At 59.0% G+C, this 131,259-nt stretch overlaps 6 protein-coding genes across 7 annotated transcripts; 3 read left to right on the top strand and 3 right to left on the bottom strand.

Annotated features, from left to right (window-relative positions):
* Positions 1 to 12,825: 12,825 nt before the first annotated feature.
* On the top strand, positions 12,826 to 49,349 carry HDAC7 (histone deacetylase 7). The gene is given in 26 exon segments (XM_054293547.1): positions 12,826 to 13,134; positions 13,137 to 13,181; positions 33,404 to 33,594; positions 34,936 to 35,026; positions 35,861 to 35,972; positions 36,111 to 36,226; positions 36,722 to 36,844; positions 37,434 to 37,543; positions 38,014 to 38,130; positions 38,539 to 38,737; positions 39,395 to 39,603; positions 40,485 to 40,694; positions 41,602 to 41,812; positions 42,360 to 42,493; positions 43,151 to 43,271; positions 43,760 to 43,809; positions 45,034 to 45,141; positions 45,679 to 45,734; positions 45,876 to 45,963; positions 46,183 to 46,302; positions 46,680 to 46,777; positions 46,928 to 47,046; positions 47,738 to 47,871; positions 48,094 to 48,178; positions 48,497 to 48,635; positions 49,129 to 49,349. Coding segments are annotated over 26 exon segments (3,075 nt in total). The 5' UTR covers positions 12,826 to 13,091; the 3' UTR covers positions 49,175 to 49,349.
* A 2,412-nt stretch (positions 49,350 to 51,761) lies between these two features.
* On the bottom strand, positions 51,762 to 55,839 carry LOC128948788 (twist-related protein 2-like). Its single transcript, XM_054293561.1, has 2 exons — positions 55,361 to 55,839; positions 51,762 to 51,918 (listed from the first exon to the last, which is right to left on the bottom strand). Exon 1 carries the CDS (start codon positions 55,837 to 55,839, stop codon positions 55,366 to 55,368), a length of 474 nt encoding a protein of 157 aa, XP_054149536.1. The 3' UTR covers positions 51,762 to 51,918; positions 55,361 to 55,365.
* Positions 55,840 to 64,480: 8,641 nt separating this feature from the next.
* On the bottom strand, positions 64,481 to 70,768 carry SLC48A1 (solute carrier family 48 member 1). The gene is made up of 3 exons (XM_054293569.1): positions 70,571 to 70,768; positions 65,844 to 66,011; positions 64,481 to 64,731 (listed from the first exon to the last, which is right to left on the bottom strand). The coding sequence occupies exons 1-3, from the start codon at positions 70,707 to 70,709 to the stop codon at positions 64,595 to 64,597; spliced, it is 444 nt and encodes a 147-aa protein (XP_054149544.1). The 5' UTR covers positions 70,710 to 70,768; the 3' UTR covers positions 64,481 to 64,594.
* An 8,184-nt stretch (positions 70,769 to 78,952) lies between these two features.
* On the top strand, positions 78,953 to 92,532 carry RAPGEF3 (Rap guanine nucleotide exchange factor 3). Of its 2 annotated transcripts, none has more exons than XM_054293562.1 (27): positions 78,953 to 79,153; positions 83,512 to 83,565; positions 83,800 to 83,906; positions 83,980 to 84,101; positions 84,176 to 84,350; positions 84,516 to 84,600; positions 84,826 to 84,886; positions 84,990 to 85,066; positions 85,479 to 85,625; positions 85,711 to 85,820; positions 86,522 to 86,610; positions 87,811 to 87,889; positions 88,020 to 88,170; positions 88,256 to 88,338; positions 88,817 to 88,856; positions 88,977 to 89,058; positions 89,147 to 89,293; positions 89,372 to 89,469; positions 89,606 to 89,731; positions 90,013 to 90,194; positions 90,278 to 90,368; positions 90,559 to 90,609; positions 90,943 to 91,030; positions 91,112 to 91,176; positions 91,318 to 91,372; positions 91,670 to 91,741; positions 92,404 to 92,532. In XM_054293562.1, exons 1-27 carry the CDS (start codon positions 78,953 to 78,955, stop codon positions 92,520 to 92,522), a joined length of 2,757 nt encoding a protein of 918 aa, XP_054149537.1. In that variant the 3' UTR covers positions 92,523 to 92,532. The 2 variants fall into 2 exon arrangements, with proteins under 2 accessions (XP_054149537.1, XP_054149538.1); XM_054293563.1 differs by having other exon boundaries at positions 79,056 to 79,153; positions 86,519 to 86,610.
* A 2,502-nt stretch (positions 92,533 to 95,034) lies between these two features.
* Positions 95,035 to 103,910, top strand: ENDOU (endonuclease, poly(U) specific). The gene is made up of 9 exons (XM_054293565.1): positions 95,035 to 95,092; positions 99,563 to 99,697; positions 99,807 to 99,842; positions 100,291 to 100,462; positions 100,541 to 100,740; positions 102,024 to 102,137; positions 102,362 to 102,468; positions 102,843 to 102,985; positions 103,796 to 103,910. The coding sequence occupies exons 1-9, from the start codon at positions 95,035 to 95,037 to the stop codon at positions 103,908 to 103,910; spliced, it is 1,080 nt and encodes a 359-aa protein (XP_054149540.1).
* Positions 103,911 to 116,310: 12,400 nt separating this feature from the next.
* Positions 116,311 to 117,723, bottom strand: NEUROD4 (neuronal differentiation 4). The gene has a single exon (XM_054293567.1). It carries the CDS (start codon positions 117,721 to 117,723, stop codon positions 116,740 to 116,742), a length of 984 nt encoding a protein of 327 aa, XP_054149542.1. The 3' UTR covers positions 116,311 to 116,739.
* Between the last annotated feature and the right edge of the window lie 13,536 nt (positions 117,724 to 131,259).

The raw sequence follows: 131,259 nt of genomic DNA, 5'->3' as shown, positions 1-131,259 counted from the left end.
GACCCAGAACAAGCCCCCCACCCTCCAGCATCGCCCCTTCCCTCCCATCCCCGCTCTCTTTGTGCAGCAGTGGCAGCAGGAGGGTGAAGGAGGCAGAAGTGTGTGCTTATTTTTATTTTTTACCCTTTTTTTTTTTTTTTTTCTGAAGTTGACGGTTCCTCTTTGCAGCGCTGTGGTTTCACGCCCTGCTGTGGCAGCAGGACAAGGGGGTATTTTTGTAGGTCTTATTCAAGGAGTGTCTATTTAAAACAAACTTTTGGGTGGCTGAGCACATGTTAGCCCTCAGTTCAAAGCAGAGGACGGGGTTCATGGGGAAATGGGGTGGTTGGTGGCAGCCCCCAGAGCCAGTTGGGCTGTCTGGAGGTCTCCAAGTGCCCATGGAGGGTGGACCCACCGTGGCATGGGTGGAGGTGGGCCAAGACAAGGAGAAAACCCATTTATTATTCAAGTTCCTGTGTGCAGAGTGTCTGCACACTCCCAAATTTGCATTGAAATAGGAACAATTTGACTTTTACTGAATGAAAGTTGTGAAGTTCTGATGCTGAGTGGTGGCTCTGCAGCCATGCCCGGTGTTTCCAGGCAAGATGCAGCTGGGGCTGAAAACCACCAGGAGTGGGCTGATGCTTGTCCAGCATGGCCAGGACCTGCTCAATGCTGCTTTAGCCCCATTTCCTTCTCTCAGAGCCGTGCTGAGCCCCTGGGATGTGACACAAACCCTTTGGTGCTCAGGAGCTGAGCGTCTCCTCCCGTGTGTTGCCCAACACAGGGTGTGAGCTGTTCCTCTCCTTTCGTCCATCAGCAAATAAAAAAGGCACCGAGCTCCCTTGTGCCCCAACCAGCAACTCGCCCACCTGCCTGCCATCCCATCCCATCCCATCCCATCCCATCCCATCCCATCCCATCCCATCCCACTGCTGAGCCTGGCAGGACCAGCAGCTCGGCCTCCAAGCATCCCAAATTCTGTCCCCAGCAGGGAAAAAAATAGAAGGGAAAAAGGAGAAAGCCAGTGGTGGGAAGGTGGAGGTTGGGAGGAGCGTGGTAATCCCTGCCTGGGCACCAGGTGGGCTCTTGGCACAGGTTTGGTGAAGTCTTTTGGCCGGGGGATGCCAGGCAGAGCCTCCAGTTCAATATCCAGGTGTTCTCCTGGTCACCTCTGCCCGCTATGGAGATCCTGGGCAGCTCCCTGATCCCAGGGCTCCAGCTCCATCAGATTCCTGTTCCCGGGGCTCCAGGTGGGTCAGGTCCATCAGCTCCCTGTTTCCAGGGTTCCAGGTGGGTCAGGTCCATCAGCTCCCTGTTCCCAGGGCTCCAGCTCCATCAGATTCCTGTTCCCAGGGCTCCAGGTGGGTCAGGTCCATCAGATTCCTGTTCCTGGGGTTCCAGGTGGGTCAGGTCCATCAGCTCCCTGTTCCCAGGGCTCCAGCTCCATCAAATTCCTGTTCCTGGGGCTCCAGATGGGTCAGGTCCATCAGATTCCTGTTCCCGGGGCTCCAGGTGGGTCAGCTCCATCAGCTCCCCATTCCCAGGTGGGCCAGCCCCGTGCCAGGAGCTCTCTGGCTGCAGCCCCCCAAACTTCCCAGCTCCGGGGGTCCCTGAGAGGCTCCTGGATGGGGGATGAGTGCTGGCAGAGCTGCTGAGCACAGGGCTGCCCGCGCCCCCCGTGTCTGGGTCATCCCCTGGCACATCCTTGTGCCATATCCTGCCCTTTGGGAGGCCAGGCCAGCCCTGCAGACATCCCCAGCCTCGTCCTTGCCTTTTCCAGCTCTCTGCATGGCTCGGGAGCAGAGCAAAGCAGAGAAAAGCCTTAGGTGGCTTTTCTCCCATTTCCCACCCATTTTCTCCCTTTTCCCTCCCATTTTCTCCCATTTCCCACCCATTTTCTCCCATTTCCCACTCATTTCCCCCTCCCTGACCCTTGCCCACCCCTTCCACCAGGGCTGAGCTCTGGGGGTGCTGGGGGAGCCCCCCTGTTTGCCCTGGGGACGAGCCCGGGCAGCCTGGAGCGCCTTTGTCTGCCCCGCCGGCCGTCGGAGGGTTGCACAACGCGCGGGGGTGAAGCTCATCCATCTCCACGGATCAAAATAACCCCGTCCTTTCTTCCTTCCTTTCTTTCTTTCCTTTCCCAACCGGCAGCGGGTTCTGCAATTGCCCCTGCCTGGCACGGCAGAGCCCCGCCTGGCCGGGGAGGGAGGAGGGACTGCAGAAAGGGAAGCGGTGCCTCCTTTTCCAGGCTAAAAATACCGGCTGTGCTTCCAAAATAATCTCCGCTCGATGATCTCCATTGCCCCCCAAGGGCTGCTGAAATTCCCCGGTAATTCAGCCCGAGCTCCTCATCCTCGTGGAGGAAGGTCTCGGTGGGATCTGTTTGCTCTTGGGGGCAGGTTTGGCTCTTGGTGTTCACAGAATTTTCGAATGGGATTTCAGCGGGATTGGTGGGAGAAGCTGCTCCTCCTCCTCCTGCTTCTGTTTCAAAATGGGATTGGGAAAAATTCACAGATTTCGAAGCTGAATACAGGGACCAGGAAAACTCTGGTTTTCCAGCCCATCCCAAATCGGATCTGTTAATTTGTAGGGGAAAACCACAGGTTTCCTCCAGGCTGTGCTGGGGTACATTCCCATGGGTTGTGGTGTGGTTTTTGGGGGTGCCCTGTGCAGAGACAGAGGCTGGACTCGATGATCCATGTGTCTCCCTTCCCACTCAGGCTGTTCCATGGTTCCTTTCCATGATTCTGCACCAGAATTGAATGACCTGCAGGAATTCTGGGGCTGGCTGAGCCCAGCTTGTCCTTCCTGATGAGTTTGAACCTTTGGAATGATGAATTTGAGGGAATTCAGGACACTGGAGAGCAGAAAGAGCTCGGTGGGGAGGATGAACCCCCTTCTCCAGCTGTTGTTCATGGAATGGTCCCCACTACTCTCACCTCTGGTTGGCTCCACTCATTAATATGCAAATTTATGCAGAGCGGGGCCCGCTGGGACTTAGTTGTGAAGTTATTGACGGGTCTCAGAATGAGCTGTTAGTCACAAAAACCTTGTCAGGGCAATTTGGGTGTTGCTGGGTCTCTGCAGGGACCAGGGCTGAGACTTCTGTTCTGGTGCTATTTTCCAAATCAGAGAGGCATAAAGCGTAACCTCGGCAATTCTGAATTCTTTAACAAGCTGCTGTCACTGCTCTGGACTGAACTGCCCGGTGCTGTTTGAGGGCTGTGCCTCTCCTCACGTGAGGTTTCATTGTGGATCAGCGAGGCTTTGGAAATGAAAGGGAAGGAAAAGCTGGTCTTGAAGAGAACAGACATGAATTAAAGTGAAAGAGAAAGCCCTGGAGGTGGGTGAGATGCACCCTGAAACCTCCCGGCTTCAGCAGGTGCCGAAAATAACCACTCTGTAAGCAGGGTTACGAATGTGCCGGCCCGTGAGCTCGATGTGTAACTTCCCAGAGCTGTTTTGGTATCACAAAAGCGAGCAAAATAACTCAGCAAAAGCACATCCCTGCCCACCCGTGTTTCGGTGCTGCCTCACTGCACCCACTGACCCCGGAGACTGTGGGGCTGCAGCTGAGCGGGGCTCCTCACCCCAGGGCAGGGCTTTGCTCAGAGTCTGAAATGATTTCTTCCTTGGAAAGGAGAAGTGTGACTCCGTGGTTGGAGAATCCCCCCGCGCTTTGGAGTTCCTGGAAAAGCAGCTGTTCCCTCCATGAGGAGCTGCTGCCCCGCTGGCAGCGAGGGAACCTCGGGGTCTCGTTGGGCTTTTGGGCTGGATTTGAAGCTTTGGGAGGCGAGCACAGGCACCTCCCTCCTTGGCTCTGGACTTGGTTCCGTTTCTTTCTTTGTGGTGCTCGGCTCCCCTGGTCACTGTGTGGGGATGTTCCTGCTGTCCCTGTGGGGATGATCCTGCTGTCCTGTGCTCTGCTCATCCCGCGGGATGTTCCCACCCTCCTGTGCTCAGCTCAGCTCATCCCGCGGGGTGTTCCCAGTGTCCTGTTCTCAATGCATCCCACGGGATGCTCCCTCTCTCCTGCCCCCGGTTCACCCCCGCTCGCCCCGGTGCGGTGGGAGCTGCCCCGTCCCGGTCCCCCGGGGGATGAGGAGCCCGGGCACGGAGTGGGACACCTGGAACGGGCAGGTGCCCGGTGGAAACGTTCAGCTTCAGCTCCAACTCGGTGCCCGGAGCTCTCCCCAGCCTCAGGTTCTGCCGCCCCTCTCCCAGCACCGCCACCACCCGGGATGGACGGGCTCGGGGCAAAGTTTGGCACCCAGCGATTCCCGCTGCCCGGGCCTCTCCAGCCGCTGGAAGTCGCCGCTCCCGGTCCCCCGTGCCGCGGAGCTCCGACCCGGAACGCGCCGCCCGCCCGCGGCCCGTCCGGCCCCGGCCCGTCCCGTCCCGTCCCGGGGGCGGAGCGGCACCGCCCGCAGCTCCCGCCGGGGCCGCCCCGCTCCGCCCGCCCGGTTCCGGAGCGGCGGCGCAGGTGGAGCCGGAGCCCGCGGAGTCCCCGCGCGGCCCGGCCGGGGCCGCCCCCGCCCGAGGACGCTCCGGCATCGCCTCGGCCCCGCCGCCAGCACAAGGTACGCACCGCGACACCGGGGCGAGGGGACACCGGGATACCGGGACAAGGGGACACCACGGTGGCAGTCCCGGGTCTGTCACCCCCGGGGGTTGTGGGGTCCCCTCTCCCCGTCCCGGCTCGGCTCCGTTCCCCGCTCCGCTCGCCCCCTCCCCAGCTGTCTCGCCCCCTGCTCCCGCAGCCCCCGGGGCTGGCGGGCTCCTGGGAGCGGGGTGGGCTGGACGGGGAGCGCCCGTCCCGGGGGTGTCCGGTCCCGGCTGTGCCTGCCCGGGGTGTGCAGCTCCAGCCGGGGCTCCCTGCGGTGGCCGTGACCCCGTACCGGGGACAGCTGTGGCAGGGCTGTCACAGGGACCGGGGGTGCTGTGCCGGTGCCGGGGGGAGCATCGGGGGATGGCGACTCGCAGAGCGGCTGATGCAGGCGGTGTCCCCTGGAATGCGCGCGTGTGGCTGCGGGGCTCGGCCCGGAGCTGAGGGAGGGAGCTCGGGCTCACGAGTCCCGCGGACCCGCGGCTGCCTTGGAGAGCAAGTGCTCAGATGTGGCAGAGCCGAGCCTGTGGTTTGCTGGAACGTTTTTGTGCTGATCCGGTTGCCTTTCCCTTCGGAAGGGCCGGCGGTGCCTGCAGGGAGTGCGAGGGCAGAGGAGCAGCAGCAATGCTGGGCTTGCATTTGGTGCATTTGCTGCAAGGGCGCCTCCCTCTCTCCAAATACCTTGTGGGAAAAGGATGTGCGCTGGGAAAAGAGCTGTGGATGCCCCAAATACCCCGGATCCGTCTGCCAGAGCCACGAGCCAGTGCAGCCCACAGATCTGTGCGCCATCCAAGGTTTGCCCGGTGCTGGCAATCCCTGGGCTCCCAGAAAGCAGCTGCCCACACCTTTCTCCATGGTTGGAAAGGTGTTATCTGTGCTCTGAGGCTTTGCTGAGTAATGGGATGTTGGGAGGAGGTGTGGGATGTGCTGGACACGCTGGGCCAGGAGGGATGAGGTGTCACTCAGGGCAGAGGGAAGGCAGCGAGTGGCCGCAAGGTTTGGATTCTGCCGTGGTGCTCTCAGACAGGATGAGCTGTGAGTGGTCCTGGCCCGGGTTTGTTCCAGCAGACAGGGCCCCGGGAGGATGAGGAGGATGGGGAGTGTGGGCCCCGCTCCGAGGGTCCGGATGCAGCGCCTCTGAGCAGATGTTTGCAGAGGCTTCCAGCCTGAAATCTCAGCCTTTCTCAGGGGATCTCAGGCGCTTCCTGGTCTGCAGCGAGGGTCGGAGGATTTCAGCACTTCCTACTCTCTGCCTGATGCGAGCAGGAAGTGGGAGCGTGAAAATGGCAGCAGAGGCTCTGGCGGTGGGGCTGGAAGCTCAGCAGGGAGCGTGTGGGGCGGTGACACCTGTCCTGAGCAGGGTCCTGAACCCCTCAGGTGTGTCCTTTGGGCAGGGCCAGGTGCCAGGGGCAGGGCTGGTCCCACAGTGAGTCTCATCCTGCGGCTCAGGGATGGAGCTGAGCGTGGACAGGCGCAGGGGAGCGTGTCTTTTCCTGCAGTTATTAAATGGCTTCATTGGGAACCTCCCCGGGGCAGGGAGAGGCTTTGGCTGGGTGCTGGCTGCTCTGCTGGGCTGCTCTGAGCTGGCAGGGGCGTTTCAGTGCGACACCGTGGAGCAGCAAAGGGAGAAACTCCTCATCCTCCTGTGACTGTGACTAGGTTTGAGTTGAGAGATGGGGAATTTGGGTGGCTGGAGCACAAATGGCTGATTCTGGCTGCTGTGTTCACATTTGGCTGGATGGGGATTGGAGTCAGGACCCAGCTTCCATCAGGGGCTGGAGGCTGGTGGCTCAAAGTCCTCTGAGGCTCAGGGGATGTGAGTGGCCACATCAATGGTTTTGGGACACTTGATGCCAAAAAGTTCCCCCACCGTGGGACACTGGGATGGGAACAATTCTGGGGAAGCTGAAAGGCAGCGCTGCGAAACTCGGAACCATTTAGAAGCTGTTGAAAGAAAAATGAGGCTCGAAAACGTCAGTTGTAAGGAGACCTTGTGTGTTTGGAGTCCGTGGCTCGGATTTTCAGGCTTTTTCCTGTTCCAGCAGTGGGACACAATGGCATACGTGCTTTTTCAGCGAGTCTGGGAAATCCTGCAATCATGGGTTTAACAGCTGGGACCTTGAGGAGGGGAAAAAACAAACAAGTGTGTTGGCGAGGCTCCGAAAGCAGGCAGCTCCTCGTGCCCCGCTGCCCGACTGCAGCAGGGGAGGTGGCGAATCTCCCCTTCCATCTCTGGTTCAGACATCAGACCTGAGTTGTTCCGATGTGATTTATTACCTTTTGATCTCCATCCAGCGTCGTCGCTGCTCTCCGGGACAGCTCGGGAGGGAGGTGAGTCAGTCCCGGAGCTGGAGCTGCCGTGGCTGCCTCATCCCCTTGCTATGCTCCCCCAGGGCAGGAATGCATCCGTCCCGTTCAGGCTCTGCCGGCTCCCCATTAACAGCTTCTCTGCTGACTCGGGTGTCCCTGCCGAGCCGGGCAGGGGACACAGGGCCACAGCAGCAGCGTGTCCTGCGCGTCCCGAGTGGGTGCCAGGCTGGGGCATCCCCTGCGAGCTCCTGCCTGGCACTGCCAGTAGTGCCCTAAAACACCTCGGGGAGCTTTGCTGGGAGCAGCCCCGCGATGTTTCCCTGCCTTTGTTGGTGCCCTCGCACACGGGGTTTGTTTCTGGTCACCCCACGTTCCCCTGCTTGGACCGGCTGCTCTGCTCCAGGTGCCCTTCCCGACGGGCAGGGTTTGTTGGGGACAGTTCTGTCGCTCGGGGAAGGTCTGAATTGGCACATTTGCTGTTTGATGGGATGGAGCCACGAAGCTTCCGAGGGGTGGCCAAATTTCAGGGGTGTGCAGGGCTGGTAAACGTTCGCTTTTCAGCACAAAAACCCGGGTCTTGTTAAGCCAAGCCAAGGAAATTTAGGAGCAGACTGCAGGCGAGGGATTTGTTTTCTTTCTGTGTCCTGGAGAGCTCTGTCTTGCCCTGGAGCTGCCTTCCTTCCCGATATAGCAGCACTTGCTAACTCTGAATGAATGCGCCGAATTCCGGGTCCGGCCGCTTGCCTTGGAGCTTGGGCAGAGCCAGGAGGCCGGGGTGGCACTGGGTGGCACTGTCCCAGCCTCCTGTCACTCTATAAATAGCCAACAGAGCCCGAGTGCCCGTTGGAGTGAGTTTGGAGCTTTCCCAGGCTCAGCGTGGAGGCGGCTCAGCGTCGCTGAGGTGGCAGAGCTGGGGGTGCCACACGTCACTGTCACTGTCCCTGTGTCACTGTCCCTGTGCCACATGTCCCTGTCACTGTCTCTGTGTCCCTGTGTCACTGTCCCTGTCACCATCCCTGTCACTGTCCCTGTGTCACTGTCCCTGTGCCACATGTCCCTGTCACCATCCCTGTCACTGTCACTGTCCCTGTGTCACTGTCACCGTGCTGGTGCCTCTTGGGCAACATCCGAGGATGCTGAGGAAAGAGCCTTGAGTCAGCGCCACGCTGTCACCCAGGGAGGCCCCAGCAGGGAGGGGACACCCCAAGGGTGGGTCTGCATGGAGGTCCCGGCCCCACAGAGGGGCTGGAGTGGGGCAGTGGCCTCACATCTGACCCCTGCACACATCCAGCCCAGCTTTAGTTTAGTTTGTGATCCCTGCACACATCCAGCCCAGCTTTGGGTTTGTTTGTTACCCCTGCACACATCCAGACCAGCTTTAGTTTAGTTTGTGATCCCTGCACACATCCAGCGCTCCTTTGGGTTTGTTTGTTACCCCTGCACACATCCAGCCCAGCTTTGGGTTTGTTTGTGATCCCTGCACACATCCAGCCCTCATTTGGGTTTGTTTGTTACCCCTGCACACATCCAGCCCAGCTTTGGGTTGGTTTGTGATCCCTGCACACATCCAGCCCAGCTTTAGTTTAGTTTGTGATCCCTGCACACATCCAGCGCTCCTTTGGGTTTGTTTGCGATCCCTGCACACATCCAGCCCAGCTTTGGCTTTGTTTGTGATCCCTGCACACATCCAGCCCAGCTTTGGGTTGGTTTGTGATCCCTGCACACATCCAGCGCTCCTTTGGGTTGGTTTGTGATCCCTGCACACATCCAGCCCAGCTTTGGCTTTGTTTGTGATCCCTGCACACATCCAGCCCAGCTTTGGGTTGGTTTGTGATCCCTGCACACATCCAGCGCTCCTTTGGGTTGGTTTGTGATCCCTGCACACATCCAGCGCTCCTTTGGGTTGGTTTGTGATCCCTGCACACATCCAGCCCAGCTTTGGCTTTGTTTGTGATCCCTGCACACATCCAGCCCTCATTTGGGTTTGTTTGTTACCCCTGCACACATCCAGCCCAGCTTTGGGTTGGTTTGTGATCCCTGCACACATCCAGCACACCTTTTTTGCTTTCCTCTACCTAAAACTTCAGTCTCAAGTCCAGGTGTGGTGTGTGGCTGCTGGAAGGAGAATTAGGATGGAGTTTGTGGGGTTTTGCTGGGCTGCCCTGCCCCTCAGCACAATGACAAACCCCCGTGACACCCGGATCCATCGGGTTTTGTCCCGTGAGCTGTTGGTGTCCAGGAGCAGGAACGGCGCCAGAGGGAGAATTGGCTCTCCCACAGGGCTGCATTGCTGAGCTGGATCAAAACACGGCTCCCAGCAGGGCCAAACAAACCGAGCTGAGCTGGGCATGCTCTGCCCCGTGCTGGAGGGTGGCACCAAAGGACAGAGGTGCAGGAACTGGGGGTGGCTCACACTGATCACCAGGAGAGCCTCGTTTCTCCTCATGGATTGAATTTTAAGGTGTGTAGGGTGAACCTGGCAGTGGTGCTGGTCCAGGGCATCCTCCCAGTGTTTCCCTGGGTCCTCCCCTGTTTCACCTGGGTCCATGTGGTGCTCTGAAAGATCACAGCGTGTCCAAGGAGCCTCTGGAGCGTCCTGCAGCCCTGGAAGTGCCCTGGAGCTCAGGGCAGTTCTCCTGGGAGAAGCAGCTCCCTGGTGCTGCAGGAAGGGGTCGGGATGTGGTGCTGGGTTCGGCTCTCTGGGGATGCTCTTGAGCCTTCAGGGAGGGAGGATCTCTCATGGGAGGAGAATCTCTTCCAGAAGGAGGATCTGCCATGGGAGGAGGATCTCTTACAGGGGGAGGATCTCTCGTGGAAGGAGGATCTCTCATGGAGGGATGATCTCCCATAGATGGAGGATCTCTCATGGAAGGAGAATCTCTTACAGAGGGAGGATCTCCCTGGAAGGAGGATCTCCCATGGAAGGAGGATCTCTTGCAGAGGGAGGATCTCTTGTGGAAGGAGAATCTCTTACAGAGGGAGGATCTCTCATGGGAGGAGGATCTGCCATGGAAAGAGGATCTCTCATGGAGGGGCGATCTCCCATGGGAGGAGGATCTCCTGTGGAAGGAGGATTTCCCATGGAGGGAAGGTCTCCCACAGAAGGAAGATCTCTTGTAAAAGGAGGATCTCTCATGGAAGGAAGATCTCCCATGACAGGAGAATCTCTTACCAAAGGGAGGATCTCCCATGGAAGGAGGATCTCTCATGGAAGGAGAATCTCTTACAGAGGGAGGATCTCTCATGGAAGGAGGATCTCTCATGGAAGGAGAATCTCTTACAGAGGGAGGATCTCTCATGGAAGGAGAATCTCTTACAGAGGGAGGATCTCCCTGGAAGGAGGATCTCCCATGGAAGGAGGATCTCTTGCAGAGGGAGGATCTCTTGTGGAAGGAGAATCTCTTACAGAGGGAGGATCTCCCAGGGAAGGAGAATCTTCCATGGAAGGAGGATCTCTTACAGAAGGAGGATCTCTTGTGGGAGGAGGATCTCTCATGGGAGGAAGATCTCTTACAGAAGGAGAATCCTCTTACAGGAGGATCTCATGGGAGGAGGATCTTTTACAGAGGGAGGATCTCTCACAGAGGGAGGGGAAAGCTGCTGATGCTGAGGCTGCTTTTTCATCAGCTGCTCTTGCGTAAGGGGAGCCTTGGGCAGCACAGAAAAGGTAGAGAACTTCCTCACAACGCTGGAGACAAAGCCAGGATTGCTCTCTCAATTTCTTCCCTCCTTTATGCTTTCCTGAACTTCAAGGCTCATGTAAATTCCCCAGGTTTGCCCAGGGCTCGATGCACTGACGATAACTTTCATTTGTAGCCTGGGGGTGCAATACAAAATTCTGACGATTTGCAGTATGCGCTGTTTGACTTCCCAGGTGTTTGTTCTGTTCATTACCCAACTCACAAATTATTGCAATCAAAATTGAGTTTTAGAGAGAAACCTGAGTTAAGTGAAGACCCTTTAAACACAATAACTGTCTTCGCTTTTGCTCTGGCAAAAGTCACACATCAGTCGTAACTTGGTTGAACCAAAAAAACTAATGTTAATGTTCAAATAATAGAAGAATTTCCTCAAATTGTTGAGCTTGCTGCTGTAGCTCAGGCTTTTCAGCTCTTTCCACAACCTCTTAATTTAATCCCAGGTTCTGCTTATGTTGCTAATGTAGTTAAGAGATTAGAAAAGTCAATTTTAAAAGACGTTAGCAATGACACTTTATACTGTTGGCTTCCATGTCTTTATACAACAATATAGAACTAATATTTCAGTTCTGTGTGCAATATAGAACCAATCCATGTTTTGTTTCTCACATCAGAGGGACAAAATGGCATTTCCATCTCCCAGGATGGGCACAGAGTGCAGGGTCCCCGTGCCAAGGGACAGTCCCTGGCTTTGTCAGGGCCCTGTCACCTGCTGCCACGGGGACAGCAGTGCTGGGACAATGGAGCTGCACCTTCAGCAGGTCTGTGGCTCGTGGTGGTCATTCAGCCTTTGGGAGCTGGGTTTAACTGGAAGGCCTGAATTGGCTGTCGCTGTCGGGGTGAGGGATGGAGTCAGAGGTGCCCTGTTCCCCCTCATGCCCTGGGTGAGTTTTGGAGGGTGTTTTTAGAGCAGACTGTTTGGGGAATTCAGTTATTTCGTAGAATTGTGGGGTGGTTTGGGTTGGGAAGTGCCTTAAAGCTCATCCAGTGCCACCCCTGCCATGGCAGGGACACCTTAGGCTGTCCCAGGGTGCTCCAAACCCCAATGTCCAACCTGGCCTTGGGCACTGCCAGGGATCCAGGGGCAACCCCAGCTTCTCTGGGCACCCTGTGCCAGGGCCTGCCCACCCTCCCAGGGAGGAATTTCTTCCTAATTAGCACTGTAGACTCTGTGCTGGTGACTTACTCCTGACAAAAGCCCAGGAAAAAGCACATTTCTGGGATGTGAGTGAGCTGGCAGAGCACAGGGGCATCACGAGGGATGGACACGCTGCGAACTGGCAGGGACTGATTTCAGGTGCTGAGTTTGATCTCCACAAACTGCAGCCTGTGTGTTTGTTTTCCCGGTATCTAAGAGTGCAGAGATCTCCCAGAATTGCCATTGAAATTCCCCTGCATTAATCTTGATGCTGGTTGTTAACCAGGACCAGATCTTTCCACCCCACATCTGGTGGCAGGGTGCAATCCCAGCCTTTCCTTCCAGGGGTGAGCTGAGCCAGGAGCTTGAGGGGCTGCTTGGGCAGTGCTGGGCTTTGGGATTTGGGATTTAGGATTTGGGCTTTGGGCTTTGAGATTTGGGCTTTGGGATCTGGGCTTTTGCCTTTGGGATTTGGGCTTTGGGATCTGGGCTTTTGGCTTTGGGCTTTGGGATCTGGGCTTTGGGCTTTGGAATCTGGGCTTTGGGGGTGCTCGGAGTGCCTCAGTCCTGTCAGGTCCCTTTGAGCACCTTTGGCCACAGCAGCACCTCTGCAATTCCTGCTCCACGGAGGTGCCTGGGCAGGCTGAACCTGTGGCAGCAGCCTGGGCTCGGGGTGGTTTGTGCTGGGGTTTGGCCTCATCCCAGTGCGGAGAAGCCGCGGCCACGCTGGGCTGCAGCTCTGCACTTCCCTCCGGGCTCAGCCCTGGGGATGCTCGGGGGGCTTCGGGGTTGGGGACAGCCCAAAGGGGTCCCAGTGCTGCCCCTTGGGGCTGGGGGCTGTCACAGTGATGGCTTCGCCCCAAGGGCGCTCCCATCAGCCCTACCTGCCGCGACCCGGCTCTGTCTCGCTCTGTCTCGGCGAGGTGAGAGTTGTTGTGCAGAGTTTCCTCTTTTATATCCTCTTATGTCACGCAGCCCCGGCGGCCGAGCCGCCCGAAATAGCTGCCAATCCCGGGAGGTTTCACTTCAAGCTCTCTATTCTTGGCTCGCCGGCGTTGCTCAGTCATGAGCTCAGGGAGCGCGGCGTGAGGAGCGGCAGGCAGTGCCATGCAGGGATCCTGCCCCTGTCCCGGGGTGGCTTTGAGGGGACGGCGTGGGCACGGCCCGGCTGGGCAGCTCTGAGGGACCCCGGCTGGCTGGGGATGCACTGAGGAGCCGCTCTGGGACGGGATGAGTCAGTTCTGAGAGGCTCCTCCGCCGCCCCGGCCGTGTCTGACCCAGCTCGGCACGGCTCAGACGCTGTCCCCGCTGCCGAGGATGGGCTGGGCGGCAGGGATGAAGCAGAAGTGAACGTGGGATGCGGAGCTGCGGCTTCCCGGCAGCGGAACTCGCTGGATGTTCTCAGGCTTGGAGATCTGCACCGCGCTGGTGATGTTCAGCCCGTCCTGTGAGTGCCTCTCCCCGTCCCTGGGTGTTTGTTCCTTCCCTGCACGGCCGCGAGCCCTGGTGGGGCTGGGGGAAACTGTGAAGGGAGCATCCTGAGGGATGCTCAGGGACGGAGAACAAGGCTGGGCTTGTTCCTGGGCCTGGGGTGGAGATGCTGCCAGTGTCTGGTGGGCACCAGTGGGGCCAGCTCAGGGCACTGGGGGTTGATGCCCCATCTCAAGTCATTCTGCAGCCTTGGAGCCATGGGAAGGGAGCCACAGCATCGGTCCCAGCTGCAGCAGCAGGCACAGGACAGACTCCTGTTAGCTGCATTTTCTGGCTCCTCTGTCAGCTGCATTTTCTGGCTGTTTCGGAGAGTGTCCCACCAGCTCTGCTCAGATCTGGTGAAGGCACTGCCTGACGGGATGCAGGGCTGGTGCTTCCACAGGACTTTAGCTGGTTTTGAGCGTGCTCCTTGGGAGGAACCTCATTTTCCAGACTTCCTTTCAATTCCTTTAACACTTTCAAACTCTTCTGCGTTTGATGCATTTCCACCCCTGGACCGGGTCATGCCCAGCTTGGGGCACAGCCAGCATCCTGCCCCTGGGGGATTCATGGCACAGGGAAAAAAGCCCTTTGAGGGTGGGAAAGGTGCCGTGGTGGCTTTGGCCGGGCTGGGAGGTGCTCGGGGCTCTGTACGTGGGGTTGCTGGGGAGGGAGTGTTGTGTTCCGAGCTCGCATCCTGCCTGCGCTGCGGGGAGCGGTCACGTGCGCCCCGGGCCTTTGTCCTGCGCCTCGCTGCTTTTTTTAACATTTATTTTTAGGTGCTCTCTGGCTTCCTCTTCCTCCTGCGCCGCGCTGCGCTCCCTGTTTCTAACTCCCTCTTCTAGGATTGCTTTTTTGAGCAGTCAGTTCCTCCTTAAAGCCATTTTTGCAGGCCTTTGTCTGCGCTTGGGAGCCGGCCCAGTTTGGCGTTAGCAGCTGCTGGCTCCTCTGGGTAAGCAAGAGCAAATAAAGGTTTGCACTGAATGAATCATTTCAGCCTTATCTGTCCTTCCCAGTCGGGACAGCTGTGCAGCTCCTGCTGCAGTGCCTGGAGGGCACGGAGGCTCCTCAGAAAGCTCCTCCTGCCACTGGCCAACCGCATGGGTTTGTGCTGCTGATCCCAGGGCTGCAATCCCTCCTGTCTCTGAGCTCCATCCCGTGCTTGGCTGGGAAGCTCCACTCTAGAATGGCTCCTTTTCCAGGAGGACTTGCTCCACTTGGCTGTTTCAGCCTCGTGGATGCTTTGGGTGGTTTGTTTGCTGGGTGAAAATGCAGAACTGTCGTGGTGGGATCCTCGTGGTGGTGGGATCCTTGTGATGGTGGGATCTTGGTTGTGGTGGGATCCATGTTGTGGTGGGATCGTTGTGATGGTGGGATCTTGGTTGTGGTGGGATCTTCATGATGGTGGGATCCACACTGTGATGGGATCCGCATCCTGGTGGGATCCTTGTGGTGGTGGGATCCATGTCATGGTGGGATCTTCACTGTGGTGGGATCTTCATTGTGGGATTCTCATCCTGGTGGGATCCTGGTCGTGGTGAGACCCTGATCGTGGTGGGATCCTCATCCTGGTGGGATCCTCGTGGTGGATGAGCTTTGAAGGCAGACAGGGTGTGTGGGGATGAGCTCCTGGCATCCCCCGGGCTGTGGGACACAGCGTGGCACTCCGTGGTGTGGCTTTGCTGGTCCCAGAGGCAGGATTTGCAGATAAGTGGCTGTAGTTTATTAACAAGTAACGAATTTTTAATAACAAACGTGGGAGGAGGGAGGGGACAAAGGCAGATAAAGCCCTGGGCTCGTGCCTGGGGACTTTGGATCTGACACCAGGGTGAGGAGCTCGTGTTGGAGCCTGGGCACGGAGGGTTCCTGAGGGATGCCCTGGCAGCCAGCAGGGCCTGGATCTCCTGGATCCATCACCCCTGGCAGCCCAGAGTGCCCCGTGCCGGGCTGAGCAAACAGAGCCTGGGGTGGAACCTGCTTTTCTCCTATGGCAGAGCAGCTCTCTGCCTTTTACCACCAGTGTGCCCAGCCAGGGCTTGGCTCCTCTGCCCTTAACTCATTTTTTAGCCATTAGGTGGGCAAAAGTCCTGCTGGGTTTGTCTCCAGGCAGTGTTGTGGAGCTGTGGGGTGGGCTGTGTTGTGATGCCTCATCTCCTGTGGTAAACCCATCCCTGGCTGTGCAGGGATGCTGAATGCCCCCTTCCCCAGCAGCTGCAGGCTCCATGAAGCGAGCAGGAATAATTCACCTGGATTAAACACCAATTTTCCCTCTCCTTCCGAGGCTCTGCCGCCGTAAACAGCCGCGGGCTGGGGTAGGTGAGCAGAGGCAGCGCGGCCCTGCCAAGGCCTCGTGTCCACAAATGACTAAATCCTGCCTGAAAAGTCAAAGTATGAAAACATTATTTTTTGGGTTTGGCTGAGCCTCGCGGATGGCTGGGATCGAGCCACCTTGGCTGCCTCTGGACGCTGCCTGCGGCTCTGCCCACCTTGCAGCCAGCGAGGAGGGTGGAGGAAGGCTGGGGAGGGCATGGGGGGCTCTGGCAGGGATTTGGGGGTGCCAGTTGTCACCTGAGGGCTGGGTCAGGAGCCTCGCCAGGCCCTGAGGTGGGTCTGTCACCCTGGGCTTGGAGCACGAGCAGGGCTGGACCTGCTGCTCTGCATCCCTGCTCCCAAATTGCTTCTCATTCCTGTGCTTCTATCTCAGGCCTGCCCGGGCTGGGGAATTTGCTGCTGCTGGGATGGATGATGCTGACGTGGGGCTTTGGATGATGCTCCTGTGGGGTTTTGGATAACATTGATGTGGGGCTTTGGATAACACTGATGTGGGGCTTTGGATGACACTGATGTGGGGCTTTGGATGACCCTTATGTGGGGATTTGGATGACCCTTATGTGGGGATTTGGATGACACTGATTTGGGACTTTGTCTCCTGCTGATGTGGGGCTTTGGGTGACACTGATGTGGGTCTTTGTCCCCCACTGATGTGGGGCTTTGGATTACACTGCTGTGGGGCTTTGGATGATGTGGGGCATTGTCTCCCATCAATGGATGACACTGCTGTGGGGCTTTGTCTCTGTTGCAGCCTCCCGGGGCAAGCTGAGCTCGTTCCCAGCTCCTTGGGCTCCCACAGCTCTCACCCACTGGCAGGGGCAGTGCCCGGCTGGATCCCTGCTGGTTTGTGGGTTTGGGATCCCTGGTTTGGGATCCCTGCACCGTTCCCAGGTGCCCGGGGCCGCTGGCACAGGGCTGGCAGCCGCCAGGCCCGGCGGTGAGACGCTGGTATGTGAGATATAAACTCAATCCCAAAGTTTAGATTACAGCCCTGTGAAAAACATCAGCTCCCCTAAATGGAGCCCAGATGGTGGCGGAAGCCTCGAAGCCGCCGAGGGCCAGGAATTGCAGGAACCGTGTGAGCAAAGGGCCTGGGGCCGAGGGGGAGGAGAGGGAGGGAGGTGAGGTTATGGCATGGAGGGTGAGATCCTAAACCAGGCTGGTTCCTTGGAGTTGTGGCATGGAGGGTGAGATCCTAAACCTGGATGGTTCCTTGGAGATGGGGTTACAACATCCAGGGTCAGCTCCTAAACCAGGCTGGTTCCTCAGAGCTGGGGTTATGGCATGGAGGGTGAGATCCTAAACCAGGCTGGTTCCTTGGAGTTGTGGCATGGAGGGTCAGATCTTAAACCAGGCTGGTTCCTCAGAGCTGGGGTTATGCAGGGACACGGGGCACCTGCAGGGACATGGAGCACCTTAGGGACACTGAGCTCCAGTAGGGACACAAAGCTCCTGCAGGAACACAGGGCACCTGGGACACCTCCAGAATCCCTGCAGGACTGAACTTCTGCTGAGTCTGTGCTTTTGGGTGGTGCCAGAAAGCACCAGGTGGGAGTGAGGAAATGGGACATCGGGTGGGAGTGAGGAGCGGCGACTTTGATGTTCTTAGTGCAGTGTCAGCGCTGCACTCCCCACTTGAGAAAGGCTGAAAAAGCTGCAGGAGGGGGGCCCTGCCTGGCAGGGAGAGGCGATGGTGGAGCCCAGGCTGGTTGAAGGCAGAGCACACTCAATGCCTGGGCTCCTCTGGCAGAGCAGGAGGTGCTGCAGGCAGGGCTGAGCTGTGGTTTGTGCGCTGGCCTCGTCCCTCCTGCGTGAACCATCCCGGTGACGCCACATCTGATCAGGGCTCGTGTCAAATCACAGCTCAGGAGTCCCTGGAGCAGCATCTGCAGCTGCCTCTGGCCCTGGCCAGGGCTCCACGAGTCTCAGTTGCTGCTCCTGCGGGTTCCTTGGCCGCCTCCCTGTTTGTGCTGCGAGCTGTGGATCTCTATCAGCGCCGATGACGAAGCCCTGAGAGCGAGCAGGGAACTGGGAGGGTTTGGATTGTTTTTGCCTCGGTGGGACCTTGCTGTCAGAGCTGCATTCTCGGGGTGTCAGCCTGCTTTAGTCACAGCATTGTGCCTGGGTGGAGGTTCTGTCCCAGCTGGGGCTGGGCTGGGCCAGCACTGGGGACTGGGATGGGGCTGGGATGGAGAATTGGGTGCTGGCATGGGGGGACATCAGCTCCAGCACAGCCCAGCCCCTCACAGACGTGTCTGGGACGCGGTGCCAGGAGAGCCCAGAGGGTGCAGGGTGTGCCTGGGAGGGGCGCAGGGTGTAGGACGGGGCGCTGGCACATCTGGAGGTGGGACAGAGAAACTTGCAGAAGGATTTGTGGGCTCAGCCCCGTTGGAGCTGGGGCGTGTGCTGGATCCGCACGGATCCCCGCGTCCTCCCTGCTCCTCCTGGGTCTCCTGGCGTGCAGAGATCCTTGCAGAGCCTCCCCACATTCCCTCTGTCCACGTGGCTTCTGTGGTCATCCCCCTGCAGCAGCTCTTGCACATTCCTGACCCTGGGAATGAGGGATGAGGCTTGGCCGGAGCTCTCCCACTGTCCGGCCAGCCTGACCCCACAGCCCAGCTCAGGGCAGCCGTTCCCATCCCCATGCTGGGATCTTTCTGGATCCCATGGATCTCCCAGTCATGGGGACACCCCAAAGAAAGATCTGTGGGATGAGCAAAGCTCCCAAAGTGACATCCCACCACAAAACCCGGTGGTTTTTATTTTGTCAGACGACCCAAATTAACATCAGGAGCACTCTGACTTAGGTTGACTTCATGGCAGGGAGGAGGAATCCCACCCCAAAGGTCTGGCTGGGAGTTGTGGCTTTCGTGCAGGACAGAAAGAGCTCCGTGAGGCAAAGGCCGGGCAGGGAATTGGGTTTGGGGCTGGGTCGGTGGACTTGAGCCTGGATGGGGCAGGGGAGGCTCCAGGGAGGGAGGGTTTGTGCTGCTGCTGGCTCGGGCTCCAGCTCTGGCAGGGCTGGGTCGAGAGGAGCAGCCAAACAGCTGGAGAGAGAGAGGAGGTGCAGCTCCGGGAGCCAGGCTGTGGGAGCTGATTGCTCTGGGAACATTCAAATGGGATTTGGATTTATCTCGCTGCAATCGTGGCCTCCATGGGGGCCTGCGAGGCAGGGGCTGCGCTCCTCGCTCCAGAGCCCTCCAAGGCAGGAATTCACCCAGGCAGGAATTGACTGTCCATGTCTGCAGCAGCCACAGGGTCTGAAGGAGCAGCCACAGCCCCTCCAGAGCCCATCCCTCCCTCTGGATCCCCCTCTTTGTTGTCACCACCCAAAATCCCAAAAACCCACCAGGGCTGGGAGATGGATGATGATGGAAGAGGGTGGAGGAAGGTTCCCATTCCTGTACTTCCATATTTTCCAGCCCTCCACAGCAAAACCTCTCCCCTTGCAGGGGTTTCAGCATCACCCAGCCCTTTCTCTGCCCATCTCTGTTTGCTGCCAAGCTCTGCAGCCATTCCAACCCACAGAGCCGAGCTTGGGCTCCCCATTTTCCCCTCCAGCAGCCCCTTCCTCATCCCACACAGGATATTTTTGTTGGGTTGCAGGAGCCCTGGCAGTGGGATGGCAAAGCAGAGCTCCCTGGCAGGCTCAGGGTGGATAGACCAGCTTTTCTCCTTCCCTTATCACCCTGAGCTTCGGTGAACAGCTGCCCACCATGAGAGGGCTTTCCAGTCCTTGGCAGCAAGGGGAGAATCGTGGAATTGTTAAGGTGGGAAAAGACTTCCACAATCACCAGGTTCAGCCTCTGAAGGGTTGGAATGGGAGCAGCACAGCAAGGGCTGACTGATGCTGAAGGGGAAAGGTTTTGCAGTGGAGGGGTGGAAAATATGGAAGCACAGGATTGGTTTCCATGCAATGATCCCTCCTCCACCCTCATCCATCTCCCAGCCCTGGGGACTTTTCAGGATCTTGGGGGAAGAGTTTGGGTCTGGTTTTGCAGAGAGGAGCCCTGGGATGCTCAAAACCAGCGAGGTTTTAAAAGATTTGCAGAGCAAACTGAAATTGTTCTTCTTGCCTCTCGTTCCGTGGTGTGCCTTAAATCTTCTTGAGAAGGTTTTTAATTGGAGCACGCCACACTAAAAGAATAATCCCAGGTGTGAGAGGAGTCTGTCCCAGTTTAGCTGGAAATGTTCAGCAAGCTGGTGAAGTTATGCCAAATTCTCAAGGGGTATTTGGAAAATGCTGCCAGGGATGCCCAGGGTGGGATTTTTGGGCTGTCTGTGCAGGGCCAGGGCTTGGACTGGATGATCCTTGTGGGTCCCTTCCCACTCAGAATATTCTATGAGTCTGTGATTCTATGAAAACACTTCTTCCTGAAATTGGAGTCATTCCTGGGATTGCAACACCCAGGCTGTGTTTCCAATTAATCTGCTGAAGTCGTCATGTATTTCCAAGTGCATTGGCTCAGCAGAGAGAAATCTGGCGCTGGCTGGGGGCTGAAATGCCAGCTGGGATGTGCACGGAACGGGATGAGGGATGAGGGAATGGCCCAGGGCACCTGGCTGGGATCATGGGGGGCTCTGCTGGAGGGGGAATGAGGGCAGAGCCGGCTCCTCTGGGGACGGAGCTGCCTGGAATTGTTGTGGAGGCACTGCCGGGTTTTTCCTGACCGCTTCTGGTTCTGGGTGTGGGTTTTGTTGTGGGCAGGAGCGGAGGGGGTGTAGTGAGCTCTGCTCTGAGCATTCCCTGCCCCACATCCTTGGGAGGGTCTCGGTGGGGATGGGGGGAGATTTTGGGGTGGTGCACCCCAGCTCCTTCCAGGCCTACAGGTTTGGTTTGGTTTGGTTTGATTTGGTTTGGTTTGGTTTGGTTTGGTTTGGGACCCATCCCTGGGGTGCTGTGGGGCAGTTTTGGGGTTTGGAGCCGGCTCGGTTTGGGTTCCCCCTCCCTTGCAGCAGCTGGATGTGACCCTGCCGCATTCCTCTCCCCTCCCTGGGGATTTGCTGAGGAACAAGGTTGGATCTGGAGCCGGGTCCCAGCTGGGTGGGAGCGGCCCCAGCGCTCAGCGCAAACACGGAAAGGAAAGGAAAGGAAAGGGAAAGGAAAGGAAAGGAAAGGAAAGGAAAGGAAAGGAAAGGAAAGGAAAGGAAAGGAAAGGAAAGGAAAGGAAAGGAAAGGAAAAGGAAAGGAAAGGAAAGGAAAGGAAAGGAAAGGAAAGGAAAGGAAAGGAAAGGAAAGGAAAGGAAAGGAAAGGAGGAAAGGCCGGGATTGCGCAGAAATCTTCCTTTTCCAAAAAAAAACCCGAGGTTCAGGATGAAGACCCCCTCCCTCTGGAGCCAGCAGGGAAAGGGATGGGAACAGGGAAAAGAGATGGGAGCAGGGAAAGGGGATGGGAGCAGGAAAAGGGAGCAGAGAAAAGGGATTGAGGCAGGGAAAGTGATGGGAGAAGGGAAAAAGGATGGGAGTAGGGAAAGGGAACAAGGAAAGGGGATGGTGGTAGGGAAAAGGGATGGGGGAACAGGGAATAGAGATGGGAGAAGGAAAAGGGAGCAGAAAAAGGGGATTGGAGCAGGGAAAAGAGATGGGAGCAGGGAAGCGAGCAGGGAAAGGGGATGGGAGTAGGGAAAAGGGATAGGAACAGGGAAAAGAGATGGGAGAAGGGAAAGGGAGCAAGGAAAGGGATCACAACTGGGAAAGGGGATGGGAGTAGGGAAAAGAGATGGAAGAAGGGAAAAGGATGGGAGAAGGGAAGGGGTCGGTACTAGGAAAGGGTGAAGGGAGCAAAGGAGAGGTCAGGGAGGCTCAGGGCGTCTCCTGCTCTGGGGTCAGGGCTGGCTCTTCCCTTTCTGGGGAACCCTGCGAGCCGCCTTTGGGACGGGGCTGTGCCAGGGGCTGGGAGCTTTGGGAAGCAGGGCAGGGATGGGATTTTCCTGCTGCAGCGCCTCCCTGGGGGCCGGGAAGCGCTGGCGGGGACGGTGGTGACGAGACCGCTCCCAAACTGGATCGGGGCCGTTCCCAACTGCGAGGGCAGCGCTGGGGCAGCGCTGGGAGCGCCGTGCAAGCCCGAGCACCCTCCTCGAGCCCGAAATCCCGAACAAAACCCGGGAGAGCAGGGGGAAGGCGAGTTTTCCATGGATCTTTAACACTGCAGTGAGTCAACATCACGAATTTCGGGATTCTGTTCAAACTTCCCAAGTTCCCCATCCCGAAATAGAGCTCTCCCCGTGCCTGGGCTCGGAGAGGTCCCTGCTGTGTCGTTTTCCAGCAGGGAGGATGTGATCTTTCTATATTTGCTTGCAGGACAATAATACTGATGGTTTCTATTTTTAACCCGTCAGCAGGGCAGAAATGCACTTGGGAATGCTCGGGGAGCGGAGCAGCTCAGAGAGGGCCTGGCCCCACTTTTGGGCCACTAAAGAGGGGCCAGGCTGTGCTGGGATGGTCCCCCTGCCCCGGGGGGCTCTGGGGGGTGGTGGCAGGAGCAGGGACAAGTGGCACCATCCATCCTCTCATTTCCCTCCCTCTGCAAGTGTGGCTCTGTGCTGCTCATCCAGCTATTGCCACTCCTGAAATCCCAGCCCTAAAACCACCTCAGACCTTGAAAACATGTCTGGTTTTGGGGGTGTTTTAAAAGAAAAACACCTTCTGTCACCACCTTGATCACGCAGAAGGGCTGCAAGTGATAACTTGCTCTCCCAGAGCCCTCAGAAATGGGAGGTGAATACCAAAACCGGCACGGACTTGAGTGGCAGCCCCAAATTTGGGGGCTGATTGGTGGCTCGGAGCCGTTCTGCTGCTGCCACCCTGCCCTGCTCGGCTGCCGTCAGCAGCGTCCTCGGCAGGCCGGGCTTGCGTGGGTCCTCGCAGGCTGTTCCAGCTGCTGACGTGAGCCGGAGCAGCTGAACTCGTGCACCTCCCATCTGGAGGAGAAAATTGGGATTTAGGGCGGAACCCGCTCCCCGGGGGCTTCGTTTCACCCTCAGGGCTTGGCCTGGAGAAAGCATCTTCTGCCATTTGGGTCTTCTGGGTTTTTCCCTGCAGTGGAGAACGCTGCCAGGCTTTTGGGGTGGGCTTTGTGCTGCTGTGGAGTGGCTGAGGCTGAGCAGTGGCCGCGGCGGATTTCACTCTGAAATCCCAAATCCCCGCCTTGTGCGGGGTCCTGGGTGAAGGTGGATGGGGCAGTTTGGGTTTGGGGGTTCTGGGTTCCTTTGGTTTGGGGGTTCTGGTTTCCTTTGAGGGGCTCCTTTGGGGGTTCTGTCTCTGCTCTGGGGTGCTGCAGCTGCCCTGGCTGGGTGAAGGTGGATGGGGCAGTTTGGGTTTGGGGGTTCTGGGTTCCTTTGGGGGTTCTGTCTCTGCTCTGGGGCGCTGCAGCTGCATGGGCTGGGTGAAGGTGGATGGGGCAGTTTGGGTTTGGGGGTTCTGTGTTCCTTTTGGGGGCTCCTTTGGGGGTTCTGGCTCTGCTCTGGGGCGCTGCAGCTGCATGGGCTGCGTGAAGGTGGATGGGGCAGTTTGGGTTTGGGGGTTCTGTGTTCCTTTTGGGGGCTCCTTTGGGGGTTCTGGCTCTGCTCTGGAGCGCTGCAGCTGCCCTGGCCGGACAATGGGCGGAAGAAGCCGGGCCCTGCGCGGCTCCCGCGGCCGCTCCCGGGCTATTTCCATCGCATTGTCCCCAGCGCAGGAAAGGAAGGATGTCTCCAGCCTGCTTCCTCTGTGCCTCAAAGGGATGTGGGGCGGGCAGGGAGAGCAGGGGATTTGTTGTGCAAGAGGCACAATGCTGCTCCTCGAAGCTCCTCTGGCTGGGGAGGGAGGGGAAGGTCTCATCTTGCTCTGTGCTGGAGAATTACGGCCATGAAAGGGGGTTCTGGATTTTGGGGGTGTTTTCAGTGTGGAAAGGGCTCGGATGGTGACAAAGGAATGCTGCAAAGCCCCTCCTGGGTTTTTGCACAGTGGTGGGGCAGAGTTGAGGCTCCTCGCTGCAGCTCCCACGTGCCAGGAAGTGAAAGTAGAATTAATTAAGACGGGAAATGATCTTAATTTGTTCTGGCTAAATCCCTCTAGCAGCAGTAAACCCCAAATATCTGAAGCAAAGCTCTCTGTCGGGGCATGGCCCTGCCTCAGAGGTGGCTGTGACAGATCTCAGGGGTTTGTCGGGGTGGCAGAGCCTTTCCTGGGGCTGTTGGTGCTCATGCAGGAGCCAGGCTGGGAAATGCCCATCCCTGCCTGGCCTGGATACCCTGGGACAGCCCCAGGAGTCCAAACCCAGCTCTCACACGTGCTGGCATCCAGTCCGCCCTGGGACAGCTCCAGCTGATTTTTCCATGGGGGAGCAGAAAGATTTAAGGATCCCTTTTGGCTTTTCCCCTTGTCCCAGAGTGGATGGGGATGGAGCGGGGCTGTTTTACCTCCTCAAGCAGCATCATGATCCTTGGGACTCCCTCCCTACCCCACCCCAGAGCTTTGTGACAAAGCCCAGGGCCAGGGCCAGCCCCTGTGACCTGCCAGGAACGCCAGGAGCTCGCGGATTTCGCTGCTGACAGGAGGTGTCCAGCACTGCCAGGGTGATGGAGCGACACCTTGGTGGCATTGAGGGAAAATCTCAGATGGGCTGTGGCTTCATGGGGGTTCCTGGGGCTTGGGGTGATGTTCTGGGGCTTGGGGTGATGTTCTGTGTGGTTTAAACCTCCCCAGTGTGTGTGTCCTGGCCCTTTTGGGGTCCCCAGGGGGGGAGGGATGGCGTGGAAGGAGGTGCAGATTGGACACTCCATGCTCTCCCTTCTCCCAGGTTTGGGGCTGTGGAGGGAGCAGCAGTTCCATAACCAGCTTCCAAGTGATGCTGGAGGAGCTGCTGCAATCAAATCCCACTTCAGTTGGCATGGAACCTTTTCCCTGTGGTTTTAAAACCCCAGCAAGAGTAGAGGAGCAGCTTCCTTAGAGTTTATCCCATTCCATGTTCCTGTTTGCAAGGGGGAGAGGGTCTGGTGCCCCCCTCCAGGCCAGGGGGGCTGGAATGGGCACCCCTGGGAGCAGGAGGAGGGCAGGAATTGGGGTTGGATGCTAATATTCACCGTGGCTTCCCCCAAGAGACCTCAGCATTTCCACCTGCTGCTGCTGCTGCCGCCCGCCGCTGGCACCTGCCCGAGCCCACGCAAAACCTCCCTGTTTATTTTGTCTAAAAGCAAAATATCCCCCAGAGGGGCGTGGGGGAGGGGATGCCCGCCGTGCCTTAATTGCACTTAATGAGCCTGATGAGGCCGGCTGCCAGCCAGGGCTCTGCCAAGGCTCGGTCTGGATCTGCCCGTGAGAACTGCAGGGAGTGGTGGCGGCCGCGCCCGGGACCGCCCGCACCGGGCACCCGAGAGCTCCCGGGGCTGGGGCTGCTCCTCCCATGGTCCTGGTGGCCACGGGGACCCCGAGGGGCTGCAGGGACGCGATGCCATCCGTGGGTGAGTGTGCCAGGCGGGAACAGCTGGGTTGGTGTGAGGGGCACCCAGAGCATCCCCTGCCCGGAGCGGGGTCTGTGGGCTGGAGCTGGGTGTGTGCCCGCTTGTTTGGGTGTCAGGTGGGCTTTAAAGGCCTGGATGTGTTTGGGTTCTGCTGGGCTGACACCAGCTCTGATCCCGAGAGGTTTGAGGGCTCAATTCCCCCCATGAGCACTGATTCCTTGGTGTCCAAGTCATTGCTGGGCTCACCGGGAGTTTCTCTGCTGGTTCTTTTTGCTTTTCCCCCATTTCTGGACGGTTCAGCAGCAGCACCAGCTCCTCTTTCTGGGTTAAAGCCCCAGGGCAGTGTTGCTCCATGAGTGTGGAGCTCTCACACACCCAACCTGCACCCTCAGTCCTGCCGGCCTCCTCCTCGGCTTCTCTTTGGGGCTCCAGGTGCTCCTGGCGTTTCATCCCACCAGGAATCCTGCCTGTAGCTTCTCCATCCCGGATGGAATTCCCAGCATCTCCCCATAGCTGCCTGCAAGCCTCAGCATTGAGCCAGGTTTGTCACAGGGTGGCTGTCCCTGCTGTCCCTGCTGTCCCCAGGGTGTGTCCCCTCAGATCCAGGTGGGTTTCACCCTCCACCTGCACCTTTCCCAGCCTCGCTGATGCCAACCCTGAGCTTTCCCGAGCCCGGGAGGGGAGGCAGCGCCTGCCGGGCCCGTGGGGAAGGGCACCCCAAGAGTGTTTGTGCAGGAAACTGAAAACGCTGTGGCTTCCTCCCTGCGACAGAAATAACTCACGCTGGGCCTCAGGTCTGCCCTGGGGAGCTCCTCGGCGACTCCTCAGACGCCCGAGGGTCAGCACGGGGCAGGTTTGGAGCCCAAGGGTTGCTCAGGGAATTGAGTTTGTGCCTCTTTCCCTTTGTGCCCGTGCTTCTCCCAGCTCCTCCTGCTTCTCCTGAGCCTCGGGTTTTCTTCTTAAATTTCCTTTTCTGCCCTCCAACCCAGCCCTGGACTTCATCCAGCGTTTGCCAAAGGGATTTCCTTCCTGCGGCTCTAATTAACGGGCAGGTCGCCTTGAGTGGCCACTTGCCGGGAGTGGGGATTGAGTGATTCCAGCTTTATTTTTTTGTCTCAGCGCTTCCAGATCAGGCACGAAGCCGCGCTGAGCCTTCCCCGGGGGGCTGTGACTCAAGCCGGGCTCTTGCAGCAGCAATTAAAGGGATGAATGGGTGCCGTGCCGTGCCGTGCCGGCAGCCCCGGGCTCAGCCGGTGCCCGAGCAGCTCCCGGTGGGTGCCCCGGGCAGGGAGGAGCCGCCGAGCCCTCCTCGCAAACCGGTCGGGAGCGCTTGGGTAAGCGAGGAGAGAGGTGCTGCAATCGTTTGATCTCTGCTCCGCTTGCCTTGGCATCCTCCCGGGCTGATGTCACCTTGCCCGGGTCCTGGGAGTGCGGGGCTGCGTCCCGGGCATCGTCCTGCCCGGAGAGCAGGGACAGGAGAGCAGGGAGCTCATCCTGCCCGGAGAACAGGGATAGGGAGAGCGTGGAGCTCATCCTGCCCGGAGAACAGGGATAGGGAGCTCATCCTGCTGGGAGAACGGAGAGCTCATCCTGCTGGGGAAACAGGGACAGGGAGAGCAGGGAGCTCATCTTGCTAGGAGAGCAGGGAACAGGAGGGCAGGGAGCTCGTCCCACCAGGAGAGCAGGGAGCTCATCCTGCCCAGAGAACAGGGGCCAGGGAGCTCATCCTGCCAGGAGAACAGGGGCCAGGAGAGCGTGGAGCTCATCCTGCCCAGAGAACAGGGAACAGGGAGCTCATCCTGCTGGGAGAGCAGGGAGCTTGTCCCACCAGGAAAACGGAGAGCTCATCCTGCTGGGAGAACAGAGAGCAGGGAGCTCATCCTGCCAGGAGAACAGAGCACTCATGCTGTTGGGAGAGCAGGGAACAGGGAGCTCATCCTGATGGGAGAACCGGGAGCTTGTCCTACCAGGAGAACAGAGAGCTCATCCCACCAGGAGAGCAGGGAGCTCGTCCCACCAGGAGCGGGGCCAGAGCCTCTCCCCAGAGCGGGCAGGAGGTGATGCCAAGCTCTGGGCAGCGCTGGTGCCCCTTGCCAGGAGCCTGGAGAGGAAGATGGGGCCGATGGAGGGCACTGAGGTGCTCCAGCTCGGCCAGAGCCGGGGGTTTGCCAGCCTGGAGCTGCTGCCTGTGTCCCAATCCATCCCTACCTGCGCTCCGAGCAGTGCTGGAGCTTTTACACCTCATGGAGAGGAGCCGGGTGGTGCAGAGGAGCATCAGCTCCCTGTGTGGTGTTTGCTGCAGGGAAAGGCATCAGGAGGGGCAGATTTGCCTCCCCTCCAGGCCAGGGCGATGTTTGGGGCTCCCCAGAGGGGTTGGGGGCTCCCCAGAGCCAGGAGGAGCCAGCAGATCCCAGCCGGGCTGGGCGAGGGATCCAACAGGGCGGGATGCGCTCTGGGGGATGTTTCTCTTCTGGAAAAGGAGGATTTCCCCCAAATCTCTCTGGTTTCTGTGATTTGAGGCCACCTCAGCTCCCTTCACAGAGCGCCGTGGCCACGGCGCTCCCGGTGCTCCTCAGGAAGCCGCGGTGGCTGCGAGGTTTCCTGGGGACAGCTCTCCCTCCTCTCCCTCCTCCGCTCTCCGGGATGGGCTGGGTGACCCGTGGGGGTGGCAGGGGGCAGGAAATGACTGCCAGAGGTTTCCAGCTGTGCCAGGGCTGCGGTGGGGATGGAGCCGCTCGCCGGCCCTGCTCTGCCCCGGCCCGGCTGCGGCTGCAGGAGATGAGTGAGGCCTTTGATCCCCCTGCTCCCTGGGGCTGCCCACGCTCAAACCGCATTTTGTGGGACCCGTGAGGCAGCTCCATCCTGCCTGTGCCCAGAATTTCCTGTGGTTTAGTACCTGGATATGCCTGAGGTCTCAAATTTTGGCCCAAAATCTTTTGCTGGGGGTTTTTTACCTCAGCACATTTAGGGTTGGGTGCTCTGAAGGCTTCCAAAGCTCATCCCTGCATCCAGGGAGCTTCTGCAAATCTCTCCAGCTCCTCTGGCAGCAGGAAGGAACGGGAAAGAGGTTGTTTGGGCAGTGCCTGGGGTGAAATTTGTGCCCACTGTTCAGGTTTGGGGTAACTCTGGATGTGGAGCTACCTTGGGATCCTCTGGCCACCCTCGCCCTGGAGCAAAAACCCTTCCGGGGCCTGATGGATTTGAGAGCATGTGGGAAACCTGCCCTGGAACCCAGACCTGGCTCTGCTCCAGGAGTGTCTGATTTAGCCCTGAAGGGTTCCCTGTGCCTGGCCCAGGAATTCTGCCCTGGATGCTGCAGGAGCAGCGCGGTCCCCTCGGATGGGATGGGAACAGCAGAACCGGGATTTGGGCTGGAGCAGGGAGTGTTGAACCCAGCAGAACATCCAGGCCCAAAGGTGTTTCCTCCCTGTCTCAGGACTCTGGAGCAGCCCTGAGCTTTTTGGGTCCCGGAGCCATGAGTTTCAGAAGGAAATGTGCACGTTGGTGGGGAGAAAGTTCCAGTTCTTTGGAGGGCTATTAAATGTCTGACTCAAAGGTCACGAGCTGCAAATAACCGGAGAGAGCAATCAGAGGAAGCATCTCACCCTGATCTGCCTCCCCAGGCCTGATGTGCAGCTCGTTTTTGGGCTCCAGCAGGGAAAATTCCCATTTTTGTGCTAAATAACTGCTCTGCTCACAGGTGCACAGTGTGGTTGGGGGTGTGGCTGGATCCTGGTTCGTGCCTTTGGTAGTGGGAAAGGTTTTGTGCTGCTCTGGTGACTTTGCCAAACTTTAATCATCGTCTGTCTCAATTTTTATTTTTTAATTTTTTTTTTCTGGAAACTTTCTGCAGAAAAGGAAGTTTGCAAGAATCAGAGCAGAAAAATTTGGGTTTACCCTGGTGGAAAAACTCTCAGGGGGCTTTTCTTGGAGCAGCATCAGCCTCGTCTCTGTTTGTGGAGCAGGAATTTGCTGTCTGGTGGGGAGGGGAGGGATCCACCCACATCTGGCTGAGGCGCAAAGCCCCTGAAACTCCCACTCCAGAAAGAGTTATCACAACTTGGCACCCGGCTGCTCCAAACATTACATCTTCCCCGAGCATCATCTGCTCCCTTATGGCTCCTGCGGGACGTGGCCGGAGCTCTCTGCGTGCAGGGACAGCTGAGGGGGTGCAGGGCTTTTCCTGGGGCTCCCACCCCTGGAGCTGCTTTCCTTGGAGCTCCCACCCTCATATCTCCCATCCCTGGAGCTGCTTTTCCTGGAGCCCCCATCCCTGGAGCTCCCACCCTTGGAACTCCCACCCCTGGAACTCCCACCCCCGGATCTCTGTGCTAAGGAAAGGAAAGAGGAAAATGCCCCAAACGCTGGGATTTTGTGGGATCCTGCAAGGAAACCCCTCGGGGACACACGAGATGGAGGTAGGGGACAAAAGGATGTGTGGGAATTGTGAGGATTTGGCACTGTCCCCCCAGAAGTGGGGCTGGGTGGTTTGGTGGTTTTTTCTCTTTCTGGGCAGCAAGGTTTGGTTCCTAATCAAAGCCAGCACCCCAGGGCCCAGCAGGGTTAAACGAGGCACCCCAGCTCCAGGATTTCCTATTTCTGGAGTTCTCCCTTTGTAATCTTCGTGTTCTTTCAACACGCTCCTTTTGGTGTGGTTTCTTGTTTAAGTGTTTTTAATTTGAGCTCCCTCCCTCCAGCTCATTCCTGCTCCTCTGTGCAGGGCTCTGGAGAAGACCTTTTCCCTTTTATTAGAGAGGAATGTTTTTAATCACCCGCATTCTTCAACCCGCCTGAACTCTGAACCTTTCGCAGCAGATCAGCATAAGATGGGAAAGGCTTTTATAAAAGAAGATGGTTTATTGAAAAAAAAAAAAAAACAAAAAAACCCAGCCTGGATTTAACTGCTGCTCCACCTCAGAACGAGCTGTGGGCAGGCAGGGAGGAGGGTAGGGAGAGACTGGGATGAGGGCAGGGATAAACAGGGATGCAGGTGAGGATAAATAGGGATACAGGTGAGGATAAACAGGGATACAGGTGAGGATAAATAGGGGTACAGGTGAGGATAAACAGGGATACAGGTGAGGATGAAGGCAGGGAGAGACTGGGATGAAGGAAGGGATAAACAGGGATACAGATGAGGATAAACAGGGATGCAGGCAGGGATGAAGGCAGGGAGAGACTGGGATGAGGGCAGGGACAGACAGGGATGCAGGCAGGGATAAATAGGAATACAGGCAGGGATGCCCAGAACAGCAGAGCTGGGGGTGCCACTGCTTTGCTCCTCACTAACCTTCCTGCCCTGCTTTGTTTGCCTCTTTGCTCTATTTCCCCCTTATGCAAGCCCAGCTCTGTTGAGGGCTGATTTGCCTCTTTAAAAACAATCAGGAAATGCCAAAGCAAAGATTTCTGTGCTGGGTTTTTTTTTGTCTTTTCCGGGATGGCTGGCTGGGAGCAGCGTGGTGGTGTCCCCAGTGTCACCAGCCCTGCACTGCCACCCCCAGCCTAGGGAACTCGCTGCCACCAAATTTTCCTTGTCCCAGAGCTCCTCAGGAGTCTTGAGGTGCTGCAGGGTAAAGTGGGGCTCCCCAGCCTCCCTCTGTGTCTGTCTGAGCCCGTGGCCCCTCGGCTGCGTTCCCTGCTCCGTTCTGAGCCGGCAGCCTGGAAAATGCTGGTAAGGAGTGCTGCTAACGGGGCTGGAGCACAGAGCCCTCATTCATGGCCAGGCACTGCAGGGAGGCTCCGTGGCACGGCCTCCCCTTCCCATGGAGGATCCACGGGCTGGATCTGCAGCTGCGGGCCCAGGGGTGGTTTGTGTGATGGGCTCCTGGCCCTGTGGATTTGCAGCCCCAAACTGGGCAGCCTGGTCACAAACTGGGCATCCCAATCCCAAATTGTGCATCCCAATCCCAAATTTTGCATCCCAGTCCCCAGCTGTGATCCTAGTCCCAAACTGGGCATCCCAGTCCCAGCCACGTGTCCTAGTGGCTCTGGTTGTTTGCTGTAAGTGCTGGCCCCGGACCTGGCAGCAAACCCCAAATGAGCTCAAGCTGAACGTGGAGGTCACAAACAGCTCCTGGGGCAGGAGGGGCTTTGCCAAGGGGGTCTGGAGCTGAGGGTTCTGGAGCATCCCTGAGGAGGTGCCACGTGCAGGGCTCTCACACCCACATGAGGCTAAATCTCAAATATGGAAATGTGGGCGGGGCTGAGCCCAAATAATGAGGTATGGGTGTGGTTAAATACTTATTTGGGATTAGCCAAGCCTACATTTCTTTATTTGGGCTCGAGCCCCACCCCCATTTCCTATTTGGGTTTAGCCCCACCCAGATTTCCTTATTTGGGTTTAGCCCACCCACATTTCCTTATTTGGGCTCTAGCCCCAGCCACATTCCCTTATTTGGGCTCTAGCCTCACCCACATTTCCTTATTTGGGTTTAGACCTACCCACATTCCCTTATTTGGGATTTGGTCATGCCCACATTCCCTTATTTGGGTTTAGCCCTACCCACATTTCCTTATTTGGGTTTATCCCCACCCACATTCCCTTATTTGGGATTTGGTCATGCCCACATTACCTTATTTGGGTTTAGCCCTACCCACATTTCCTTATTTGGGTTTAGCCCCACCCAGATTTCCTTATTTGGGTTTAGCCCACCCACATTTCCTTATTTGGGCTCTAGCCCCAGCCACATTCCCTTATTTGGGCTCTAGCCTCACCCACATTTCCTTATTTGGGTTTAGACCTACCCACATTCCCTTATTTGGGATTTGGTCATGCCCACATTCCCTTATTTGGGTTTAGCCCTACCCACATTTCCTTATTTGGGTTTAGACCTACCCACATTCCCTTATTTGGGATTTGGTCATGCCCACATTTCCTTATTTGGGTTTAGCCCTACCCACATTTCCTTATTTGGGTTTAGCCCCACCCAGATTTCCTTATTTGGGTTTAGCCCACCCACATTTCCTTATTTGGGCTCTAGCCCCAGCCACATTCCCTTATTTGGGCTCTAGCCTCACCCACATTTCCTTATTTGGGTTTAGACCTACCCACATTCCCTTATTTGGGATTTGGTCATGCCCACATTCCCTTATTTGGGTTTAGCCCTACCCACATTTCCTTATTTGGATTTATCCCCACCCACATTTCCTTATTTGGGTTTAGCCCACCCACATTTCCTTATTTGGGCTCTAACACCACCCACATTTCCTTATTTGGGTTTAGCCCCACCCAGATTTCCTTATTTAGGTTTAGCCACACCCACATTCCCTTATTTAGGTTTAGCCCACCCACATTTCCTTATTTGGGTTTAGCCCAACCCACAATTCCTTATTTGGGTTTAGCCCCACCCACATTCCCTTATTTGGGTTTAGCCCACCCACATTTCCTTATTTGGGCTCTAGCCCCACCCACATTCCCTTATTTGGGATTTGGCCATGCCCACATTCCCTTATTTGGGACCTGGCACCCAGCACGGGACATTTTGTGCGCTCAGGCGAGTGCTGAGTTGTTGTTTTGTTTTTCTGGCTGCTGTCTCTCCCCCAGCAGCCCCCATCCATCCCTCCCGGCTCCGCTTCCGCCGCCACTGTTTGTTTTTGTAGGGACTGAAGCAAATGATGCAGAGAGAGATTCCCAGAGCTTCCCCTGGGCTCTGCTCCCTCCTGGGGGTGTCTGGAGCAGCCCCTCCTTCACCTGGGGTGCCCCAAGCCCTTCCCACCCTTTCTGCACAGCCCAAATACCTTCCTACCCTTTTTTCCCCAAAATCTCTTCCCACCCCTTTTCAAGTGTGTGACTGGCACTGTTTGGGTGTGTAACTGGCACTGGTTTGGGGTGTAACTGGAACTGGTTTGGGTGTGTAATGGGCAATTTTAGATGTGTAACTGCTACTGTTTTGGGGGTGTAAGTGACACTGTTTGGGTGTGTAACAGACAATTTCAGGTGTGTAACTGGCACTGCTTTGGGGATGTAACAGATGATTTCATGTGTGTAATTGGCACTGTTTGGGTGTGTAATGGACAATTTCAGCTGTGTAACTGGCACTGTTTTGGGGGTGTAGCAGACAATTTCATGTGTGTAATTGGCACTGTTTTGGGGGTGTAATGGACAATTTCAGGTGTGTGATTGGCACTGTTTTGGGTGTGTGATGAGCAATTTCAGATGTGTAGCTGGCACTGTTTTGGGGATGTAACCGGCGCTGTGTTGGTGTCCCCACGGGGCACTGTTTGGTTTCACCCCTCAGGGAGGTTGTTCAGGAACATCTTCACTCCAGAGCCCTTCTCCACCACAATACCAGGGAGAGGCACCTGCAGCACCCTGGATCCTCCTTCCAGAAACCTCCTTCCCCAGCAGATGGAGGAGGCTCTGCATGCAGAGGATGCTCCGTGGGTGGCAGCTCCCTGACCCAGCCGTGTCCCTTTGTGTCCCCTCAGCTGCCGTGAGCCCGTGCCCCTCGCCGCGGGTGCCCCAGGCCGTCCCCATGGACCTGCGCATCGGGCAGCGCCTGCTCAAGCCCCAGGACACGGCGCTGCTGGCCCTGAAGCAGCAGCAGCTGCAGCACCAGCTCTTCCTGGCCAGCCTGCACCAGCAGCAAGTGGAGCAGCTCGCCCACCAGCACGTCAGGGTATGGGATGGGGCAGGGGGGGCACACACCCCACTCTTGGCAGGGTTTGGGCGCTCTGGAGGGTGAATTTTGCTCCCAGAGGCAGAACCAAGGATGGTTTTGAGTTCCCCTCTCTGGGCAGGGATTCAGAGGAAAAGGCTGGAAATCCCAGTGCCAAAATAACATTCCCAGGTGAATTCCTGCTTTTCCCTGAGCTGGAACATCTGGAGGGGTTTCCAGCCAGCCCAGGGAGCTCTGTGAGGCAAGGAGGCTGCTTGGGGAGGCAGGTGGAGGGTGAGGTGTCTCAATTCCAGCCAAATTCCAGGGCTGGAGCTCCAGGAGATCCCTGTGGGGCCAGGGCTGCTCTGCCCCGGGGGCAGTTTGGGACCAGGATGCCCAGTTTGGGATTGAGACGCACAATTTGGGACTGGGATGCCCAGTTTGGGACCAGGATGCCCAATCTGGGGCCGGGGTAGCGGCACTTGGCTTTTCTGGGTGGTGTCACCGAGCTCAGCTCCTGCCCCGTGCAGGAATTCACCTGTGCCAGGTTTCACTGGCGCAAGAATCCAGGGGGATTTGGCAGGGATGGCTCCTCCGGGAGGCTTCAGAGGGAGGCGGGTGGGAGGACACATCCAGGGAGGTGTGACCATGCCCAGGGACCTGTGATTGTGTCCAGGGACTTGTGACCACATCCAAGGAGTTGTGACCCTGTCCAGGGAGTTCTGACCATGCCCAGGGAGCTGTGACCATGCCCAGGGAGTTGTGACCACATCCAGGGACTTGTGACCATCTTCAGGCACTGAGATCCCCCCCTGCCTGTCCCCAGGGCTGCTCCAGGCTCAGGGCAGGAGTCAGTTCCATGGATCAGCTGTTTTTACCCTCCTATCATAGATTTGTTTTTTCCCTCCTATCATAGATTTTTCCCCCTCCTTCCCCCCCCCCTTTTTTTCCCCCTTTTTTTTCCCCTTTTGTACAAAGATTTTTATTTTTTGCCACGTTGCAACACAGCGGACATGCCCAAACACCCCGAGAGGAGGCAGCGAGTGGGAGCAGACAGGTTTTGACTTTTACAATGTCCCCAGGGAGAGCAAAGCGTCCCTGGAGACCAAAACGGGTCGGGTTTGTTGTGATGGAACAGCTTCACACGTTCCAGTGAGCCTGAGTGACACAAGGGACTGTCCCAGACCTGCCCTGTCCCCGTGTCCCCCTGCCTGGGGACACGGAGGGGTGACAAGGCTCAGGCAGGGCTGGGGGGGCGTTATGGGGCCTGTGCCCATGTCCCTGTCCCACAGGTGGCCATGGAGGGGTCACAGGGCTCTGGGAGGATTTATGGGGTCCCGTTTCCATGTCCCTGTCCCACAGGTGGCCATGGAGTCCCCTCACCACGAGGCTGAGCCGGGCCAGCAGGAGCAGGAGCTGCGCCAGATCCTCAACAAGGACAAGAGCAAGAGGAGTAAGAGGGGTCAGGGGAGGGGGCTCGGGGGGTTCTGCCCTCAGCCAGACCAAGCTCTGCCTTGCCCTGGGGGAAAGGGCTGGGAGAGCATCCACAGAGAGGGGCTGCAACCTCGCTGGGACCCTTGGGCTGGGTTTTCAAACCCCAGATGGGGTTTGCAGCCCTCCAGAGTGGGTTTGCAGCCCCGCAGATTGAGTTTTCAGACCCCAATCTGGGTCATCAGCCCCCCAGGCTGGGTTTGCAGCCTCTCAGGATGATGGGTTTTCAGCCCCCAGTTTGGGTTTTCAGCCCCCCAATCTGGGTTTGCAGTCCCAAATTTGGGTTATCAGCCCCCCCAAATTTGGGTTTTCAGCCCCCCAGTCTGGGTTTGCGGGCCCCAATCTGGGTTTGGATGCCCCAGTCTGGGTTTGCATCCCCCCAATTTGGGTTTGCATCCCCCCAATTTGGGTTTCAGCCCCTCCCAGCCGCGATCTCCCGGCGCCCTCTGGTGCCGGCGCTGGAGGAGCCGCCTGGGGCTCTCTCCCAGTTTTGGGACGCGCAGGGCTCCACATCGCACCTAATTAATTATCAATCGGTTAATTAACTCGCTCTCGGAGGTGCTGAATGCCGGCACAGATCCATAGAGTGTCTAGCTGTAAGAACAGAGCATTCCTGCTGGGACAGACAGACAGGGAACGGGGTGGGAGCAGAGCCAGAGCCAGCTGTGATGGAGCAGAGCCAGCTGTGCCCTTCGGGGGTCCCCATCCATCCCCAAGCCCTGGGGTCGGGGTCCTGCCCACAGGGACCCTTCAGAGCGGCTCTGAGCCCCCTGTGGTCACCGTGGTCACCGTGCAGGTGCCGTGGCCAGCACGGTGGTGAAGCAGAAGTTGGCCGAGGTCATCCTGAAGAAGCAGCAGGCGGCTCTGGAGAGGACCAGCAACGCCCCCGCTGCAGCCCTGCCCTACAGGTAAAGCAGCTGCCCCCAAAAGGAGCTGCCCCTGCCCCAAACTGCCCCACAGGTAAAGCAGCTGCCCCCAAAAGGAGCTGCCCTTGCCCCAAACCTGCCCCGGGGCAGCTGGGAAGGGGCTCTGGCTTCTGCCCGCAGGTCCCTGGAGCCCCTGGAGCCCGAGGGTCCCTCCCCTGCCATGCTCAGCACGTTCCTGTCCCCTGTGCCCAGCACTTCTCTGGACACCCCCGAGCACTTCCCGCTGCGGAAAACAGGTATGGCTCGGGATGTCCCCGCGTCCCTCATGGCCTCGGGAATGTCCCTGTGTCCCTCAAGGTCTTGGGATTGTCCCTGGGTCCCTAAAGACCTCAGGGATGTCCCCATGTCCCTCAAGGCTTCGGGGATATCCCTGTGCCCCTGAAGGACTCAGGAGTGTCTTCATGTCCCTAAAGACCTTGGGAATGTCCCTGTGTCCCTCATGGCCTTGGGAATGTCCTCGTGTCCCTAAAGACCTCAGGGATGTCCCTGTGTCCCTCATGGCCTTGGAGATGTCTCCATGTCCCTAAAGACCCCCAGGTTTGTCCCCGTGTCCCTAAAGACCTCAGGGATGTGCCTGTGTCCCTAAAGGCCTCGGGAGTGTCTTTGTGTCCCTCAGGGATGTCCCCATGTCCCTAAAGACCCCCAGGATTGTCCCCGTGTCCCCATCTGGAGCTGGCACTGGCCCCACAGAGCCCGCCCAGCCTGGGCCAGCCCTGACCCTGTCCCCACAGCGTCCGAGCCCAACCTGAAGGTTCGGTGCAAGCCCAGGAAGTGCCTGGAGCGGCGCAAGAACCCCCTGACCCGCAAGGAGAGCGCCCCCCCCTCGCTCAAGAGGCGCCCGCCCGACGCCATCGGTGAGGCCCTGGGGGCACCTCGGGGCTGGGCTGGGCTGGGACAGCTCCTGTGCCACCCCTGTGTGGGGACGGTGACACCTGGGGTTGGTGTGTCCTCTCCAGGGCCTGGGACAGCTCCTGTGCCACCCCTGTGTGGGGACAGTGACACCTGGGGTTGGTGTGTGCTCCCCAGGGGCCAGGCTGGGCTGGGACGGCTCCTGTGTCACCTCTGTGGGGGGACAGTGACACCTGGGTTTGGTGTGTCCTCTTCAGGGGCTGGGGTGGGGTGGTTTGGGACTGGGGAGCCTGGGGATGCTGGTGTGGGATGGGAGGTGCTGGTGTGGGATTTGGGGGCCTGGAGGTGCTGGTGTGGGATTGGGGAGCCTGGAGGTTTTGCTGTGGGTTGGGAGGTGCTGCTGCAGCTCCTCCCGCTGCTTTTGGAGCCCAGGCTGGACCTGCAGGGCTGGAATTGCCCCAGGTCTGGCGTGGAGGGCTCCCACTATGGAGTGCTGCCCTCCGAGGGGGATTCAGCCCCAGAAGGGTGGGGGGCAGAGCCTGGAGGGGCTTAGGGGGGGTTCTGTGCCCTCACCCCATGTCTGTGTCCCCCCAGACTCGTCCCCCAGCAGCAGCAGCACCCCCGTGTCGGGCTGCAGCTCTCCCAACGACAGCCTGCCCGCCGAGCACGCCGCGCTGCCCGCTGCCCCCGGAGGGGCCCACGAGGTCAGCCCGGGGCTTTGGGGACCCCTGTGGGCTCAGGGGGAGGGCACCACCCCAGCCCTGAGCCCCCTGCCCGGAGCTGCCTCTCCCTGCATGCTGGGATGCCCTGGGATGCCCAGGAGTGCCCTGGGATTCCCTGGGATGCCCTGGGGTGCCTTGGGATGCCCTGGCATTCACTGGGATGCCCTGGGGTGCCTTGGGATGCCCTGGCATTCACTGGGATGCCCTGGGATGCCCTGGGATGATCTGCGATGCCCTGGGATGCCCTTGAATGCCCAGGGATGCCCTGGCATGCCCTGGCATTCCCTGCTCTGGGGTGCTCTCCCCAGCCCATCACTTCTCCCACGCCCACCCTCCTTCAGGGTGCACTTCCCCTCTGCTGTCCTGTCCCGTGGGTGTCCCCAGGCTGTCCCCGTGTCCCTGTCCCAGTCCCTGGCTGGGAGCAGGGCTCTGACAGCTCCTGTTTGCTGCAGACGCCGCTGGCGCAGCGCCTGCTGATGCAGGAGAGCTCCCTGGCGCAGTTTGCCCTGCAGAGCGCGGCCTCCCTGCCGGCCATCACCCTGGGGCTGCCGGCCACCACCGGCGCCAGGGTACGTGCCCGGGCTGGACCCCAGCGCTGCGTCCTTCCCTTGGGGTCTGGGGCTCCTGGTGCTGCCCACGGGCACGGTGGGGACAATCCTGTGCCCTCCCAGTGCCATGTCCTTGTGTCTGTCCCTGTCCTCGTCCCTGTCTCCATCCCGGTCCTTTTCCCCATCCCTGTCCCATTGCTGTCCTTGTCCCTGACCCTTTCCCTGTCCCCATCCCTGTCCCACCCTGTCCCTGTCCCATCCTGTCCCCATCACTGTCCCCACAGGGTGACACAGAGTGCCGGGCGCTGCCCAGCCTGGCTCACCGTGTCCTGGTGCTCAATGGGCCGGCTGTCCCATCCTGTCCCTGTCCCCATCTCTGTCCCCATCCCTATGCCTGTCCCATCCCTGTCCCCATTGCTGTCCCCACAGGGTGACACGGAGCGCCGGGCACTGCCCAGCCTGGCTCACCGGGTCCCGGTGCTCAATGGCCCGGTGCTCCCGGGCTCGCACCCGCCCGTCTTCATCCCGGCCAGCCTGGAGCAGCACGAGGCCGGCAGCGCCCTGTCCCCCCGGCTGCAGCCCGTCATCATCCTCGAGCCCTCGGTCACCCACGCGCCGCTGGTGGCAGGTCAGTGTCTGGGGACATGGGGACAGTGACAGTGACAGCACAGTGACAGTGACAGTGACAGTGACGGTGGCACCCAGGCTGGGAATAGATTGGTTTTCTTAACAAACTGCTCACAACAGGATTGCTTTCACATGGGAACTGCAAAATGCTGGCTTGGCTTAGAAGAAGTGACTTCTAAAATCAGCCAGAGAAGGCCTGATTTTGAGAGGCGTTTCTTGATGATTTTTATATTTTGCAATATTTTTATTAATTATTATTTTTATATTATTATTTATATATCATTATATTATAATATAAATAAAGAAAAATACAAATATAGTATAATATAAATAAAATAATGATACCTTTATATTATTAACATTTTGCTATTAATATAAACGAATATCATTATATTATAATATAAATATAGAATAATATAAATATAGTATCATATAAATATAGTATCATATAACTAAAATAATATTATACCTTTATATTATTAACATTTTGCTATAAATATAAACTAATATATTATTGCTATTGATAATATTTTATTACATATTATTTTAGTATTTTTATTTTTAAAACATTTATTTAATTTTTAAAAATATTTGACACCTTTATATTTTCTAACCTTGCTGCACCCCCTCGCTGTGCCACCCTGCCGTGTCCCTGCAGTGCCAGGCCTGGGGGCCGTGCCCTTCTCCTTCGCCCCGTCGCTGGTGCCCGCGGAGCGCCTGGCACTGCCCGGGCAGCACAAACCGCTGGGCAGGACCCGCTCGGAGCCGCTGCCGCCCAGCCCCAGGGCCGTGCAGCAGCACCTGCTCTTCCAGCAGCACCACGCCCACTTCCTCGAGAGGCTCAAGCAGCAAACGCACCTGGGCAAGGTGAGACCCGCCGGGCAAAGAGAATGGAAACAAAAATATAGGGAAAAAAATTCATGGATGTGTCTTTTTATCTAATAGCAAAATACTGTTTACTCCCTTGAAGAAGAAGGACTGGCTTCTGCCTTAAAACTTCAAATTTGTTTTACATATTATATATTATATATTATATATTATATATTATATATTATATATTTTATATTATATTATATTATATTATATTATATTATATTATTTTACATATATAACATATAACATATAACAACATATTTAATATATAATTATATAGATTATATATATAATAATATATTATAATATATTATAATATATTATAATAAATATATAATTATATATTATATATTATATGTTATATATTATATATTTTGCATAATATAAAATATATATTATGTTTAATGTATTATATATTATACATTATATATTGCATATAATAAATTATATATTACATATTACATACAATATACAATATATTACCTATAATATAATATATAATTTATATATATTATTAATATATGAAATAGCAATCTTTAAAAACTTGTTTTTAGTTTCATTTTTCTCTCAACAACGTCTTATTCTATAACATCTCTAAGTCAGTATTTTTTATCTCCTTATATACAAATATAAAAAAATATATATCCGTTCATATACACACGCACACACACATATATATACATATACATATATATATATACATATATATATGTATATATATGTGTGTATATATATATAGATATGTATATTATATATGTACATATGTATATATACACACAAAAATAGAAGTTTATATACAAATATATACTCTGCGAGCGTTTGTTAGACTTGAGGAATTTCCTAGCCATGTGTTTCTCCCCACGCCCCGGCTGCAGCGCATGGCCAAGTCCAGCGAGAAGCCCCGGCTGCGGCAGATCCCGTCCTCGGAGGACATGGAGGCCGAGGGGACCCTCCCGGAGGCGGCGGCCGAGACTGCGGAGCCCGGCAGGGCCCGGGTGGAGCCGGCCCGGCCCGGCAGCAGCGGCAAGGAGCCCGAGAGGACGCAGAAGATGGGGCAGCCCCAGGAGGAGCTGGTCCTGCAGCAGGTGCGGCAGGGAGGGGAGCCCTGGGGACACGGGGCCGTGCCTGCCTGGAGCCCGGACAGCTCACTGGGACTGGGGCAGAGCTGCGGCCACCGCTGGTGGCAGCACAGCTGGGTATTGTCCCCAGATTGCCGGGCTTTGTCCCCGAATTGCCGGGCTTTGTCCCCAAATTGCTGGAATTTTGTGCTCAAGTTTTGGGCTTTGTCCCCAGATTGCCGGGCTTTGTCCCCAGATTGCTGGAACTTTGTCCCCAGGTTACCAAAACTTTGTGCTCACCTTGCCAGGCATCGTCCCCCGAATTGCCAGGTTTTGTCCCCGAATTGCCGGGCATCATCCCCAAATTGCTGGAATTTTGTGCTCACGTTTTGGGCATTGTCCCCAAATTGCCGGGCTTTGTCCCCAGATTGCTGGAACTTTGTGCTCACCTTGCCGGATTTTGTCCCCGAATTGTCGGGTTTTGTCCCCAAATTGCCGAAACTTTGTGCTCACTTTGCCAGACATCGTCCCCAAATTGCCAGATTTTGTCCCCAAATTGCCGTCTCTGTCCCATCGCTGCTGTCACTGCGGGGCTGAGCCGGCAGGGAGCAGCAGATGCTAGGACAGTCCTGTCCTGCTTATCCTGTCCTTGCTTGTCCTGTCCTGTTTATCCTGTTCTGCCTTGTCCTGTCCCATCCTGTCCCGTTTTGCCCTGTCCTGCTTGTCCTGTCCTGTCCCATCCTGTCCCATCCTGTCCCGTTTTGCCCTGTCCTGCTTGTCCTGTCCCATCCTATCCTGTCCCATCCTGTCCTGTCCCGGTTCCGAGCCCGTTGCAGCCTCTGGATCGGCTCAGCACACACCCAGCACGGCTCTGTCCCTGTCCCCCGTGCTGGGGACACTGCCCGCTGTCCCCTGACGCCGTCCTTGTCCCCAGGCCCTGCTGTGGGACTCCTTCCAGCGGGTGCAGCAGCAGCTCCTCAAGCGCCAGCCCCTGGCCGACCCTCCCGTGCTGCCCCCCGGCCACCGGCCCCTGTCCCGGGCTCAGTCGTCCCCGGCCACGGCCACCGTGTCCCTCCCTGCCCAGGACACCAAGGCGCTGGCCCTGCCCGTGCAGGAGCAGCCGCCCAAGCCACACTTCACCACAGGTATGGTCACACTGCGGGGCTGTCACCGCTGGGCAGGGACAGGAGGGGACCTGGGGGTGTCCTGGGGTGGCTCCACATTGGTCTGGGTCAGTCCTGGAGTTGGGAGTGACAGGAGAGAGCTGGGGGGGCCCTTCTCCGTATCTTGGGGGGCTTTTCCAGGCAGGGTTTGCCCACCTGGGCCCCGGCTGCATTCCTGGGGTTTGGGGCAGGATCTCCCAGGGTTGGGCAGAATCTTCCAGGATTGGGGCAGCATCTCCTGTGGTTTGGGGACAGAATCTCCCATGGTTTGGGACAGAATCTCCCATGGTTTGGGACAGAATCTCCCATGGTTTGGGGCAGAATCTCCCGTGGTTTGGGGACAGAATCTCCCAGGACTGGGGGCAGAATGTCCTGTGGTTTGGGGCAGAATCTCCCGTGGTTTGGGGCCAGAATCTCCCGTGGTTAGGAGGCAGAATCTCCCGTGGTTTTGGGGGGATTTTGGTCAGTATTTGGGGTCTCGGAGCCCCTGCAGAGAAGCTGAGGGAGCAGCTCTGGCGGTGCCTGGCAGGGCTGGTTTATGACTCGGTGATGCTGAAGCACCAGTGCTCCTGCGGGGACAACAGCAACCACCCCGAGCACGCGGGCAGGATCCAGAGCATCTGGTCCCGGCTGCAGGAGCGGGGCCTGCGCAGCCGCTGCGAGGTGAGCTCAGAGGGCTGGGCCCTTCTCCATCCCTCCTGAACCCATCTTGTCCCTCCTGATCCCATCCCATCCCTCCTGATCCCATTCCGTCCCTCCTGAACCCTCCTGATCCCACCTGATCCCTCCCAAAACCATCCCATCCCTCCTGATCCCGTTCCATCCCTCCTGATCCCACCTGATACCTTCTGATTTCATTCCACTACTGATCCCATCCCATTCCTCCTGATCCCACCCCATCCCTCCTGATCCCATTCCATCCCTCTAGATCCCACCCTGACTCTCCTGATCCCACCCCATCCCTCCTGAATCCACCCAATCCCTTCTGATCCCATTTCATCCCTCCCAATCCCACCCCACCTGATCCCTCCCTGTCCCTCTCAATCCCATCCCTCCCCTCCTCCCCCAGTTTGTCCCCATTTCTTTGGCCATTTCCCTGCTCTGCCCCTCTCCCCCTGGCCTTTGGGCTCAGCTGGACCCTGGGCACAGGCAGGGGCTGATCCCCCCAAACCAGCGAGTTTTACCAAACCCAGCTTAGTAAAACCCAGCTCTGGGCTCCCTGACTGCAGTCTGGGGGTGCTCAAGCTCCAGCCCCGGGGGTCCTGCAGGGGCATGGGGGGATCCCTCGTGTGTCCCCCCGGTGACAGCCGTGTCCCCCAGTGCCTGCGGGGCCGCAAGGCCACCCTGGAGGAGCTGCAGTGCGTGCACAGCGAGCGCCACGTGCTGCTCTACGGCACCAACCCCCTGAACCGCCTCAAACTGGACAACGGCAAGCTGGCAGGTGGGTGCCAGCCTGGGCAGGTGGGTGCCACCCATAGACAGGTGGGTGCTCACCCTGGGCAGGTGGGTGCTCACCCTGGGCAGGTGGGTGCTCACCTTGGGCAGGTGGGTGCCACCCATGGACAGGTGGGTGCTCACCCTGGGCAGGTGGGTGCTCACCTTGGGCAGGTGGGTGCCACCCTGGGCAGGTGGGTGCCACCCATAGACAGGTGGGTGCTCACCCTGGGCAGGTGGGTGCTCACCCTGGGCAGGTGGGTGACACCCCTGGGCAGGTGGGTGCTCACCTTGGGCAGGTGGGTGCCACCCTGGGCAGGCGGGTGCCACCCTGGGCAGGTGGGTGCTCACCTTGGGCAGGTGGGTGCCACCCTGGGCAGGCGGGTGCCACCTTGGGCTGGCCCCCAGCAGCTCCCCTGGGTGCTGGGCACAGCCTGGTCCCACCCTGGTCCTGCTTGCCCAGCCCTGAGTCCCCTCTGGCCCCTCTCTCCACAGGGATCCTGTCCCAGAGGACGTTTGTGATGCTGCCCTGTGGAGGGGTGGGGGTGAGTGTTCCGTCTCTGGGCCAGGTTTTGGGTTTTGGGGTCACTGCTGAATCCCTGCTCTGGGTTTTGGGGTCCCTGCTCCACCCCTGCTCTGGGTTTTGGGGTCACTGCTCCATCTCTGCTCTGTGTTTTGGGGTCCCTGCTCTGCCCTTTGGTCAGGGCTGTTCCTTTTTGGCCCCTCAGGATCTCGGGGCAGCTCCCGAAGCCCCTGGGCTGCCTGGGTGGGGGTGTTTGATGGAGGTGTTGGATCAGAGCAGCTCGGGGTCCTTGGGGATGTCTGAGAATCGCACTCTGGAGAGGGATCCTGGATCCAGGGGGGCTGGCAGGAGGGGGTCCCCACTGAGGGAGGGCAGCAGTGACACTGGGACAGCAGCTCGTCCCTTCTGAGGCCTCTCCATTCCCAGCTGTCCCTCCTGGTTTCTCTGCATTCACTGCCTCCTCCTCTTCTCTCCTCCTGTCCCTGTCCTGTCCCTGTCCTGTCCCTGTCCCATCCCTGTCCCTGTGTCCCTGTCCCTGTCCTGTCCCTATCCCTGTCCCTCTCCTGTCCCTCTCCCTCTCCCTCTCCTGTCCCTGTCCCTGTCCCTGTCCCTGTCCCTGTCCCTGTGTCCCTGTCCCTGTCCTGTCCCATCCCTGTCCCTGTCCCTGTCCCATCCCTGTCCCTGTCCTGTCCCATCCCTGTCCCTGTCCTGTCTCTCTCCTGTCCCTGTCCCTGTCCCTGTCCCTGTCCCATCCCTGTCCCTCTCCTGTCCCATCCCTGTCCCTGTCCTGTCTCTCTCCTGTCCCTGTCCCTGTCCTGTCCCATCCCTGTCCCTGTCCCTGTCCCATCCCTGTCCCTCTCCTGTCCCTGTCCCTGTCCTTGTCCTGTCTCTCTCTTTCAGGCCTCCTCCTGCTGCCTCTTCTGGCTCTGCTCCTCTCCTTGCTGGGCTCCAGCTCTGCTTTCCCTGCTCTGCCTCTTTCCCTGCTCTGCTCCTGGTGCCCCCCTGGGCACGGGGAGATCTCGCCCAGCCTCAGCCGAAGAGATTTCTGACTTTCCCGGCTCTGACGCGGTGCTGGTGTTTGGTTAAACACTAAAATGGGATAAAGCAGGTAAAGGAGGGCGCTGGGCGGGGAGGAGAGCGTGGGGTGGCCAATGTCACCTTAGGCTGGCACAGGACACCGATCCCTGCTGGGTGAGGCCGCTGTCCCCATGTGCTGTGTCCCCCTGTGACCCGTGTCCCTCCGCAGGTGGACAGTGACACCATCTGGAACGAGCTGCACTCGTCCAACGCCGCGCGCTGGGCCGCGGGCAGCGTCACCGAGCTGGCCTTCAAGGTGGCCACCAGGGAGCTGAAGGTAGGGGGGCCTGGGGGGTCCCAGGGCTGTCACCTCGTGGTTTGGGGTCCCTGAGTGGTGTCACCTCATGGCCAGGGGTCACAGGGCTGTCACATCAGCCAGGGGCTCCCTGGGGGTGTCACCCCATGGTTTGGGGTCCCTGAGTGTTGTCACCCCACAGCTGGGGGTCCTAGGGCTGTGTCATCCCATGGCTGGGGGTCCTAGGGCTGTGTCACCACAGAGCCGGGGGTCTCTGAGTGGTGTCTCCCCATTTCTGGGGGTCCCAGGGCTGTGTCACCCTACAGCTGGGGGTCCCAAGGCTGTGTCCCCCATGCCTGGGGGTCTCTGAGTGGTGTCACCCTGTAGCCAAGGGTCCCAGGGGTCCCAGGGCTCTGTCACTCCATGGTTGGGGGTCCCAGGGCTGTGTCACCCCATGGCCAGGAGTCCCCGAGTGAGGTCCCCCAACATCCAGGGGTCCCAGGGCTCTGTGGCACTGGGGACAGGGTCTGGGTGTCCCCCGGGGTGGCAGCTCTGCCCTGTTCTCTGCTCTGTCCCCAGAACGGCTTTGCCGTGGTGCGGCCGCCCGGACACCACGCGGATCCATCCACGGCCATGTAAGGCCCTTCCCTCCCCGAGGGAGCCCCAAAAGCGCCTCCAGGGCTCAAACCCACCCCAAAACCCCCCTGGGAGCCACCCCTGCCCCGGGGGGAGCTCGGGAAGGGCGCGAGGTGACTCCCACCCCTCTTGCCCCTCAGGGGATTCTGCTTCTTCAACTCGGTGGCCATCGCTGCCAGGCAGCTGCAGCAGAAGGGGAAGCTCAGCAAGATCCTCATCGTGGACTGGGTGAGTCCCCTCCGTCCCCAGGATGTCCCCAGGGCGTCCCCAGGATGTCCCCAGGGCCAGTTCCTGCTCCAGCTCTTGTGGGAGCGTGGCTGGAACCCCTCAGGATTGGGGAGCAGGAGCAGATCCTGCCCTGGGGGACCCAGCCCCGGCTGTTTTGGGGTCTGTGGGGTTCTGGGGCCGCCCAGCAGCTGCCAGAACCCTCCGTGGGTGTCCCTGCAGGATGTTCACCACGGCAACGGGACGCAGCAGATTTTCTACAGGGACCCCGAGGTTCTCTACATCTCCCTGCACCGCCACGACGATGGCAACTTCTTCCCGGGCAGCGGGGCTGCTGATGAGGTGGGACAGGGGGGACAGAGGGGACAGAGGGGACAGCAGGGACAGCAGGACATGGGGCTGAGCGGGGACAGGGCCCTGGGGGCTCCTTTCCCACCCCTGACCCTGCCTGGGTTGCCCAGCACAGGGATGGGGATGGATGGAAAGGCAGGAAAATCCCACAGGTCCTGACCCTGCTGTGGCACTGGGGAGGGGGGACAGGAACCCCAAAATGCTGAGAGGGGGTTGGGACCCCCAAACTGCTTCCCATGGCACAGGACAGGGGGCTGGGACCCCCAAACACCCTCCCATGGCACAGGACAGGGGGTTGGGACCCCCAAACCCTCCTATGGTAGAGGGCAGAGATCTGGGACCCTCACCCTGTCCTTGCTCCCTCCCAGGTGGGCGCTGGCCCCGGCGAGGGCTTCAACGTCAACGTGGCCTGGGCTGGGGGGCTCGACCCCCCCATGGGGGACCCCGAGTACCTGGCTGCCTTCAGGTACTGTCCCCATGCCCGTGGGCCGTGCTCTGGGTGGGGCTGACCCTGTTCCCCATCCCCTTTTCCCCCCCCCCATTTAAATCTGACCCCACTCCCCATCCCCATTTTCCCCCTGTTTGGGGCTGACGCCCCTCCCCATCCTTCCCCCAGGACCGTGGTGATGCCCATTGCCCACGAGTTCTGCCCCGACGTGGTTCTGGTGTCGGCCGGATTCGACGCAGCCGAGGGGCACCCGCCCCCCCTGGGGGGCTACAAAGTCTCTGCCAAGTGTAAGGAGGGGGCTCGGGGGGGGGGGCTGGGACCCCCTTGGGGTGGGGTGTCCCCCATTGGGGTCAGGTGTCCCCATTGGGGTCGGGTGTCCCCCATTGGGGTCAGGTGTCCCCATTGGGGTCGGGTGTCCCCCTTTGGGGTCGAGTGTCCCCTTCCCACCTGGGCTGGGACCCCCGGGAAGGGGCGGCCACTCCTGGGGAAGCCATGGAGATTTTGGGTTGGATTTGGGTAGGGAGAGGTGACACTCCTGGTGTCCCACAGGTTTGGGCAGAGGGAGGTGACACTCCTGGTGTCCCACAGGTTTGGGTAGGAAGAGGTGACACTCCTGGTGTCCCACAGGTTTGGGCACAGGGAGGTGACACTCCTGGTGTCCCACAGGTTAGGGCAGGGGGAGGTGACACTCCTGGTGTCCCACAGGTTTGGGCAGGGGGAGGTGACACTCCTGGTGTCCCACAGGTTTGGGCACGGGGAGGTGACACTCCTGGTGTCCCACAGGTTTGGGTAGGAAGAGGTGACACTCCTGGTGTCCCACAGGTTTGGGCACAGGGAGGTGACACTCCTGGTGTCCCACAGGTTTGGGCAGGGGGAGGTGACACTCCTGGTGTCCCACAGGTTTGGGCACGGGGAGGTGACACTCCTGGTGTCCCACAGGTTAGGGCAGGGGGAGGTGACACTCCTGGTGTCCCACAGGTTTTGGCTACATGACCAAGCAGCTGATGAGCCTGGCGGGGGGGGCCGTGGTGCTGGCTCTGGAGGGGGGGCACGACCTCACGGCCATTTGTGACGCGTCCGAGGCCTGCGTGTCCGCCCTGCTGGGCCACGAGGTGAGACTGGCACTGACCCGGTGCCACTGCCCCGGCCTGGGCACAGCTGAACCCCCCTTGTCCCCTGGTGCCACCACCCTCCAGGAGCCCCTGTGCCACTCCTGTGTCCTCCAGTGCCACCGCTCTCCATAAAACCCTGTGTCCCCTGGTGCCACCACCCCCTATGAACCCCTGTGTCCCCCAATGCCACCACCTCCCCATGTCCCCCATTGTCCCCCGCAGCCGGAGCCGCTCCCCGAGGACAGCCTGAGGCAGAAGCCCAACGCCAACGCCGTGCGCTCCCTGGAGGCCGTGATCCAGGTCCAGAGTGAGTGGAAACCTGGGACACCCCTGTCCTGGGACACCCCTAACCTGGGATACCCCTGTCCTGGGACACCCCTAACCTGAGACAACCCTAACCTGGGATACCCCTGTCCTGAGATACCCCTGTCCTTGGACACCCCTAACCTGGGCCACCCTTTACCTGGGCCACCCCTAACCTGGGTTATCCCTGTCCTGGGACACCCTGTCCTGAGTTATCCCTGTCCCAGGCTATCCCTATCCTGGGCTATCCCTGTCCCTGGCTGTCCCTGTCCCAGGCCACCCCCTGTCCCAGTGTCCCCAGCCCTGCTGTCCCCTCCCACAGGCAGATACTGGGTGGCCGTGCAGCGCTTCGCCTCCAAGCTGGGCTGCTCCTTCCTCGAGGCTCAGCACCACGAGGCCGACGAGGTGGAGACGGTCACGGCCCTGGCGTCGCTCTCGGTGGCCGTGATGGTGGAGAAGAGGTGACATTGCTGGGACTGCCCTGTGCCAGGGGGGTGGCAGCGGGGCAGGGCAGGGTCCTCACCCTGGGTGAGGTTCTGGGCTCTTGGGAACCCCGTGCTGGGCTCTTTCCAAATGGAAACCCAACCAAACCCTCCTGAGAACCTGTGCTGGGCTCTTTCCAAATGGAAACCCAACCAAACCCTCCTGGGAACCCCGTGCTGGGCTCATCCTGAATGGAAACCCAACCAAACCCTCCTGGGAACCCCATTCTGGGCTCTTCTCAAAGGAAAACCCAACCAAACCCTCCTAGGAACCCCATGCTGGGCTCTTCCTGAGTGAAAACCCAACCGAACACTCCTGGGAACCCCGTGCTGGGCTCATCCTGAATGGAAACCCAACCAAACCCTCTTGCCTGGGTTTTGGGGGTGTCAGCCCTGCCAGCAGGGTCCCCTCCTGTCCCCTCCCTGTGTCACTGTCCCCATGTGGCCCCTCACGTGTCCGGTTCCCTCGCAGGGCACAGGAGGAGCCCATGGAGCAGGAGGAGCCCATGAACCAGTGACCCTTGGGGACATTCCCGGCGTGGCCGCAGCCCCTGAAGATCCCGATCCCGTTTGTCCCCCTGGCTCCCGAGGCCCTGGGCAGGCCTGGATTCCTGGAAGGGACATTCCCACATCCAACAGGACGGGAGCACGGAGAGCCCCGAGCCTGGACTGTGCCCAAGCCCCCTCCCCAATTTTGGGGTGAAGCCCCCCAGCCCTGCAGCACTGACCCCCCCATCCCGGGACCCTCCTCAGGGGGAAGGGCCGGACATTGGGATGGACGCTCGGACCACTCTGGGGACGGCTCCCAGAGCCCAGGAGGAGCATCCCGGGGTTTGCTCCATGGGATGGGATCTCTGTGCCCTCTCCTGAGGCTCCCTGGCTCCCCTCACCCTGCTGGGGCAGGGGACAGAGCGGCAGGGACGGGGCTGGGAGCTCAGGAGCATCTCCAGGAAGGTTTGGAGCTCCCCAAGGAAAGTTTGGAGCTCCTGAGGAAGGTTTGGAGCTCCCCAAGGAAGATTTGGAGCTCCTGAGGAAGGTTTGGGGCATCCCAAGGAAGATTTGGAGCATCCCCAGGAAGATTTGGAGCATCCCCAGGAAGATCTGGAGCCCCCCAAGGAATGTCTGGAGCCTCCCCAGCAAGGGCAGAGCGAGGCCAGGGGTGGGCAGTGCCCGGGGGTCCCCGCTGCCCTTGCAGCCCAGTTTGCACTATGGACCCTGCCAGCCCTGACGTGAACCCGACTCCTCTTCCCAGGGCAATTTTGGGGACCTTCCCCTCCTGCCGAGGTGCCTCGAGCCCCTTCCAGCCCCCCGAGGCCCTGGCTGGGTGGGGGTCCAGCCCCTGAGCCCCTCCCCAGCCCAGGCTCCCCAATTCCCACCGGGGATCCCCCAGGGGTGCCCAAACCCCCTCGGTCCCATCCCTGTCCCTGCCCTGGGGTGACAGGGGCAGATCCATCCAGAGCCTCCAACACGAGGGTTCCATCCCAATTTTCCTTTTCCCGTTTCCCCAGGAGCAGGTCCTGTCCTGGGGGACAGAGGGGACACAGCCCTGGGGACAGAGGGGACACAGCCCTGGGGACACAGCCCTGGGGACAGAGGGGACACAGCCCTGGGAACAGAGGGGACACAGCCCTGGGGACAGCTTTGGGGACACAGCCCTGCCTGAGCTGGGCGTGGGGGCAGCTCCGGCCGCGGTGACGGGGGGGAGGAGATTTTGTATAAAAACAAAACAAAACAAAAAACAAAAACAAAGAAATTTTAAAAGAAAAAAAAAAAAAGGAATCAAAACCCTTGGTGTGGTTCAGGGTGGGGGTCCTGAGGGGGATGGAGGGACCTCCCAAGCTCCATCCTGCTGGAATTTACCAGGAGGAATCCACCATGCACAGGATGACATTTTCCTCATTTTAAGTTTTTTTTTTTCCTCATTTTAAAGTTTTTTTTTTCTCATTTAAAATGCAGCGATTTTTTTTAAACAAACAAGACGCACCAAAATACTTGAAAATATTATTTTAAAAAATATATTTCACCTTTTTGGTTGGAAGCTGGAGTCTCACTCCACAGATAAGTTTTTGCCCTTTATTTTTCAAGCACAATTTATTATTTTTTGAAAGAGGATTTTAAGTTCTGAAGCCGATTTTGTTTCTCAGCTGTAAAATCCTTCCCAAGCGAAGCCACCACAGCTCCGTTTTTAACAGAACTCTGATTTTTTAAAGCACCTCCAGATTTTTCTGAAGGCTGCAGTTGACTCCTCGGAGCAGGGAATCCAATCCCACTGCACATAAAAATTGGGAATTGGGTGGAAAAAGTCACTCTGGGCCTTCCTGTGGCTCCTCCGTGGATTCTCTGGTGCGCCCCAAACCTGATCACAACTGGAATTCCTCTCCCATGGAATATTTGGGGGCTCAGGCCTGTTGCAGCCTCTCTGGAAGGGATTTCCCCCCTCTTTTTCTGCCATAACAGGTGAAAAACCTGATTTTTGGTTTTGCCTGATTCCAATAAAAGCGGCCCAGCTGAGGGAGGTGCAGGGTGGACCTGGCAGCACCATTCTCTATGAAAAACAAGGATTGAACCCTGGAAAATTCCCCCTGGGCTTTATTGGGGTCGTTTTGGGCACCCCAACACCTCCATTGTCCTTTCCCCACACCCCCAAAAGAGCCCAAACCCGCTCAGAGTTCCCAAAATCCCAAAATTCTCGACAGCTCCGTCTCCAACCTCAATTCCTGATAAATCCTGAGGAATTGGGAGGTTCCAATCCAGGAATTGGGGCATTGGTGAGGCCAGTCCGTGGGGCAGGAGTGGCTGGGGGTGCCTGGGGCGGTCAGCAGCCCCCAAATCCCCCTGGATCCTCACAGTCCGTGGGATCACAATCCATGGGATCACAACACAATCCATGGGATGGTCCCGGCGCGGAGCCTTCGGAGCGGGATGAAAGCGGGGGGACCCCCGAGGTCCTTGGGGGGCTCCAGCCCTTCCCTTTCCCCTCATCCTGGAGGAATTGTCCTGCTCTGGGAAGGGCTCAGCTCTCTGGCGGTCCCACAGGAGGAAATTGGGATCTGGGGATGGTTCCTTACCTGCGAGCCCACAATAAATCACAGCGCCGCGTCCGAACCGACCCAAAGCAGCTCCTGCTGCGGCTCCCTCGGGCTCGTCCCTAAAGTTTTTGAGGTTCCTGGGGCTGTCAGGGGTTTGGGGTCCTTCCTTCTTCTCTCCAGGAAAGTTCCTGTGGGGTTTTGGGTGCTGGAGCTGCTTCCATCAAGGCGGAGACCTGCGGGGAGACAGCGGGGTCAGGTTGGGCTCAGCTCCCCAAAATCCTACAAATCCATGCCCTGGAACCAATGGGGTGAGCTTGGGCTTGGCTTCCCAAAATCCTACAAATCCATGCCCTGGAACCAATGGGGTGAGCTTGGGCTTGGCTTCCCAAAATCCTACAAATCCATCCCCTCGAGCCAGCAGGATCAGGTTGGGATCGGCTTCCCAAAATCCTACAAATCCATGCCCTGGAACCAACGGGTTTATTCCATCCCCTCACGCTTTGTCTCCAGCTGTCTCCTCCTCACCGAGAGCTTCCCCTCTCTGGAGAGGAGCCTGGGGAGGGATAAATCAAATCCTCCAGGAATTGTTCCCCGGGAAGGGCGGAGGACAGAGGGGAAAATCCCCTAAAGGCCAATGTGAGCCCTTGGGATGGGAGATGGGCACATCCATGGGCTTGAGGGCAGCCAAAATTTTGGTGTCATGGCCAGGCAGGACCATCCCAACCCAGCCCATGGGAAAATGGATCGGCTCCCTGGGCCCAGCAAGATCTGATCCCAAAAAACCACCCTCCTAGCAGGATTTTGGGATCCTCCGGAGGGCTGGACAAGATTTAACACCAAAAACCCTCACGGGAGCATTCCAGGGCTGCCCGAGGGCTGCGGGAGCTTTGGGAGGAGCCGAACCCTGCAGGATTTGGGATGGAGAAGCTCACGGAGCTCCATCCTCACCCTCCCTGGGTATCCCCGCCTTTGTCCGCCCCAGGAATGGGAGCGGAGGCCGGGCATGGATCCCACAGCTCCTCATTCCCCTCCGTGACAGCCGGGATGACAAACGGGCTCGTTCCAGAGGCATTCCCGGGGCCAGGCAGCTCCAGCGATGACAAACGGGCTCGTTCCAGAGGCATTCCCGGGGCCAAGGCGGCTCCAGCGAGCTCCTTGCAGGGGCCATAAACCCGGAGATATTTCCTCGTTCCCCAGGGCTGGATCGGTGATTTTATGTCTGGATTAATTTTAACTAATCCTCAGCAGTGCGGGGAGTCTGCCACGGAGAGCAGCTCTGTCCCCCTGGGTGGTTTTGTCTATTTTTAATGAAAATGTGGAGGTTTTTGATGGAAAAACGAACCCAGCAGCTCTGGCCTGTGACAATTCGGGGGATTTTGGGGAATGTCCCAAATCCCTCACCAGGGCGGCTCCTCCAACACCTCCCCTTCCACCCCGAGTGAAAACACAGCTCTGGGAAAAGCTGATTTTGGGGAACCCTCCAGGAACAGATTTCCCGGGATTTCAGCAGCTCCTCACCTCCCCTGAGAGCCCAGCCCCGAACTGGGGGTCCCGGACCACCCCGAGCACCTTAACCAGGGACAGATTTGGGGTGGGAAGGGATCCCTGCTCTCCTGTCATGCTGTAGAGGGATGCGGGGGATTTTAAAGCAGCTGGAGATGGATTTCCTGAGCAGGGAAATAAAAGGGAATAGGGAACAGGGATGGGAGCTGTTCCCGAGCTCCCGCAGTGCCCCGGAGCAGCGAGAGGTGTTTATAAATAAAAGCAAATGAAGCAGCCGCCAGACAAAGCCGATTCCAGGCGAGAGCAACAGTCCCCAAAGGGAAGATTTATCCAAGGTCTTTCAGGAGACACAATTAAGTGAGGGCAACGCGAGAGAGGCGATAAATCCAGGGAGACAAATGAAGGGCGAGGAACATCAGCCCTCAGCCTCTCCCCCCGGCACTTCCAGCTCCCGGCCTCATTTTCTCCTCCAGCAGGGAAAGAAACCATTTTAATGTGCCCAAGACTCGAGCAAAGCTGAGCTGGGGGAACTTCAAACGTGATTTCTGTTGCCTGAGGGCTCCATCCCTCTTTTTCCCGGGCTGATGTCTCCCGGTTAACAAGGGCACATCCAGCTTTTCCAGCCCCCTTTGATATTTAATAGGCCCAGTTCCACCATGCAGGGGCTGCTTTCCATTAGGAAATCCCAACCCCGAGCGCAGGGTTCGTTCAGAGCCTCCCTCCCCAGCTCGGCACCGCTTTCCTGGTTTTGGGGTTTTGCTGGGAGAATCCTCGTTCCTCTCCCTCCCTGCCCGGCTGGGATTGTTCACCCCAAAACGCCGCAGGTTTGTCCGGGGAGGATGATTCCCTCCCCAGCTGGAGGATGAAGGCACGGAGCACTCGGGATGGATTTTAACGGGATTGATGATCCCGCTTTGCTCACGGGAGCTCTCCAAAGTGACTGAAGGGTCTTTAATCCCTCTGTTTATCCCTCAGTTCTGCCAAGAACTCGGCTTAAATAAACAGCTCTGGGAGCCGCGTCGGGTTCTGCAAACAGAGGGAGCAAAAATGGGTCTGGGAGTGCTGGGGAGGGGGCTCAGCCTCCCCCACTTCCCCAGGGCAAAGGGATTTTAGTCGGGCTTTGTAAAATTCGGGATGAGGCCGTGCCGAGCAGCTTCCCTGGCTTTGGGCAGACCCCCACAACACCCCCAAAACCCGAGAATCCAGCCCCAAAGTGCCAAACCCAGAAGAGGGTGAGGGGTCCAGGGGGGCTCAGCATCCTGACGGGTCCTGAAGGATTTCAGGCATCCCAAAGTGAGGACAAGGGGCCACCCTCTCCTCCTCTGGCCAGCCCTGAGGGGAGGTGACCTGGCAAAAACAGGATTTAATGTCTGAAACAACAGGGTCTGCCCCGCAAAATTGATATTTATACATGAATTTGGCAAAGTGTCAGATTTCCTGCTGGCTGGGAAAGGGAATTTCAAGGTGGCCCATCCTGAAAGGAAATCCCCTGGGAGATGCTCGGCACCCCGAGCCAGCCCTGGCAGCTCCACGGCCTCGAATCTGGGGCTGTTTGGTGCCCGAGGAGAGGCAGGAGGAGCCCTGGTCCTGTCTGGGGACAGCGGGGCCAGGGTCCCATGAGGCATCCCCGGAGCTCCTGGCTCGGGAATGTCCTCTGGAACTTTCTGTTCCTGCTCTGCGGGAAGCGTTGGCGCCTCGTTAACCCCGCTCCTCCCATTCCCGATTCCTCCCAGCCCTAAAACTCTGAATTTTGGATTGTTCCCCTCTCAGCATCCTGAGCTGAATCCATCAGATTTCCCCACGCAGTGCACGGATCCCGACAGGATCACGGATCCCATCCCGAGTGCAGAGCTCTGGGAGAGGAGCAGGGGGAAGCCAGGCAGGACACGAGGCCACCCCAGGACAGGGCAGCTTTGACACCTCGGCAGCCCCAGCAAGACCAAGACGCGATTTGGGAATAAATCGGATTTTTAAAACCCCGTTTTGAACCTTTCCCACCCCTGCTGAGTAGGATCAGCTTGGGAACCGCCACGTCCTCCTGCTCTGGGGTCTGGTGGGACAAATCCCTCATCCCCAGAGCGCCAGGGGGGTGGCCGCAATTCCCAGTGGGTGACATGGCAGTGACATGACAGTGACACGACGGTGACACGACGGTGACACGGCCACACGTACCCGGCTCAGTGCGACGCCGACATGGACCAGGCGCCCTCCATCCTCCACACGGAGAAGGCGTAGCTGAGCCTCTCGTGGGCCAGGAAGTTGCAGCTGGTGGCGACCTTGTGGTCCAGCTCGTCGCTCTGCAGCACCTGGCACAGGAAGTCGATGTAGCGAGCGGCCAGCTTGAGCGTCTGGATCTTGCTGAGCTTGTCCGAGGGCAGCGTGGGGATGATCTTGCGCAGCTCGGCGAAGGCGTCGTTGAGGGACTGGGTGCGCTGGCGCTCCCGCACGTTGGCGATGACGCGCTGGGCGTGGGCGTCCTCGGGGGGCTGCGGGGCCGGGCTGCGGCGGCTGCGCTTGCCCTGGGCCTCGGGGGCTCCGCCGGGGCCCTGCCCGCGCTTGCGGCCGCTCTTCCTGGGCAGCCGCTCGGCCTCGTCCTCGCTGGTGGCCGCGCTGCCCTCGGGGGACTCCGGGGAAAGGTTTTCCTCCTTCATCTCCTCGGGTCCCGAGGCGAGGCCCGGAGCGTCCGCCCTGGGGCTCCCCGGGCGCCCCAAGCCCCGCAGAGCCCTCCAAGGAGCTCCTTGGCTTTTCCTTTGGGCCAGGAGAGGAGGGCTCTGGGATGACTTGGGGAACGGCTCCTGCTGATAGGGCGAGCGCGGCGGGGGCGGACCAGGCGCAGACCAATGCAGGGGAACGCCAGCGGCTCTGGAGCTTATGGGTTCCAGATTTCCTCTCTCCCTCCCCACCGCCACCCCGAGCCCTCCGGCACAGATGCTCCGGCTGCCGCCCGGATGTCAGGGACGCTCTCGGTGCCAAGGGAGCCCCAGCCATGGAGCTCGGCGGTGGCTTTGGGGGGTTTTTGAATTGATTTTTCAACCCAGTTGACCCCGCAAAGAAACATCCCCTTGTTTGGGGTGGAGGAGGAGACTTTCACCTGTGAGGGAGCCAGGTGGGGATGTGGAGCCACAGGGGTTGCAATGAGCGGGTCAGGAACTCCCAAAATCCAAAGGAAGAAGCAACCAAAGGGAGATCGGCATCCGTAGGGCTCTTGAGGAAAGGCTTTGGTCAAAATGAGCTTGAGTTTGTGTCCATTTGTCCATCTGTCCATCCATCCATCCATGGATCCCTCCATGGATCCCTCCAGGGATCCATCCATCCATCCATCCATCCATCCATCCATCCATCCATCCATCCATCATCCATCCTTCCATCCATCCATCCCTCCCTCCCTCCATTCCCAGCATCCCTCATCATCCTCATCACCCTCACGAGTAAATCCAGCGGCTCCTGGGTGGAAGAAGAAGGGGAAAATGAAGAGGAACAGGAAATGGAAGAGGAAGGGGAGCAGGAGGAAGAAGGGGAAGGGCATGACCTCTCTGGGAATCCTCCAGGACGGGATTGGGGCTGGATCTGGAGCCCTCTGCCCCAGCAGCGCTGCCGAGGGCTGGGGAGCTGCCACCAGCTCCAGCTGAGGCTCGGCCTGTGCCTGGCCTTTATTCCTTAATTAATTCTTCTCCTTTTTATTTTTTTTTTCTTTTCTTTTTTTTTTTTAATTGTTTTCCTTTTAAAAGAAAATAAAATTGAATTGAATTTCACCAGGAGAAGGGTTCTGGCCGGGGGAGGGGAGGTTTGGGATCGGGGCTGGGATCTCGGAGGAACACAATGAGCTTTGAAGTGCAGGAAGGAGCAGCCCCACACCCCAAGGGGCTTTTGTCCCCACATTTGGAGGGGTTGTGGCTTTTCCCTCAAACATTTCAATTTGTTCTTTCAGTGAGTGGTTTTTTTTTGGGGAGGATATTCATCCAAACTCCTCATGGAAAGGTCACGAGGCACCAAAGTGGTTTCAATAACTCCTCCAGCTCGCTGGGGGTTTTTCTGGCGCTGCTTTTGACACATCGGGGAAAATTTCAAGCCTTAAAGAAAGAAAAACAACTGAGCCAAGCCCAGCTGACTTGACTCAGGGAGAAGTCACCGGATGGGAGATTCGAATTCCCAATTCCTGGCCCCTCTGGACACGTCCCCTGTTGGTTTCACCCCACTCCCTCACATCCATCACACCCTAGGGGGATTTTGGGGGGTTTTTGGGGGAATCTCCTCCCAGGGGAAAAGGGACAGGACAGCAGGAAACAGCCTCGAGTGGTGCCACCAAGGGTTTAGGTTGGGCATTGGGAAAATTCCTCCAGGGCAGGACAGGGGTGGGGTGCCCATCCCTGGGGGGTTTCAAAGTGGAGGTGGCACTTGGGGACATGGTCAGGGTGGCCTTGGCAGTGCTGGGGAAGCGTTTGGTGCTTTCAGAGGATTTTGTTTTGCTTTGTTTGGAGATTTTCTTTCCAAGCTCCTTTTCTTTGTTCCGGAGGACAAAAATAATCCCCGTCTCATCCCGCGTGAAGGGGGAAAAAAAAAAAACCAACCAAAAAAAAAGAGGATAACGCTGATAAATGGGGAAGATGAAAGGGAGCCGGGAAGAGCCGCTGCCCCTGGAGGCCGGGAAGTGCCTTGAGACCCGCAGGTTTTTCCAGTTACGGCGGCCCCGGAGTGGAAACAGCTGCGGGGCGGCCAAACCCGCGGAGCATCCCTCCCGCCCGTGTGGTTGCTGCGGCAACCGCGGGGAATTTGGGGCGCTGGGATGGCGCTGGGATGGGGAACCCGCGGGGCTTTGATCCCGGCTGATGGATGGCCCCGCGATCCTTTCCCCGGCGCGGTGACCTCACGCTCCTGGAACGCGCTGGGATCCGTCAGAACGCGGGGCTGGAGGAGGAATGAGGGGTCAGGGGGTCCTGGGGGGGTCCCAGAGGGTGCAGGGGGTTCCTGGGAGCCATCCCAGAGTTCTCCTGTGGGATGGGGTCAGGATGAGCCACAGGAGCCGCCCCCCATCCCCGGGCTGGGCCCATCCTGTTCCACTTAATTCCGACACGTGAAAGTTTCTTCCCCCCTTTTCTCCGCCATCTGCTCCCATCTGGCCATCAAAGCAGCCAGGAACTGTCCTGAGCTCTCCCAGCATGGAGCTGGGAACGTTGGGAATGTTGGAAATGTTGGGATCAGCCCCTCTGAGCCCTTCCTGACCTCCAGGGCTGCCCTTGGGTCCGCATCGACCCTGGATCCTGCGTGGATCTGGTGTGGATCCCTCAGAATCCTGATGTGGAGAAAAGGTCCCCACGAGCTTCTCCCATTTCCAGGTCTCTCCTCCTGCTTTGTCACCCCAGGAGGGGTCCCCATGGGCTGGGGATGGGGACAGGAGGTGACAAACAAGGATTCCTGGGAAATGGGAGCAAGGGGACTCTGCAGGCCAGGAAAGGAATGGGGAGGAGGGAGCAGGAGCTGCTGTCCTGCACCTCGGGAGTGAATCAAAACCCCCAGGAACATCCAAGGCCAGGCTGGGATCCTCCAGCATCCAACTCCTGGGCACCTCTGACCCCAATTCCAGGCATCCAGAGGAGCATCCATGCCCTTTATCCCCCCACTCTCCTGCACAGGATTCCCAATCCCAATAAAAATCCCAATAAAAATCCCAACAAAGCCAGAAAATTAGATATTTTTTCCTCCCCTGGTGCACTGAACCTGGTTAGCTTTAAAAGGAATTGGATTTGGGAAAATCTGTGTGGTTTGCGTGCAGGGAGCTGGGGCAGATCCAGAAAAAATCCCAAAAAATCCATCCCGACATGGGCCTGCCCCACGCAGAGCCGCGGGATCCTCCGGTGGAGCAGCAGCTCAGGAATTTGTGGGAATCAGCACCCGCTGAAGAATTTGTGGGAAAGAGGAGTCCGGCAGTGCCCTTAGCAACCAGACAAACATTTGTGGGGGGTTCTGTTCCATCCTGGAGGGAAAAACCCTCTGGAAAAATCCGGGAAAGACGGTGTTGGGAGGGCAGGGGGTGAATTTGCCCCAGGGGTCCCTTCCCAGAAGATCTTCCCCATGGAGCAGACCCAAACTCATCCCTCGTGCTCCTGCTCATGGTAAACCTGACTGGAATTTGGGGTTGGGAACTGGGAGGGAGCAAAAATGGGAACAAAATTTGGTTTTTTTTTATCACAGGGGCAACCAGAGCTGGGTTCCATCCAGGGGAAGAGGGAGACACCCTGGAGAAGCTGCAGTAAATCCCAGTTTTCCTTGGGATGTTATCCAAGAGCAGCAGAGCCCGTGAGTGGGATGGGGATGTGGAGAGGAGGGAGGGATGGAGGGATGGAAGGATGGATGGATGGATGGATGGATGGATGGATGGATGGATGGATCCATGGATGGATGGATCCATGGATGGATGGATCCGTGGAGGGATCCATGGAGGGATGGATGGATCCACAGATGGATGGATGGATGGATCCATAGATTCACAGATGTATTGATCCATGGATGGATCCATGGATGGAACCACATCCCAGGGGAGCTCTGAATTATTTCTGTGGGAGCAGCTCTGAGATCCCTCACAGCTGCCTCAAGTTCCTGCCTCTCTGCTGGGCCAAACTGGAGCCCAAAGGGGGCTCAGAAAAGCCCCTGGAGCTGCAAACCACACCTGGAGCCACCGCTCACGGATGTCCCCGAGGCCTGGGTGTCCCAAGACCCTCAGACCATCCAGGGTGGGGGTTCCTGGCAGGAGCAGGGGAAGGACCCCCTGTCTCAGAGCTTTCCCCATCCCAGAGCTGCCCCCACCCCCTCGCAGCCCCGCAGCACATCTGGGACACCCCCGGAGCCTTCAAAGCCGTGTCTGGGGAGAGACGAAAGGCCCGGCTCAACTCCTGGCCGGAGATGAAAGGAAAGCTCTCCCTCGGCGGCTGGAACGAGTTCGCGGTGCTCCGGAGCGGGGCTGCAGGGGCCCGTTTCCTGCTGCCTTTCCAGAGGGAATCCACAGCAAATTCCCGGGGTGGCCGAGCCCGAAAGGGGCTCTGAGCTCCCCGAGGGGCTCCTGGGATGCTCGGTGGGCTGGGGGGGATGAGGGGCAGTGGGACGGGGAGGGAGAAGCTCCTCCAGGATGAGCCCAGGGCGGGGGAGCGGTGGCCGGGCGGATGCGAGCGCCAGATTTTCCTCATTTCATCCCAGGAAATTCTATTCCGATTAAAAGGCGTTTGATGTGCGCGGAGCGGGCGCGGGGGGAGGCCGGGTTGGGGTTGGGTTTCTCTGCAATTGTTGGGCTTTGTGGGGTTTGTGAAGCAGCTCGAAGCTCCCAGGATTTGGCGGCTGCAGAACGTGCAGTTGAATTTTGGGGTTTGTGAAAAGGTGGAGGAGGAAGGGATGGAGCCACGAGCGCCCGGGGCTCCTCCTCTCCCGGTTTTCCAAAGGGTTGATCCCTCTCCATCAGGGAAGGGGAATCCTCCAGCTCCTCACCCCCTCCATCACTAGGAATTAAAGGAATAAAAGGGATTTTTCCAGCTGGAAAAATGTCCCAGTGTCGTGGGAGGTTGAGGTTCTCAGTGGGACCACGGGGTCTTGTGGAATTTGGGGTTTCCCGAGGGCTGGCGGGGATGGATTTTGGGGTTTATCAGCCCATAAAAGGGGTAAAAGCCACTTTAAAGTGAGGCAGAGCCACGCCAAGGGCCAGGCAGGAGGAGCAGGGATGCTGCTTCCCCCTGGTCGTTATTCCAGCCCATTCCTCACGTCCTTCTGTCCCACTCCTGGCCGAGGAGGAAGGGAAGCAGTGACCCCTCCTTGGGAAGTGGTTCCAGCCCAGCTCCAGGCTGGGAAGGAGCAGAGGGACCCCCAGAGGGGCTGGGACCCCCCGATGACCCCTTTGGGCTCTCCACAAACCCCAAAACCCATCCCAAAAGCTCTTCCCAGCTACCCCAGCCTGGGGATTTTCAGCCTCCTCGTTAAGCACTGGGCCCATATTGAATCGTTTTATCCCTTTGGTTGCTCTCCAAGCTGAGAATTGTCCTAAAAATAACCATTCCCAGTTCTGTGTGTGATGTTCTCCCCCCTCTCGCAGCCCCTGGCTCCGGCCCAGCTCCCCCAGCTCCGGTGAGTTCATCCCGACACCAAATCTGCTCCGTTGGGGATCTGTAATCCCAGAGCTGCTCTCACCCAAAGCCCGGCTGGAGCACGAGGATTCCCTCGGGAACGGCAGCAGGGCCGGGCTCGTGTCCGTCTGTCTGTCCCTCTCCCAGCTGGACACGGCCCTGGGAGCCAGGACACTCCTCTGGGATCCCTGGCTCCAGCCCCAAGCTCTTCCTCAGGGGCTCTTCCAGATCCTCAGGATGCCGTGAGTGAGGTGGAATTTGGGGGAATTTTCTGATTTTTCCCAGCTGGGGAACAAAGGGCAAATCCAGGCTGAGCCAGCGCCGTGTCCAGGGAGCAGGGACACCACGTGTGGTGACATCCCCTGGAATGTCCCCTGGAAGGTTTGGGACACGTTCCTGTCCATGTCTGTGCACTTCACCCTCCTAGACCCCACTCCCAAGGAATGGCACAGACCTTCATGGAAAGGATTCCCCTGGGAACAGCGACGTGCAGGTCCCTCCAGGTCTGTCCCCAAGCCCAGACCATCCTGCAGGTCCCACTGGATTTGTCCCCAGACCCTCCTGCAGGTCCCTCCAGGCCTGTCCCCAAGCCCAGACTGTCCCCAAGGCCAGCACCACCCTCTGGAAGTTCCAGGACCCCTCTGCTGCAGCCCCAGAGCCACTGTGGGGACACCCAGCTGGGATTTGTGTCCCTGCACACCAGGACAGTGTCCCCAGCACCTCCCTGCCCCCCCAGAGCCACCTGGAGGGTCCCCAGCCCCACGAGGTTCATCCGGAGCTTTTGAGGCGCCGCTTCCGCCCTCGCCACATCTTGAGAGCAGATTGGGAAAATGCAAAAAACCTGTTCCTCCCTCTGGGTGCCTTTAATCCCTCCACGGGCAGGAAAAGTGGGATTGGGGCCACTGCTGGACCTTGGGGAGGTGCTCAGACCCCCCCAGTGGGAGTCATTAGGGCCCCACGACCCTAAAGAGCCCCCCAAAATCCAGCAGAGGCTCCCCAAGTCCTGAAGATTCCTCAGGCTGCCCAGCACCAGGGAGTGAGGAATGCTGCAAAGGGAATTCCATGAAAAATGGGGCTGGGAAAGGTTGGTGCAGCCAGGGAATGGGGTGGGATGGCTGGGACTTTGTGGGGGCTGTGGGGAGAGAAGGGGTCGGGGCGAGGGGATGGGTTTGAGTCTCCTGGGAAGTCTCTGGAGCCACCAGGACCTCTGTCCTCTCCTGTCCCAGGGGATGGGAATTCCAGCTGGGATCCTTCCCTCACCCCAGGGCTGGGTCCTTGTGGGGAGCTGCAGGGCCACGCTGAGCTCCTTGGTGGCCCCCAGGCACGTGGATGTCGCTGTTTTGGGGTGTCCCAGGTGGTTTTGGGGTGTCCCAGGTGGTTCTGGGGTCTCATTCGCCCCCCCAGCCCGGGCTGTGCCACTGCCGCCCTCTGGCGGCTCCTGCGGGCCCTGCACCCGGGGTGTCCCCAATGTGTCCCCAAAGTGTCCCCTCCCCTGGACCCCACCCCATGGTCAGTGATGGGATTGGGATGGGGCTGGGAATGAGAACTCACTCAGGACTGACCCCAAAGCCCCCCCCCCGAAGCCCCCCTGCCCCCTTTTCCCTCCAAAGAAAAGGGATGGCATCACCATCACTTCCCCAAAAATCCCTTTGGGCTGAAATCCCCGAATCCCAAGGGATTTGTGAGGGGAAAATCCACCTCAGACTCCCTGTGGATGAGGAGGTGAGGGGTTCAACACTCCCCACCACCCCAAAAGGTGGGATTCCCACCCATCCCTCCCAGGAATTCCAGTGCAGCCAGGCTGGTGAGGGAGGGCTGTATTTGTGGTGGCACACGGTGACAGCGAGGGTGGCACCGACCTCGGCACCCCCGAGGTGCAAACCAGGAGGAATCCATGTAAAAATAGAGGGAATATTTACACACAGCATCCTTTAAAAAGCTGGCATGTGGGGTGGGAACTCCAGGGCTAGAACATGGCCCAAGGCTGGGTTTAGGGACTCCAGCACGTCACAGCCTCACCCTAAAGCTGCTCCTCAATCCCTGGGGTCCCCTGAGCAGCCTCTGTCCCCTCCTCTCTCCTCCTGCTTCCACAAAAACATTTTATTCCTTATTTTTTTCCTCAGGAATCCTCTCCCTGAGGCTCAGGCAGGTCAGGCCTTGACCCTACACCCCTTTCCCCCAAACACCTTTTCCCTACACCTGCTGCAAATTTAAGCGTTAAATACAGCATTTATGGTTAAATGGGATCCCATTCCCTTTGAAAACCAGCCTGGGGAGCAGCCAGGGCAGCATTCCTGTCCCTGGGAGCTTTGGGATCGGCTGTGCTCTGCCAGGAGCAGCATTCCCATCCCTGTGAGCTTTGGGATGAGCTTTGGGATCAGCTGTGCTCTGCCAGGAGCAGCATTCCCATCCCTGTGAGCTTTGGGATGAGCTTTGGGACGAGCTGTGCTCTGCCAGGAGCAACATTCCCAGCTCTGGGAGCTTTGGGATGAGCTCTAGGATGAGCTGTGCTCTTCCAAGAGCAGCATTCCCAACCCAGGGAGCTTTGGGATGAGCTTTGGGATGGGCTGTGCTCTGCCAGGAGCAGCATTCCCATCCCAGGGAGCTTTGGGATGGGCTGTGCTCTGCCTGGAGCAGCATTCCCAGCCCAGGGAGCTTTGGGATGGGCTGTGCTCTGCCAGGAGCAGCATTCCCATCCCAGGGAGCTTTGGGATGGGCTGTGCTCTGCCTGGAGCAGCATTCCCAGCCCAGGGAGCTTTGGGATGGGCTGTGCTCTGCCTGGAGCAGCATTCCCAGCCCAGGGAGCTTTGGGATGGGCTGTGCTCTGCCTGGAGCAGCATTCCCAGCCCAGGGAGCTTTGGGATGAGCTTTGGGATCAGCTGTGCTCTTCCAAGAGCAGCATCCCCATCCCTGTGAGCTTTGGGATGAGCTTTGGGATCAGCTGTGCTCTTCCAAGAGCAGCATCCCCATCCCTGTGAGCTTTGGGATGAGTTCTGCTCCTCTGCTGCTCCCAAACCCCAAAGCCCTGGACAGGCAGAGCCTGGCTGGGAGCTCAGCTGGGCCCTTCCCAGGGAGCAGAGAGGGGACAAAGGAGCAGAGAGGGGACACAGGAGCAGGGCAGTGACAAAGGTGGGGACTGCCACCCCTTTGGTAGTGCTCCGGGAGTCCTTCCCCTCCTTCCCTCCCTCCCAGAACAGCAGCGATGAGTGAGGAAAAGCCAGCAGGAAAAGCCCTCTGTTGGGACAGACTGACAGACAGACAGACAGACAGTGTCTGTGCCCTCTCTCACACCTTGCCCCGGGGCTCAGAAGTCGCTGAGGATGCTGATGTCGGCGAACTCGGCGCGGTACCGGTGCGAGTACAGGCTCAGCAGCAGCGCCCACTTGAGCGCCATGAAGCTCCACACGCAGGACAGGTAATAGCTCTTGGGGTCAGTCAGGGCTGTGGGGGAAAAACAATGGGATTGGGTGGGAATTCAGTGGGAATTCAGAGGGAATTCGGTGGGAATTCAGAGGGAATTCGGTGGGAATTCAGTGGGAATTCAGTGGGAATTCAGAGGGAATTCGGTGGGAATTCAGTGGGAATTCAGAGGAAATTCGGTGGGAATTCATTGGGAATTCATTGGGAATTCGGAGGGAATTTGGAGGGAATTCGGAGGGAATTCGGAGGGAATTCCAGCTCCTGGGGGCTCTGCACAACCTCTGTGTTCCTTGGAATTCTACTGGAATGGGATGATTTCCCCAGCTCTGCCACCTCCACCCCAAACTCACCTGGTTTGGGGACGGGATTTGTGGGGATTCCTGGATTTGTGGGAATTCCTGGATTGTGGGGGTTCCTGAATCATGGGGATCCTTAGATTTCCCTAAAAATTGTGGAGCTAAGACATTCCCTAAAAACCCCAATTTTCTCCCCAAACAGTTTTCCAAGAAAGGCAGGGATGGCAAATATTTGGTTTTCCTTTCATATCTGTATTTTTAAGGATTTCCCACGTGGATTTTCATCCCTTTGCAGCATGAAAACTCCACGGGGAGTTTCTTTAGGTCGAGCCAAGGGATGTTTTTGGGGTTGTGACCCCACACAGCTTCTCCACCCACCCAGGACAGACCCCGTAGGGCTTCTGAGCAAACAGCAAACCCAGAAAACCTCCAAAAAAACAACCCCCAAATGTTCTCCCTTTGGTCTGGGGCCAAGGAAACCACGGCAGGGATTTGGAGCCATTCCTTGGGGAACGATCAGGGCTTTGGAGCTGGGAATGCTGAGTCAGGGCTTGGAGCTGCTCCAGGAGGGATGGACTCAACCTTTGTCATGGAAATGAGGAAATTCCCAGATTTTTTGGGGGGCTTTGTAATGAAAATTCCCAGATTTTTCGGAAGGGCTTTGACATGGAAATTTGGAAATTCCCAGATTTTTTGGAAGGGTTTTTTCATGGAAATGAAGAAATTCCCAGGTTTTTTGGGGGCTTTGTCATGGAAATGAGGCAGTTCCAGGATTTTTGGAGGTGGCAGGAGCACCCCCAGCCCTCCCCAGTGTTCCCAGTCCCTCCCAGTACTCACACTGGTGCTGGGTGATGGCCAGGGCCAGGAAGGCGCAGAAGCCCAGCCCGGAGAGGGCAGAGAAGAGGATCCCGACGGAGAGGAAGAACCTCAGCCCTTTTAACCAGGTCCTCCAGTAATCCTGCAGGTACATCACATGCGTGATTAGGGCCCAGAGCGCCAGCACACCTGTCCAGGTGACAGCAGGGACATCAGAACGGTACCCATGGACAGGTAAAACACAGCCCAACCCCCCAGAACAGCTGGGAACAGCTGGGAACAGCAGCACACCTGTCCAGGTGACAGCAGGGACATCAGAACAGCCTCTACTGGCCAAGCTCTCCCTGCAGCTGCCAGGACCTGCTGCCCCCCTGCCCACATTCCCTGGGTTCCCACCCCAGACCCCCACAGGACCCCCCATGGCCAATCCCCCCGTGCTGGGGGTCCCCAGGCTGCCAGGAGGGATTTGGGAGCGGGCAGATCCTGTGGGCAGAACTGCAGAGTCATGGCACCCCAAACCGTGCCAGGGTCTGGTGACAGAGCTGAGCCCTCAAGTTCCCCAAAATCACCTCCCCCACTTCCTGCTGGCCCTGGTTCCAGAGCTTTTGAGGCACATTTGGGACAGAAATGGGGAAATTGGGGTTTGGAGTCAGCAAAAAGCTGCTCCCTGCTGAGCCTGCCCGCATGACTCAGCAGAACTGCCCTGAATGCTGAGTCAAGGTTTGCTGTTCCCACCCGGCATCGACATCGCTGCTGCTCGAGTGCCTCGCTGCTGCTGCTGCACCAGAGTGCCTCGAGTTCCCCTGATCCCGACCCAAACCCTCACCCAAACCCTGATCCAATTCTAATCTAAATCCTGATCCAAACCTGACCCAAACCCTGATCCAATTCTAATCTAAATCCTGATCCAAACTCTGATCCAAACCCAAATATAAATCCTGCGCCAAAATCTGATCCTGACCCAAACCTTTATCCAAACCCTGACCCAAACTCTGATCCAATTCTAATCCAAATCCTGACCCAAACCTTTATCCAAACCCTGACTCAAACCCTGATCCAATTCTAATCTAAATCCTGACCCAAACTCTGATCCAAACCTGACCCAAACCCCGATCCAATTCTAGTCTAAATTCTGATCCAAGCTCTGATCCAAACCTGACCCAAACACTGATCCAATTCCAGTCCAAACCTGACCCAAACTCTGGTCCAAACCTGATCCAATTCTAATCCACATCCCGATCCAAACCCTGACTCAAACCCAAAAATAAATCCTGAGCCAAACACTGATCCTGACCCAAATCTTCATCCAAACCCTGACCCACATCCCAATCCAACTCTAATCCAAACCTGATCCAATTCTAATCCAAATCCTGACCCAAACCCTAATCCAAGCCCTAATCCAATTCCAATCCAAACTCTGATCCTGACCCAAACCTTGATCCAAACCCTCACCTAAACCCTTATCCAACTATAATCTAAACCCTGACCCAAACCCTGATCCAATTCTAATCCAAATCCTGACCCAAACTCTGACCCAAACCCTGATCCAAACCCTGATCCAATTCCAGTCCAAGCCCTGACCCAAACCCTGATCCAATTCCAGTCCAAGCCCTGACCCAAACTCTGATCCAAACCTGATCCCAACCCCAACTCAAGCCCTGACCCAAGCCCTGGCCCAGCTCTCCAGAGGCAGCTCTGGGCCAAAACATCACCTGAAAAACTCAAGAGTTTGAAACCATTTTTAGTGGGCAATGAAATAAAAGTGGTGACTATTGAAAGCTTGGGGTGACTGCCTGCAGGAGCTGCAGGTTTTCACCCCAGGGATTCCCCAAATCCAGCCCTCCTGCCCTATAAAAACACCTTGTTCCTAAAGCTGAGCCAGGGCACAAAACCCCAGAGCAGCAGCAGAGCCTGCACGGCTCCAGTCCCACCCAAACCCCTCCATAAAAACACAATTCCCACCCAAACCCCTCCATAAAAACACAAATCCCACCCAAACCCCTCCATAAAAACACAAATCCCCGTGGATTTACCCCAAACCTAGGGCCCTGGAGCAGGAGCTGCCCCATCAGACACACCCCAAGGATTTCCAGCAGGGAATCCAACCCAAATTATCCCAGGATGCAAAAAAGGAAAGCCCCAAAGAGCCCCAAGGAGAGGGGAGCTGGAAGGTACCAGGGAAAAATCAATTTCTGAGTAAAACACAAAAACCTCCCAGCACCTGAAATAAACCCCAGGAGTTCAAAGCAGGGCTGGGGAATGATTCTCCCCCCATCAGACCCAAATATTTGGATAATGTTTGGGCTGTTTGAGCTCCAGGGAAATGAGCTTTCCCTCTCTGCAAACATCCAAACAAAAACTGGGACAAACACAAGGTTTTGTCAGCCTCCTGCTCCTCCTGGAGGGATCCTTCAATCCCAGAGGAGATTTTTTTGGGAATGTTCCATTTGTCACACATGGAAATCCTGGGGAAAAACAACAAATCTGCAGCAGAGGCCAAAAAAAAAATGCACAAACAAACACCAAAAATTCAGATTTATTCCACAAGGAGCCCCCCGACTCCAGCATTCCTGCAAGGAGCATCGTGTGGTGATGGCAAAGAAAATGACGGTGAAAATAAAAAGTAACATTAAAAACCCCCTGAAATTGGGGACTGATTCCAAGATTGTTTTTTTTTCTGTGTGTTTACAAAGCCTTCAGTCCTTTTCTAGCTAAACAATCCCCTTTTTATCCACTCCAGCTGCAGCATCAGCTGGAAGGAGCTGAAATCCCCACTCCAACAGGGGCTGGGGCTTTGCCAAGTGAAATTTTGCCATTTCCACGTTTGTCAAACTTTGCCTCTCCTGGGGGAACCCAGGAGCCTCAGCTGGGCTTGGAGCAGGTCAGAAATGGGGGGATTTTCCTGACAAAACTGCTGGGGCTCCACACTGAGATATTTCAGGAAAATAGCTCTGGAAGGAGAGGAACCTTTGGAATATTCTGGTGTTGTACCAGATCCCATATTCAGCTCCCATTCCTTCCATTTCAGGTGTTTTTAAAATTCTCCCAAGCCCCTGCGACTGGGTGGAAACGGAATTAAGTCCCTGGGACATATAAGGGGTTTTATTTCATTAATTCCAGCCCCAGCATCGTTTTCCCTCCACGGCACTTCAGACTTGGATCAAGTTTTGACTGTAAATAGCAGGGAATTAGTGAAATTTAGGGCTAATTCCCAAGCAGGAAAGGTTCTCTGGGAGATAAGGGAAATATCAACAAACTGATTGCAGAGACAAAGCTGGAGACCCCTCAGAACCAGGAGGAATTCTCCCAGCCAGGAAGCCTGTGGATAAACATCCTCAAACACAGCTCCAAAGGCACAGCAGAGGCATTAAAAACGAGGTAAACACGGGCCAGCAGGCAGAGCTTGGCTTAATCAGGGCACTTTGAGGAGGACCTGCAAATTCCGCTGTCAAAATTCCACTCTCAAAATTCCTCTGTCAAAATTCCTCCCTGAGCAAAAACACAGCAGAAAATACCTTCATTTGCTCTTTCTCCTGCATTTCTGGTTCAAGATCCCCCCCAGTTTTCTGCCACCCAGCAAAGTGTGGGAATTCTCTGCTGAATCCCAGCTCCAACTGGAAATAAAAGCTTTTTTTTCTTTTTTTTTTTTGTCTTTTTTTTTTTTTTTTTTTTGAGGGAGAGGAAGCAGAGACAAGCCCAGCCATGCACCTCACCCTTGGATCCTTTCTAAATTTTAACTTCACTTTCTACTCTGGCAGGAATTCAGGCAGGGAAGCCCTGGAGCTGCAGGACTCTGTCCTGCTCCACCCCAACCATTAACCCAGAGCCACAAACCCCCAAATCTCAGATTTCTGGGCACATCAGGGGCAGTTTTACCCCCCGAAACCCAAACCCCTCTTCCAGAGGGTCTGCTTGCAGCATTTGGGGAAATCAGGAGGATTTCTTTGCTTCCCTGAAAACTTCAGCCCCAAGGAAGGGGCTCCTCGGCCCCACTGGTGCCATGACACCCTCTCAGCCCTGATACCCCCAAACTGCTGCCCTGACACCCCCAAATTCAGCCCTGACACCCCCAATTGCTGCCCTGACACCCCCTCAGCCCTGAGATGCCCCTCAAGTCCTCAAGCTTCCCCTCAGGGATGAGGAAGGGGGTCCTTGGCCCCACCATGGCCCTCACTCCCCTCACAGCCCCCTCAGGGATGAGAAATGGCCTCCTCACAACCCTCATGGCTGAGGAAGGGGCTCCTCACATCCCTCACAGCCCTCAGGGATGAGGAAGGGGCTCCTCACACCCCTCACAGCCCTCAGGGATGAGGAAGGGGCTCCTCACACCCCTCACAGATCCTCACTCCTCTCATGGCTGAGAAATGGGCTCCTCACACCCCTCATGGCTGAAGAAGGGCTTCTCACAGACCCTCACTCCCCTCATGGCTGAAGAAGGGAATCCTCACTCCCCTCTCACTCCTCACAGCCCCCTCAGCCACGGGGAATGGGCTCCTCACACCCCTCACGGCAAAGCAAGGGGCTCCTCGGCCCCACCGCCGCCCTGACCCGCTCCATCACGCCCAACCCCGATCCCTCCCTCAGGCTGATCCCGCTCAGCCCTCCCGGGCCGGTGCCCAGTGCCCGCTCGCCCCCGGTGCCGTATCCAAGAGCCCACCCTCCCGGCCCGGTGCCCCTCGTCCCCCGGTGCCGAACCCGAGAGCCCTCCCGGCCCGGTGCCCGGTGTCCCCTCAGCCCCGGTGCCGTACCCGAGAGGCCGCCGGCCGCAGCCGTGCCGGGCTGGCGCAGCGCGGGCACCACGCTCCAGGCGCAGAAGGCCGAGAGGCCGCTCAGGGCACCGAAGGACGCGTAGGCGACACGGAGCGCCAGGGCCCCGTTCAGCGCCATGGCGGCCTCGGCGCGGCCCGCCCACGGCACCGGGACACGCCCCGGGAACGCGACGGCACCGGGACACGCCTCGGGAACGGCAACGGCAACGGGACACGCCTCGGGACACGGGAACGGGACACGCCCCGGGAACGGCAACAGCAACGGGACACGCCTCGGGACACGGGACTCGGACACGGGACTCGGACACGGGACACGGGATCGGGACACGCCTCGGGAACGGGGACAGGACACGGGACACAGCACCGCGAGACGGGAACAGGACACGCCTCGGGACAGGGACACTCCCCGGGACACGGCACCGTCCACCGGGACTTGGACACGCCCACAGACACCGGGACACGCCCACATGAGCGGGACACGCCCACCAGGACCGGGACACGCCCCCGGTCCCGCCCCATCGTAACGCGCCCCCTGGCGGGCGGGAGGACTGAGGAGGGGACACGAAGGGACGGGGACACCGCGGGGGGACACGGAGACCACCGAGGGGACACGAGGGAACACCGCGGGGGGACACGGAAAACACCGGGGGGACACGGGCGGCATCGGCAGGTGGGGAGCGTGTGGCGTTGGGGACATCTCCGAGTGGCTTTCGCTTCCCCCCGGCCCATCCTGTGGGATTGCGGTCTGGGGACACCTCACCAAAATCCTCGAAGACTCTTTGGGGCTTTTCCGTTCCCTTTTCTCCCTTCCGCTTTTTTTATTTGCTTATTTTTTTTTTTTAACATTCTTCCCCCTTCTGAGCCCTTGGCTGGGTCCGGCTCTGCTTCATCCGCGGGGGCACAAATTTCCAGCGAGGATTGGTGTGAAAATGGGATTTTCTTACTTATTTCTCATCATTAATTAATCGTCCTGCGAGCGCCACGGGGACAGAGGCGCTCCCCGAGGCTGGGAATTCGGCTTTTCCCGAATTTCCCGGTTCAGCCTCCCCCAAAAGGATCTTTGAAGCTCGGCTGGGCTGCTCTAGGTGGCAGCAGCCTCCTTCCCTTTCCCGAGCCATTCCCGCTCTTCATCCACCTCCCCACCCCTCCTCCTCCTCCTCCTCCATCTCCCTTCCCCCTCTCCATCCATCCCTGCGTGCCCCCCTCTGGAATTCGGGTTTTGGGGGGTTGGATGGGGCTTGGAGCGCCCTGGGACAGGGGAATTGTCGCTGTCCTGTTCTTCCACCCCAGCCCGCAGCTCCCACCCTGCTCAGGGAGCCAAAATTCCACCCAGTTTGACCTAAAATTCCCCCCAGTTTGACCCAAAATTCCCCCCCCAGTTTGAACCAAAATTCCCACTCAATTTGATCCAAAATTCCCCTCCATTTTGACCTAAAATTCTCCCCAACTTGACCCAAAATTCCCCCCCAATTTGATCCAAAATTCCCCCCCAATTTGACCCAAAACCCCAGTGAAATCCCAAAAACCCAATGACACCCCAAAATTCAGTGACACCCCTAAAACCCAGTAAAATCCCAAAAACCCCAAAGACATCCCAAAAACCCGGTGAAATCCCAAAATCCCAGTGAAATCCCCAAAAACCTGGTGAAATCCCAAAATTCCGTGACACCCTAAAAACCTGGTGACACCCCTAAAGCCCCATGAAATCCCCAAAACCCAGGGACATCCCTAAAACCCAGTGACACCCCAAAGATCCCTAAAACCCAGTGACACCCTAAAACCCAGTGAAACCCCAAAAACCCCATGAAAACCCCAACAACCCCGGCTGTCCTTGCCCAAAGACTCGCAGCTACCGCCCCGCCGTGGGATTTTGAGCGTGAAAACCTCGAGAGCGGCGAAGCAAAAATTGCATTTCCTGAAAAATTCCATTTCTTGAAAAATTCCGTTTCCTGAAAAATTGCATTTCCTGCAAAATTGCATTTCCTGCTGCGGCTGCAGGAACGCGGGAGGGAACGAGCGGCGTCAGCAGCGCCAGGTGAGATCAGAGATCCGAGATCAGAGATCCGAGATCGGCTCCTCCTCGCCCAATTCCCCCCGGGAATTTCGGGGCCCATTTTGTCATCCCGGCTCTGCTGACTCTGCCCGAGCCTTGGGGATGCTCTGGGGTGATTTTTGTGCAGGTGGGAAATGGCTCAGAGCCATGGAGGACCAAAATCTGGGGTTGTTTTTTGATTTTTTAGGGTTTTTTTTGGTTCTTTTTTTGGGTTTTCTGAGAGATTTTTTTTTTTTTTGCCTTTTGGGGTTTGTTTCACGCTGGGTTTTTTGTTTCTCTTGTTGGTTTTTTTGGGGTTTTTTGGTTGGTTTGGTTGGGGATTTTTTTGTTGTATTTTTGATTTTTTTGGTTCATTGGTTGATTGCGTTTTTGTGGGGTTCTTTTGATTTTTTTGGTTTGGTTTTTGGTTTTTCACTTTTTGGACCCAAAATTGGCTTCCTCAGCACTGCCTACCCCAGGCACCTGGATTTTCCAAAAGTGGATGGGATGGAAATGGGGAGAGGAGGAGGAAGAGGAGGAACCGCTCCAGGTGGGAACAGCGACGTTCCTGCACCTCCACCCCACCCCAGCCCAGCAGTTCCCACCCATTTTTTCCACTTTTTGGCCCAAAATTGGCTTCCTCAGCACTGCCTACCTCAGGCATCTGGATTTTCCAAAAGTGGATGGGATGGAAATGAAGACAAGAAGGAGGAGGAGGAGGAGGAGGAGGAGAAACCACTCCAGATGGGAGCAGCGATGTTCCTGCTCCTCCACCCCAGCCCAGCAGCTTTCACCCATTTTTTTCACTTTTTGACCCAAAATTGGCTTCCTCAGCACTGCCCACCCCAGGCAGCAGCTCCAGGTGACACCTGGATTTTCCAAAGGTTGGTGGGATGGAAATGAGAACAAGAAGAGGAGGAGGAAGAGGAGGAACCGCTCCAGGTGTGAACAGCGATGTTCCTGCTCCTCCACTCCACCCCAGCCCAGCAGCTTTCACCCATTTTTTTCACTTTTTGACCCAAAATTGGCTTCCTCAGCACTGCCCACCCCAGGCAGCAGCTCCAGGTGACACCTGGATTTTCCAAAAGTGGATGGGATGGAAATGGGGAGAGGAGGAGGAAGAGGAGGAACCGCTCCAGGTGGGAACAGCGACATTCCTGCTCCTCCACCCCATCCCAGCCCAGCAGTTCCCACCCGGTTTTTTTCATTTTTTGGCCCAAAATTGGCTTTCCCAGCACTGCCCACCCCAGACACCAGCTCTGGGTGCCACCTGAGGTGCCACCTGAGATGACACCTGAGGTGCCACCTGTGTTTCCAGGGCTGTGGACCTTGGCCCCGCTCCCCAGCACCTGTGCTTGCCCCGGAGCTTTCCCAGTTATCGCTCCTGCCCCAGCCTCGGGAACAGCTGGGAAACAGCCGGATTTACCGGATGAGGGATCCTTCCTCCTCCTCCCTCCTCCTCCTCCCTCCCCGGGGCTGGAGCTGGGAACAAAAGGAGGAAAATCAGCGGGGATGGGACAGCCCTGTTTGCTTCCCGAGAGGGTTTGGCCTTGAGGCCGTTTTGTTTTGTCCCTTTTAAAGGAACATTTCAGCCACGGGAGGAGCTGGGGCTGAGAGCCCAGAAACGCCAAAGGCCCAAAGGGGAAAGGAAAAAGGAAAAGTTGAGGAAGTGCGAGGTTCCAGCTTGTCCTGGTGTGAGGAATGGTCACAAATCCTTGGGAAAAACAAATTCCATCTTTGGGAAAAAAAACCAAATTCCATCTTTGAGAAGAAACAAATCTCACCCTTGGGAAACAGAAACAAATCCCATCTTTGGGAAACAGAAAAAAATTCCATCTTTGAGAAGAAACAAATTCCATCTTTGGGAAAAACAAATCCCACATTTGGGAAACAGAAACAAATCCCATCTTTGGGAAAAACAAATCTCATTTTTGGGAAAAATAAATCCTACCCTTGGGAAAAACAAATCCCATATTTGGGAAACAGAAACAAATCCCATCTTTGGGAAAAACAAATCCCACCCTTGGTAAACAGAAACAAATCCCATATCTGGGAAAAACAAATCCCACCTTTGGGAAAAACAAATCCCATCTTTGGGAAGCACAAATAAATCCCATCTTTGGGAAGAAATAACTCCCATCTTTGGGGGAAAAAAATCCCATATTTGGGAAAAACACCAAATTCCATCTTTGGGAAACACAAATAAATCCCATCTTTGGGAAGAAGTAAATCCCATCTTTGAGAAGAAACAAATCCCATCTTTGAGAAGAAACAAATCCCATCTTTGGGAAAAACAAATCCCACCTTTGGGAAACAGAAACAAATCCCATATTTGGGAAGAAACAAATTCCATCTTTGGGAAAAACAAATCCAATATTTGGGAAAAAACAAATTCCATCTTTGGAAAAAACAAATCCCATATTTGGGAAACAGAAACAAATCCCATCTTTGGAAATATCAAATCCCACCTTTGGGAAAAGCATTGCTTTTCTTTCTCCTCTCTTTGGGTTGTTGGTAGGACTCAGTGACCTTATTGGGTTTTCCAACCTGAACAATTCCACTTTTCCCACTTTTCCGCGGTGTTCTGGGCGCTCAGCCCTTGCTGGCCTCGGACCTGAGGCGCCTGCAGCTCCTCGGAGACGCAAACCTGGGAATCGTTTCAGGAAGGAGCCGAGCGGGCACGGAAAGACCGGGAGAACAAGACACATCACGTTCCCCGGATGATAATGAGGGAATGAAATTAAACCACCTGGGAGACCAAAACTCTCCTTCCTTCCTTCCTCAGGAGCAGCTTCCCCTCCGCGGCAGCAATCCCTGCCTGAGCCATCACCCGTGGAAAATCCAGAAATGAATCACGCCCAGAACTGGGGAACGCGGCTCAGATAATTCCTAAAGCTGCTGTTCCAGCCCAATAAAACCCCGTGCAACAACAAGGGGGCGTCCCATAATTTGTGTTCATTCCGGAATCGCTGCTAATTCCGGCCCAATTAGGAGATAAAACACGGCGCCGGAGCCGTTTATTAAATTACAAATCATCCCGGCTAAATCCGAGGATTATTTAACACCGAGGGTTTGGGGGAGCTGCGCCGGAATAACGATGTCAGGGGAGCAGGGGCGTTAATCAAAGTAATGAAAACATAAATTAGGGGAGGCTGGGCCAATAAACAGGAAATAAATAGGGTTGGAGGGAGAGAAATGCATAAAGCAGCAGCATTAAAGGATAAACCCGCGGTGTTGGGAGCGCCGTAAATTCCCAATCGTTTTCCCCAGGATTGGATTTTCGGGGCTGATTTGTGGCCGTGTCCCGGCGAACCGGGGAGATGATAAATACAGAGATTTCTGCACCCCCAGCTGCCCCCAAACCCTCCTGGGGGACGCCCAGAGCTCCCAGGTCCCTCCTGGAACTTCTGCCCTGCCGAGGGATGAGACCCGGCCGCTCATTCCTGGGAAATGGAGCCAAAATAGGGGATGGAGTGAAAATATTGGGATTTAACTTGGATTTCACTTCATTCTGCCTTTGAGGGGCTGAAGGACGGGTTCAGTTGGATCTGCAGGGTCAGATGGATCTGCAAACCCAGTTTAGGATTTGGGAGCAGGGTCAGTGTTTGCTGCCCTATGGATGTGCAAATCCACTTTAGGATTTGGGAGCAGGGTCAGGTGGATCTGCAGATCCACTTTAGGATTTGGGAGCAGGGTCAGCGTTTGCTGCCCTATGGATTTTTTTATCCCTTTATGATTTGGGATTTTGGGAAGAGATTCCTGCCAGGAGGGCAGAGAGGCCAGAACTGCCCCAAAGCCAGCAGGGACCCGCCGTTAATTAATGATTGTCCAAGCGGAGCCGAACGAGCGGGGTTAAAGGACGATAAGAGGGTGATAAGGCAGAGCTGGCGGGGCAGCAGCGGCCGCAGCCCCCGGGAAGGGCCGGGATCGGTGACCCCGCACCTGGAGCCGAGTGAGGGACCAGTGACACCCCAGGGACACCTCGGGGATGTGGGAAATGCATTTGTGGAAAATTTGGTAGGTCAAGAAACGTTTATGTTATGTATTATAATTGCATAATATATATAATGATATAATATTTCTATAATTAATACATATAATTTATATATTTCCATACGTATAATTATATAATATTTTAAATATTAAAATTATACAGGTTATATTTTACATATTAAAATTTAAAGTATACTGTATTAATTATACAATATTAATACAATATTGATAATACAATATTTATATTATATTATATCATATCATATCATATCATATCATATCATATCATATCATATCTTTTGTATTATAATTAAGAAATAGTCGGCTTCTGATTGTGATAGCATGAATTATAACATCTGTACTGTCTCACCCTTCTCATAGGACTAAAAATAGAAAAATGGGAGCCGTTCCCAGGAATGAGGGGTGGAAAAAGAGAGGGGTGGGGGGACCCTCATTGCTGGGTCTGAAATGGGATTGGGAATGGGATGGAAAGGGTGGGGTAGGATAGGGTGGGATAAAATGGGATTGGATTGGGATGGGAAAGGATGGGATAGGATAGGGTGGGATAAAATGGGATTGGGCTGGGATGGGATTGGAATGGAATGGGGTAGAATGGGATTGGGATGGGATTGGGTTGGATTTGAGTGGGATAGAATGGGATTGTAGTGGGATGGGAAAGGGTGGGATAGGATAGGGTGGGATAGGATGAGATTGGGATAGGAATGGGATTGGATAGGGTGGGATAAAATGGAATGTGATGGGATGGGATTGGGATAGGAATAGGGTTGGAATGGGATGGGATGGGATTGGAATGGGATGGAAAGGGTGGGATAACATGGAATGTGATAGGGTGGGATTGGAATGGGATTGAAATGGGGTGGGATTGGGATAGGAATGGGGTTGCAATGGGGTTGCAATGGGGAACACTGGAATAGGAATGGGGTTGGAATGGGGTGGTGGAGCCTCATCCCAAGGAGGAACCGCCCGCAGTGCCCCCGCGGGGCCCGGGCAGGTGCCTCTCCTCTCCTTGGGCTGCCGGGGTGGGGCTGCCCGGGCTCCAGGAGCCGCTGCCTTCCTCAGCCTCTTCCTCCTTCCCTTAATGAGCTCTGATTTGCATGGGGGGACGTGTCTGTTCACGGATCCCGGGATCCCCGCCAAGGGGAGCCTGGCTGGAAGAGCGCCAGAGCAGCTCCTGGGGAGGGGGGACTGAGCCCGGGGAGGTTCTGGTGGTCCTGGAGCCCCCAGGAATCCCTGGAAAAATCTCAGAGGCAACAGGAGAGGGATCAAGGCAAGGAGGGTCAGGATCTGTCGCTGTCCCGCTGCTCAAGGATGAGCCCAAGGGAGGCCCCAGCTTGGAGGGACAGATTGGGGACCCCGGTGTGACCCCCAGAGCCCCTCGGGTGCCTGGGCAGGAGGGGCAGCAGGGGAGGCTCAAGGCTCTTCCCCAAATTCCTCGAATCCAGCTGACGATTCCCATCCCAGCTCCAGCTGGGGTGGGGGCCGGTTTAAAGGCAGATTTGGATTTTAAAAATCGGGATTTATTTCAGAAGTAAAGGCTCCTTTTGGCAGAAACCCCTTTCCTTTTTGGCCAAAAACCCCAGAAAAAGCTCTCCCAGGACCGCTGGGCCCCACTCCAGCTTTGCTCCAGCTGGGGGCTGAGGGCTGGGGGCCACCTCCCCAGTATGAACCACTCCCAGTACGAACCATTCCCAGTAGAAACCATTCCCAGTATGAACCATTCCTAGTGAAAACCATTCCCAGTGCAATCCATTCTGAATACAATCCATTCCCAGTACAAACCATTCCCAGTACGAACCATCCCCAGTGTGAACCATTCCCAGTACAAAGCCCCTCCCTCTTCCAGCCTCTCTGGGTCCCCCCACCAGACTGGGCAGGGCAGGGGAGCCCCCTGTGTCCTCCCCAAACCCCCGTGTTTGAGTTGCTCAGGGACTCCTGGAGACCCCCAAAACCCAGTCCCGGGGGTCCCAGAGGGGTCCCGGGGGTCGGGGCTGTGCCTCCCCCATGGCCGAGGGCGGCTCCCGGGGGTCCCAGAGGGTCCCGGAGATCGGGGTTATGCTTTCCCCATAGCCGAGGGCGGCTCCCGGGGGTCCCGGTTGTGCCTCCCCCATGGCCGGGGGCGGCTCCCGGGGGTCGCTCCTGCCGCGGGTCCCGGTGCGGGGCCGCGGGAGCCGGGGAGGGGCCGCGGGCGGAGCTGCCGTTCCCGGGGCGGGCCCGGCGCGGCGGCGGCGGCGGCGGAGCCGCTCCCCAGCCCGGCCCCGTCCCGAGGAGCCGCGGAGCAGCCCCGCGGCCGCCATGGCCTCGCCGCCCCCCGCCGCATGAAGGTGCGCGGGGCCGGGCCGGGGGCGGCGGCCGGGGGGGCGCGGCGAGCGGGGCCGGAGCCCCCCGGGGGTCCCGCAGCGGACGGAGCGCGGCTCCCGGGGCTGCTCAGGAGGATGCACTTGTTCCGGAGCTCCAGCTACGACGTGCGGCTCGAGGGGGCCGGGGGGAGCCTGCCCCGCATCCAGGGGATCCGCTGGGTGAGTGGGGAATGGGGGGAGCGCGCCCCTAAATCCGCTGGGGCAAAGGGGAGTGAGGGGATCGTGTCCCCAAATCCGCTGGGGGAGTGGGGAATGGGGGGAGCGCGCCCCTAAATCCGCTGGGTGAGGGGGAGAGCGTGTGCCCAAATCCTCTGGGTAAGGGCGGGGAGCGCGCCCCCAAATCCGCTGGATGAGTGGGGCCGGGGGGAGCGTGTCCCCAAATCCCCATGGTCAGTGGGGCCGGGGTCTCCCCAACCCCGGGAATTTGGGAATGAGAGGAGGGGAGGGAGCCCAGGAGTGCAGGGAGCCAGGTGAGAGTGGAAGGAGCCAGGTGAGAGCGCGGGGAGTGAATCCGGGCGTGCGGGGAGTGAATCCAGGCGTGCAAGGAGCCAGGTGAGGGTACGAGGAGCCAGGTGAGGGAGGGAGGGAGGAACCAGGTGAGGGTACCGGGAGTGAATCCAGGCGTGCAGGGAGCCAGGTGAGGGCACAGGGGGCCAGGTGAGAGCACACGGGCCAGGTGAGGCTGCAGGTGAGCTGCGCAGGCTGGGACGGGCGGAGCGGAGCGGAACGGGCGGCCAGGCGTGAAGCGAGCCCGGTGCCAGGTGCCCGGCGGCGCATCCCGGCAGGAAGGACATTCCAGGGGCAGGGGGACATTCCAGGGGGACATTCTGGGATCACACAGCGTTCCCCACCCGTTCCCACAGCACGGATTTGTCCCCTGTCATTGTGACCTCCCCCCGCTGGCCACGGAGGTGAGGGGTGGTCCCGGGGGTCCCGGGGGTCCCTAGCCCTGCTCTCGGCCCCTCCTTGTCCCCTCTCGGTCCCTCCTTGTCCCCTCCAGGCGGGGAGGTGACCCTGGAGCCCCGCAGAGCTTCCGGAGCTTTGCGTCCTTCCCCTTCCCTCACTGCTGGGCCTGGGACACTTTTCAAGAAAAAGTGGAATTATTTTAGGGGGCAACTCCCCTTTGGGCATTTCCACGCAGCACAGGGACTCCCTCCTAGATAAGTTTTCCTTGTTTTTTCCCGATTTGTTTTTCTCTCCAAAACTTTTCGGAGCAGACTTTGGGGTGGGCTTTGGAGGGGCGCTAAGGCTGGGTGAGCAGCAGGCCTGGAGCATTCCTGGGCTGAACTGGGACCAGTCCCACCAGCCCTGGCTGCAGTGGCACCTGTGGCACGGCAGGAGCGTCCCCTCTGTGGGGACACCCGGGGATCGAGGGCACTGGAGCTGATCCCAGCAGGGAAAGGGGATTTGTCCCAGCACAGCCATTCCTGGGGCAGGGAAGCGCCTGAGGAGCCACACGGGTCCCTTGATCCCATTGCTGGAAGCTCCTGGAAACTTCTGGCTCCATCTCATCCCCCTTGGGGATCTGATCCCAGCAAATCCCTCCTGATTCCAAAGGACAGCAGAGTCCCCTGGCTCTGTCCTTCCCAGGGGACAAGTGCCACCATGCCAGTGACAGGTGCCACCGTGCCAGCCAAAAGTGCCACTGTGCCAGTGACAAGTGCCACTGTGCCAGCCAAAAGTGCCACTGTGCCAGTCCCTGGTGAGGACAGCAGATCCGGAACTGGTCCCCAAGCCCATCCTGGGGGTGCCCAGCCCCATCCCAGAGGTGCCAAGCTGTGTCTTGGGGGGTGCTCAGCCCTGTCCTGGGGGTGTTCAGCCCATCCTGGGTGTACCAACCCCATCCCGGGGGTGCCCAGCCCCATCCCGAGGGTGCTGAGCCCATCCCGAGGGTGCCCATCCCCGTCCCGTGGGATCCCAGCCCCGTCCCAGAGGATGCAGTGCCGAGCCCCGGCCTGCGGAGGCTGCGGATGGGCGAGGGCTTTCTCCGGAGCCCCGAGGCCCGAAATAGCCGCGCTTGTTTTCCTCGGCATCCCAAACAAAAGCGGCCGCGGGCGCGGAACGGCCGCTGGCGGCCTTGGCCGGGCGCCCGGCGCTGCCGGAATCCCGGAGAAAGGCAGGATCCCGGGGGCAGGAAGGTGGAAAAGGCAACTCCTTAGGAAGCTGCTGGAGCCACGGAGTCACGGGGAGGGGGCTGGGGGCGTCCTGAGGGTCCTGACCCCGGGTGGGTGCTCCAGGGAGGGGGTTTGGGGACAATAAGGGGGTTTGGGTGATTCCAGAGCAGCGAGGAATCCCGGGAAGGAGGAATCGGGTCCTTGAGCGGGGGTTTTGTGTCTCTTTCGGTGTCCTTGGAGCGCGGCCTGGCTCTGGGCCCCAAGGACAGAGGGGACGGCAGAGGGGGCTCTGTGCTGGGGGACAGCTTTGGGGACCTGGGCAGAGGGACACCGGGGTGACACCTGGACCTGTGGGGTGGCGCGAACCAGGAGGTGACAGGGACCTCCTGCACCCACAGGGTGACACAAATCTCCTACACCCAAAGGGTGACAGGGACTTCTGGCTTCCACGGGTGACAGGGACCTCCTGCACCCACAGAGGTGACAGGGACCTCTGGCTCCCACGGGTGACACAGATCTCCTACACCCACAGGGTGACAGGGACCTCCTGTACCCACAGAAGTGACAGGGACATCCTGCACCCATGTGGTGACACGGGCCTCTGACTCCCATGGGTGACAGGGACCTCCTGCAACCACAGGGTGACACAAATCTCCTGCACCTAAAGGGTGGCAGGGACCTCTGGCTCCCACGGGTGGCACCTCTGTGTCCCCAGAGCAGCCCCGTGTCCCGGCCACCTCCCGGCTCCCATTTGCAAAGTTTGCAAACATTTGCTCGGCGCGGTTCCTGCTCACCGCGGCCGTCACGGGGCTCGGCAGAGTTTGCAGAGCGCCTGAGTCACCGTGTCCCTGCCTTGGGGACACTGTGGCCGGCTCAGGAGTGGTGTCCCTGCCTTGGGGACACCGTGGCTGGCTCAGGAGCGGTGTCCCAGCCTGGGTGACACCATGGCCAGGTGACACACGTCCTTAGGGACACTGTGGCCAGTTCAGGAGCAGTGTCCCTGCCTTGGGGACACCGTGGCCGGCTCAGGAGCGGTGTCCCTGCCTTGGGGACACCATGGCCAGGTGACACACGTCCTTAGGGACACTGTGGCCAGTTCAGGAGTGGTGTCCCTGCCTTGGGGACACTGTGGCCAGCTCAGGAGCGGTGTCCCAGCCTGGGTGACACCGTGGCCAGGTGACACACGTCCCTGCAGCATTCCCAGAGCCGCTCGTGGCTCCTCCAGTTCCTCCTGAGCCGTTGAGAAGCGCTGGGAGCAGGTGGAGGTTCACCTCGAGGATCCTGCACTAACTAACTCCTGCACTAATTAACTCCTGCACTAATTAATTCCTGCCCTCCTCAATTGGAAATCCATCCGGGATTGCCCCGACCTCCCCACCCACACCCCGGGAGGATCCTGCAGACGCCAATTTTTGGGTGCCCTCCCGTGCTCTGTGGGACCCCCACAGCGGGGATAGGGACCCCAAAACCCCTCTGGGGGTGCCCCCCGTGCGGGTGGGCGTCCCTCGGAGGGTGCCCCGCGCCGGGTGAGCGCTCCTGGTGCCGGGAGCTGAACTGGTCCGACGGGTGCGGGCCGGGCTTGTTTATCCAGGGCCGTGGCCAGGAGGGGCCCGGGAGCCGCGGGGCCCGTGGGCAGCGCCGCCGCCGGGGCTCGGAGCTCGGGCACCTCTGCCCCGCGGTCCGGGCCGGGCTCGGCCCTCCCTGCGTTTGGTTTTACCCGGAGCATCCCCGAGGGGGAGAGCTGCGGGAAAATATGAGCTGGAGAGGGGGACTGGGGTCAGGAAATGGGTGCTGGGTTCAGGATTTGGGTGCTGCTTTCGGGATTTGGATTCTGGGTTCAGGATTTTGGTGTTGGATTCAGGATCTGGGTTCTATATTCAGGATTTGGGTTCTGGGTTCAGGATCTGGGTTCTGGGTTCAGGATTTGGGTGCTGGGTTCAGGGTCTGGATGCTGGATTCAGGATTTGGGTGCTGCATTCGGGATTTGGATTCTGGGTTCAGGATTTCGGTGCTGGATTCAGGATCTGGGCACTGCATTCAGGATTTGGATGCTGGGTTCAGGATCTGGGTGCTGGGTTCAGGATTTGGTTGCTGGGTTCAGGATCTGGGTGCTGGGTTCAGGATTTGGGTGCTGGATTCAGGAAATTGGTGCTGGGTTCAGGATCTGGGTGCTGGGGTCAGGATTTGGGTGCTGGGTTCAGAATTTCCATGCTAGGTTCAGGATTTGGGTTCTGGATTTAGGGTCTGGGTTCTGGATTCAGGATTTGGGTGTTGCCCCTCACCTGGTGAAGAGCTGGGGGTGCTCTGGGGGTGCCAGGACCCCCCCCCCCCAGCAGTGTGGGGTGATGGGGACACAGCAGAGCCCCCCCAGCCCCCCCAATCCCCTCCCCTTTGGTTTTCCAGACCCCGCTCCTGGACTCGGAATCCAGCCTGGACTATGGCCACAGCATCACCCAGGTGGGGGGGCCGGGGAAGCCCCCGGGGAGGTGAATTTGGGGAGGTGAATTTGGGGATGTGAATTTGGGGAGGTGAATTTGGGGGGCTGAGGGCTGGAGCACCCCCATACCCTGGAGCCATCAGGATGCTCCTCAGCCATTCCTGGGGTGGACAATGGCAATCCCAGGGCACTGAGGGGACAGGTGACAGCCCAGCCCCCCCACCACGATCTCCCTTGTCCCCCGCCGCCCTCAGGCATCCTCGGAGAAGATCCGGAGGGCGGGCAAGCTCCTCTTCGCCCACCTGAGCACCTCCCGGCCCGGCCTCATCCGCGACCACAAGCACCACCTGCGGCACCACCGGTGGGCTGGGGGGCTCTGGGGGGCTCCGGGGGGGCTGCCCCGGGCGGTTCTCACCCCCTGTGCCCCCCTCCAGGCAGTGCTGCTCGGGGAAGGAGCTGGTGGACTGGCTGCTGAGCGCCGGCGCGGCCGTGCAGACGCGCGGCCAGGCCGTGGGGATCGGGCAGGTGCTGGTGGACAGCGGGGTGCTGACGCACGGTGAGGGGGTTTTGGGGGGCTCTGGGGGGCTCAGGGGGTGCAGAACCGAGCTGAGGGCCGCTGTCGCCCCGCAGTGAGGCAGGAGTGGCACTTCCAGGACAAGGAGACGCAGTTTTACCGCTTTGCCGAGCTGGAGCTGAGCCCCGAGCCCGGCGCGGGGCCGCGGGACCCCGAGGAGCTGCTGGAGGCTTTGGGGTTCCTGGCGCAGCTGGGCCCTGACGCGCTGCTCTCCATGGCCCTGCGCAAGCCGTGAGTGCCCCAGGGGCTCCTTGGCACCTTTTGGACCCGGCTCGGGGGGGTCTGGAGTGGCCACAGGGCTGCTGAGGGTGGGGGGACCCAACAGAGTCACCCAAAGAGGGGAAGGGGCTGGGGAGGGGGGCACGGGGAGCCGCTGACCCCCCCCGGCCCCCCCAGGCCTGCCCAGCGCACGCAGGACGAGCTGGAGCTGATCTTTGAGGAGCTGCTCCACATCAAAGCCGTGGCTCATCTCTCCAACTCGGTGAGCGCGGCCGTGTCCCCAAACCTGAGGGTGTCCCCTCACCCCCAAATCCTCCTGAACCCCATCAGCTCCTGTCCTGGCTCCCCAAATCCTTCTGCACCCCTTTCCTTCCATCTAAACATCCTCTCTGATAATTTCTGTGCCTCCCTTGGGCCTTCCCCGCCATTCCCCATCCCCGTGTCCCCTGCTGGCCCAGCTGGGGTGACAGCGCTGTCCCCTGAGCAGGTGAAGCGGGAGCTGGCGGCCGTGCTGATGTTTGAGGGGCACCAGCGTGCAGGCACCGTCCGTGAGTCACCCTGAGTCCCCCGTGGGTGACACTGGGGTGTCCCCAGCCTGGGGACACCGGAGCTGTTCCCAAAATTGTGGATTTTCACCTTTTCCTGGTGCAGTGTTCAGCCAAGGTGACAAAGGCACCTCCTGGTACATCATCTGGAAGGGCTCGGTCAATGTGGTCACCCACGGCAAGGTGGGTTTGTCCCTGCGCTGGGGGGACACCTTGGGGACACCCCAATGTCACCATCCCTCACCTCTCCAGGGCTTGGTGGCCACCCTGCACTATGGGGACATGCTGGGGACACCCCAGTGTCACCATCTCACACCCCCCTGTGCTGTCCCCAGGGCTTGGTGGCCACCCTGCACGAGGGGAACACTCTGGGGACACCTCAGGGACACCCCAGTGTCACCATCCCTCACCCCTCCACGATGTCCCCAGGGCTTGGTGGCCACCCTGCACTATGGGGACACTCTGGGGACACCCCAGTGTCTCCATGTCTCACCCTCCATGATGTCCCCAGGGCTTGGTGGCCACTCTGCACTGTGGGGACACTCTGGGGACACACTGGTGTGTCACCATCCCTCATCTCCCGTGCTGTCCTCAGGGCTTGGTGGCCACCCTGCACGAGGGGGACGATTTCGGGCAGCTGGCGCTGGTGAACGACGCCCCGCGGGCGGCCACCATCCTCCTGCGCGAGGACAATTGTCACTTCCTGCGCGTGGACAAGCAGGACTTCAACCGCATCCTCAAGGTGGGCCCGGGGGGGATTCTGGGGGGGGGATTTTGGGGTGAATTTTGGGGAATCCCAGCCGGGCTGATGACGGGATCGCCCCCAGGACGTGGAGGCCAACACGGTGCGGCTGAAGGAGCACGGCAAGGTGGTGCTGGTGCTGCAGAAGGACCTGCAGGGGGGCAGCGGCCAGGCGGCCTCGGCGCGGAGCAGCAGGTGACAGTCCTGTGCCCCTGGTGGCGGGTGACACCCCGTGTCCCTGTCCCCCTTTGGCAGGTGACAGTCCTGTGCCCCTGGTGGCGGGTGACACCCCGTGTCCCTGTCCCCCTTTGGCAGGTGACAGTCCTGTGCCCCTGGTGGCGGGTGACACCCCGTGTCCCTGTCCCCCTTTGGCAGGTGACAGTCCTGTGCCCCTGGTGGCGGGTGACACTCCTGTCCTCGTCCCCCTTTGGCAGGTGACAGCCATGTCCCTGTTCCCCTCACAGCAGGTGACACTCCTGTGCCCCTGGTGGCAGGTGACAGTCCTGTCCTTGTCCCTCTTTGGTGGGTGACACCCTTGTCCCTGTCCCCCTTCGGCAGATGATACTCCTGTGTCCCTTGTGGCAGGTGACACCCCTGTCCTCGTCCCGAGTATCAGGTGACACTTCTGTCCCTCTCCCCCTCGTGGCAGGTGCCACCCTTGTCCCCTGAGCCACCCCTCTGCCCTTTCCAGCCTCCCTCGGGGCAGTTTTTGGGAGGAACAAGGGGACAAGGAGCAGGGACACCAGCCCATGCTGTCACCAGTCCATGGTGGCACCAGCCCATGCTGTCACCAGCCCGTGGTGTCACCAGCCTATGGTGGCGGCACCGCTGTCACCAGCCCGTGGTGTCCCTGCCCACGGCCACGGTGTCACCTCTGTCCCTCCTGTCCCCAGCAGGTACCTGGTGATGGCCGGGACACCTGAGAAGATCCTGGAGCACCTGCTGGAGTTCATGCGGCTCGATGCCACCCTCTACGACCCCGTGGGTAGGTGGGGGTGTCCCCCCTGTGGGGGTGTCCCCATGTGCCATCCCAGAGCCACCCGGACACGGGGCTGGGGACAGGCTGGGGGAGCGGCACCGAGGGGGTTCCTCATTCCCGGTGTCCAACCCCAAATCCCGCTGGTGCCACCCCGGGCTCTCTAAAAACCCCAAAAGCCGAGGCCGGGAGAGGGCGGCGGCTCCGGGCGGGCCGGGAGCGGCTCCTCTGAGCGGGGAGCGGCTCCTCCAGGCCGGGAGCGGCTCCTCGGCGCCTCTCGGTCTCCCTCTGCCTTCGGAGAGGAGAAGCCGGGCGAGCCGGGAGCCAGGAGGTGTCCCCAGAGGGTCACAAATCCCAGGGGGTGTCCCCCAGAGGGTCACAAATCCCAGGGGGTGTCCCCAGAGGGTCACAAATCCCAGGAGGTGTCCCCCAGAGGGTCACAAATCCCAGGAGGTGTCCCCAGAGGGTCACAAATCCCAGGAGGTGTCCCCAGAGGGTCACAAATCCCGGCCGGGGACAGGGCACTGCCTTGGAGCTGATCCCGGGGATTTGTCATCCCATCCTGGATCCCCCGGGGATTTGTGATCCCACCCCAATGATCCAGCGCCTTCTGCAGGGTTTAGGAACAAAATCTGCCCCGCCACCAGCGGGGTCCCAATGGTGGGGACATCCCAGGCCACCCCAGGCAGGGCACAGAGAATCCTTGACAGGGTCCCCGTCTGCCCACGGCACTGGGGACAGCAGTGACAGTGCCCTGTGTCTGGTGGAGACACCCCAGGCCAGGCCAGACCAGGCCAGGCAGGGCACAGGGAATCCTTGGCCAGGGCCCCATGGTGAGGACACCCCAGGTAGGGCATGGAGGGTCCTTGGCCGGGTCCCCGTGTCCCCACGGCGCTGGGGACAGCAGTGACAGTGCCCTGTCCCTGGTGAGGACACCCCAGGCAGGGCATGGAGCATCATTGGCCAGGTCCCCGTGTCCCCACGGCGCTGGGGACAGCAGTGACAGTGCCCCGTCCCTGGTGGGGACACCCCAGGTAGGGCATGGAGGGTCCTTAGCAGGGTCCCCGTGTCCCCACAGCGCTGGGGACAGCAATGACAGTGCCCCGTCCCTGGTGGGGACACCCCAGGCAGGGCACAGGGGATCCTTGGCGAGGTCCCCGTGTCCTCACGGCGCTGGGGACAGCAGTGACAGTGCCCTGTCCCTCACAGACACGCTGCTGGGGGATTTCCTGCTCACCTACACCGTGTTCATGCCGACCTCGCAGCTCTGCCGGGCCCTGCTGCACCAGTATCCTTCTGTGCGGGACTGGGCCCCAAATCCCCTTCCAGCGCCCTTGGGTGCATCCCCATCTCCCGGGTGCCATTTTGGGGGTCCCTGCCCCTCTCCACGTTTCACTGGTGCCCTTGACTGGTGCCAGCTTCCGCGCGGAGCCGCTGGAGGGCTCGGAGCAGGACAAGGCCTCGTACGCCCTGCGCAAACGGCGCAAGATCCTGCGGCTGGTCAGCCAGTGGGTGCTGCTCTACGGGCGGCTGCTGCAGGGCGACCGCAGCACCACGGCCCTGCTGCAGGTACGGCCGGGGTGGCGCTGCCAGGGTGGCACGGTGACACCGCAGGGACTGTCCTGCACTCATCCTGTGCCCCCTGTCCCCGCAGAACCTGGCAGACCTGGCGAGCCAGGACCCTCAGCTGGGCGGGCTGTGCCAGGAGCAGGGCCAGGAGCGGCGGCGACCCCGAACGTGAGTCCCCACGGTGTCCCTCGGTGTCCCCCAGTGTCCCCTGATGTCCCCCAATGTCCCCTCGATGTCCCCTGGTGTCCCCCCGGTGTCCCCTGATGTCCCCCCAATGACCCCTCATGTCCCCCAATGTCCTCTCGGTGTCCCCTGATGTCCCCCGATGTCCCCTCGGTGTCCCCTGATGTCCTCCGATGTCCCCCCGGTGTCCCCTGATGCCACCGCGGGTGCCCTGGGGAGGAGCTTTTGGAGTGGCTCTGGCGCCACCTTGTCCCCAGTGTGGGGTTCCTGGCCATGGGGAGGGTGGCACATGCAGCTGGGTAGGGCAGGGGGGCTCGGAGGTGGCCGAGGGGTGGTCTGGGGTGGCTGCAGTCCCTGGAGGTGGCCACAATCTCAGGGGTGGCCATAGTCCCTGGTGGTGGCCGGTCCCAGTTCTGTTCCCACCAGGAACGGCATCTCCATCCTCCCCCTCCCCTTCCCACAGGCTGGAGAACGGTGACGGCAGCGTGTCCCCCCAGCCCAAGGTAGGGACCCTCCCTGAGGGGTGACAGGGCAGGATCTGGGTCCCCGCTGCCCTTTGGGGACACGCCACAGGAGGGGTGGTGGCTGTGGCCGTGTCCTCCTGTGTGTCCCACCTTCCCCAGGCGCGGAGCTCGGGAATGTGGCTGGGGAGCCCCGAGGAGCCGATCCTGGACAGCACCTGCGCCCTGCGAGCGCAGGACAAAGGTACTGCCCCCTCAGCGGGACTGTCCCCCGCAGCACGGGGACACTGAGGTCCCTTCTGTCCCTTTGAGGTCCCTTCTGTCCCCCTCAGTGCCCTACGAGATCTTCAGGGCCGACCACTCGTGCCTGGTGGCGGTGCTGCCGGTCAACGCCGCCGTGCGGGACGTGCTGCGGGCGCTGGCGCCGCGGCTGCGCCGGGACCGGGAGCACGTCCTGGTCAGGGTGAACTCGGCCGGAGGTGAGGGGACACCCCGGGGTGGCCTTGTCCCCGTGTCTGTCCCCTCCTCGGTGTCACCGCGCCCTTCCCTCCGCGCAGAGCGAGCGGTGCTGCCGCAGGACGCCGTGGGGGTGTTCACGGCCCTGGGCCTCAACGAGAGGCTCTTTGTGGTCAGCAGGGACGAGCTGGGCAGCCTGGTGAGTGTGGGGTGGGGGTCTGGGGTGGGCAGCACCGGGTGGACCCCCCAGAGCGGTTGGGGGCTGCCATGCCTCGGTTTGGAGTGCCCATCCCTACTGAGAGCAGAAAGGGTCAGGGGTCCTGTCCCGTGCCCAGACCCCCCACCCTGAGCAGCTGGGCCCCCACGCCGGCTCCTCGGACACCCTGGACCTGATCAGCTCCAAGGACCTGGCCAGCCACCTCACTGACTACGACTGGAACCTCTTCAAGAGCATCCACCAGGTGTGGCCCGTGGTGGGAGTGGCTGGGAGGGGCTCAGGACACCCCTCACCTGCTGGGAACAGGGTTTGGGACACCCCTCACATGCTGAGAGGGGGTTTGGGACACCCTCACCTGCTGGGGAAGAGTTTTGGGACACTTCTCACCTGCTGGAAAGGGGATCAGGACACCCCTCACCTGCTGGGGAAGGGTTTTGGGACACCTCTCACCTGCCAGGAGGGGTTTGGGACACCCCTCACTGCCTGGAAGGGCTCCAGGACGCCCCTGAGCCGCCTCTCTCGCAGGTGGAGATGATTCACTACATCGTGGGGCCGCACAAGTTCCGCGAGGTGGCCACGGCCAACCTGGCGCGGGTGCTGCGGCGCTTCAACGAGCTGCAGTTCTGGGTGGCCACCGAGCTGTGCCTGTGCCCCGAGCTGGGGCGGCGCGCGCAGCTCCTGCGCAAGTTCATCAAGCTGGCGGCGCAGTGAGTCCCTGTCACTGTCCCTGTCCCTGTGTCACTGTCACTGTCCCCATGGCTGACCCGTCCGGTCCCGTCCCCTCCTGCAGCCTCAAGGAGCAGAAGAACCTGAATTCCTTCTTCGCGGTGATGTTCGGTGTGAGCAACACGGCCGTGACTCGCCTGGCCAAGACCTGGGAGGTGACAGAGGGGGGACAGCGAGGGGAGGGTCTGGGGGGTGGGACAACACCTGGGGAGGGACAATCAGAGATCTCTGGGTGGGACAGCTGGGGGTTTTTGGGGAGGGACAGCTGGGGGTCTCTGGGTGGGACAGGGGGGGTCTCTGGGGTGGGACAGGGGGGTGCCAGCTCCTGATCCCATCCCTACACAGAGATTGCCCCATAAGATCCGGAAGCTGCATTCGGCTCTGGAGAGGATGTTGGTGAGCACAGCCCCTCTGCCCTGTGCCCCCTTTCCTGCCCCATGTCCCCTTTCCTGCCCCATGTCCCCCTTCCCTTCCCCACGTCCCCTTCCTTCCCCGTGTCCCCTTTCCCTGCCCCATGTCCCCTTCCCTGCCCCATGTCCCCTTCCCTGCCCCATGTCCCCCTTTCCTGCCCCATGTCCCCTTTCCCTGCCCTGTGTCCCTTTCCCAGGGGGATTTGCCCCTGGAGCAATGGGGAGGGGGTGTCACTGTCCCCCCTTGTCCCCCCCACCCCCGTGTCCCCCCACTGTCCCCCCCTGTCCCCCCCACCCCCGTGTCCCTGCCTGTCCCCAGGACCCCTCGTGGAACCACCGTGTCTATCGCCTGGCCGTGGCCAAGCTGAGCCCCCCCATCATCCCCTTCGTGCCCCTGCTGCTCAAAGGTGGGTCTCTGCTTTTGGGGACCCCCCGGGTGTGCCCAGCGCTCCCCAAGGACCCCGCTCTGACCCCCAAACCCCCCCCAGACATGACCTTCATCCACGAGGGCAACCGCACCCTGGCCGAGAACCTCATCAACTTCGAGAAGATGGTGAGAGCGGGGCGGTGACCCCTCCGAGGGCCCTGCTGTGCCCTGCAGGCAGAGCTCTGGCACAGCCGTGGCGGGGACAGAGATTTTGGGGATCCAGGTGGGGCCAGGTGGCAGCAGGTGACCTCTGTGCCTCACCCACAGCACATGATGGCCAAGACCGTGCGGGTCCTGCAGCGCTGCCGGGGCCACGCGCACGGTGAGAGCCCCAGGGAGCTGGGGAGGGGGCTTGGAGGGTCCCCAAACAGGGCTGGGGCCCTGGGGATGGGGCTGAGCCCCTGGGGACAGGGCTGAACCCATGAGGATGGGCCTGAGACCCTGGAGATGGGGCTGAACCCATGGGAATGGGGCTGAGACCCTGGAGATGGGGCTGAGCCCCTGAGGATGGGGCTGAGACACTGGGGATGGGGCTGGAGCCCTGGGGATGGGGCTGAGCCCCTGGGGATGGGGCTGGAGCCCTGAGGATGAGGCTGAGCCCCCTCTTTCTGCCCCCCAGCGCCACTGTCCCCACTGAGGAGCCGCTCCCCGCACCGGCCCGAGGACGCCAAGGCCGTCAGGATCTCCACGTGTACGTCTGGAGCTCCTCATTGTGACCCCAACCCTGCCCCGGGGGACCCCCAACCCTCTGAGGGGGTCCCTGAGCTGAGGGAGAGGGGATGGAGATGGAGAGACCTCATGGAGGGTCCATGGAAGGATCCATGGAGGGATCTATGGATGGATCTATGGAAGGATCCATGGAGGGATTCATGAGCCAGTCCAGGGAGGTTTGGGGGTGTCACAGGGGGTCCATGGGGTGATCCATGCAGGGATCCATGGATGGATCTATGGAGAGATCTGTGGGAGGATCCATGGAGAGATCCATGCAGAGATCCATGGATGGATCTATGGATGGATCTATGGATGGATCCATGGATGGATCTATGGAAGGATCCATGGAGGGATCCATGAGCCACTCCAGGGCGGTTTGGGGAGGTTTTGGGGTGACACAGGGGGTCCATGGGGTGGTCCTACAGGGATCCATGGAAGGATCCATGGAGGGATCCATGCAGAGATCCATGGATGGATCTATGGATGGATCTATGGAAGGATCTATGGCAGTATCCATGAGCCAGTCCAGAGCAGTTTGGGGAGGTTTTGGGGTGTCACAGGGGGTCCATGGGGTGGTCCTACAGGGATCCTGGACAGGCTCAGTAGTCTGTGCCCCAGCCTTGATCTCATCCTTCCCCACAGGCTCGGAGCAGTCCCTGAGCGTGAGGAACCCCGTGTCCACCTGGGCCTACCTGCAGCACCTGAGGGCCATCGACAGCCAGAAGGAGCTGCTGAAGCTCTCCCGGGAGCTGGAGCCCTGAGGGCAGCAGGGCTGGAGCGGGGACGGGGGCCCGGAATGGGGACGGGGGCCCAGAATGGGGATGGGGGCCCGGAATGGGGATGGGGGATCCAGACCAAGGATGGGGGCCCAGAGCTGGAATAGGGGCCCGGAATGGGGATGGGGGGTCCAGAGCAAAGATGGGGGCCCGGAATTGGGAGGGGGTCACAGAGTGAGGATGGGGCTCCAGAACCATGATGGGGGCCCAGAGCAGGGATGGGGGCCCAGAATGGGAATGGGGGACCACATCAGGGAATGGGGGCCCATAGTGGAGATGGGGACTCCAGAGCAAAGGTGGGGGCCCAGAATGGTGATAGGGTCTGGAGTGCGGATGGGGGTCCAGAACAGGAATGGGGGTTCAGACCGAGGATGGGGGCCCAGAATGGGGATGGGGAATCAGACTGAGGATGGGGAGCCATCTTTGGACCACCAGAACAGGAATGGGAGTTCAGACCGAGGATAGGGGACCAGAATGGGGATGGGGGACCATCCTCGGACCACCAGAACAGGAATGGGGGCCCAGAGTGAGGATGGGGGCCCAAAATGGGAATGGGGTCCAGAGCAAGGATGGGGGTCTAGGAGTGAGGATGGGGTCCCAGAATGGGGATGGGTGCCCAAAACAGGGATGGGGGCCCGGAATGGGGATGGGGGTCCAGAGCAAGGATGGGGATCCAGAGCAAGGATGGGGGTCCAGAGCAAGGATGGGGTTCCGGAGCAGGGTTGGGGTCCCAGCTGCCGGCGGCGGGGCAGCCCCTGGCTCTGCTCCCATGGCCCCCGGCTGTGCTGGAGCCCCCCAGAGCTCGGCCCTGGACTCAGATCCGGCCCCGCTGAGCTCCGGGCAGGCGAGGCAGAGCAATAGAGGTATTTTTGTACTCATGGCTGTGCTCCCCGTTCTTCTCCTCCACCCCCGATGTGACCTTGGGGACGGCCCCGGAGCTGCCCCAGGCGAGGTGACACAGCGCTGGCACCAGGAGGGGACAGCTCAGGAAATGACTGAGGGCTGAGGGAGCTCCAAACCCGGCCCTTGTTGCACCAAACGCCGCTCCCGTGCCAGCTGGCACAGCAGGGGCCGCTCCCTGCTCCGGGAGGGATCCCAGCATCACCCCAGCATCCTCGGGAGCTGTTTGGGGTGGGGTCTCACCTGCCCAGGTGGGGGGCACAGGGTGGGAGCCTCTCACCCTGTCCTGGGGCTGTGGCTGCTCCCAAATCATTGGGGTCGGGTTCCATGGGTGCCCCCAAATGCTTTCCCTGCCTGGAGCTGCCCCAGGCCAGGCCAGAGGGCTCTGGACCACCAGGACCAGCCGGGGTTGGCCACTCCTGAGCTGGTGAGGAGGTGGAGAAGTTTCTGGAGCAAATCCTGCGGGCTTTGGGATGAGGTTTGCCAGGAAAACCTGCCAGGGAGTGAGGAAGAGGAGGCAGAGCCTGGTGGTGCCCCTGGGGCTCTCTGAAAATCTCTGAAAATCTCCCTGAAAATTCCCTGCTCAGCTCCAGGCTGGCAACATTTCCCATCGGGGTTGGCTGTGTAGAGAAGGGGCTGTGACCCCCCCAGGCCTGACCTGAGCCCCCCAGGGTTGGGGAGGGTCCCTGGGGCAGCTCTGGGCTCTGGACCAGGCTGGGATGACCCCAAACCTCCCCCCAGGGCTGTGCTGGAGTTTTGGGCTTTCCTGGAGGCTCCAACGAGGCCGATCCGTGCCAGAGGAGGGGTCACAACCTCCAGAGCTGAGTTAGGAGAGCTCATTCCCCCCAGTTAACGCCGCTCCCAGTTCACACCGGTGCCAGCTCCAGTCAGGACCCGGCTGTGCCCCCCGTTCTGGGGGAGTGGGCAAAGCCCCCCGGGACCCTCCCCGCGCAGCCTCGGCCGCCCCCGGGGGTTGCGGAGCCAAGCCCGGGATTCTGGATTTACCGGCCCTCCTCCCACTGCGGGCAGCCTGTAATTAGCCGCGCGCTTAATGAGTTTTGGCCAAGTTGGGGTGCAGCCCGCCCGGGGAGCCCTCGCTGCCATCACGCCCCTCCCTCCTCCCCCCCGTGGGACCCACAAAAAGCCGGGAGCAACGGGGAGCTGCGGCACTCCCGGCCCTATCCCGACCCGATCCCGGAGCTCCCGACCCGATCCCGGAGCTCCCGACCCGATCCCGGCACTCCCGACCCGATCCCGGCACTCCCGATTCGATCCCGTCGCTCCGGACCCGATCCCGGCATTCCCAACCCGATTCCGGAGCTCCCGACCCAATCCCGGCACTCCCAGCCCTGTCCCGGCGCTCCCGACCCGATCCCAGCGCTCCGAACCCGATCCCGACCCAATACCGGCACTCCCGACCCGATCCCGGCGCTCCCAGACCGATCCTGGCGCTCCCGACCTGATCCCGACCGATCCCAACCCGATCCCGACCGATCCCAACCCGATCCCGACCCGATCCCGGCGCTCCCGGCCCGATCCCGGCACTCCGGACCCGATCCCGGCGCTCCCGACCCCATCCCGCAGCTCCCGAGGGACGATGGAGCCCTGGATGCTCCTGCTGGGGGCAGGAATCGCCCTGGGCTGCGTGTCCGGCCGTGAGTAACCCGGGGGGGCTGTAGGGGATGGGGGCCAGCAGCTCGGCGCTACTGGGAGAACTGGGATAACTGGGATGGAGCTGCCCGGGCTCCGTGGGGCAAAGAGAAGGAGATTTTCCATGCTGGAAATCCAGCCCGGGCTGGGGGTGGATTGTCCAACTCCCCTGGCCCACCAGTGGGCTCCGGGTGTGTCTGAGCCCGCCTTGGTCCTGCAAAGCTCAAGGAATCTCCTTCTGGCTCCTCCTTTCCACGGAAAAGCAGCTCTGGGTGTTTTCCAAGCCCAATCCCTCACCCACCTTCCCCCTGTGGGGCAGCTCAGGTGGCAAACGCAGCCCAGACCCGACCCCGAGGTGCCCAGGGGGGGCTCAGAGGGGTCTGGGTTTAAGGAGGAGCTCAGGGCCACCAGGATTTGGCAGCCGGGATCCCACGGGGGTGAGGAGGCGCTGAGTTCTTGCACAAAGCCTGAACTGCGATGCCCTGGCACTGAGGACGGGATTTCATCACCCCCGACGGCGCCAGGAGCTCGTATCTGATGGCCCAGGAGAGGATGAGTCCCCCTGGGATGAGAGATGAGCAGTTTTGCAAGGCCAGCTCACGGGAGAGGCTCCAAACCTGCGTGGGGCTGGGAGAAGGAGTTTCCAAACTCCTGAGTGAGTCCTGAGTCCCCAAACTCCTGAGTTCCCAAATTTCCTGTGTGAGTCCTGAGTTCCCAAACTCCTGAGTGAGTTTCCAAACTCCTGAGTGAGTCCTGAGTTCCCAAACTCCCGAGTTCCTAAATTTCCCATGTGAATCCTGAGTTCCCAAATTTCCCGAGTGAATCCTGAGTTGCCAAACTCCTGTGTGAGTTCCCAAATTTCCTCTGTGAATTCCCAAACTTCCCATGTGAGTCCTGAGTTCCCAAACTCCTCTGTGAGTCCCCAAATTTCCTGTGTGAATCCTGAGTTCCCAAACTCCCACGTGAGCCCTGAGCTGTTCCAGAAGGAAAGCCCTTGGTGAAGGTGCCTGGGGAGCTCGGCTGCCCTGTGGCCAGTCCTGGCCGCCTGCAGGACCTGTCTGCTGGCCCTGGAACCTCTCCACTTCTCCTGGTGTGGGCAGTGGGAGCTTTCCCCTGATTGTCCCCCAGGCAGGGCTCACCTGCAGGTTTGGAGGCAGGAGCTGAGGGTTTGGGAAGCTCAGGGTGTCCGCAGCTCTGTTCCAAGTTCCTTTGCCCTTCAGATGGCCCCTCCTGGAGCTGGGCTGGGTTTGGATTTGTGTTTTCCTGCAGGAACCGGGTCCTGAGTCAGGCCAGGGGCTCGAGGACGCGGCTCTGGCTGAGCTGACTCATCCCCGTGCCCGACAGCAAACTGGGAGCACTGGGAGAGCTCCGGCACCTCCCCAGAGCTGGGAGGATGGAGCTGGGCAGGGAACAACCCCCCTTACCCTGGACACCGTGAGAGAGAGAAATATTTCTGTGCTTTGTGCAGCCAGAGGAAATCTGGGGCAGGATCAGCCAGAAAATCCTGGGGCAGGATCAGCCAAAAAATCCTGGGGCAGGATCAGCCAAAAACCCCAGGGTGGCTGGGTGTGGATGGGCTGTGTCCTTCTGTCCTTCTGTCCTTGTGTCCTTCTGTCCCAGGCCACCGCCCCTGTGGCGTTTCCAGCTCTCCCAAAAAAAGCTCTCCCAAAAAGCTGGGGACCCTGCAGCGATTTAGGGTCGATTTAGGATTGATTTAGGGATTTAGGGTCCATTTAGGGATTTAAGGTCGTGTCTGAGTGAGGAGGAGGAGCAGTTCCCCTGCCCTGAGACCCCTCAGGTGCCCCGTGGCATTGGGGATTTGGGAATTTAGGATTTGGGAATTTAGGATTTGGGATGATGCTGAGTCTGCCTCTCCCATCACCCCTCCAGGAACAACTGAGAACCCTAGAGAGATTTAGGGTCGATTTAGGGTTGATTTAGGGATTTAGGGTCGTGTCTGAGTGAGGAGGAGGAGCAGTTCCCCTGCCTTGAGACCCCTCAGGTGCTCTGTGGCGTTGGGGATTTGGGAATTTAGGATTTGGGAATTTAGGATTTGGGATGATGCCAAGCCCACCTCTCCCATCGCCCCTCCAGGAACAGCTGAGGATGCTGCAGCAATTTAGGGTCGGTTTAGGGTTGATTTAGGGATTTAGGGTCATGTCTCAGTGAGGAGAAGGAGCAGTTCCTCTGCCCTGAGACTGCTCAGGTTCTCCGTGGCATTGGGGATTTGTCACTGGGGATTGTGGATTTCGGATGATGCTGAGCCCGCCCCTCCGAGGGCTGAGTCAGGGTCGGGGCCCTGCTGGGACACGCTCGGGATGCTGTGACACGCTCGGGATGCTGTGACACTGCCGGGACACGCTCGGGATGCTGTGACAGCCCCGGGCCACTCGGGACCGGCACCAGAACGGGCTCGGCAGTGACGGGGGAGCGTGGGCAGCTCCTGCCTTGCACAATCCGGCCGGGATTGAGGCTGGACAAGCAGCGATGATTGAGCCAGGGGGGTTTACCCCAGTGCAGCTCATTGGGGGAATGGGGCTGGGGCTGGACCGGTCACACTGGGAGGGTCTGGGCAGCGCTGAGCCCCCCATCCATGGGGTGTCCCTGCCATGGAGGTTCTGAGCCCCCCATCCATGGGGTGTCCCTGCCATGGAGGTTCTGAGCCCCCCATCCATGGGGTGTCCCTGCCATGGAGGTTCTGAGCCCCCCATCCATGGGGTGTCCCTGCCATGGAGGTTCTGAGCCCCCATCCATGGGGTGTCCCTGCCATGGAGGTTCTGAGCCCCCCATCTATGGGGTGTCCCTGCCATGGAGGTTCTGAGCCCCCCATCCATGGGGTGTCCCTGCCATGGAGGTTCTCCCAGCTCTTATCCAGGGCTTCAGGAGAACCTCAAGACCCTCCCTGCTGAAATAATGCTGTTTAAAGGATTTACAGGGGATGGGAAGCCAGGAGGGAAAACCAAAACCGGAGCTGGGATTTGGTGGGGAGAGGGAGCCAAGGGATCCCTCAGCACCTGCAGGGCCAGGGTGACATCATCAGGCACAAATAATTGTGGTGAAGTGACAAAGGGGACAAACAAGGAGGGAAGGCAGCAGTGTTGGGGAGTTTGATGCCACCCTCATGGCCTCGATGTCACTGTCATCACCTCGATGCCACCCTCACGGCCTGGATGTCGCTGTCATCGCCCGAGTGTCCCGGGACAGGATGAGCCACATCAGGATTTGCCCCGGGGCCACCTTTCACCCGGGTTGGGCAAACCTGCGGTGCCTCAGATGTCGGGAGATTGCAGCGGCTGTGCCAGGGAGGGCAACGCCCGCTGCTCCAGGGCTGCCTTTGCCAGCTGGGACAGGGACACAGTGCGGGACAGGGACAACCTGTGGGACAGGGACACCTTGTGGGACAGGGACACCGTGTGGGACAGGGACACTGCTGGGACAGGGACACTGCTGGGACAGGGACAGCCTGTGGGACAGGGACACCTCTGGGACAGGGACACCATGTGGGACAGGGACACCGCTGGGACAGGGACACCGTGTGGGACAGGGACAGCCTGTGGGACAGGGACACCGTGTGGGACAGGGACACTGCTGGGACAGGGACAGCCTGTGGGACAGGGACACCGTGTGGGACAGGGACACCATGTGGGACAGGGACAGCCTGTGGGACAGGGACACCGCTGGGACAGGGACACCGTGTGGGACAGGGACACCCTATGGGACAGGGACACCCTGCTGGGACAGGGACAGCCTGTGGGACAGGGACACCCTATGGGACAGGGACACCTCTGGGACAGGGACACCCTGCTGGGACAGGGACAGCCTGTGGGACAGGGTCACCCTGCAGCACAGGGCCACCCTTGTACCTCTGAGAGTGTCCCTTGTCCCCTCCAAGGCTCCACCGCTGCTATTTATAGCTTTGCTTTGCGTCACCACGCAGGTGCTCAGCAGCTGCTCATTATGAACAGCTCGGGAAGGAGTTTTCCCAGTTTTCCCAGTTTTCCCAGCACGTGCAAACGAAGCTGCCTGGAATGCTGCAGCTCCTCCAGGGGGCCCAGGGCTCATCCCGGGGTGAATCATGGGGAGCAGTTCTCCAGTGTCACCTTGAGGTTGTGACAAACACGGCCTGAGAAAGGCGACCCTGGTGACAAAGAGCCCTGATGGCTCCTGGCCTGCCTGGAGCTGGCCTGGGGACCTGGAGCTCATCCCGGGTGAATCACGGGGAGCAGCTCCAGGGGGACCCGGGGCCCTGGGGATCATCCCAGGGTGAATCACGGGGAGCAGTTCCCCAGTGTCACCTTGAGGTTGTGACAAACACAGCCCGAGAGGAGCGACCCTGGTGACAAAGATCCCCGATGGCTCTCGGGCTGTGTGAGGCTGGCCCAGGAGGGGACAGAGGGTGACACGGGGATGCCCCAGGGTGGGGGTGGCCACACTCAGCCCCTCCTGAGTGCCACCCCCTGTTTGTGTCCCCCCAGATCTGTACACAGCCCCCGACTCGTGCGAGGGACGCTGCGGGGAGCCCTTCAATGAGGAGGACGAGTGTCACTGTCACCCCGAGTGCCGCGCAGAGCACAACTGCTGCGAGGACCACGAGAGGCACTGCGGGCCCGGTGAGAGGGATTCGGGGTGTCCCGGGGGTGGGTCTGAGCCTCGGCAGGTCCCCAAGGTGTCCCCAAGGTGTCCCCAAGCCCTGAGCTCCTTTTCCTCTCTGTTCCACAGGTGGGGAAGGCGCCGAGGGTGGAGCTCGAAGCCGCGGTGAGTTTAGAGGGACAGAACCGTCCCCAGGTGTCTCGGGGTGTCCTCTCCACTCCTTGGGGTGTCACCCTCTATTTCTGGATGTGTGTCCCCCATTCCTCGGGATGTCCCCCTTTACTTCTTGGGGTGTTCCCCCTATTCCTTGATGTGTCACCTGTTCCTCTGGGAATCCCGTCCCATTTCCATGGATCCAGCTGGATCCCCTCACTTTTCCATTGATCCTTCACTTTTCCATGGATCCCTCTCACTGTTCCATTGATCCCTCTCACTTTTCCATGGATCCCTTCACTTCTCCATGGACCCCTTCACCTTTCCATGGATCCCCCTCACTTTTCCATGGATCCCCCTCACTTTTCCATGGATCCTGCTGCATCCCCTTCACTTTTCCACGGATCCCCCCCCTCTCCCCGGACCCCCGAGCCGTGCCCAGCCCCTGCTGTCCCCGCAGACGGATTCTCGAGCAGCAGCGCTTCCATCTCGGAGCAGGAGCTGCTGGAGCTCTCGGAGCAGCTCTACGGGCTGGACCACAACAAAGCCCGGCCCAGCGACATCGCCCTAAACCCGCAGCACCTGGCGGGCCCCGATGAGACCGGCGACAAGCAGGACCGGTCCCCGCAGCCGTGAGTGGCACCGGGGGGGACAATGGGGAGGGAGAGCGGGGTGGGGAAGGCGCTGCAATCCCAGCAATTCTCCCCCAGGCTCTACAAATACGTGAACGAGGCGCTTTTCTCCAAGCCCACCTACGCCAGCTTCATTAAGCTGCTGGATAATTACCAGAGGGCCACGGGCAGGGAGGAGGAGGTGACGGCCGAGGAGCTGCGGGAGCAGGAGCGGTTCCTCCAGGAGGTGATGGAAACGGAGCTGATGAAGAAACTCTTCGTGTTCCTGCAGGGGAAAAGTGAGTGTGGGGCAGGGATGGGGAATGGGGGAATCCCAAGGGGAGACAGTCCCAAGCAGCACACTCCATTTTCAGGAGGCCTTTAAAATATTTTTTTAATTTAATTTTTAATTTTAATTAAATACTTAATGTAATTAATTAAATTTTTTTTATTTTAAAAACCCCGTTTTTATTTGAACATGCATGCTTTTTACACATCCTTACAAAACTCCTAAGTTTACACTTCGCTCATTGCTCACGAGACACAAACAAAGTGCTCATTGCAATAATTGCAGGTTTCTCTTATTTATCCTTTTCTTTCTTGGTTTCTATGTCAACGACCTTGGTAGGAAATTCTTTCAGGGCTAAACACGGATCCTCTTATCAAACTTCTCTCTGGCTCACAGGAATCCCTGTAAACACAAAAAAAAAAAAAAAAAAAAAAAAAAAATCTCTTCCTCAGCTCAGGTGTTTCTTATTTCTAATCCATGTTATGTTTCACATTCAGACTCAGGTGTTTATTGTTTCTAATTCATATTATATTTCACATTCAGACTCAGGTGTTTATTATTTATCCATGTTAGGATATTTTGCATTCATATTCAATTTTACATTCAGATTCAGGTGTTTATTGTTTCTAATCTGTGTTAGGATATTTCACATTCAGACTCAGGTGTTTATTATTTATCCATGTTAGGATATTTTGCATTCATATTCAATTTTACATTCAGATTCAGGTGTTTATTGTTTCTAATCTGTGTTAGGATATTTCACATTCAGACTCAGGTGTTTATCTTTTTTTACCCGCGTTACAGTCTCACAGCAGTGAGTTCTGCAGTCCTTTATTAACCAGGCACAAAATGGCCAACAATCTCTTGTTGCAAGATGTTTTAAGGCTAAACTATCTAATTAATAAATGACACTTAAATTATTTTCATTTTCAACCCAATAACTAATCACTCAAAGTCTGCAATGTGGGCTTTTTTTGTCCAATTACAAAACACCACCCAAACCCAGGAAGAACAACCTAAAACCTCCATCTTGCTCCATATTTATTTCTATATTCTAAATCCTTAAACTCTACGTTTTCCACCCTGTGACATTACACACTTCTAATCAAACCACATACCCGTAATCCCACTGCTATTAATTAATTTTGTAATTGATTGGTAGCACTCCTCCATGGCCTCAGGTCAAACGCAGCGCTCTCCGGGGGGTCAGAGTGTGTCACACAGAAAATCTGAATTTCCCAGCACCCAGACCCCCAACTCTGCCCCTCCCTGTGTCCCCTCCTTTCCCTGCAGATCGCTACAGCTCCGAGCAGGAGTTCCTGCAGGACCTGAACCAGATGTGGTTCGGTCTGTACTCCCGAGGGGATGGGGAGCGGGATTCCAGCGGCTTTGAGCACGTGTTCTCAGGTAGGTGGAGCCCTGCCCCAATTTCCAGCACCTGTTCTCAGGTAGGTGCAGTCCCGCCCCAATTTCCAGCACCTGTTCTCAGGTACCGCGCTGCCTGGGGTTCTCAGGTACATGCAGCCCTCCCCGGGCAGGTTTTGAGCTCCTGTTCTCAGGTATATTCTCCCCAGGTGTTCTCAGGTACTGCCCTACCCGGGGCTCACCCTGCTGTCCCCTCTGTGTTTTAGGGGAGGTGAAAAAGGGAAAAGTGTCCGGATTCCACAACTGGATCCGCTTCTACCTCCTGGAAAAGCAGGGCGTCCTCAACTACTTCAGCCACAACTTCGACGGGCCGGTGAGAGCTCGGGGGGCTGGGGATGAACCTCCAGATCAGGGGGGCTCCCACAGGGATGAACCCCCAGATCAGGGGGGCTCCCACGGGGATGAACCTCCAGATCAGGGGGGCTCCCACGGGGATGAACCCCCAAATCAGGGATGCTTCCCCTGCCCCATCCCCGCTGCAGGGTGGGAAGGGCCAGAACCCCCCATGCTGGGGGCAGGAGGGGCTCCCAAGCCTTGAGGGAGAGATTTTGGGCTGGGGGGCTCTGCTGGGACCCCCCAACCTAGCCAGGAGCTGCTCTGGACCCTCCCTGAGGGGCTGGGGGGGTTCCTGGCTGGGCTGGGCTGGGGGGGATCCCACCCTGCTGAGCCCAAACCCCTCTCCCCCAGTGGGACACGTACCCCGACGTGCTGGGGCTCCAGTTCAGCTGGGACGGCTTCTACAAGGAGGTGGGCTCGGCCTTCATCGGCTGCAGCCCCGAGTTCGAGTTCGGCCTCTACACCCTCTGCTTCCTCGCGCGGCCCGGCCGGGCGTGAGTGCTGACCCTGCGTCCTTCTGTCCGTCCTGTGTCCCTCTGTCCGTCCTGTGTCCTTCTCTGCCCATTCTGCGTCCCTCTGCCCATCCTGAGTCCTCTCTATCCATTCTGTGTACTTGTGTCCTTCTGTCCATCCCGATTCCTTCTGTCCATCCCGAGTCCTTCTGTCCATCCCAAGTCCTTCTCTGTCCATTCTATGTCCATCTGCCCATCCTGAGTCCTTCTCTGCCCAACCGTGTCCTTCTCTGCCCATTGCAGGTCCCTCTGTCCATCCCAAGTCCCTCTGCTCATCCCGTGTCCTTCTCTGTCCATCCAGAATCTTTCTCCGTCCATCCCGAGTCCTTCTGTCCATCCTGAGTCCTTCTCTGTCCATTCCACATCCCTCTGTCCATCCTGAGTCCTCTCTGTCCATCCTGAGTCCTCTCTGTCCATTCTGTGAACTTGTGTCTTGTCCATCCCATGTTCTTCTGTCCATCCCAAGTCTGGCTCTGGGGCCAGCAAGGCCTCCCTGAGCCCCATCAGGGCTGAGGCTGGCCCTGAATTTGGGGAGGGATGGGATGGGGATGGGATTTATGGGACAGAGATAGAAATGGAAATGGAAATGGAAATGGAAATGGAAATGGTGAAGGGGATGGGGATGGAACAGCATTGGTTGGGGACACCAAGAGCACCCTGGAGATGGGGTTGTGGGATGAGGGGCTCAGGGCTGGAGCATCGTGGCTGTGGGGACACCAAGAGCCCCCCAGAGCCCCCTCTATGGGGCACAGACACAGAGCAGGGCGGTGACAGGTGTTGGTGTCCCCACAGGTGCCACCTGAGCCTGGGCGGGCACCGCCTCAGCGTGCAGACCTACCCCTGGACCAAGACCACCTACGATGGCGGCCGGAGATTCATCGCCACCGCCTACGTGATGTCACCCTGAGCGGTGACGTCACCCTGAGCCGTGACGTCACCCTGAGGATGACGTCACCCTGAGTGGTGTCACCCTGAGGGGGCTCGGGGGGCCGCGGGACGGGAGCGGCCACGCTGAGGGCCCGGCCCGGGACCGAACGGGGGACCCCCACGAGGGGACCCCCACGAGGGGACACCCCCAGACCCCGCCGCGCGTGGCGGGCCCGGGCTCAGAAGGGAAGGGAAGGATTTGGCACGGAAAGGAGGATCGTGAGCGGAATAAACACTGCCCTGGCTGGAGTACCGCTGGGTTCGGGGTGTCCTTAGAGCAGCCCCCCCTTTATCCCCCTCCTCGCGCCCCATTTCTCCCTCTCTGAGCCCCCCCGAGGCTTTGTCCCCCCCTGGACCCCACCGCTCCCGGGGGCTCTGTCCCCTGGAGCCCCTCCCCGGGAATTCGGCTCTGCCCCGGCCCAGCTGAGCCCTCCCCGGGGCCGCGGCTCCCCAGAGCCCCCAAATCCCCCGGGCTGGGGCTGCTCGGGGCTGCAGCTGCTCCAGCACCGCCCCCGGGGGCTCCAAGCAGAGCCCGGGGTGCAGCGGGACCCCCAGACCGGACCCCCGGGCTGTGGAGATGAGACCCCACTGTCAGGACAAGCCCCGAGGCACCGGGACCCCCCAAAACCCCTTCTCCCGCTCACTCCCAGATTTGGGGGGTCCCGTGTTTTGGGGGGGTGACAGCCACCAGCCCCCCCCCGCTGTCCTCATCCCCTCCTCCTGCATTCCCCAGGCTGTGGAGATGACACCCCACACTCGGGACAAGCCCCCTGCCCACCCTGAGACACCGGGACCCCCCAAAACCCCTTCTGCTGCTCACTCCCAGATTTGGGGGGTCCCGTGTTGTGGAGGGGTGACAGCCACCAGCCCCCCGCGCTGTCCCCGTCCCCTCCTCCTGCAGGCGCGGCCGGGGGGTCCCAGGGCGGGGAGCTCGGAGCTCGGAGCCGCTGACAGATGGTCCCGGGCAGGGCTGGCGGGCCCCGCGCCATCTGCCGGGGGTCACGGGTGACCCCGAACCCCGCGCGGGGAGGGGGCGATGCCACAGCGTGATTTATAGAAATGCGCTGGGAAAGCGGGGAGGGGGCGGCTTTGGGGGGACACGGGGTGTCCCCGCAACCGGGGTGGCACTGGGGGTGACACAAGGGTGACATGGGGGGTGGCATGGGGGTGACACGGGGGTGACACTGAGGGTGAGACAGGGGTGACATGGGGGTGACACGGGGTGGGACACGGGGGTGACATGGGGGTGACACGGGGGTGACACGCGGGTGACACTGGGGGTGACACGGGGTGGGACACGGGGGTGACATGGGGGTGACACGGGGGTGACACGCGGGTGACACTGGGGGTGACACGGGGTGGGACAAGGGGGGTGACATGGGGGTGACATGGGGGTGATGTGGGGGTGACACGGGGGTGACACGGATCTCTTGGAGGGGTCCTGCCAGCGGCTCCTGCAGGGTCCCAAATGCCAAATTTCCCCACCGATGGTGCCAAACGAAGCCGGTGCCCCCAGGGTCACACAGAGGGCTGGGAAATCGCTCCCGGCTCGGACAGAGCGGGAAATAAAATGGAAATATAAAATATATAATAATTATATAAAAATATATAATACATTAAAATATATAATATATAAAATATAAAAATTAAATTATACATAAAATATTTATAGTAATATATGGCAATAAAAATATATATTTATACATAATAATATAGGATATCTGTATGTGCTATACATATATTTTATCCAATCACCTATTATACTCGATGGTGCATTTACATATTTTATATGCATTTCTACACAAATTAGATCCCATATAATAAGTTTTGTTCGTATATTTATGCATTATTTTCTGTGCATTATACTATTTATTTATTATATATATTAGTTATTATACAATTATTTATTAAATTATTGATGCATTATATTATATTATATATATTATATATATATATTATATATATTATATTATATATAAATATGTATTTTTGTATCTATATATAAGTATATTAAAACTATATATAAGTATATTTTATATATAGAATATACTTTTATATAAGTATATATTTATATCTAATATGTAAATAAATATTTTATATATAGATACATTAATAAATGTATTTTTTATATTTTATACATATTATATATATTTATATATAAATATGTTTTTATATAAAATATATTTATTTATTTATATATAAATAAATATACTTTAATACATTATTAATAAATATATTTTATATAGGTGTATTAAAACATATATATACATATATGTATAAAAGTATATTAAATATATATACATATATATACTATATATACATATATACATATACATATATATATATACATACACATATATATATATACATATATATAAAATATTTAAAAATCTATATTTAACATCTTTTATCTATTGAAAACACGCTCCTAAAGCCGCGCATTCCATTCCCTGTTCCCCGGGAAGTTCGCAGCCATGTGGGGATGGGGATGACGCCGCGCTGGGTAAAGAGACGAACCCGAGCGAGGGCAGGGCAGGAGAGGAGGGGCAGGTGCGGCCAAGCTGCCCCCGGCCATCTGCTGCCAGCGCTGCCCCCCGGGACCCCCAGATCCTCCTCGGGGCCCCCCCAGCCCCGCGCGGCTCTCGGGGGTCCCGGCCCCACCTGAGGCAGCCCCGCTCCTCTATCCCCTGTGCTCCCCTCGAAGCGCTCACCGTGTGGTTTTTCCCGTTTTCCCCGTGTTTTCTTGGGGTTTCCCCCCGTTTCCCCAGTGTTTTCTTGGGTTTTGTTTGTTTTTTTTTTTTTTCCCGTTTTCCCCGTGCTTTCTTGGGGTTTTTTTTGGTTTTTTGGGGTTTTTTCCTATTTTCCCTTTGGTTTTTTTTTCCTATTTTTCCCAGTGTTTTCTTAGGTTTTTGCCTGATTTCCCTTGGGTTTCCCCTGCCCATGTTTTCTTGGGTTTATTGCCCGTTTTCCCCCATGTTTTATTGCCTTTCCCCCCTCTTGTTTTCTTGGGTTTTTTCCCCATTTCCCCCGTGTTTTCTTGGGTTTTTCCCCCCGTGTTTTCTTGGGTTTTTCCTCCCGTGTTTTCTTGGGTTTATTCCCTGTTTTCCCCCATGTTTTATTGGTTTTCTTCCCCCTTGTTTTCTTGGGTTTATTCCTCGTTTTCCCAATGTTTCATTGGGTTTCTCTCCCCCTTGTTTTATTCGGTTTTTCCCCCGTTTTCCCAATATTTTATTGCGTTTTTCGCTGTGTTTTTTGGGGTTTTTTCCCGTTTCCCCCGTGTTTCCCCCTGCCCAGCGCCAGGGGAGACCCCCGAGAGACCTCAGGGACATAGGAGAGACCCCCGATTGTTTTAGGAGAAATTGGGAATATTCGGGGTCCCATCCCGAGGGGTCCCTGTGGGATTCACCCTGGGCAGCCCAGTGAGGATGAGGAGGGTCCCGGCTCCAGCTGAGCCCCCGCCAGGCCAAGCCCACGGTTTCAGACCCAAATCCGAGCCCTGGGGAGCGGAGCCTCCCTAATCCCGCCCGTAACCGATCCGGCCCTAACTGCCCCGATGGGCTCCGGCCGCATCTGCTGCGCCAGCGCGGCCTAAGAGGATGAGGATGAGGAGGAGGAGGATGAGGAGGGGGTGTGCTAAACCATTTAGGGCCCTGGAGCTCCTCATGCACGGCAGGGGACGGGATCTGCAGCTGGATCCAGCCCCGGCGCGGCAACGCTGGGCCCATCCCTAAAAACCGCTGTGATCATCCCAAAAAACCTCTGGGATAATCCCAAAAAACCACTGGGACCATCCCAAAAAACCACTGGGACCATCCCAAAAACCGCTGTGAACATCCCCAAAAAAACCACTGGGATGATCCCAAAAAACCACTGGGACCATCCCTAAAAACCACTGGGACTATCCCCAAAAAACCGCTGGGTCTATCCCCAAAAACCACTTGGACCATCCCTAAAAACCACTGGGACCATACCTAAAAAAACGCCGGGACCATCCCAAAAAACCGCTGGGCTGATCCTAAAAACCCACTGGGACTATCCCCAAAAAACCACTGGGACCATCCCAAAAAACCATCTCAAAAAACCACTGAGCCGATCCCAAAAACTGCTCGGACCATCCCTAAAAACCCCTGGGACTATCCCCAAAAAACCACTGGGCTGATCCTAAAAAACCACTGGCACCATCCCAAAAACATTGAGACAATCCCAAAAAACCACTGGGCTGATCCCAAAAAAGATTGAGACTATCCCAAAAATACCCCAGGGGGGATTCCTGCGTTTGGAAACGTCCCAAAAGTCTCAGCACCCTCCGGCACAGCCCTGAGCACCAAATTCACGGAGAAATGACCCCAAAATCCCAGCCCTGAGCTGGGAGGGACCCCCGGAGCATCCCCCGGCCTAGGGGTGCAGCCCAGGGGGAAGGGTTGGGCCCCGCAATTCCAGGGTTTTGCGATCCCAGGGTTTTGGGATCCTGGGTTTTTGGGATACCGGGTTTTTGAGGTCCCAGGATTTTGGGATCCCAGGATTTTGGAATCCTGGGTTTTTGGAATCCTGGGTTTTTAGGATGCCAGGTTTTTGGAATCCCAGGGTTTTTGGGGTCCCAGGATTTTGGGATCCCAGGGTTTTGGGATCCCAGGTTTTTGGGATCTCAGATATTTGGAATCCCAGGATTTTGGGATCCCAGGATTTTGGATCCTGGGTTTTTGGGATCCCAGGTTTTTGGGATCTTGGGTTTTTGGAATCCCAGGATTTTGGATCCTGGGTTTTTGGGATCCCAGGTTTTTGGGATCTTGGGTTTTTGGAATCCCAGGATTTTGGATCCTGGGTTTTTGGGATCCCAGGTTTTTGGGATCTTGGGTTTTTGGAATCTTGGGATTTTGGGATCCCAGGTTTTTGGATCCTGAGGTTTTGGAATCCCAGGTTTTTGAGATCTCAAGTTTTTGGGATTCCAGGTTTCTGAGATCCCAGGTTTTTGGGATTTCAGGGTTTTTGGAATCCCAGGATTTTGAGATCCCTGGTTTTTGGGATCTCAAGTTTTTGGGATCCCAGGATTTTGGGATCTCAGGGTTTTTGGGATCCCGGGTTTTTGGGGTGGCAAACGCAGGGATTTACCCCAGGGATGGAAGGGATGGTGAAGGCAGATCAGAGCCCCCCCAGACCCCCCAGCAGCGCTGGCAGCTGGGCCGGGGTCCCCCCGGAGCTGGGGGTTAATGAGGGAGCGGCGGCCGTTGGTCCCAGATGGACCCGGGCACAGGGAGGGGGCGGCTCCTGCGGGGTCCCGCCCGCATTTTGGGGCGGGGGGGAGGGCGCTGGTCCCCCTCCCCATCCCTCCCTTTCCAGGGGCTGGTCCGAGGATGGAACAACCACGAAACCAAACCCTGGGGGCTTCCAGCACCCCAAACCTTGCCCGGGGGTCCCAACACCCCAAACCTTGTCCCTGGGAGCCCTAACGTCCCAAATTTCATCCTCCGGGGGTCCCAACACCCCAAACTTTGTCCCCAGGGGTCTCAGCACCCCAAATTTCGTCCTCGGGCGCATTCAGCACCCCAGATTTGCTCCTCAAGGGCTCTGACATCCCACAGTGCATCTTCTGAGGGGTCTCAGGGATGCCCAGGTGGTACCGGGGATGCCCAGGGGGTTTCAAGTATGCCGAGGGCGCCGAGGGGGTACCAGGGATGCCCAGGCGATCCTGGAGATGCCCGGGGGGTACTGGGGATGTCCAGGGGTTACCGGGGATGCCCACAGGGTTCCAGAGATGCCCAGGGGGTCCCAAGGATGCCGAGGAGGTGCCAAAGACGTGCCGGCTATCCCGGGGATGTCTAGGGGGTGCCAGGGATGCCCAGGCGATCCCAGAGATGCCATGGGGGTTTCTGGAATGCCCAGGGGGTACCGGGGATGCCCAGGAGGTGCCCGCGCTGCCGGGCACCCACGGCGGGGTCGCGTCCGTTGCCCCCGCGCTGCCGCCCGTGTCCCGCAGCCCCCGCGGCCCCCCGGGCACCCCGGAGCAGCGCGGAGCAGCCCCAACTGTTCCCCGGCGGGCGCAGCCCCCGCTAATCCAATCCATCAGGGGGGTAATGAGCTATGAAAGTGTGGATTCAATTAAGGGGGATTGCGGCGGGAGGCAGCGCCCGGCGGCAGACGGCGAAAGGAGCCCGGCTCCCCTCTGAAAGGCTCCATCTGTGCCGCCGGGGCCCCTTTGTGCTCCCTGAAAGCGCAGCGCAGCCACAAAAGCCGCCGCGTCCCCGCCGGCCGAGGTTGCGGTGATTCCCCCCGGGGGAAACTGAGGCACGGGAGAGGAGCTCGCGGAGGGTTTGGGGGGGAACGGAGCTGGTTTGGCTTCAGGGTCTGGTGCTGATTTGTGGGGATTTGGTGGGAATCAGCAAAGCCGGGGGTGCTCGAATCCAGGGGTGGGTCGGGGGGGATTTAATGGCCAGACAGTGCCACCCCTGCAGGGTCACAGAGTCACCTCACAGGGTCACCTCCCCTTGTCCCTCCTCTGGCACTGCCAGGGGACCTCTGGGCACCCCGTGCCAGGCCCTCCCCACCCCACATTTCTCCCCACATCCCCTCTCTGCCTCCCCCCGACTCATTTGGGCTGGAAACGCCCCCGAGACCTCCCCACCTCCCCCCACGGCAACTTGGGAGGGATTGGCGCGGGGACGAGTTTAAAGATGGGATTATTGCTGTACAAATTCTGATTAAAGCGTCCCCAAACCCTCCCGCAACATCGCTAAGCCGAGCTCTAATCTCACCCGAGCAGAGACTTCGTCAATAACTCCAAATCTCCGCGCTGTTGGTTTATCTGGCGCGGATTAAGCCGGAGCTCCCTGAACTTGGATCAGAGCAGAAAAACCACCCTGAACCTGGGTTTGGGGCAGTTTGCCTTGGCAGGTGCCAGCTCACGAGTCCCAGCCAGGGATTCCTGGGGTGTCCAGCACTGGCAGGGCTCCGGGGATGTCCTGGGATGGGGAGAACAGCCCCGGTGTCATCCCTGCCCTGATGGGGTTGGGGACAGTTCTGGTGCCAGCCCGCGGTGGCATCACAGGGGACAAGTCCTGTCCTGGCTGGGGACGGTGGCATGCAGGGGGTGGAGGGATGGATGGAAGGACAGAGGGAGGGAGGGAAGGGTGGCTGGACAGATGGACCGATGGATGGATGGATAGAATCCATGGATGGATGGATGGACAGACAAATGGAAGGATGGATAGAATCCATGGATGGATGGATGGATGGACGGACACAGGAACAGACACAGGGATGGACGGACGGACTGACGGATGGACGGACGGATGGATAGAATCCATGGATGGATCGATGGACACAAGGATGGACACAGGGATGGACACTGGGATGGATGGCTGGATAGACAGAAGGATGGATGGATAGAATCCATGGATGGATGAGTGGACAAGGATGGATGGATGGATGGATGGATGGATGGATGGACGGACAAATGGAAGGATGGATGGAATCCATGGATGGATGGATGGATGGATGGACGGACACAGGGATGGATAGAATCCATGGATGGATGGATGGATGGACACAAGGACGGACACAGGAATGGACACTGGGATGGATGGTTGGACAGACAGACAGATGGATAGAATCCATGGACGGACAGACAGACACACTGATGATGCCACACACCCCACACAGGATCCCCCCACCCTCACAGCCTCACCCAGCACCAACTCCCTGAGCTGCTGGAGAGCAGGAACCGCCCCTGAACCCACCAGGGTGACAGTGACAGGGGGTTTGCACCTGGGGGTCACAGCCTTGCACGCCCCCGTTTAACCCCTGCATCCCCACAGTGCCACCACCTCCTCCATCCTCCCTGGATCCCCACAGTGCCACCATCTCCCTTCTCCGGGACCACGGCGGCTCCTCTGCCCCCTCCAATCCGCAGGAAAAGTTCGTTTGCCAAAATCCGCTGTCCCCAGGGGGAAAAGACGATTAAGTCGAGAGCCCCGAGCCCGATCTCCCGGCTTAGCGGGAAAATCTGCGCGATTTCCCGAGCCGGCCACATTAGGAGCTCATGGCGGGCGGTGTTATCAGATTACAGACAAATATCAGAATTACAGCCCTGAAAGCCGGGCTTTAGGGGGGCTTAGCAATTATCCAGCCCTGGGCAGCCCCACCCTGCTGAGGAAACCAGGGCGACCCCGAGCCAAGACCCCCGGGGCTGGAGGATGGTCCTAAATGGGGGAGGGGGGACAGGGAGTCCCCTCTGGGGGTCAGGGTGTCCTTCCATGGGTCAGGGTGTCCCCTCCATGGGTCAGAGTGTCCCTCATTGGTCAGGATGTCCCCTCTGTGGGTCAGGGTGTCCCTCCATGGGTCAGTGTCCCCTCTGGGGGTCAGGATGTCCCTCCATGGAGCAGGGTGTCCCCGCCATGGGTCAATGTCCCCTCCATGGGTCAGTGTCCTCTCTATGGGTCAGCATCCCCTCCATGAGGCAGGGTGTCCCTCCATGGGTCAGTGTCCCCTCCATGGGTCAGGGTGTCCCTCCATGGGTCAGTGTCCCCTCCATGGGTCAGTGTCCACTCCATGGGTCAAGATGTCCTTTCATGGGTCGGGATATCCCTCCATGGGTCAGTGTCCACTCCATGGGTCAAGATGTCCCTCCATGGGTCAGAGTGTCCTTCCATAGGTCAGAGTGTCCCCTCCATGGGTCAGTGTCCCCTCCATGGACCAGGGTGTCCCATCTATGGGGCAGGCTGGACCCCCCAATGCCCCCCCAAGAATTCCCCAGGTGGGATGGGAGGAGAAGCCGCCCCCCAACCCCTGCCCCACCTGTGGAACCCCTGGGGCGGCTCTGGGGTGTGCAGGGACCCTCAGAGAGGATGAGAGACCCTCCCCACGACCCCCGGGCTGGGCACAGTGAGCGCACCCACCCTCAGCTCCTCAGCAGTGCCACCTCCTTGCCCCGGTGTCCTGCGGGGACACGGGGACACCCCCACCCCCGGGTGCTCCGCGCCCCCTCCCCACACACTCCGAGGGCCAGCTGTGCCCTGGCAGCGCGGGCCTGGCACGGCTCCTGCCCTGCTGGCACGGGCCGGGGCTGCTGCGAGGGCGCACACGTGCCCGGGGGAGCTGGCACCGAGCGGGGCTTGGCCCCCGGCCAGCGGCAGAGGGGCCGGGGCACAGCTGGACCCTGGGCCCGGCGGGCAGAGACCGCGGTGCCCAGCCCAGGGCTCCCGGGGCATCGATGGGGAGGGGTCCCGATGGCATCGCGGGGGGACAAGGGGGCGTGGGGGTGCCCGACATGGAGCTGTGGGTGCGTGGGGAGGCTCACAGGGGTGTCCCAGCCCGGGGTTTCTGTCTCAGCCCCCTGTTTGTGTCACAGTCCCCTGTTCGTGTCACATCGCCCTGTTTGTGTCCCAGCCCGGGGTTTCTGTCTCAGACCCCTGTTTGTGTCACATCCCGGGGTTTCTGTCACAGCCCCCTGTTTGTGTCACATTCCGGGGTTTGTGTCCCTGCCCCCTGTTCCTGTCCCAGCCCCCCGTTCCTGTCACAGCCCCCTGTTCGTGTCCCAGCTCACGGTTTGTGTCCCAGCCCGGTTTTGTGTCCCCTGTTCGTGTCCCTCCTTGCCCACGCGGCCGGGTGTCACCTTGGTGTCCCATGGTCCCCCCACCTCCCCCAAGCGGGGCAGGCCGAGCCCCCTCCCAGATAAACCCAGCCCAGACAAACCCAGCCCAGACAGTTCCATCCCTGCACTGCGCATCCCCATCCCTGTCCCTGAATCCCTTTTTTGGGGACACACGACTTTCATCCCCATCAGCTCCTTCCCCGCCCTGCAAATCCCCGTCCTTGTCCCTAAATCCCTTTTTTGGGGGACACACGAGGTCCATCCCAGACAGTTCCATCCCCGCACTGCGCATCCCCATCCCTGTCCCTGAATCCCTTTTTCTGGGGACACACCAGTTTCCCCCCGCTGTCCCCCCGCCCGTTCCCGGCCCCGCAGGGCCCCCCCCGGCCCGGCTGCAGCTGCGGGGGCCCCCGGAGAGCCCCCCGCCCTCAGCCCGAGGCGGGCGCAGCTTGCGGGGCCGAGCGGCGGCGGCTCCCCCGGGCTCCGGCGCAGCCGGCGCGGGGCCGGGGGACAGCGGGGACAGCGGGGAGGGACACGAGCGGGGTCCCCGTGAGAGGGGACACGGGGGGGACGCGCCCCCACGGCCGCCAGACGCTGCCGAGGGGTCGGGGCGCAGCTGGGGAGGGACGGGGGGGGCGCGGGGAGGGGAGATGGGGTGAAGTCAGGACGGCCGCGTCCCCTCCGTGCGGCTGTTGGGACAAATTTCAGCTCCCCAGAATGTCCCTGTGCTCCCAGGGCTGTACTGAACCCCAGTTCTTGGGACCCCAAATCAGTCCTGGGACCCCCAGGGCTGTCTGAACCCTCATTACTGGTACCCCAAATCAATCCTGGGACCCCCAGGGCTGTCCTGAACCCCCATTCCTGGGACCCCAGATCAGTCCTGGGACCCCAGGGCTCTGCTGTGCCCCCATTCCCGGTACCCCAATATCCCCCCAGTACCCCCAGGGCTGTCTGAACCCCCATTCCTAGGACTCCAAATCCCCCTGGTACCCCCAGGGCTCTGCCCTGCCCCATTCCTGGGACCCCAAATCAGTCCTGGGACTCCCAGGGCTGTGCTGTGCCCCATTCCTGGGACCCCAAATCCCCTCAGTACCCCAGGGCTCTCCTAAACCCTCATTCCTGGGACCCCAAATCAGTCCTGGGACTCCCAGGGCTGTGCTGTGCCCCATTCCTGGTACCCCAAATCCCCCCCAACCCCACAGAGCCCCACTCCAAGGTCAGGGATCCCGTCTGGACCCCAGCACAGGGGGCTCGGATCCTCTGGCAGCCCCCCACCCTCACCCCAGGCCCCCAAAAATGAAACAACAGCCCCCAGGAAGCTGCTTGAAACAAGACCACGACTTTATTTGAGCTAAAAACCCCAAATCTGCTCTCTTTACAAAAGGATAAAACATTTTCAGTACAAAAGGGAAGAAGCCCCAGGACCCCGGGGGCTGGGCAGGGACCTCAAATCATCTCCAAATTCCCAACTTTATACAAAACCAGGGAGATTTGGCCAATGGGGCAGGCGAGGCCAGCGGGACATCAAAAATAGTTGCCTGGATTTTCTTTGAAAAACAAAATAAAATCGTTGCATAGCATTTAAAAGTTATTGCTCGTCTCAAAACGCACAGAGGAGTTGGGAGCTGTTGGCAGGATCCCAAATCCATGGAACGGCCGTTAAATACGGAGTTTGGCATTAAATATGGAAATACTGAGGGAAATATCAACAGCAAAAAAATATAAAAATAATCAGGTGGTGAGGGAAATAAATTAAATAAATAATGGCTAATAAATAACCCTGGAGCAACAGCACAGCCAAAACCACGAGGTCTCCAGGCAGGGAATTCCCACTACGAGCCTGGAGGGCAGAGGGGGAAAATCCTTGGGCGCATCCCAGATTTCCATGGAAAACGGGAGGAAATAAATTAAGACTCCTCACACATGGTAATTAATAAATAAAGCAGGAATTAAGACAGGTTTTTGTTGGTGCTCAGGACTCGGAGCAGGGGAGGGGACGCTGTGAACCCAGAGGAGAGGGCCTGGAAGGGAGAGGGGTGGGGGGCTCCTGCTCCAGGTGGGATTCTGGATCAGTGGGATTCCATCCAGATCTCTGGGATCCCATCCAGATCAGTGGGATCCCAATGAAATTTGGATTCTGGGAAGGAACAGCAGGATCCCATCCAGATCAGTGGGATCCCGATGAAATTGGGATTCTGAGAAGAATCAGCGGGATCCTGTCCAGATCAGTGGGATCTCATCCAGACCAGTGGGATCCCATCCAGACCAGTGGGATCCCGATGAAATTGGGATTCTGTGAAGGATCAGCAGGATCCCATCCAGATCAGCGGGATCCCAATCCTGTTGGGATTCTGGGAGGGATAAGTGAGATCCTGTCTAGATCAGCAGGATCCCATCCAGACCAGTGGGATCTCAATGAAATTGGGATTCTGGGAAGGATCAGTGGGATCTTGTCCAGGTCAGCAAGATCCCAATGAAATTGGGATTCTGGGAAGGATCAGTGGGATCCCAATCCCGTTGGGATTCTGGGAGGGATCAGCAGGAGGGAATGGCCACTGGGCCTGGCTGGACCACGGTGACCCCGGGTAAGGGACTGGGATGAGCATGGATGATGGGCCACCAACACAGGGCAATGGGCCACTGTCCCTGGATGCTGTCCCTCCATCCTGGACACTGTCCGTCCCTCCATCCTGGACCTTGTCCTTCCATCCCCAGTGTCCCCCCATCCCTGGACACTGTCCGTCCATCCCTGGACACTGTCCCCCCATCCCCGGACACTGTCCCCCCATCCCTGGACACTGTCCCCGTATCCATGATGGCAGAAGGAAGAGGTTCTCCCTGGGGTGAGAATTTCCATCCTGGTTTCCCACAAGTGTCCAGCTCATTCCCACCCGGCCACTGCAGCACTGGGAAATCCTTGACCCCACAAGGGGAAGGGACAATGGCCGCCCCAAGGGGCAGGAGGGGCTGTGTCCCCACACCAGGGGGGACAGGGAGAGAATGGACAATCCAAGGGCTGGAGTTGGTGTCAGGATGGACGTCCTGGAGGTGGAAACACCTTGGGGAGCATCTCTGGGGGACGCAGCAGTCCGGAACGGTTCCTGTGGCTCCTGGGGACAGCTGGGACAGCAGCGGTGGCACTGCCACCTCAGCACCACGTCCTGCAGAGATGCCGGGTCCATCCTGGGCACATCTCCCCGCCCCAAACCCACATCCAGCCCCGCTACTCGTTGAAGATGGCGCCGAGCTGGGCCCCGGCCGCGTGGGGCGGGAAGGACTCGAAGGCGACGTCCAGCGGGATCTCGTAGCGGGGCACGGAGCCCTGGAAGTGCGAGCCGTGCCCGTGGGCCGCGGCCAGGCCCACCGAGGGGTAGTGGCCCATGAAGGGGTAGGGCTTGTCCAGCTCGGGGGAGCCGTCCTGCTTCAGGGAGAAGTTGCCGCTGATGCTCAGGGGCGGCGTCAGGGGCCCCTCGTAGGGCGGCGTGGAGCAGTCAGAGGGGTGGCTCCCGAACGAAGCCTCCACCAGGCTCTTGAAGGCCGGCGGCTTCAGGTGCAGCAGGTGGGACTCCATGGAGCCGTAGGGAGGGCTGGGCAGCCCCTGGTAGCCGAAGGAGTGGCCGGCCAGGCCCGGCTCGCACGGCTTCTCCTCCTGCTTCTCCAGGAAGAGCGGCTGCGCGCCCAGCTGCAGGCAGCCGGCCACCAGGTTGCTGGTGGGCTGCGAGAGGCCCTTGCACAGCATCTCCACGAAGCTCTTGCCCTCGGGGGTCTGCCCGCTCTCCAGCACCTCGGACAGGGCCCAGATGTAGTTCCTGGCCAGCCGCAGCGTCTCGATCTTGGAGAGCTTCTGCGTTTTGGAGTAGCAGGGCATGACCCGGCGCAGGTTGTCCAGGGCGTCGTTCAGGCCGTGCATCCGCGTGCGCTCCCGGGCGTTGGCCTTGACCCGCCGCGCCCGGAACCGCTCCAGCCTGGCCTTGGTCATCTTCTTCTTCTTGGGGCCCCTCCTCTTGGGCTTCTCACTGTCCTCTTCCTCCTCCTCCTCCTCCTCCGCGCTGTCGCGCTCCTCGGGCAGGGCGGGCAGCAGCGCAAAGGGAGCGCTCCTGGCATCCCCCTGCTCCTTCAGCTCCTTGGCTGCCGGCATTTCGCCCATCCAGGCCTGGCTGCTGACGAGCTCGGCCATGTCCGAGGGCTTGGCGCAGCTCTGGGGCATCTGCAAGGGAGGGACGGGGACGTGGGGATGGGTCCCGGAGGGAGAATCCTCAGCACGGTGGGAAAATCTCTCTCCAGACTCAGCAGGACTATCTGCCCACTCCCAGCTCCCATGGATTCATTTTTCCACCTATAGATTCCATTTTTCCACCTATTTCCCTCTCAATTTTCATCGGATTTTGGATTCCTTTTTCCCACCTATGGATTCCTTTTCTCCACCTACGGATTCATTTTTCCACCCATGGATTCCATTTTCCCACCTATGGATTCCTCTCTTCCACCTATTTCCCTCTCAATTTCCAATGGATTTTGGATTCTTTTTTTCCACCTATGGATTCCTCTCTTCCACCTATTTCCCTCTCAATTTCCAGTGGATTTTGGATTCTTTTTTTCCACCTATGGATTCCTTTTTCCCACCTATGGATTCCCTTTTCCCACCTATGGATTCCTCTTTCTCACCTATTTCCCTCTCAATTTCCAGCACACTTTGGATTCCTTTATCCCACCTATGGATTCCTTTTCTCCACCTATGGATTCCTTTTCCCCACCTATTCCCCTCTCAATTTCCAGCCGATTTTATCTGGGGGATGCTGACGCCTCTCCCTGAGCTCCAGCAACATTCCAAGAGCTTCCAACCATCCCATTTCGGGGTTATTCCCACTCTTGAATCCCTTCTTGTCACACTCCCCACCCCGGCTGTCACATTGGGGGTGACAGAAGGGGGCTGGCAATTCCCGGTGGGAGATTTTCCTTCCCCGAGCCCCCCTTGCAGCCCCGGGTCCCCGTCAATCGGCCCCCCCAAATCCCATCACGGCCCCTGGCTCATTCCATAAAGCTTTAGCCCCTAAGCAGCTTTGCTGCAAGTGCTGCTCCCCTTTCCCGAGCATCCCACGCGGAAAATCCCACTTTTAATATGCGTGATGGGGCTCCCGGGCGGGATTAGGGTGTTAATTGCTGTCCTATCCCCAAAGGACCACGCGGCCCCAATTAACTCCTGGCGGAGCACCGGGGGGCTGGCCGAGGATGGGAAATCGGGGGGGTGAAGGTGGGGAAGGATCGGTTTTGGGGTGAGGGTATGGCCCCGGTGAGATCAGCCACAAAACCCCACAGATCTGCCCCAAAACCCCACAGATCAGCCCCGAAACGCTGCAAATCTGCCCCAAAAGCTGCAGATTTGCCCCAAAGCCCCCCAGGCTGCAGCCGGGGATCCCTTTCCCCCCATCCTCGGGGGTCTTCCCTCTCCTCGCTGCCCCCGGGATCCATCCCGGGTTTGGGGTTCCCTTCTCGAGGGGCCCCCCGCCCTGCCCGGCATTTTCAGGGAAAGTTCTCCCTTTGGAAGTCCCGCTGGGATTTTTAAGGGGATTTTGCTTTCTTTTTACAGAATATTGATTTTAAAATTAAAAAAAAAAAAAAAGGAAATTACACAAAGAGGGAATTGCCCGAGGAAATCACTTCCTTCGCCTCCATCCCCAACGAGACCCCAGCCCCACCAGCCCGGGGGTCACCGAACCCTCCCCCCCGGCCCCGGGACCGCGGTTCCATCCCCAGCAGGTACCGGGGGAGCGTCTGTGACCCCATCCCGCCCCTCTCCCCGCACTCCCAGTGACTGAACCCCCCCTCCAGACCGGGGTCCCGCCGCTCCTCCATCGGGACAGAGCCCCTCGGGGGTACCGGGGGCACCGAGCGGTCCCGTGGGAGGCACCCCCGGAGCGGGGTACAGAATCCCGGGGGTCCCGCTCCGCCCTTACCTGGGCACCACAGCGAGTCCCGGCTGTCGCTTGTGTCACTCGCCCGGGGACATGGCGGGGTCAGCCCGGGGAGCGCACCGGGAGCGCACCGGGAGCGCACCGGGAGCGCACCGAGCACCGGCCGCTCCGCGCTCGGGCGGTTTTGAGAGCTCCGCGCTGCCCGCGGCTCCTGCCCGGCCGCGGCTCCCGCGTGGCTCCTCCCACGGGGGGGAGTGACCGGGCCCGGCTCCTCCCGCCGCCCCACCGGGACCCCCGCGGCAGCGCCCGAGCGTCCCGGGGCTGGGGAGTGGCGGGGGGACAGCCCCGGTTATTGGGGACCCCTGGGCAGTGACTCGGGGACACCCCGGTTATTGGGGATCCCTGGGTTGGGGACACCCCCGGTTATTGGGGACCCCTGGGTGAGGGGCTTGGGGACCCTCGGTTGGGATCTCGGGGACCCCTGGATGGGAACCTGGGGACACCCCCGGTTGTTGGGAACTCCTGGGTGGGGACTCGGGGACGCCCCCGGTTATTGGGAACCCCTGGGTGGGATCTTGGGGACCCCTGGATGGGGGACTCGGGGCACTTGAGGACCCCTGGATGGGGACTTGGGGTCACCCCCGGTTATTGGGGACCCCCGGGTGAGGGGGCTTGGGGACACCCCTGGTTATTGGGGATCCGCCCCCCCTTGGGACAGGAGCTGGAAGCGGGGAACAGTGATGACACCCCCAAAATCACCCCCCCCGACCCCCTCCTCATCCATCCGCTGCTCCCCAAACCCCCGCCAGTCCCCCGGGACCGTTCCCCGCTGCCCGGCAGCGCTCGGCCCCGCGGCGGCAGGCCGGGATTACGGGGAATACTAATTAATTCATTAGCGGGCTCCGGGCTCCCTTCCCGGCGCGCGGCGCGGGCGGCACGAACAGATTGCGGCCGATAAATCTGCCTGTTGCGGGCCCCCCCTGACAGATGGCTCCAACAGGTCCCGGCACCCGCACAAAGGGCCCGGTGGGCGCCCCGGGGAAGGGGGGACACGGGCCGGGCTCCCCCGGGGCCGCGGGACCCCCGGGGGGCGCGGGGCATTGTCTGCGAGGGGCATTGCGGCCCCCGGCCCTTTGTGCGGGGGCCCCGCAACTGTTGGGGTTACGGCGGCCGCGGCCCCCCGGAACGCTCGGCAAAGATGTTCCCGTCCCTTCACTCGTCTCTTTCTCTGCCCTTATTCCCTTCTCCTCTTCTCCTTCCTTTCTTCTTCCCCTTCCCCTTTCCCTTCCCTTATCCCTTTTCCCTTCCCTTTCCCCTTCCTATCTTTTTCCCTTTTCCCTTTCCTTTATCCTCTTCCCTTTCCTTTCTTTTTCCCCTTCCCCTTTCCCTTCCCTTATCCCTCTTCCCTCTCCTTTCCCCTTCCTTTCTTTTTCCTCTTCCCCTTTTCTTTACCCCCTTCCCTTTTCCTTCCTTTCTTTTTCCCCTTCCCTTTCCCTTATCCCCTTCTCTTCTCTTTCCTTTATTTCTCCCCTTCTCCTTCCCTTATCCCCTTCCCCTTTATCCCCTTCCCCTTTTCCTTCCTTTCTTCTTCCCCTTTCCTTTCCCCTTTCCTTATCCCTTCCCTTCCAGGGTAAATATCGGGAAAGGGGTCCGCAGTCTGGAAGGGAGGAAAATTTCCAGGATAAATATCAGGAAAAGCCCCTCGAGATGGAAGGGAGGAAAATTTCCAGGGTAAATATTGGCAAAGGCCCCGCGGGCTGGAAGGGAGGAAAATTTCCAGGGTAAATTTCGGGAAAGGCCCCTTGGCCCGGCTGGAATTCCTGGGCCCGCGCGGAAGCGCAATTAGCGCGTATTAACGGGGTCTAATTTAATCCCGGCAGCTGCGCCCGGGCCGCCTCATTTGCATAACACTGGGGAATGCAATTAGGGAGAAATGAGGGGCTGGGGGGCCCCGGGCTCGGCGAGGGCGGGGGGCTGCGGCCAGCGCTCGCTGACCCGTGCTTGTCACTTTGAGCGATGGTGGCACCGGCGGGAGGGGACAAAGGGACGCTGTCCCCGGGGACCCCTCGGCTGAGTTTTGGGGTTTTGGGGTCTCCAAACCCCATCCTGGGCGATCCAACCGCGGGGTCCCGGAACTGGGGGGAATTTCCCAATCCCGGTGGAAATTGTGGAAATGATGGTGCTGGAGAAGGGACACGTCAGGGGCTGGGGACACAAGGAAGGGACATCCTGACCCCCCAAAACCTGGATGACAGAGTGGGAGGCACCTGAGATGTGCAGGGCTCCTGCCTCAGTTTCCCCTTCCTCAGTTTCCCCTTCCCCATTTTCCTGCTCCAGTTCCCCAGAACTGGGAAGGAAGGGAGAGTGCACATCCCCCGAGAAAGGGGCAGGGAAAATAGAACTTTTTGGAGCAGAACAACCTCAGGGGGGCTTTTCCTGCTGGGACGTGGCTTGTGGAGGGTCCTGGGTGGGCTGGGGTCCCTCATGTCACCCCCCGAGGGGAGGTGGCAGCGCACAGGGAGTCAGAGTGGGAATCGAATCATCCATGGAATCACAGGGATTATCCATGGAATCACGGGGAATCTCACATGGAATCACATGAAATCAGATTGGGAATTGCACATGGAATCACACAGGGAATCACAGAGGGAATGAATTTAAATCAGATTAGGAATTATACATGGATTCACACAGGGAATCACACAGGGAATCACATCAAATCAGATGGGGAATCTCACACGGAATCAGCCATGGAATTGCACAGGGAATCACATGGAATAACATGAAGTCAGATTGGGATTTGCAGATGGAATCACACAGGGAACCACAGAGGAAATCACACATGGAATCATCCATGGAATCACAGGCAACCACATGAAATCAGATTGGGAATTGCACATGGAATCTCACATGGATATCACAGAAAATCTTAGGAAATCAGCCATGGAGCCACACATGGAATTGAACAGGGAACAACATGAAATCAGACAAGGAATTGCACATGGAATCACACAGGGAATCACAGAGGGAATCACACATGGAATCATCCACGGAATCACAGGGAATTTCACATGAAATCAGATCAGGAATCTCACATGGAATCAGCCATGGAATCACAGAGGGAGTCACAGGGACTCACACAGGGAATCATCCATGGAATCACAGGCAATCACATGAAGTCAGATTGGGAATTGCACATGGAATCTCACATGGAAATCACAGGGAATCACAGGAAATCAGCCATGGAGCCGCACATGAAATCTCACATGGAATCACATGAAATCAGGCAGGGAATTTCACATGGAACCACCCACGGAATCAGACCGGGAACCGCACACGGATCCGCACACCAGCGGCTCCCGCATCCCCGGTTCGGAGCTGACCTCTGCTGGCGGGAGCCCTCAGCAGCCGAGCTCCCCCCGGGTGTCCCCCGGCCCGCTCGGGGGGTCCCCAGCGCCCCCACCCCGGCGGCCGCGGGGATTTGGGGGAGCCGGGATTGTCCAGGCTGGGATCCGCGGGAGGGGGGGCTCGAGAGGGTTGGGAGAGTCGGGATTTGGGGTTCAGCACAGCCCGGGGGGGGATTGGAGAGTCAGGATTTGGGGTGTTGGGGCGATTTGGAGAATCAGGATTTGGGGTTCAGCACTACCTGGGGGGATTTGGAGAGTGAGGATTTGGGGTGCTGGGGGGATTTGGAGAGTCAGGATTTGGGGTGCTGAGGGGATTTGGAGAGTCAGGATTTGGGGCGCTGGGGGATTCGGGGTTTGGCACTGCCCTGAGGTCATTTGGAGAGTCAGGATTTGGGGTGCTGGGGGGATTTGGAGAGTCAGGATTTGGGGTGCTGGGGGGATTTGGAGAGTCAGGATTTGGGGTGCTAGGTAATTTGGAGAGTGAGGATTCGGGGTGCTGAGAGGATTTGTGGTCCCAGGACCCGGGGGCACAGCACAGCCCTTGGGTCCCAGGACACTGGGACAGGCGCACCCCGCACCCCTGGGTGCCACCCCAGGGTGCCCCCGCTGCTGTTTGGGGCCACGACCACCCCTCAGACCACCGAGGGATCCCCACAGGGGGGTCCCCTCTTCTTGGAACCAGTTCCTCCTATCGCGACATTCCCAGGCCAGGGAAATGTTCCTCCCCAGCCGCGGAGGAGGAGGAAGAGGAGGAGGAGGAGGAGGAGGCGGCCTTGGCACAGGCGGGGGCACTGCTGGCTGGACGGCGACCGCGGGCCCCAGATGTTGAGCTGCGGGCACGGCTTTGCCCGTTTGGCAGCGTCCTCGCCCAGCTGCCGCCCCTGTCCCGCGGCTCCGCAGCCGGGGCCACCGAACCCCCCCGGAACGGCCCCGGCTGTCCCCGGGGCCCGCGGCGACACCTGGGCCAGCCTGGCCGCGGCCCAGGCGTGGAGCGGCGCCGGCGTTCCCGGAGGGAGCGGGGATCCGAGCCAGAGCCGGGAGAATCCCCCGGGATGGGGATGGGGGGCCCGGACCCTCAATGGACACTGGGATCGGATCGGGGGGCTTGGGCAGAGATCCCAGGGACCCCCGGGGGACCCCCGGCTCTCCGTGCAGGGATCAGGGATTTCCTGGCTCTTCCCAGGCAAATCCATTAATTACTCGATGAACCGAAATTAATTAGGATGGGTTGCTCCGAACGCGGCTGCTCCCAGTCGGGTCCTGGCTGAGGTTGCGGCTCCAGGATTCGCATCCTGGCTGATCCGGGGGGGCTCCTGAGGGGATCGGGGATGGAGGGGACATCTCGGGGTACTCCGTGTCCCTGTTGCATCTGAGGGACCCCCAGAGCCACCACCACACCATCCATCCGTCCATTCATCCATCCATCCATCCATTCATCCATCCATCCATCCATCCATCCATCCATCCATCCATCCATCACCCATCCATCCATCCCTCCATCCATCCATCCATCCATCCATCCATCCCTCCATCCATCCATCCATCCATCCATCCATTACCCATCCATCCATCCCTCCCTTCCCTGGCCTCAGAGGTGCAGGCTAGGGGCTGGACCCGAGCCCCCGCAGTGTCCCCAATGTCCCCAGTGTCCCCCACTCCCTTTACTGGGCACACCTCGGCCTTTTGGTGCCACCGCTCCATGCGGGGACACCCCAGGAGCCTGCAGGAGGTCACGAGTTTGGATGTCACCACCTGGCAGCTGCTGATGTCACCTGGATGATGTCATCTGGATGATGTCACCTGTATGACGTCACCTGGATGATGTCACCACCCTGCTGATCCCAGAGCTCTGTGGGGTCGGCTGGGTTTTTCTGCTCCGTCCTTTATTTGGGGTCAATTCCCGGGGTTTGGGGACAACGCCACAGCCCAGGTGGCGGCAGGTGACATTTGCACACCCACCCGGGTGTGTCCCAGCAGCCGGAGCCCCAAATCCCGCTCGGTTCCTCCTCGGGGGAGAACGACAGCACCTTGTGCCACCTCCCTGGGGACAGCCGAGCCCGGCCCTGCTCTCCGCGAGCTTTTCCTGGGGAAAAAACCAGAAAAAAATCCCCAACCGAGGCAGCCGGAAAAGCAGATTTCTGTGAAGCTGTGAATTCTCTCACCTGCGCCGGGAGCTCGCACCGAATTCATTTTCCGCCCCCTCCGCGTCCCGGGGCCGGCTCCGCATCCCAGAGCTGGCACCGGGCGCCTTTCCCTGGAAAAACGGCCCAAAAACCGCCGGGTTTGGGTAAAAAAGCTGCCCTGCAGCGGTGGGAGGAGGCGCGGTGAGATGTCAGCCAGAGAGGAGGAGGAGGAGGGTGAGGATGAGGCAGCTCTTCACACCGCGATGAGGCATTTCCCTGCACGGGGAGGGGCTGGGTTTGCTCCTAGAGGGGATTTATTGAGGGAAAATCACAAATTTCGGGTGTTTCTCCAACCTTGGAGAGCTGAGGGAGTTGGGGGTGACCAGGGAGTGGAAACAGAACCAGGTGTCCAAACTGGAAACCAGCGGGCACCAGTTCGGACTGGGGTGACCAGGGAGTTGGACACAGAGCCAGGTGTCCTTTACTGGGCTCCCAGACTGGAAACCAGTGGGCACCAGTTCAGCCGCGGGTCCCTGTGGGGATTTTGGGGGGAACAACCCCAAGGGCTCACGGAACCGGGACCGGGCTGATCCCGGGGGGTCTCGGGGGTCCCTCGGGAGCTCCCAAAACCCCCCAGAGCTGCTCCCCCCACCCCCCATCCCCCGATCTGCCGCTTCCCACGGAGCTGCCGCATCATCGCCGTCGCCATGGAAACCGCGGCCCCCCGCCCCCCCCCGGGGGGTGTCGGAGCTGCCAATCCAACCCCGGCCCCCGTGATGGGGGGATGGGACCGGGGGGTCCCCGGGGATCATCTGGGACCCCCCCCCCCCCAAGGCTGGGGGTCACCCCCGCAGTGAGGAGAGACGGGAAAGGGACAAAGACAGGAGGGGCTGGGTCTGACAGAGGGGACCGAGGTGTCCCCAGCCACCCCCCGACCCACCCACCCTGAGCTGGGGACCCCCGAGCTGCCCCTGCCCACCCTGCGAGACCCCTCCTCAAAGAGGGCCGGGCCCAGCTCCTGAGGGACGGGGAGTTTGGGGACACTGGAGGGGGTCTGCAGGGCCCAGGGGCACAGCTGGGCACAGCTGGAGGGGTCCCCCATCCCTGGAGGGTCTCCGGGCTGCATGAGGATGGAAGGCACAGCTGAAGACCCCAAAAGGGGCACCGGGATGGGGTGGAGGGTCCTGGTTTGAGTGTTCTGGACCCCAGCCCCATTTCCCCCCATCCCCAGGAGAGCCGGCAGGACACAGGGGCAGCATTTGGGATCGGCTTTATTTGGGATGTGCGGGGCGGGATGGGGGTGCCTGGAGCGGGGGAAGCCTCGGGACGAGCCGGGGGCTCAGCAGGGACAGCGGGATCCGTGCCCCGGCCCTGGGGGAGCGCTCGCGGTGCTCACTGCGCTCATTTCTCACCTGGAAAAGAGAAAACAGCAAAGCTGAGCCCCGGCCCAGCCCCCCCCCGTCCCACCTTGGGACCCCCCCAGCCGCCCCCCACCCCCCGAGGCGCGGGGAGGGGCCGGGGGCCGTTTTGGGGGCGCTGACCTCGGGGCAGCTGCCCGAGCCCCCGTGCGCACCCGAAGACGAGGTTGCTCAGACGGTTCACCAGCCAGTTAATCGCGTCCATGAGATGAGACAGGGCCCCCTCGTTCTTCTCGGCTCCCTGCGCCTCTGCGGGGGCAAAACCGGGGGTCTCCAGCACCCCGAGGGACTCCTCGCCCCCTCCTCAGGGTCCCCAACCTGCCCAAAGCGGTGGCACTGATGCCCAGCATGTCCTGACCCCCGTGTGACACCCCAGAAGTGTCACCGTCCCCTGTCCCGGCTCCGTCTGTGCCTGGGGGGGTCTGACCCGCCCGTTCCCTCCCCCTCGGAGCCAGGACAGGGATTTGGGATCGTTCCCAACCCTCGGCAACAAACGGACCCGGCAGCACCAACCCCGCCTTGGAACAGAGACAGAACCCGAAGATCTGCCCTTCCCTGGGGGGTTCGGGGGCTTTAAGGGGTCCCAAACCAGATCTGCCCTTTCCTGGGGGGTTTGGGAGGATTTAGGGGGTCCCAAACCAGATCTGCCCTTCCCTGGGGGGTTTGGGAGGATTTAGGGGGTCCCAAACCAGTTCTGCCCTTCCCTGGGGGGTTCGAGGTGTTTTGGGGGGCTTGCGAACCTGCCAGTTTGGTTGCCAGTTCCACCAGGGCATCCACACTGACGTCCTCCGACTCAGAGCCCTCTTCGGGATCCTCAGACTCCTCTGGGCTCTCCTCAGGATCTTCAGACTCCTCCGGGCTCTCTTCAGAATCCCCAGATTCCTCCGGGCTCTCTTCAGGATCTTCTGACTCTTCAGAGCTCTCTTCGGATTCCTCGGATTCCTCAGAGCTCTCTTCAGGATCCTCAGACTCTTCAGGACTCTCTTCAGGATCCTCAGATTCCTCCGGGCTCTCTTCGGGATCTTCTGAATCTTCAGGACTTGCTTCAGGTTCCTCGGATTCTTCAGGGCTCTCTTCAGAATCCTCAGACTCTTCAGGACTCTCTTCAGGATCCTCAGACTCCTCCGGGCTTGCTTCGGGTTCCTCGGATTCTTCGGGGCTCTCTTCAGAATCCTCAGACTCTTCAGGGCTCGCTTCAGGATCCTCGGATTCTTCGGGACTCGCTTCGGGTTCCTCAGACTCTTCAGGGCTCTCCTCAGGATCCTCAGACTCTTCAGGACTTGCCTCAGGTTCCTCAGATTCTTCAGGACTTGCCTCAGGTTCCTCAGATTCTTCGGGGCTCTCTTCAGAATCCTCAGACTCTTCAGGGCTCTCCTCGGGATCCTCGGATTCTTCAGGGCTCTCCTCGGGATCCTCAGATTCTTCAGGACTTGCCTCAGGTTCCTCAGACTCTTCAGGGCTGGCTTCAGGTTCCTCAGACTCCTCCGGGCTCTCCTCGGGATCCTCAGACTCTTCAGGGCTCTCTTCAGGATCCTCGGATTCCTCAGGGCTCTCCTCAGGTTCCACAGGCCCTAGAGGGATCACCTCAAGCTCCTCCACCTCCTCGGGTTCCTCCTCGGGGTCCAGCAGCCCCAGAAGCTCCTGGGGCTTCTCCTCAGGTTCCTCCTCGGGGTCCAGCAGTCCCAGCAGCTCCTGGGGTTTCTCCTCGGGTTCCTCTTCAGGGTCCAGCAGCCCCAGCAGCTCCTGGGGTTTCTCCTCGGGTTCCTCTTCAGGGTCCAGCAATCCCAGCAGCTCCTGGGGTTTCTCTTCGGGTTCCTCTTCAGGGTCCAGCAGCCCCAGCAGCTCCTGGGGTTTCTCTTCGGGTTCTTCTTCAGGGTCCAGCAGCCCCAGCAGCTCCTGGGGTTTCTCCTCAGGTTCCTCCTCAGGGTCCAGCAGCTCCAGGGGTTCCTCACTGGGGTCCAGCAACTCATGGTGTCCCACATGGGGGTCCAGCAGCTTGCTGAGCTCCGCCAGGAGCCCGAGCCCTTCTGAACTGGGTTCCTCCACGGGGCCTGCGGGAGGAACAGGAGAGGTGGCATCGCCCACCTGGGCGGGGGTCGGGAGCCCCGGGACCCCTTCCCTGTTTGGGGACACCGCGGGCACTCTGACCTCCCTCCTGCACCCACCAGAACCCGCCCAGTGCCACCCCAACACCACCGTGATGCCACCCGGGTGCCACCCTTATGCCACCCCAGTGCCACCCCGGTGCCACCCCGTGTCCCCAGCTCACGGGCAGTGGCCAGGCTGCCGGCGAGCCCGGCCAGCAGCAGCGCTGCCCAGAGCTTCAGCATCGCGGCCATTCCGGGACCGGGTCGGGTGGCGGCGGGAGAGCCGGGGGTGAGCCGGGACCGGGCGAGATCACAGCCGGGAGAGCCGGGGATGAGCCGGGACCGGGGGCTCTGCCCTTTATGAAGGGGCCGGGGCAGGGCTCGGGCACGTAGGGATTTTCCAGGTGTGGGCAGGTGCCCGTGCCAGGGCGGGATTAGCCCGGATTAGCTCCGCAGCCCCCCCGGGCCAGCCCAGCCCCAGCCCGGGGCAGTTCCTCACCCCCCCCAGAGCTCCGTGGATCTCATTGAACAGGGTCTCAGTGCACCCCAGGGCACCCCAGGGTGTCCCAGAGGGTCCCAGGGCACCCCAGAGTCCCCCAGGGCCCCCCTGGTGACCCCACACACCCTCCCAAGCCCCTCCATTCTCCAGCACTGGGTTTCAGGCACCTGATGGGAAAAGGACAGGAGGGGACATTTGGGGACATGGAGGGACACGGGATGGAGGGACAGAGGGGATGGAAGGACATGGAGGACATACAGCCAGGACAGGGAGTGACCATGGGCTGGACACAACCAGGACAGGGACTCACCATGGGCTGGACATGGCCGGGACATGGAATGACCACAGGCTGGATATGGCCAGGGCAGAGTGACCACAGGCTGGACACAACAAGGGCACAGAGTGACCATGGGCTGGACATGGGCAGGACATGGAATGACCACGGCCAGGACAAAGAATGAGCACAGGCTGGACATAGCAAGGACATGGAATGACCATGGGCAGGACGCGGGCAGGACAGGGAGTGAACACAGGCTGGACACGGCCAGAACAGAGTGACCACACTCTGGACACGGCCAGCACACAGAGTGAACAAGGGCTGGACATGGCCAGGACATGGAATGACCACAGCCAGGACACAGAATGACCACGGCCAGGACACAGAATGAGCACAGGCTGGACACAGCAAGGACATGGAATGACCATGGATGGGCAGGACACGGGCAGGACAGGGAGTGACCACAGGCTGGTCATGGCCAGAACAGAGTGACCACAGGCCGGGTCCGTGCCAGGACACAGAGTGACCATGGGCTGGGTCCGTGCCAGGACACAGAGTGACCACGGGCTGGACATGGCCAGAACAGAGTGACCACGGTCTGGGTCCGTGCCAGGACACGGCGGGCCGAGCCTGCCCCGCGGGAAATGAGGATGAATCATCCCCGGCGCTGCTGGAGAACAATTCCCGAGCGGGGCCGGGGCCGTGCCGGGCTCCGGGCCGGGAGCAGCCGAGCGAGGCCGGCCCCGCTCTCAGCGGGACGCGCTCGGCTGAGCCCGGCTCGGGAAAAGGCTTAGGCGGGGTTTAGGGAATGATTGATTGATTGATTGGCGGCAGCTCTGAGGGATGGGGGATTCGGGGATGTGTCCGGGAGAGGCTCCGGGTCCTGCAGGGTGGGTGTGGGGTGGGAATGGGGTAAGGAATGGGATGGGGGATGAGGGGGGAAATGGGGTGGGAATGGGGATGGGATCAGGGATGGGAATGGGGATGGAACTGGGGATGGGATTGGGGATGGATGAGGGAAGGATGGGGCTGGATGTGGATGGAGATGGGATTGGGAATGGGATTGGGGTTGGAATTGGGGATGGAGAGGGGCTGGACATGAATGGGGATGGAATTGGGGGTGGAATTTGGGATGGAATTGAGGATGGAATTGGGGATGAATGTGGATGGGATCGGGGATGGATGTGGGGATGAATGTGGATGGGGATGGAATTGGGGATGGAATTGGGGATGAATGCGGATGGGGATGGAATTGGGGATGGATGTGGGCAGGAGCAGGGATGGAGAGGGGATGGCTGTTGATGGAGATGGAATTGGGGATGGAATTGAGAATGGAATTGGGGATGGCTGTGGATAGGGATGGGGCAGGATGTGGTGCCCATGGGGACGGAATTGGGGATGGAACTGGGGATTGAATTGGGGATGGAATTGTGGATGGATGTGGATAGGAACAGGATGCCTGTGGACAGGGAATGGGGCAGGACATGGTGCCCATGGGGATGGAACTGGGGCTGGATGTGGACAGGGCTGGGGCAGGACGTGGTGCCCGTGGGGACGGAATTGAGGATGGAATTGGGGCTGGAATTGGGGATGGAATTGTGGATGGATGTGGATAGGAACAGGATGGATGTGGACAGGGCTGGGGCAGGACATGGTGCCCATGGGGATGGAATTGGGGATGGAATTGGGGCTGGATGTGGACAGGGATGGGGCAGGACGTGGTGCCCATGGGGACGGAATTGGGGCTGGATGTGGACAGGGATGGGGCAGGACGTGGTGCCCATGGCGGTGGAATTGGGGACGGAATCGGGGCTGGATGAGCCTGGCCGTGGCGGTGCCAGCGGGAACAGAGAGCACCCTGCACCAAAGGCAGCCCCGAATGTAGGACACGGGGCCCTGCTGGCGGCTCCCCCCGCTCCCTCCCTGCCCCCCAGCAGCTCCTGCTCCCGTGGGAAGCGGCTCCCACGGCTTGGCCGCATCCTTCCTCTTGGCTGCCGAGCCGGGGGATGGATCCTGGGTG

The sequence above is a fragment of the Melozone crissalis genome, unplaced genomic scaffold (assembly GCF_028551555.1).
Source record: "Melozone crissalis strain CALT ecotype California unplaced genomic scaffold, PUWL_Pcris_2 ptg000160l_1, whole genome shotgun sequence".
NCBI lineage: Eukaryota > Metazoa > Chordata > Aves > Passeriformes > Passerellidae > Melozone > Melozone crissalis.
This window is presented reverse-complemented; position numbering and strand designations above follow the sequence as displayed.

Excerpts from the sequence above, each read along its gene's own strand:
- SLC48A1 (XM_054293569.1), bottom strand. The coding sequence starts at position 70,709 with ATGGCGCTGAACGGGGCCCTGGCGCTCCGTGTCGCCTACGCGTCCTTC. Across the intron at positions 66,012-70,570 it reads TGCGGCCGGCGGCCTCTCGG|GTGTGCTGGCGCTCTGGGCC; the intron begins GTACGGCACCGG and ends TCACCTGGACAG. Across the intron at positions 64,732-65,843 it reads GGCCATCACCCAGCACCAGT|CCCTGACTGACCCCAAGAGC; the intron begins GTGAGTACTGGG and ends TTTCCCCCACAG.
- LOC128948788 (XM_054293561.1), bottom strand. The coding sequence starts at position 55,839 with ATGAAGGAGGAAAACCTTTCCCCGGAGTCCCCCGAGGGCAGCGCGGCC.
- NEUROD4 (XM_054293567.1), bottom strand. The coding sequence starts at position 117,723 with ATGCCCCAGAGCTGCGCCAAGCCCTCGGACATGGCCGAGCTCGTCAGC.
- RAPGEF3 (XM_054293562.1), top strand. The coding sequence starts at position 78,953 with ATGAAGGTGCGCGGGGCCGGGCCGGGGGCGGCGGCCGGGGGGGCGCGG. Across the intron at positions 83,566-83,799 it reads ATGGCCACAGCATCACCCAG|GCATCCTCGGAGAAGATCCG; the intron begins GTGGGGGGGCCG and ends CGCCGCCCTCAG. Across the intron at positions 89,059-89,146 it reads CCTGCGAGCGCAGGACAAAG|TGCCCTACGAGATCTTCAGG; the intron begins GTACTGCCCCCT and ends TGTCCCCCTCAG.
- ENDOU (XM_054293565.1), top strand. The coding sequence starts at position 95,035 with ATGGAGCCCTGGATGCTCCTGCTGGGGGCAGGAATCGCCCTGGGCTGC. Across the intron at positions 100,741-102,023 it reads CGTGTTCCTGCAGGGGAAAA|ATCGCTACAGCTCCGAGCAG; the intron begins GTGAGTGTGGGG and ends CTTTCCCTGCAG. Across the intron at positions 102,138-102,361 it reads CTTTGAGCACGTGTTCTCAG|GGGAGGTGAAAAAGGGAAAA; the intron begins GTAGGTGGAGCC and ends TCTGTGTTTTAG.